We start from the raw sequence: 137,223 nt of genomic DNA, 5'->3' as shown, positions 1-137,223 counted from the left end.
CGTTTATTTCCTGAATGACGTGATGCACATTGAGGCGGCGGTCCTCAGGGGTAACCACGTACCTCTGAGGGTCTACGTGGACAGCTGCGTGGCCACTGCGAACCCAGATCCATACTCACAACCCAGATACAGCCTCATTAACAACCACGGGTGAGAAGCTGTGGATCGTCTGTGGAATATTGTACCTTAAAGTGACACTAAATGCGAACAGTCACTGCCTGTATTTGTTTCAAAGAGTCCGCTAGACATAATAATCAAGACTTACTGTTAGGGTTACAGTTGTGTAACAAATGGTGCATATAATCAGCAGACTTATGCATGTAAAACTCACACCTGTTCTTTTTTTCCAAACATGAGATGTTTAACTGACGCTAAGCTGACGGGATCCAAGTCTTACTTCATGCCGAGGAGCCACGAGGATAAACTCCACTTCCAGCTGAAGGCCTTCAGGTTCCACCAAGATGACAGGAAGACTGTAAGTAGTATAAAGATGTGTTTATGCAGTTTTGAAACTACTGATCACATATCCTGAAGCTACTATAGAGAGGTGCGATTTGCAGCACCTGAGGTGTTAGTTTAACCACTTTACTTTTTTCTTCTTGCCTTCTGTTAGTTTTTATATATAGCAAGCCGACACCTTATATATATGTGTTTTGAAAGTGTTGTTTCAAGGCTACAGTATCCTCAGAAGCTTTGTGTGGAAATGGAGGAAATGAATGCCCTTTGTGGTAACCATTGATAACCATTTTATAGGTTTAGGATCCCTGCCATAAATATGAGCCAGTATCAACTCCAGAAAACCTTTTCTTGTGTGCCTTTTACGTCAGCGTTGGATCGTAACATTACATTAACTTTGATCAGTTTGCCATTTAGAAACCGTTACCTCCCAAATGCAGCAAGCCACTTTGAATCCATAAGAGCCTAAAAACTTTGCTATTGATGTGCTAATGCGAAACGGGCTAACGTTGTTTGTGAAAACACCGGGCTGTGGAGGACAAAGAGTGCCAAAATTAAAAGGTTATAAAGAAATTATTCGTTATGAAATGCGCCACAGTGACATCCCAAGGAATTGGAGGAAAGCTTATATGAATTATGTTTCGTATTTATTTGTATTTGCTTTAATTTTATGAATTTTTAAATCAAATTTTCATTTTATTTTCCCGTCTCTTCCTTTTTGTATCTTTAGAATTTTCCATTTATATTTAAATAATTACAGTTTCATTTTGTTAGACAGGAAATGCAATAGGAAGTAATTATAATTATATTTAATTGTTTTGAAGGTTTATTTCAGAATTCTCGTTCCCTACATTTCTTCCTTCTACATTTCTCATGTGCTTCTGTATACACGGGCTCTTCTGGGGGAACGATGAGGTATTCCCAAGTAATTCTAGAGATATAATCTGTCCAGCAGGTCCTGGGTCTGCCATGGGGCCTGATCCCAGGGTTACAAACTCAAAACGCCTCATCTGGGTAGTTTCCAGATGCCTGAACTTTTTTGAACTAGCTCCTTTTTGATATGGAGAAGTATAAACTCTACCCTAATCTCCTCCTGAATGACAAAACTCAAATGTCTAAAGGAGAGACCTGACCACCTTTTAGAACAAGTTTATTTCTGCAATTTGTATCCATAGTCTCCTTCTTTTGGTTACTACCCAGATCCCGTTATCATAAGTGAAGGTAGGAATGTACAGTGGCTTGCAAAAGTATTCGGCCCCCTTGAACTTTTCCACATTTTGTCACATTACAGCCACAAACATGAATCAATTTTATTGGAATTCCACGTGAAACACCAACACAAAGTGGTGTACAGAAGTGGAACGAAAATCATACATGACTCCAAACATTTTTTACAAATAAATAACTGCAAAGTGGGGTGTGCGTAATTATTCAGCCCCCTGAGTCAATACTTTGTAGAACCACCTTTTGCTGCAGTTACAGCTGCCAGTCTTTTAGGGTCTGTCTCTACCAGCTTTGCACATCTACAGACTGAAATCCTTGCCCATTCTTCTTTGCAAAACAGCTCCAGCTCAGTCAGATTAGATGAACAGCAGTTTTCAGATCTTGCCACAGATCCTCGATTGGATTTAGATCTGGACTTTGACTGGGCCATTCTAACACATGGATATGTTTTGTTTTAAACCGTTCCATTGTTGCCCTGGCTTTATGTTTAGGGTCGTTGTCCTGCTGGAAGGTGAACCTCCACCCCAGTCTCAAGTCTTTTGCAGACTCAAAGAGGTTTTCTTCCAAGATTGATGGAGCCAAATACAGGGCAATCTTCCCATCAACTCTGACCAGCTTCCTGTCCCTGCTGAAGAGAAGCCCCCCCCCAGAGCATGATGCTGGCGCCCCCATATTTGACAGTGGGGATGGTGTGTTTAGAGTGATGTGCAGTGTTAGTTTTCCACACAGAGCGTTTTGCATTTTGAACAAAAAGTTCCATTTTGGTCTCATCTGACCAGAGCACCTTCTTCCACATGTTTGCTGTGTCCCCCACATGGCTTGTGGCAAACTGCAAACAGGACTTCTTATGGTTTTCTGTTAACAATGGCTTTCTTCTTGCCACTCTTCCATACAGACCAACTTTGTGCAGTGCACGACTAATAGTTGTCCTATGGACAGATTCCCCCACCTGAGCTGTAGATCTCTGCAGCTCGTCCAGAGTCACCATGGGCCTCTTGGCTGCATTTCTGATCAGCGCTCTCCTTGTTCGGCCTGTGAGTTTAGGTGGACGGGCTTGTCTTGGTAGGTTTACAGTTGTGCCGTACTCCTTCCATCTCTGAATGATCGCTTGAACAGTGCTCCGTGGGATGTTCAAGGCTTGGGAAATCTTTTTGTAGCCTAAGCCTGCTTTAAATTTCTCAATAACTTTATCCCTGACCTGTCTGGTGTGTTCTTTGGACTTCATGGTGTTGTTGCTCCCAATATTCTCTTAGACAACCTCTGAGGCCGTCACAGAGCAGCTGTATTTGTACTGACATTAGATTACACACAGGTGCACTCTATTTAGTCATTAGCACTCATCAGGCAATGTCTATGTGCAACTGACTGCACTCAGACCAAAGGGGGCTGAATAATTACGCACACTCCACTTTGCAGTTATTTGTAAAAAATGTTTGGAATCATGTATGATTTTCGTTCCACTTCTCACGTGTACACCACTTTGTGTTGGTCTTTCACCTGGAATTCCAATAAAATTGATTCATGTTTGTGGCGGTAATGTGACAAAATGTGGAAAAGTTCAAGGGGGCCGAATACTTTTGCAAGCTACTGTATATTGCCCACGAGTACTGAAGTAAATAAATCGCAAATTGTGTGATAAAGGGGTTTTTGTTTAATTTCTTGGTCCATTTAATGGCATATTTGTTTTGAGTCAAATAGTTTTTTGTTTTTTTTTTTTTTTTAAATTATGGCAGTTTTGGCTCTCCATACCTGTCAGGACTACTGATGCAGTTTGTCATATTTTGCACAGCAATAGCACATCCATTTTGAACACTAATACATTTCCATGTCGTTTAACTTTCTCATAGCTCTACATCACATGTCAGCTGAAAGCAACGCCAGTCTCTGCACCTGTCGACTCGGAGCACAAAGCCTGCTCATTCCTGTCTGAAGCTAAGAGGTCAGTTTACACAAAGATTGCTCTACTGTACAGGTGTTTGCCTTCAGATTCGTTGCCATGGCTCTAATGCTAATGCAAAGCTTTGCTGCGCTTCCTCCTAACAATGCATTTTCGGCTCTGGACAGATGGGTGGCATCAGGTGGAGACAATAAGGTGTGTAGCTGCTGTGAGACCAGCTGCGGCACGCAGAGATGGAAAAGAAGCCTTGCAGCAAATGATGGTACAGTTTGCAGAAGCGACGCTACATGACAACCTGGGACAGGTCCTGAACATGTGATGCCGGCCCAGTGGGGGGGAAATTATGCTATTCTAACCACTTTCATTATGAAAAGCATTTGCATATGCAGAATCTGTTGATTTAATTTTTGCAAACATTATTTTAAAAAGGTGTTTTTTGTTAAGGGGCTGTGACTAGCTGATACGAGGCTGTCTAAAATGCCATAAAAGTAGCAAACATACATCTTTTAGAAGTACTTTTTTTGTATTTAGTTTAAATGCATTCATTTGGAGTATAATGCAATCAGCCACAAACCTACACAAGCAGAGGTTCCACCCGTGTTTAGACGAGCTTGCTTGCACTCATTTGGCACACATGCCATTTATGTGGTGGATTGATTTTGAGTTAATCCCTTTAATTGTCCAACCAATCAGTCGTGTCGGGAATGGTTTACTCAGCTGGCTAAATGCACTAAGAAGATTGTTGTTTCCCTTCCAGCCCATATTGGATTTGCTTATTTTTATGCAGCTCTGCGGTGGGAGGGGACGGCTGCTCTTGGCCCCATCCTGCTGGAGGAGAACGTTCTGGAAGAGGGGTCGACTGAGCCGCTTGAGCTTCCTCCAGAACCAGTTTCTCTGCAGCAGACACAAGAAGTCACTCGAGCTGGTTAGACACCCACAAAACAACTCTAGGGGGTTTTAAAAAAACACTCTCTGACTTGACTTTATTCCCACTCCCTTGAGTTTTCTCTCAACTGCTAATAGAAGTGGTAATATTTGTCTTCTGTGTCCTCATCCTCCCTTTTTCAGCCTTGTTTTCAGCAGTAGCCCTGCTGTGTGGAGTCTGGATGGCGCTTGCTGTGGTGTTAGTTTTCACCAGCACTGTGATTTGCAGCAGACCTCGCAAACCCACTGGATACTCTGTTTGCACCTGATTTAAGAAAATAAAGCATTCATACCCATGCCTCGATCTTTGTTTTCCTCCCTTTGAGTATAGATCAAGGACCAGAGGTCTATTTAACCAAAGTTCATTATGCAATGGATATAAATTCCAAATTCGAACATGGGGGTTATCGAGGTTCTCCACAGCTAAACTTTTTCTGCTTTCACTTCTGCTTGGTGGCATCCACAGTGATGCTTGCATGCTTAGGTACTCTTGGGGTTAAGGGGCTGTGCTGGAGTGGCCAGCCTTGCGAGAAAATGACTTGGCCATAAAATGTACACTGTTAACACAACATGTTTTATATTACTCTATCAATCAGTATCCTTTAATACCAGGCAGGGTCTTACATTGAGCCTGCTTCAAGGTGTGAACACATTACTGTATGTGATTCAGAGTTTTCATATGGCGCAGGGCGGGTGTGGCCACTGCCCGACCTTTATTGTAAATCCAATATGATTTTGAACAAACTAGAATGTAAAAACGCACCAAAGGAAAAGTACTCGAGGTATAAAATGAGCCTGGGTGCAGACTCCTTTTGCTAAATTCATGCATGGATGATTTGGTTGGTTTTTTTTTTTTTTTTTTTTTTTCTCCCCCCCCCCCCTCCAAGCTTGTCCAGCCGCTGCCCTGTTCGCTGGGAGCTAATTTAATACACGCCATTACTACCAAGCTGCCGTGCAATTCACTTGAGCTGCTTGAGATTTTTCCATCTTTGTAATAATCCACATCTAAAACAAAGAGAACTCCGGAGGGGGGAAAAAAATGGTAAAAGTAGCTGCACTGACAACACACTGCGAGGTAAAATAAAAAGTACCATTCCAGGAACAATAGTCATATTTTTAGACTCGGCCCATTTTCATGTTTTTTGTTTTGTGTGTGTGTGTGTGTGTGTGTGTGTGTCCCCTTTAATTCACCCCCCTCCAGCTTTCTGCCAGTGGTGGAGTATTCATGAAATGGGGCTCATCATGAACTGTTGCTCACAAGCCCGGGAAGACGAATAGACATAATTAAAAAGCCCATAAAGGCGAGAGCAGGGGCTTTTATTACAGTAATATGTGAAGGCCTTGGTTTAATGGGGTGTTTGTTCCTATGTGCAGGGCTGACGGCTGTGCTAGTTTACTGCCAGAGCGATGCTGACCGCCCCCACCCTCCCCATCTCCAGCACACCAGAGGCTAATAAAAAGCCATACCTAACGATGCACCAGCAGGACGCATGACAGCGACAAGCATGCACACTCTGAGGCACAGTGATGGACACTAACACACTAGACACGAACCTCTTTCTGCAAAAAGCTAGAGAACAAAGAGGCGAGAACAGGAAACCAGTGGCCACATGTTCCAACAGAATGGCTTACTTTTGCAGTCTGAGGACGCACAATTGGCTTTGCATTCACTGGTAAACATATTTGCCTTTTTCATAATGGAAATAGCAACTAATACTTTTGCCCATTTGGAGGGAATGTGAAAAGTGAGATTGACATTTTCTTAGCAGCTCGCATCCAGAAGACACATTAGCTTTATTTTAATATTCACTCTACTTTTTAGTCTCTGCCAGCGTGAGAGAAAAATACTCTTCTTTAAGTCATAAATGCTGATTGCATTCTGTTGTTTAGTCCATTTAGAGCTAGACTAAACTTAAACCACGGGTGCTGAAATAAGCTAAAACACTTTGTAGAGTTGGGTTTGTCTCTACTTAAAGTCTCAGGTACAGGCATAGATTTTGGATGTATGTGAAATGTAATCTGAGCCTACATATTCACTGTTAAATCTAAACTTTTATTCTTAAATGCGTTCATTTTGGACTTTGATAACAGAATTGTGTTTTTAAAGAATTTCCTTCTGGGCTGAACCACCTCTTTTTCTTTTTTTTTAAAACAACACTGTGTGCTAAAAGTTTTTTTTAGGACTGCAGACACAACAGATTTGCACCTGGAATTTCTATTGAGCCTTACTGGTGTGATACATGTGGAATGTAGCTTGGCCTCAAAAAGCAAGGCATTGCAATCACCAGCCACCTTATTAGTGAGAGAGTGCAAATCAGAATTGCCTTAATTCTTTTGTGGTATAGACTGAGCAAGGTGATGGAAGCATTTTTCAGAGATTTGGGTCACATCAACAAGATTGCATCACACAGCTGCTTAAGATTGGTTGGCTTCATATCGATGATGAGAATCTCCCGTTCCACCACAGCCCAGAGGTTCTCTGTTGGATTGAGATCTGGTGACTGTGGAGGCCAGTTAAGTACAGCCAACTCATGAAACCAATTTGAGATGTGACCTTTGTGACACGGTGTGTTAGTCTGTTGCTATCATTAGATGGGCACTCTGTGGACATAGACATGGTCAGCAACAGTTCTCAGGTAGGCTGTGGTGATTAAATGTATCCCCACACCATTATACCACCAGCAGCCTGATCCATTTATACGAGGCAGGACGGATTCAGAGTGTTTATGCCAAATTCTGTCTCTACCAGAAGCAGAACTCCAGACTCATCAGACCAGGGAATTATTTCTTTCCTCTTTCTTCCCCAATTTGATCTTCAGTTCAAACTTCAGAAGATCGCCTTGACCACGTCTACATACCTAAATGCATTGAGCTGGTGCCGTGTGATTGGCTGATCACATATCAATGGTTAGTTAGTGCCTAACGTGTGTGTGAACGAGTGTGTGCAGCTTCACAGACGCTGGATTGTGATTTTAATGTTATCTTTGTACTATTTTTAGTTGAATCTAAAGTTTAAATAAAGTTAAAGTCAACACACCGCAAAGTAACAGGTGGAGCTGAGCCTCCCGTTCGCAGGTGGCAAATAAAACTGAACCCTAGCTACATCCACGCTTCTAATATAAACTGAAGTCATTTGATGCTTTATTTCATTCTGGTAAATCGGCACATCTACCACGTTTCATTTAGCCGGCATGGGGCTCTTTTCTCCATTACAATCTAAATTCCACATGCGGGCTGAAAAGACAAGTGTGTTTTTTACAAACTCACCCCAAAAAAACAAGCCTGCAGCTTTTGGAGGAGTCAACAGAGTGTAAAACGTGTTAATGTGTTGTTATGGCCACATCAGATCATCATCATCATCATCATACTGAAGATGGTTGCCCACCCACAGATGTCTAACGGTTATAGAGGCATGGACTCAAGTTGACAAGCACAATGGTTGAGAGTCCTGAATCAGCCGTTTTCCCCAACAGGATGTGTGACCCTAAGGGCACAAGTGCACACACACCCACTCACACACACACACACACTCAGAGCACACGGCCTCTTTTACTCTCATGTACACACACATACACGCGGGCCATCAAAAGTAATGGTGTGCGTCCAGTGGCAGGCAGGGAGAGTCCTCTCATGTCTGGGAGCCATAACGATATTATTGCTGTAGATGGAGCGTGCTGGGGAATATTGTTCCACACCATTGGTATGCTGCAGACGTCCTCTCATAGCACACATTGGTGGTGATGACAGAAGTTGGTATTAACACCAGACCTGTTGGTTGATGTTTTTGACAAGAAACCACAGCGTGCTGATTCCTCCTTGAGACAAGAAAACTGCTGTTATTTTCAACAGGAGCTGTGATGGTGTTGTTTTTTTTTCATTTAACAAAGACAGACACAGGGGACCATTATCAAAGAGATTGTGATGTGTTATTACACTCAGCTTTTGAAATTCAAGGCAGACGACTCTATCATTTACTAGATCCTATCTGACCTAAAATATTCGCTCCTTTTTTTGAATGCAGATAAATATCAAAGGCTGTTTAATTTAATCCATGAATACTCATTGTGTTATTATATTCCTCTCATACAGATTGCACCGTTTACAGCCAGCCATGGTGTGGAGAGCGTGCGTGCACGCAAACATGCACGCCACCTCTGTCCAGACCCATGATTAACCCTCTTAATTAAGAGTGAAAAAAACTTCCAAACGAAGGAAATGGATTTAATTAGCCTGATCTTAGCCCGGGAACGTGTGCACACCCTAAGACACACATACACAAGTACCGGCGTGCACACACACAAAACAATTAAGCCTCTTTTATCCAGGCTAATGGCTTCAGTGACTCAGAGCCTTTCTTATTAAGACTATCAATAATATGCTGATTACATGCATCCACCGGACTCCTTTATCGGGGCACAAAGGGACAAGTGTGCGTCTCTGAGGTTTCAGGGGTGTGGCGGTCTGTCTGTGCGACCTTATCTACTGAAATAGACATTTGGATTGTTTGGCTGGAGAAGCAAAAAGAGTTTTCGGTTTGCCGTGCCTTTATTTTCTGCCGTTTATCTTATCAAAGAGGCCACGTGTGTCTTTCACACTGAGGAAATGCCTATGAAGTTAGCTGAGGGCATTATGGAGGCAAGATAATAGACTGAGAAGTGATGGTGGCTGGAGGGGTGTAGATCTGTCTACTTGTCAGACTGCATGCCACCAGCCCCTGCTTCCTTTCAGTCCAATAAGTTCCTGCCTGCCTGTAAACCTGCTGGTCTTTCATTGTCTGTAGTTTGTCCATTTTCTGATTTTATCCAAATCTTGTACACACACACACACACACACATATATATATATATATATGTACGTATAGATAGATAGATAGATATGCCTAACTATTTCCAATACTGTAGCAATTATTTACCATAAACATTTTGATTATATTCTCTCATTGTATGAGTTTATTCACCAAGTTCAACAGTGTTAGCTCCTTTTTAAAGAAAGTTTCACTAACGCTAGCTAACAGAAGTTAGCAAAAGCTAATAGCAACTAACAGAGGCTAATACCAGCTAACAGAGGCTAATTGCAACCAGTGGTGGCAAAAAACATTGACTTGTACTGAACTCACACGGTTTACAGATTCCTCTTGAATAAATAGATGTGGACACCTGGCATATTTCTGAGGCAAACAGCAGAGTAACAGTATACACACACAACAGATGAGCAATGCTAAAGTGGTTTGTCCTTCAGCAGCCACCATAGCTAGGATTATGCACTTTAATTTGGATGGGTAAGAAAACAGAACATGAACCACAGGAACAGCCTGAGTAATATGTCCACTGGTGAAGCTGTGGTTCAAGACGTACTGCAGCAGGACCTCTACTAATCCAAAGGTTGGTGGTTTAATCCCCGGCTACTCCAATCTGCATGCTAGCACTGGGCAGGATACTGAACCCCGAGTATGTGTTTGTGGTTAAAAAGTACTTCTATGAATGGGTGAACGAGGCATATCGAATAAAGTGCTTTGAGCACTCTAGTAGAGTATAAAAGTGCTATATAAGAACCAGCCCATTTACCAATACATTGGAGGCTTATCAGCTGCCAGAATTGTGCTATACAGGGCTGATTTTACATCCCCAGCAGGACATCCTCCTAGAGTGGGTACCTAGCACATTTCTTGTGCCCTTGTTTCTTGTGTCCACATGTGCACACATATCTCATCAAATGTTTGATATATTAGCACAAGTACAGATTAATATTGGGCATCACAGCCTATATTTAAAATTGCAACAAAGCTGCAAGGCTTTTCAGCTCACAGGAAGTAAAACATAAAAAGTTGAAATTTAAAAAACGCCTTTAAATGTACTCTAAGTAACTGGAGCCACTTGTTGCCATTAAAGCGCATAGTTGCTGAGCACTTAGAGGTTTTCATGTTCTTCATGTATAAAATAAATGTTTCTTTGTTACCTCATATGCAAAGGTGTCTGTTTAAGCATGTTTGAGGCAGAGATAATAAAGCAAAATAGACAGACGTCTGTCACACAGGCAGGAAGACAATGGGTCTGTGCTTTGACCTTCAGTCTCTTCCTGTTGTAAGAGACACTGGGGTCTCTCCCAGAGGAGGAAAGAGGGAAGTAGTGGCTTGACCTGCAGTGCCACACCTTTACTCCCCCCCCATAATGTATCCCCAGACATCCCTGATGGAGGCTCTCTGATCTCTTTTTTTCCACTTGATGCTATTGTGAAATTTGTTTTGTCATTCAGGCTCTAAGGGTCCCGTGGGGCCACCTATGGCGCTGGCAGACAGACCTTTACACGGTTCCCAGCCTGGAGTTTCCTACCTCTGACCGTAAACGCTGAGGACATACCAAGATGTCAATTCGAGATACATCTTCAGTATTGCCTAGACGTCTTTGTTAGACTTTACAGCGAGAGAAGATTTGTCCTAAAGAATTGTTTGTGCTCGATGGTGACACTAACTTGAGATCTCACACTTTCAAGCCCTGTTCTTTTTCAGCCTACTGAACTAATTGACGTCAAACTTAACCAGTCCATTCCCTGTGGTTATGATGCTGACACTGTGGACAGAGGAGTCAAATTTGTAGCAGTCTCACATGTCAAGTTCACCATTCAAACAAATGAGGCATAATTCTAGATGCAAATCTGGAAATACGAGTCTGTCTCTATTCACAGCTGTTCACAGCCGTGTAATAACCATTACATTAGCCATTGTCACAAGAAATCAATGACAGATGCATTTAAATCCTTTGCAGTAACTTGTCACTTGGTAAGAGACGATCCTACTAGACATCTAGTCTACGTACAAACGTTTTCATCTGTCCAGATCGGTTCAATTTTTCAAACAGTTTGACCAGAGATATAATGTCTGGGTCTCAACCATGTTTGCTGGGCTGTCACTTAAAACAGCCAAACCTGTAATTACACCTAACTTTACTCACCGGATGCCTAAAAAGTTTTGCAAATGTTTTCATTTCATTCGATTACAAGTCTTTTTTTTTTCTTGCAAAGGCTTTTAGACCTAAGCAGGTAATTTATATAAACACTGACCCACCAATTGCATTTGTCATAAAGGGAGAAAACACCAGAGCGTTCATTATTTGACTAACTTTTGGAGCCAGCCTCAAGTGGCCATTTGAGGAACTGCAGCAACTTCTTAAATGGCTTGATGTTTAGTCCTGGATGTTGTTGTTGGGCCAAATGAATTAAATGAATTACATTTCTCATTGAATTAATTTAGAAAAATTCACATTCAAATTATTCTTGCAAATCCATCCATCCATCATTTTCTGCTTACCCAGTTAAGGAGCCCTTCTCAGCTGTTATAGCACAAGAGGCTGGGTACACCCTGGAAAGGTTACCAGTCTTTTGCAAAGCTTACAAAGAGAGAGAGACGTCAGTCACACTCACATTGATGCCTACAGCCAATTTAGCATCACCAGTTAACCCAACATTGCATGTGTTTGGACTGTGGGAGGAAGCCGGAGTACCGGGAGAGCGCGCAGGCACAGAGAGAACATGAAACCTCCACAGAGATTTGAACCCAGCATCTACCACTGTTAGATTAAAAATAAAGCCCCTTGTTTAGACTTCGCTTGTCTTTCTACATCCTGTGTTTCCCATGATGTTGCCCAATTCGCGATTAGTCTCACAAATAGTATCCTGACCCACAAGTATTACTTAAAGGTTCATTTGGTTGCTTTTAAAATTTTCAGTGAAGTCAAATATCTTGGGGGAACCATGTGAAGTAATGTTCAGAATAAAAATAGGGACAGCCCGTGTCTGCATGCAGTAGTGGAACAAATCTCAGCCAACTGCATATTTTGGGATGTCAGTGTTGAGTAAAGCTCCACATCTGGCCAGCCAATTCAGAACTAAAGATTGCGAAAGAGGGAGCGCAGTGGAAGAATTAATTCACTGAAAACTTTTCTCAGGCTTGCAGTTCTGTGGTTCAAAAGCAGCTCTCCTCTTAACTGTATGTAGATGTGGTGCACGAGCCAAACGCAACATCTCCTAAAACCAAAAGAAAGTATTTCCCGAAGGCCAGCTCTCCCCATGGCTCCGCGTCAGCTGCGCCAACAGAACCGCTCAGAACCTCGCCGGCCCAAAACACTCGCCATGTGAGACAAATAAATCACCGCGCAGGGAAGCATCTGCACCAGGGAAGTTAGCACGGACGTGACTTACAGTTGAACAGATGTCTTTTCTGACTGAAATAACATCAGATCCATTGCACGGTGAACCCAACACCTTCCTTTTAACCACCAGGAGGATAACCACAACAAAGGGCTCCCTTTCCGTTTATTCCCACTTTAGATGTGGTTTTCTTTGGAAGACAATGGATGAAAATATTCTGGCCTTCGCGTTTGATCTGAGCTCCCCCACCCACCCACCCACTCCCCCTGTTCTCATGTTTTTCATGTGCTTAAATGGAAATGTGTTTGATCGCTGCTCTCAGGTGCACGAAACAGGAACAAGTCTCCAGACAAAGGCATAAGAAAATGAAGAAACTCACACCCCTCATTTATGGATTCTAATATACACACATTTGTCCTATAGACCATGACCTTTAATCCTGACTGGCATGCTGAAAGTGGATGAACACACAGCACCCAAACACACACATACGCGCACACACCCTTTATCATTCAAAGTGTGCCAGGGCTATCAACCTGAATAAATAAATCCCCTTCTTATCTCACAACGCAAAACTGGATAAGCGCTCCCACCGGGTCTGGATGGAGGAAGCCGTCAGCACCTCTGTTTTGGTTTTGCCTCATACAGAGGCAGAATCCTGTTTTTCTCTCCGACCCATCCTCCTGGTTTTCATTCCCCGGAGAGTCATTTCCCTCCGTGTGCGTGAGACGTATGTATCCCGCCACACCATCCATACATGATCCCTCTTTCCTGCTTATCTCCTGCACTGGGCCTATATCTTTCAACGGCTGATAAATCGGCAGCACAATTTCCAGGTTGGGAACAAAGAAAACAGGATTTTCCACATTGTCAGCCTTTAAACCTGTTTGTAAGATATATTAGCCATTACTTGCTTCTCCACCACTAGCTTCCTATATCACACCCATGTACAGTTTTTTCCTGTTTTGACACCTGTGGCTGCTGAGGATAGGGGACCACAGATTAATCTGCAGTCCAGACTCAAAAACCTGGTTGATCTATATTGTTTTTTTGTTTTTCATGTTCTTCCAGAGCCTTTAAAATCAACGTTTCATTGCTTACCAAAACTCCGGATGCATCACTTTAAAATAATGCAAAATAAGAAATTCCTACATCTCAGCTTGCCGCTCTTCCGCCCCTATGATTTGTTGTCTACGCAGGCCGAATCCAATTTGTCAAGAATAATCTGTTCTACCTTTAATGATGTGCGCCTCCGTGAAGTCTCTATTCCACACAGCATTTTTTACCCATTCATCAGAACAATAACAAAAAAGGCAGAGGAGCTCAAAAAAAACGGAGCCATCTATCACAGAGCAACATTGCCACCTGCAGCTGAAGCAACCAGCCTGCCTCAACATCAGACATGATCAATCAGACACAGATATTTGATTTTTTTTAAATGTTACTTGCCTAGAGCAGATTTCAAATACATGAATGCCCTGTTAGATGGTCATATTTTAATGCCAGTTCTGCAGTTTTACAGGTCACATAGTGACTCTATCACAGTAATAAATGAACAGAGTAAGACTGTCAGTGCCCCTAGTTGAACATTTTCACTTGCCAGTTACTTTGCTGTTTTCAAAACTGTGCTATTTGTGCTCAAGGATGATCTTCTAAGACCATCCGAATAAATACTTCAATATGTAACATATAGTTAAACCTATTTGCTGCTTTTTCTGTGACATTTATTTTGCTATGCTGCACTCCAGTGGCAGACCAGGGTAGTGGCACATTATGGGATAACCAGTGCTGACATTGTGCATTTTCTTTTTATGGTAGTTTCATTTTAAATCCTTTAAATATTGACATAAATGTGTGTTTATGTTGGCAGTGTTGACAAGGTCAGAACAATTCAGTTATCGAGGCCCTCAGACACCCCGGGAGAAGTGCACTATTTGTGCCGTTTTGTATATAGGCCGGCCTTTGAATGACCAGTTCAGTGGTCAGTTCACAACAACAGCTATATCAAGGCACTTTACTTTGTAAGGTAAAGACCAGACATGAATAAAGCTTTGGCAGAACTAGGCTCAGGGTAGTTGGCACTACTGAACAAAATTACAGCAAATTCAGGCTATTATCCCTAAAAATCTATAATTTGCACAATACAATGTAAGCTGAAGCTGTTCCTTTGGGGGTTTTTTCTCAACAGAATAGTATTCAGCACAGATCGTGTTCAGGGAAAATGACTGGAAGTATTGGGTAGAATAAAAATCAAGCCTTTGGTAGTTGGTGAAACATGTTAGTGAGGGCTGGAAATGTTACATCTGTCAAGTATGTTTGATTTGCCTTTGAAACATCTGAAATATTATAGTGGATCTGGTTGTAGATCTACTATAACACTTTGTAATGCTGAGTATTCACAGCTGAAAAACTCATAAGCATAAGGTTGTCGAGGCAAATATCATTAGATGCGCGTTAACTCAAAAAATGTCAGCAGATCCTGGTTAAATGTTCCTGATTGTTGGCTGCCTGTTTTCCAGCTGATATTTGCACTCATGTAGGACAGAGCCGTGCTGGCTTGGATGTAGTAAGCCAAGGGTCACCCACTGGCTAACTGAACTGAAACATGGTTACAGTTTACAATGAAGATAAATGCAGCTAGGTGTTGTAGCAATATTTAACTAGAATAGATCTTGCCAAAACTCGGTGAATCAACCTCCAGAGCTGAAAATTAAAGCCAGTGCAGAAGTGCCAGAAACTGGCCCTCGTTTTACCCACATCCTGGATCCACCTCCTGCTCCATTTACAGAGATGAACAGCATGGCAGGCTTTTGGACTTTAAGTGCATAGAGTCAATAAATGACTTGCCTCTGCAAAATGTTTTACAGAATCGCGACCTGTGACTTCTGGCTTGTGAATCACGGTCAGGTCAGCATCGATCGTTTCGTGCAGGAGCACGGCTGCTCCATCACACAATGATGGCGCTTCTAAATCCAGAATTCACAAAGTAAACATCATGATGGCTACCTCCATCTTGATATATGACCCACTGGGATAAAGAGCTGCTGGGGGGGAGCAGACTTAAGAAATTACTATTACAGGCTGTCTCAGAGTGATGGTGAAAAACTAGTTCATGCATTTATTACTTCTAGGCTGGACTTTTGTATTTTATTATTATCAGGTTGTTTAAAAAAGCTCCCTGAAAAGCCTTCAGTGCTGGACCACAGAGGAATATTAACATTTAAGGACACATTACTTTGGCAAAGAACAGTCTGAAAGAACCTCTGAGTGTTTTTACTCAGAACTTTGTACTCCAGGTTTAATTACTAGTGAAGTATATATAGACAGAAAGTCACCCAGCAGCTTAAAGGCAGATTTGTGTATCTGGGTCTAACCAGTGTCATTTTTGTTTAGCTTACAGGGTTGTTTATAATCCACATGTTAGGTAAGGGGTGACTGGGGAAAGGTATACCAAAGCAGCTGTTAGTCATGTCATAAGAATGTTGTTGATTATTGGGCTTCTAGTCAGTTGTTGTTTTTGCTATGGCATATGTATGTGATTCTTTATTGCATATGGTGTCCCAATAATAAGCTAATATTTATAATGTAAATATAACCCGCTGTGAGAATGAATAGATATAACACTGTTTGATGGGAGGTTTTTTTAACCAACACTTTTTCAGATCAGAATCAGAATTTTTATTGTCTTTGTGCTTTTAAGAACAACGAAATTGAATAAATATATAAAATAAATATAGTGTATAGTTTATACAAGACAAGAAAAAATGACTCTGTATAAGATTAAACAAGTGAAATGTGGTTATCAGTTGAAAAGATTTTTATTTTATTTATTTATTTATTTATTTTTGGATGGGGACACAGAGGGAAATCATGGCAGGAAGTGTACCTTTCAGTCTAAAAGCACCAGTCCACTCAGTATATTCAATCTGAATGCGCTGGATCTATAAGCCCGTGCATTATAGAACAGCTTTCAATGTTTTTATGCCATCTATGTCCACTAGATGGAGCAATACACCCATTGTTGCGGTTGAAGAATTTCAGTGGTTAACAGCTTTTGTACCACTGATGAAAAATGTTTCAAAATAAACACACATGCTTGAAGAATATAATTAAGTCAGAGCATTTTTAATATCTGTCTACTCATCTATATGAATATTTTATTGTTTTATTAGCAGCAAACCAACTTAACTTTTATTTCCAATTAAATGTCTGCAAATAGCAACAATATTATTATTATTACTAATAAATGCGGAAGACTTTTTAAACATCTCGTTCTCATATAAATCTGTGTTCATAGCTCAGAGGTCAAAGGGGTTGTGTGTGTGTGTGTGTGTGTGTGTGTGTGTGTGTGTGTGTGTGTGTGTGTGGTTGTGTGTGTGTGTGTGTGTGTGCGTGTGAGAGAGAGAGAGACCGAGAGTATATGTTGGCAAGGTATTTAATTGATTTAGCCCTTGGCACAAACGCACTCACACATACACACTTGCTGATCCTCCGCCTACTCCCATCCATAAATACATTTCCACTGCAAATCATACAGCAAATAAATCACCATGGTTACTGTAATATAATAATTGTTGTGTTTGAAGGAGACTTTGACTGATGCTGCTTGTAAGGCCACTTAGAAATCGATAATTACGGTGAAATTTTTGCAATGCTGGATTCATTTAGCGGCAAAGTGGATGTTTGAATGTCTGTTTGATCCACTAAGCAGGATGTGGTGCAGAAAACAGAGTGAGAAGATTAAGGATACATTGTGACCATTGGACAGTGGACATTTCTGTTTGCTCTGTGTCTGTGTATGTGTATCATGACTTTTTAGGACAGACCAGGCCAAAAGCTTGGCTAAAATTTAATATCATATCAGTGAATATTTCTGAATTCTTCAGTTCAGGATCTTATTTGGGTTCAGTGTAAAAATCTTTCCATATCTGGACTAATAGCTGGGTAATTCAAGCCCTCGGGCAGGCTTTAAGGCCCTGAGTTTACCATTAACGTGGTGATTCGTTTGTGGTCATTTAGGTTTTGTGCGCATTACAAAAGCACGATATAAATGTAAATGGTAGGTGGATTAAAGCCACACCAGCATTATGACCATTTAACAGAATCACATATAGAGCAGTGAGATCCTGATTGTCACATCTTTTGTTATATAATTGATAAATCTTACAATGATTTCTGTTTAACTTTTGCCTGTCCAATGTTAAGGACACGAGAAAGGTTAACCTGAACCTGCAGAGCTTTTAAGTTAGTTAGGGACAGCAGAAAGAAGATGACATTCAGAGTGACCCAAGCTGATTTTTCTTTATCTTATATATGACTCATCTGTTTTTGTCCGTGCCATACGGAGCCCTAAATCAGGTTTGTTTGTTTATTCATTCATTCACTTGTAATGCGAGCTCTGCATGAGCAGTCACACTGGACTTTTATGTCACTCAGATGAAGCTCTGTTTCATAGACTTTATCGCTTGTTACAGTAAAAGGACGTGTTGTGGATTTGCATGGCTTTATCTGTGTAACTGTCTGTGTGGGTGGTTTGGGAATTGTGTGTTGGGATGTGGAGCGCCTGATCGAAATGAGGAAAAAGGTAACAGGGAGGGAGAGAGAGGAGAGGAAAAATGAGACAGGGCCCCGGGGAAAAGGAAGGCGAAGGTTATACAGCATATTTAGCCCTTAATTGTCCTTTTATGCCTTCTTTCCTCCACTCTCTTGCCTTAGGCTGCCCACAGGCCTAGAAGACGCTGCAAGTCTTTTGCAGGTCAGGTGCCCTCAGGAGCAAACGCCACCTGTAGAGGTGCTCCTGAGAAATAGTGCTTAAAAATAGGGAGTGAATAAAACAAATGAGAAGAAATAGCAGTAAAAAACAGTCGAAAAGATCTGTGAATTTTATGTGTGGTTTAAATGTGTTACAAACAACATCATCCTTACATTTAACATATCTAGTTTTCCCTTTCTGGAAATGTGGGATTGGATATAGGCCAGAGGTTTTGGTCACAGTATGACAAACACACAAACAAAGCGTAATCAATGCTGTTTCCATCCTGGTAAAGGGTTTTCCTTCAGACTTGATTGATTTAGCGAAAAACAAACAAACTGTTGTCCAGTCTAGTTATCTACATATGTTTTCCCAGTCTTTCTAGTTGGCTTTGCTCAAGCTAACCTTCTTCCTCAGAGACCTCTCACTTATGCTACAGTGGTTGGACATGACAGCACAACCAGCATTGTTGTGACCATGTGCAAAGTGTGGTTGCTTTTGAAATAGCTGTTTACAACATGGGGACCAGGTTCTTGATACATTGAGATGGGAGTTAACAGCATTAAAGTGAAGTCAGTCTGCTAATAGTTTGTGATTAAATGGAGTCGATCTGTTTGTGATTAACACTTTTATATTAATATAAATCAAAATACGTTGATGTGTGTTTCAAATCAGTTGCTACAGTATCTACATGCACATAAATTCCCATTAAAACAGACATTTACAAAAACTAATCCAACCTAAATTTAGTTCTTCCACGACATAGGCACCCAGCAACCCTGCTTTATGCAGGAATATAACCAGAATAAAACCAGCTGGCAACTCAACCGAGTTGAGCTCATCAGTGCAGATTCACATGTTTAAAATTTAACCTGTGTTTGCTAATCTGTGTGAGAGCGATTGCAGTCAGTACAAGTCAAACCAGGATTATTTGAAGACAAGTTGCTTCCCATTGTGCGCGGCAACCTGTACTATTGTCTTATGATCAAAAGTGGTTGGCCAGAGGTTAAGGGTGTTGCCCGCTCAGCCTTTAAGTACCCAGTTGGTTGCTGTAATTACTTGCAATCAGTTGCTGACGGCTAAACAGTTCAATGCAATTTTTTTCTTATGTCAAGGAGGTTGAACTCTAGAGCAGCAGCATCATGAAGCCAAGTGATAGTTGTATGTTGTTTACAGTAAAAATGAAGAACACCCGAACACGCTATAATTCGGAAAATCATAGCGTAATATTTAAACTGATAAAAATTGTAGTGCAAAAATAGAAAATTCCTATTACACAGTCCGAGTGATAGAACCAGCATAAGCCATGTAGGGATATCTACTGTTTGTTACACGATCTTGGAGGTCAGCATTTCTGTGGGAGTGAGGCAATGGAGGTGGCCCTGTAACCTCCTGCAGCAGCTTTGCAGCAGACGCATCAATATTTCACCTTGATGGGTCGCCTTGAGATTATTATTGTCTCTTACACTGAGGGGAACACATATACGCAAACATTTTTTCCTGCTGTCACATCAACCGATCTTGACACAGACACTGGAAGGCGGAATAACAGGTCATCCCCACGCACCCATTCATTTTTCATTCACAAAAATTCCTACATCATTACAGCTTATCAGAGAGCAAAATACTTAATTACTACCTCCACAATTTGCCTTGGTGTTTATGAGTGCTTGCGTAAGGGAGAAACACAGTGTGAACATAATTAGCTGACTTCTGTCTGTGATCTTTAATTTATTCTTAAATACACTGTAAAAAATACTGGGATTTAAGAGAATCTTTTTTTACAGAATTTCCCTGTTATTTTTAAATACATGAAATGTCAATAAATATACAAAACACAGACTGCGAATTAACATTTATAGTGTAAAATAACATTTTAAGAAAACTTTAAACAAGAATAAACATAACATTTAATCTTTTTTTTCATTGATGCAATGAGTGAAAATAAGTACATTTTTTGTACTTTTGTTTGTTAATTGTTAATTAATTGTTTGGGTTTTTTTGTTAATTGTTTTTTTTTAATTATATTATATAAATCTACAAAGTATTGTAATTAAAAACTGCTACAATTACTGCAATTTCACAGACTAATTTTCGAGTAGTTATGTATCTTTTAAATTTATTGACTGAAATTAGAAAAATTACAGAAAAATAATAGTATTCAGAAATATAAGAAGTTGGAACAATAAATGTTAAACACATATGACAGTCGTGGTTAACAATATTATCAATGACATTTTCTGGACCTTTTTTTAAATCTGTTAAAATTTATAGTGCTAAAGCTTTTTTAACAATAAAGATCTACTAAACATGCACGTTACACATAAAACCCCATTACACTGATATAATTAAAAATTAACAGTAAATTGTGGGTTGTAATTATAAACACAACCGTATTTTTACGGGTTTTTTTTACATTTTATGTGAAAAATTAGTTGTTGTTTTTTTCAACAGTGTTTTTCAGAGGAGCCTTAGTCCTTTGGGCTAAGTGACTGCCAGATCAGGATGACAGGGCCAGCTTGGCTGTGATGAAGGGCGGTTAAGCCATTAAGGAGTCTGGGCCTCGCTGGTGGCCTTGTGTGAACCTTGAGCTCATGAATAATATAAATTCCTTTACTGTATTTGGAAGCACTTTGGACTCTAGTGGGGGGAAGCTGATGATACCAGATTGATTTTCGGCTGAGCAATTTCAGGGAATGAGTCAATTCAATTTTAGTGTTGAACAATGGCTCGTAGAAAACAGCCGATTTATTGCAATCACTCCTGATGGTGAACAACAGTCACGGTCTCGTTTTGTTGCCACACTCCACGCACTGCAACCTTGATGAGACAATAGCTGGGTTGTCATGGTAATATGCCATTTCTCCTGACATTTCCAAGATTTTCATCTCTCACAATTACTCTGCCAGTATGTTTTCTTTTCTGAAAGGCCACCCTTCGTTATTGGATTTACTCTCTCGTGAGATGAGATCCTACAACTGTAAAACACCTCAAATATAAGGCAGCTATGGTGGAAAGTTACTGCAAATTGTGATGCTTTTGGGTTCAATAATGATGAAGCCGTTGGATACAACCTTAAATTTCTCCCATTATTCGTGTGATTCTGTGGCTGTGAGGTGTCTCTTTTAAAAATTCGAAAATTCATTCAATGTATTCAAACAGATCACTAATCGTCTGTTTTAAATATGAGCCACTCTTTCAATCAACAGTCCTTTTCACTGCAGATTTGTGACAATAGGAAAGCTCGGGTGTGTTAATGATTGCTGAACTTAATTTAAGACAGGTCTGTGAAAATATGACACTGCTTAGTGGCACACTTAGTGGAACCAAGATATCGGCTGTGCTTTCCCCACTATGCTAAGATAAAATGAATAGCAGAAAAACACCAACAACAATGGTCTGTATATAAAAGATGGAAGTAGCCACCATGACATCCCCCATTTGTTTTTGGACTTTCTGTTTGGAAGCATCAGTTTTAGCATTTAAAGTTTAGGGTTTGTTTTGGTAAGAATGGCGCCTTCTGTGCTACATTAACGCTTCCAAACCCTCTCTGTCTATTTCTTGAGCCACCCTTTATTTCTTTATACTTTACTTCCAAGGAGCCAGGCTTTATCGAGCAACAGTCCTGCAGCATTCTGAATGCTTTCACAGTTTTTCTCCATAAACTGCCTGCATTTTCACTCATCAGCCCAGTCCATTAGTCCTGACCATTTTCATAGTTTTTGTTTTTGTTTTTGTTTTTTTTTGGGGGGGGGGGGTTATACTGCCCTATTCAAACGTAAAAAAGGTACCAACTCAAATGATGAAACAGTGTTGTGTCTGCAGATTGCAGACAGCAAAGAATAGGTTTTAAATTGTATCTTTTGGCCTGTCAGAGGAACACAATTTATCCCATTTCTATAGAATTGATTCTACAAACAATTGCAAAGATAACAGTTTGTCAGGATCAAAAAAGTATTTTTGCACCAACAAGGTGATTCCCAAAGAGCTATCAGTCGAAAACATGTCTGCATGGTGAGCAGTATGTCCTTTAAAAAATCTGAGGAAACTGGACAAGTGGACTAAAAAACTATCACAGTAGTATCCAAAATGTATGTCCTTAATAAATAGGAAAAATGTCAGCAAACCTGACACAGGAGCTGAGAGATGCATCTGGCCCTTTAGTTGATCATCTACTGCTGATCAACTGAAGCCTCATCAGAAATGGTCTCAGTCCAAGGATGCCTGTGAAGAAGACATCCTTAAGGAAGGGAAACAGGAGAAAAAGGTGAGGCATTAAAAATTACACAAGAACTAGATTAAAAAAATGAGTGGAGGAGGCCAGGATGCATAACAGTGAGCGTCTACAGCCATGTGTAAAACTTGGTGCAGTCTCTGTCACGGTTTGGGGCACTGCTAAACCTTGGACTTCCTGTTTGGAAGCATCACTGGAAGCAAATATTGGCTTTCAAGTTCAACAAAACCTCAACAAACAATACATTTGTTAGCTTTCCTCCCTGCTGTTAGTTGTACTGGTTTGATTTCAGCTAGTGTAGCTGAGGATCTTGTCAAAATTCAAGGAATTATGAAATCAGAAAAGTATGGTAAGATCCACCAAGTATTTTGATCCACCATGCAGTCCCCTTGGGAAAGCATCTGGTCAGCAACTGCTTCATTTTTCAGTATGACTATGAGTCCATACGCAGTGCCAATGCAGTAAAAACATACCTGGATAGAAAAACACGCAATCGATGGATTAGCCTCCCCAGAGCCTGGACATCAACATTATTGAAGCAGTGTGGGATCGTCTTGACAGCGAACAGTAGAAAAAGCAGAAACATCCAAAGAAGAGCTTTAAATGTCCTTTAAGAAACCTGGAGAACTATTCCTGACTACTTAATAAAACAATGACAAGAAAGAGTTCAAACTAGGATGAAGAATAAAGGTGGTCATACCAAATATTGACTTTCAAGTTCAACAAAACAAACAATGCATTTGTTAGCTTTCACTGTTTACTGGAAATACATTTCATAATCTGGCGTAAATATCTGGTGCATAATAAACTGATGAGTCAAACATTTCACTTCCTTGTGAATTTCATAAAATCTGATTCATTATGGATTATGCAGCATCTGCTTTTATGCTGAAAGGGATCCTGGAGGAATGGATGAAGCAATATGAACAAACAGCTGCAGCAGATGATTTATGATGATGCATAAGTGGTCATTTCTCAGTGAACAAATGAGCCTGCCTCGAAATGGTTCCCTCTCAGCATTTTGAATAGTCTTGCCTGGTGTGCTGTGCACTACTTTTGGGATCAGGGTTTTTTATTTTGTTGGTGTTGTTTTTTTTTTAATGACGGCGGGACCATCTTCAATCCATCATTACTTAAGCCTCTTTGATCAGTAAAATCCTCGTCACGGCGGGAGTAAAATGCCTAGGTGATCTCTCAACAATCAATCAAATTGACTGCACCTCAGTGGAGAGTGCACGTGGACGCTCACCATGCACGCATACGCACGCGCACGCGCCCTCTCTCCTGAGTATTGTATCCGCTTTAAGCTCTTTCCATTAAACCTGTGCTGCATTAGGCATTTGGGTTAAAAGCTTTCATAATCAGGTGCGTTCTCATTTAAAAAGATCAATACTGTCCTTGACGTGGAGCTTTGCCCACTGCGTGTAGGTGTATGTGTGCCTCAGACTTAAGAGCTTCGGCGGTGATGTGCATGTATTCTCCCCGTATGAGTGTCTGTTTACTGATTTCTGTCTGCGGGTGCAAACTGTTTTCTACAGCGTTCTCTTTATTCTCTGTGTGAGAGAAACTATCAGTGGCGTCCTGTAGATACTGCGGTTGTTTTTCTGCCTGACGCCTCCTCAGTTGATCCCAAGGTCCACTCTACAGACTGCTACTGCAACAAATGTAGAGTCAAAACCCATTAATGAGCCCAGCACACACACACACACACACACACACACACACACACACACACACAGGCATCTGCTTTGGGTCATTTTTGTTTTGTTTTTTATTTTGCTCGCGTGCGTGTGTGTGTATACGTGTATATTTCAAATACATTATGTTCTTGAATGCATACATATAAGCGCATTCATCTCTTTATTTATGACTCATAGGAAAATAATTTATTTTGAATTCTGATGAATCCATGTCTCCGGCGGCAAGGAGCCACCTGTTTCCCGGGCAGATTCTTCTTCTTTTTTATTTTTTTCCCACAAATTATACCCAAAATGCTGTTCACGCTCATACAAGTGTGCAGACTTTAAATGACTCTGTCTTGGATAACGCAGGAGGAGAAAATGACTGAAGCGCATCAGTGCTACGCCTCCATCATTTTCAACCTCCAACTTTATTTCAAACATGTCACATAAAGAAAGCGTCTTGTTAAACTGATATTTTTGAAGCCTGTTCTGTTTTTACTCGTGCGTTTTTATGAGTGCGAGCCCCAATGAGTGTGTTTGAAGAGTGTGGGCGTTCAGGGACTTTTAGAAAAGGATGCCGGCAGCAGGATTTCTTCAATTCTTTTTACAAATGCCTCCTCTGCATTGGGATCGATATGTTAGGTCTTCAGGGGGGTGATGGGGTTGAGCTTGACCTATGTGAGCGGTTTTTCATAATCATTAGATTCTCGCCATTGTGGTGCTGTGATTTGATGTAGTTTAATTTTCTGCTTGTTATAACATGCTACATGAGCATGCAAGATCATGGTGATTATTTTTTTTCTTGATAAAATGCTGACAAGAACAGGAGCAGGGAGGAGAGAAATCTCCTGGTGTTGTTTGAGACCTTTACTGCTGCCCTTCTGAGATCATGTTTTGTAAATATGAAGATGTCAGCAGTGTGATGGGTATTAAATGTCACATGCTGAACTGTGTGACCAATATCTGACACAAGGTAATCCAATCCAAAAGTATGTGCAGTTACCAGTCTGACCCTGGTCAGATTATTATAACAAATATTAACTTGATCCCATAATTATACACACTCAACACTCAACTGTTTGAGTTTCTGACTATTACAGTTGTCATCAAACCACAGCCCACCAACAAAATCTTCATCTAATCACGCTGCTGCCTCCTGACAAACTGTGATGCCTTTATCCAAAGTAGCATTCCACTGAAGCAGGCCTCGGCCCTGACATGGCAGTCTGCGATCTGGCTATGTTCATTGTTCATGTGCTCAATAGGCAGCATATGGCGTGGGCAGCAGTCAGTGGGGCTAAATTTGTGCCTCTCTGCTCATTCCGGGGATATTTGTGACTTGCTCCTTGTTGACTCGTTGCGCTCCTTGCTGACAACGGGTCCCTGTGTGTCACAAAGTGCTAAATCCAGCCAGCTGTATGCAATTACGCTGCAAAATGCGCAGGCTCTGCTGCACATGAAGCAGTGACGATGGGCTGAATTATGATCATTTTAGCAGGATAATTTCTCTCAGCTGATCTGAAACATCAACAACATTAGCCTATAACAAATTCATACACCACCATGCAGCATATATATCTATAATCCAAATATTACTTGAGGAAAGGTTAATGTTTCTGAAATCACTCTTGCACAAATACCCCCTAAAATACGATTAATAAAAATGATATTTACCTGAGAAATGATTGGTTATTGGAGTCAAAAAGTGTTAGAACTTATCTGGATTAACCAGAGCATCTTGAAGGATAAAGTGTAATATGCTTTATCAAATGCCTTCAATGTTTTTATCCTGTCGATTGGAGGCTACTTTGACAGACAGACAGGCACTGGTTCATAAATCAGTGGCCACATTTTTTACCCGAGGGAGATTCACTGTTGTTTCCTAGGTAACAGTCACCCCCACCCCTTCCCTTGCTCACTCTGGATTGTACCATATTTACTGTTAGGGTGAGCGGGCTATCATCTCTATCGAATAGAAGTAGAATTCAATGGTAAAACGGACTACATGTAACATTTCACTCTAACCGAAAAGTGTTTTTCTTTCAGTAGCATCTACAGTGGCTCAAACATTTGATAATAAATACTCTATTAACGTTTACACCATAGTAGTAACCCCCCCTGAGGGAAGCACACTCAACATTTCCTCGAACTGTCAAAATCGCTTGTTGCTTCCTGCCCTAGCCTTAAAAGTAGTTAGCGAGCTAGCGTGTAGCGACTGATAGCTTACTTTCACTGACATCTGTTTTGAAAGCGAAAAAGTTTGCTGCGGAACGCAAATAGAGGCAAGTGTTAGTCGAAGAACGTTTCTGCCGTCCTGTGCCGAACCGTGAGTCCCATATCAACCGAAACAGCGCTCTCGAGAAACCGTTGGTAGCGGCTGAAGTGCAGCTGGATGTGACAGGTTCGTCATCAGGTAAGCATCAGGTAGTTAGCTTAGCAGGTAGTGTTAGCACACCTCGACTCTGATGCTACTTCACACGGTGTGGCGTTATGGTAAATGTAGTGACTTCTTGGAACAGCAGAGGTGGCTAATATTACTCCACCATCATAAAAATAATTCACGGAAGGCTGTTTTGTAGGGCTAGCCGCCAATCTGTGCCCAAATAGCTAATAAAAACAGCTGAAAGCTCGTAAGTAAAATATAATATAATATAACTCAAATCCACAGATGCTGCACCTTCGTGCTCCCTGTGTATCCGAAAAGTGTTCAGTCCAGTGCTTTATGTTGCATTATGAAGTGGGAAATGACCTAACGAAGCCCACTGGGAATAGATTTAATAACAACTCATTTATTATTAATTCTGCAGGTGAGTTTGTTGAGCTGTCATTAACGGTGCGTTTTTTTCAGTATTCAATGAACTTCTGCATTTTGAGATAAATAAAGGAAAAGTAAAGGACTGATGAGGCATGAGTGGAGACAAACTTTTAGCCATTGCAGCTTTTTCAAATTAGAGCCTTTACACATTTAAGGTTAATACCTTCTGATCGGTTATTTACAATTATTAATCCCTGTGAACATGCAAAGCAGCAGCACAGAAGAGCATTGCACCAGTGTCTTTATTTTCATATGGAAACCAGACCTTGGTTTGCCATTTGGATGGAATATGTCGTGGTTATTAAAGCTCAAGTAAGACATGACATTCAACAGCACAGTGTAATTGGTGGAAAATGAGCTTTGTATAATAAGGAATGTAACATTTGCTCAATAATGTTGAAAAGGATAAAACAAATGTTAGATTAGTTTCCAGAAAGTATGAGTTCAGTGAGAATGAAATATACTTGAATGGCTTTGTTGGTGTGTATTTTATTTTTTTCAAAAAGCCCTGGTTGACCCTTGCATCCATTAAGCTCTTCTATATTTTAATGCAGACTCTGCATTTGACAGACTTATCAGAATGGGCTTCAAATGGAAGGAAGCACAACTCTTTCCTGCTTGATATTTGATTACAGCTAATAATAGAAAAGGACAGCTGCCTTTTCATTGATCTGTCTTCACTGCCCTATTTCTGAGCCCTTTTTTTCCCTCTCTCTCTCTCTGTCGCATGTAACTAACAGAAAAAACACAGACAGTGTTCTGTGCTGAGGGAGAGTATTTCAAACACAGTCTTAACCCATCACTGTTTTCATTTTCTGCTATTAGCCATTGTTTCAGATTATTCCCCTATTATATTTGAATATGAAGCTGCTTTGGGCCGCAGAATCCTAAATCTGGTTGTGTGTGAGTGAGCCAAGCTGTTTGGGGTCAAACAGGACAGGGATAATAAGAGGGGAGGGGATACCATGCGGGAAGGAAGTAGCTCGGCTTGTTTGGCTGCCAGGCTTTTGTTTGTTTTCCTGTCGGACAAATCTATTTAGGAGGTAGGCTATCTGAGGTCTGCCAGTGGAAATTAGCAGTGAGCATGGCTTGTTATGCAGTTATTGACAGTTATTCAGTGAGGGTTATTGAGAAGTTGGCTGCAGGCAAATTAGAGATTGATAAGCTTCATTCATCCGTGGAAGTTGCTTTTTGCTTTTTACATTCAATATTCAGGTCATAACTAATGTTCACCGTCTAGGATCATTAAAATGATCGCTTGGTATTGTGTACACGGTAGTAGTGAGACTATTTTCACTGATGGTGTAAGGTGGCACTTTTTCTTTCAACAAAGGATGACATAGCCCCGCCTCCCAGCCCGTGCCTCATGCAGCGGCAGAGCGCTTGTCTGTGTCATTTACCTACAGGTGCCCTGATCCCTAAGATGACGTCAGTGTTCGGCATCATTTGCTGAAGTAGACACTTTTTCATGCCGAATGGGATTAATCACCCCGAGCCTCTATCTTCTCACAACATTTTGACAAATGTTTCGCTTGTGGAGCATCAACTGTCAAAGCCTAATCACACAGCTGATAGGTTTGTTTCTTGTGGAACTGTAAAGCATTTTTATCCTCATTGATGTCAACGAAACACCCAGGCTGCCGCGTCATCCACAACCTTTGTATGTGAGGGAGAGAGAGAGGGAGAGAGAGAGGGAGAGACGGATGGACGGCAAGCGAAAGAGAGAGAGAGACAGACAGTACAGCTGTTCTATTGAATCTGGATCGAAAAGTCATGAAGCTGGATCTCTGACTCATCAGTTCTGTGACGCTCCAGTTTCACGGCTCATATGATGCCAGCCAGCATGTCATCAGCTGGGTGGAAGGGACCTTCCAATACCAGCCGCCGTCATGTTATTTTTCCCCTTTCCCTTTTCTCGAAGCTAATTCTGATGCAATAACAATAACAGAAATGTTCACTACTGTGTAATTTTCCAGTCCAGCGAACTCAGGAATTGGATTGAAATAGAGCTTGAAAGATAGCTTATAGAAATGTAGAAAAACATGCAGGTAGGGATAAAGAGACAAGGTGGGGCGGGGGATAGAATTAGGTGATTAAGAGCAGAGGAGAGAGTTGTCTGACTGTCTGGTTGATGTCGCAAATGAGTTCAGAGGACAGATGCTGATGGGAGGTAGAGGAGAGAGGGGGAGAGGGAAGAAATGTAGTGATCCTGTTACCTGGGGTGATGATGGCGATGGACGTGATATTCAGCATGGATCTGCAGCTACACTTTAATTACATCAAACATGTATATTTATCTATATTCTATTAAATGCAGTTCAGTTAATGATGATTTCATTTTGAATATTATCACCAGAATAGACAAGAAATAAATATTGTGATAGTTGGTTAAGCAGGGTGTGAAATTGGGGAAATACCTTTTCAGATCAGCATTCAGGGGTTGTTATACTGTAAAGCAGTTTTCACCCCATCACTTAGTCTGTGCTCTTCCAATGGAGAGACACAGATTTGCAGTAGCTGCTGTTTCATTGGCTGAACATGGTAAGGGGCAGGTCTTTGCCACAGGCTGGTGGGCAGGAAGGGGCTGGCTTTAGGGGTATTGGAGGGGTTGGCTGGAAGTGTTTCAGCCAGATAGTTGGAGTAGACACTCTTTGCTTCCTGCCTGCCTGCTTGCCCGCCTGCCTGCCTGCCTGCCTCGCTCGCTTGCTCGGCAGCTTGGGAAAGAGAGAGAGAGAGAGAGATACTGATAGAAAAATCCCTGTCTAGGCATGGACCTCCGGCAGAAGCAGTCAAGAGCTCGCGAGGAATGACAGCAGAACACATGGTCATTAACTCCTGTCGCTGAGGCTGAGGGGAGAGCTGCGCTGTAGCTCCGCGTCACAGAAGCACCGGGAGCGTCCTGCGTTTGGGACAGCAGACAGACAGACAGACACAGAGCTACGGGACCCCCGGTGAAAGGAGGTGGGAAAGAGCCGACAGATTGGCTGGCTTTTTTCCTTTTTCTTTTCAGGAGTTTTGCTGCAGTGCGCTGCATACCAGTCTGGGTGGGGAGGGACCAGGGGGAATGTTTTATCTGTGTGAGAGAAAAGAGTGTAATGCTTAAAAACAAGGAAAAGGGAAGAAAATGCAGACAGAGTGGGATAAATGCGTAGGAGCACTGGGAGCTTGCAGCCACGCAGCAACTGTCCTCATTGCAGTTTCCAGCCCCGTTAATGGACTTTCTCTTTTTCAGCTCCTGCGGGAGAGGCATTATCACAGCGGTTGACTTGCCCCTTCCTCAGTACAAATGTCAAGAGCTCCTTTTTTGCCACATGGGCTGTATATTTTTCACTGCCTCGAGAAAAACTTTCCTGTTGTGTGGCATCTGTCCTGTCGCTGTTCACTTTGTGTAAGTTTTTCCTCGTGACTCTTGCGCAAATTTCCCAAGGCAAAGGTTGTTTGTTAAGAGCACGGGCCGGTGTTGTGGACACAAATAGCCGATGGCTCAAATGAGCTGGAAGTTCGCAGTTCTAATAAGGCACAGTTCATAATTAACCTCTGAGTGAGATGGGGCACGGTTGACGTGTCTTCAGCTTACCGCTGTCTGTCTACATTTAGCCTTGCAATAGACGCTCGGCCGGTGGCAGCCAAGCAGTGGACATTACTGCCTGCATGGAAAAGGCTAGAGTGGTGTCATGCGTCTGGCTGTAGATCAAGGGGAAGTGGGTGTTTTCTAAAATGGAACATCAGTCCAGCCCTTCCTGATGAGAAAATAATGGGGTCTTAATCTCAGACATGTCCTTACTGCAAGACTTTGTCAGCTAGAAATCCCCGTTCTCTGACACTAATGTAAATTCTACCTCGAGCTAATATTAAAAGGATTTAGTGCTTGGTAGATTTTACAGACATCCTCTGCATAACAGAGCTTTTTCAACTGATCTGTGATACAAGGGCAAGTTTGCTGAATCATTGAGCTCTTATGTTTTCAAGTGCTCAAGTAAGATTTTAACTTGGCTCCATTTGCAGTAGGTGCACTTTGTGTTGGTTTCACTAAATGGAGTGGGACTGGACGTCCTGTTAATCATCATATTTATCTCAACAGCGGTGTTCATCTCCGGCTGCCAGCTGCACTATAATTAGTTGACTTGCCTGAGTCCTTGTAGCTAACTAGGTAGAGGACAGGTTCACTTCAACATGAAAACAAATCCATTTACTGAGTGCAGGGGTCAAGATCGATCATATCTACTGAAACTTTCTCCTGTCTGTTTTCAATTAAGTGGTTATAAAAACATAGAAAATACATCCAGTCATGAAAGGGATCACGGATAACAAGTGGCCAGTCCCATACCACGAGCAGGGCTATTCAGGTCATTCTGGTTTAGCTAAGGCTATTATGATATGGGACACACCTATGTGCTGACTCTGTGAAATGCTTCTTGTGTTGCCTCCGAACAGTAGCTTAGTCCGGGTATAGCCTCTGCTGAGCCCATCCTTATTGCTAATGGCATTTGATGATATTGAACTGAAGGATCCATAGCTTATGCCAAAGACAATTTCATAAGCATCAGAGCCTCCAGGGTATTAAATACGAATTAGGCTACAAGGTCTAGCCCTGCTCTTGATCCCCACTGGAAGATGCAAAGGAAGATTTTGCAAAAAGGAACGTGATGGTGATGTCATACTTGACGTCTCGGTTTGGTTTTTTAGGAATAGAGAACATTTTGATAAAGCCTTAACTAAAAGCCTCACTCGTTTTCCATTACTCACTGGAAACTGAACATTTTCCTATTTCCCCTCTACAATGAGGCCCTCTCTACACAGCCTTGAAAAACATTGACCACTTGGCCATGCAAATGGCCATACAATTGCAGTTTGCCAGCACAAAATGGTAATAAATGGAAATTCAGCCACTCAGGCTCCCTGCTCATGCGCTCATCTGTCACAGCCATTTGTATTTTGACTTTATTTTGGTAGCAACACCTTGCTGGTGCCATGGAAAACGTTTCCACTAAGCTTATGACCAGTAGGAACCAGGTAGCTTATCATCTCCCCTAAACAAATACATGCGTTTAAAGATAAATTGCCCAGCACAGCCGGTGTGCACAGATACCAGAATAATGGGTTACATACGTGGTAATCAGAGGTCAAGCCCATGACTTTCACTCGAGACACCCCAGTCCCTCTGACTCTCGTTCAATTAACCAGACTGACCAAGATAATGCTTCAGCCAGCTGGCCTTGGTAAGCATCAGTAATCCATAAAGTCTAGTACTGTGGTGCTTTACTTTACATCTCTATCCTGCTTTATCAGGTCACCCTGTCTGACCACTGTTTGTACAGGACAAAGAGGAGACAAAGTCTTCTTTCAACATCGCAAAAAAAAATTACAGAGCAAAAAATTACAGAACAAAAAAATTCCTAACATATACACTAATGTGCATGTGTATGAGTTTATTAGTTTGAGTGTCATTTAAAATGCTGCCTTTCTGAAACAGGACAGTGGACTTTAGCCAGCAAGCATCAGCTATAAAATAATGGCTAATCGATTTCATTACAGTAACATTGAAATAGAATATATTTCTGTGTTGTTGGAGCCACGTATTATACTAGTCCTTCACAGAGAGGCTTCATTTCTGCAGAACAAAAGCCGCGGTGCAATTTTCTGCCCCAGAAAGGCCACAGATCTGCAGAAGCAATGCCTGGTTCAGCCATGAGGATCTGCAGAAAGGCTCATTTCTAATGCAAATTTTACCTTGAAATGGTATTAAAAGGATTTAGTGTTTAGTAGTGATCCTATGCAGAAAAGCAGTAGTCAGAACATGCTGTGTGGCTCTTCCTACCTGCTGACCATCTGCCCTTCCGTCCTTTCATATCATTGGCATTGTCCTCAAAGCGTGACTACTGAGCTCAGTGTAAACTAAGTCATGCTGCATGTTGATGTAATGCATGAGCAAACTAAGGCAGTTTTAAATATGTCAGAGTCACATTGTTAAGGATTGTCAAAGTAGCCTAAATTTACAGTGTGTGCACCGCCTCTGACTTCAGCTACAGTTTTCAATAGTAGTTATTCCAAAGCAATTTATTTCTGCTGTGCTTGAGTTTCTCATGCTCTTAGGATCGGGTGTAATTATATGACACAGATAAGAGGTTCACCCCCCATGATAACAGTTTACTTCCTAGCAGGGGCTTTGGTATGTTTTAGGGATATAAGAGTGTTCTCAGTTGCCACCGCTAAAGAGTGTCTAGCTAGCATTTATGGCTACATCACTTTACGGTTAGATATCCCATCTCTTAAAAGGTTACATTAACGAAGCACATGTAGCGTCTGTTTAAAAATACTACTAGGGCTACTTTATTGATTATTTCCTTTATTAAGTTATATATTATTAATTTTTATGTGTCTACTAAACATTTGGCATATAAATGAATGACTAAACCTCTGTAAGTGCAACTCAGCAATTTGCTGCCATCTTAGCAACCCCTCCAGATAAAAGGGTAGTTATTTTGCTGTTTCTGTCTGGAGCCTGACCAATATAGGATTTTTAAGAGCAATACTAATATTTGGTGATGTTAAAATCCAATCTAAATGGTTTATTTCTTGTGTTTTTTTTTCTTTCAGAAACAAGAAACATAAACTGTTTTTCCCTAACATTTGTTATGTGTAGGTAATTATGTGTGCTGCCATCAGGGATGTAGCAGACTGCCCTCTTGTGGACAAATTATGCAAATCAATAATTTGAAACATGGTTGAAGGGTGTTTCTGCTATCTCTTCTTTACTTTTCAAATTTTCATTTATTGTCCGTTATAAATGCAGATACTGTTATAATACTGTTAAATAGCTGATATCAACAGATATATTCGCCCCACAGACTCTAATCCCCCCCCCCCAAAGGGAGGAAATATGTAATCAGTTCAGTGTCCACAGTGTTCAAGATATCATGTGCTAATTTTGTGTGATGGTATATACCAATAACAGCTTGAGCTGGTTTATTTTAGTTTAAAAATCGGGTCAAGGTCAAGGTCACACTGTTGAGGGGGAGTTCTCTGAGTGCTCTTGTTACGAGCTTAATCTTGATGGAAAACCCGATTAAACTTCTATTTGTAGATGAGCCAAGTACTCTTACCTAAATTTTTACCAATATAGCACGTCGATATATCTCCCACAACATAGTTAAAACTATCGTAAACAGTCTAATCTGTGCATATGTCAATGCAACAACACAATATCTTTTGAGGTTTGGCTGTTCATTGGCTCTTTGGAAGCAGGGTGGAACCTGCATGTCTTTGTTATTACCAAATGCTTCTTAGTCAGGATGTTGAGCATTGTGTCACCATATATTATTAAGATATTTACTTTTTAACTTTTTCTATTCTGTTTTTTGTTTTGTGTTTTTGACAGCAGTAATACTACATAAACATACAGTTCTATACAATATCAGAACAGATTTTCTTTGTTTTTCTTTATGTTCTGTTTTTCCTTCGTTTTAGTCTTATTACCACCCACATAAGTCTCCTTTTGATCTCTAGTCCTCACCATTCGTTTTGAATATCTTTCTTGGCAAACATTGTTTGAATGTTGCCTGTTGAGACACCTCGGAGTGTTCAGATGACCCTGACCAAGCATTATCCACTCTGTCAGGCTGTTTCTTTTCATCCAAACTTTGATTGCTGTAAACCCCTGCTTTAAATAGAAAAATAGAAAATGACTAGTGGTTGTGTTCCCCTACTATTTCAGCACAACTTGCTGCACCTTTCAAAGTAAGTCATTTCTCAGAGAAATGGCACTATCATCCCTTTACACTCTCTGACAAAGTAGGTTAGCTTGATCACACACTTCTTATGGCTCCTAAAAATAAGAAGGGATTAATTGTTAAAGGTCAGATCTGACATGATTCTTACCTGACTGTCTCTTTTGCAGTGATTGGCTCTTTCCCTGGGGTGATGATGTGAAATTAAATCCAACCTTGGAGAGTGAAGCCTGGGCGTCAGTACGATCAGGCGAGGAAGCTTCTGATCTCATTTCACATGATCAGCTCTGAAGTGGGACAATTAGATTAGCTAGACAAAGGTTGGTGGGTAATTTCAAGAGAAGCTTAAAAAAAAAAAATCTGCCCTCCTATATGCCTGAAATAAACAACAAAAAAATCAATTATCTTATAGAAAAATGGGCTTCTCCATTTGGACTTTTAGATGTAATTTTTATTTTGGATGTCAAACTGAAGAATTTAGTAGATTCCAGGAAGAAAGGATAAGTGCGTCTTACTTCAGACCTCTGTCTTGTGGACAAGAGATTAAAATAAATACTGTGCTGAATCTGCCAGTAGCATACACCTGTATGACAGCTGCTTCCCTGTCAGGGACACTTTTTAAGGATTTCTCGTTCAGTAAACCCTGTGAACACGGGTGTACAATTCCCCACAAACCTTCATTAACAAGTGTAGCCTTTCATATGCCACGTGAGATTGGTCAAGATGTTTTCCAGTGGGGTAATCTGTTAACCAGAACTCTATATATTTTTACAGTCCTTCTCTTTCTCCTCCCTCAGTCTGTGTCCTCAGCCCCTTTCCCGCCTGCATTTAGCAGAAAAATATTTCCAGATGTGCCAATGAAAGAGCTCCTTGCGCAGTAGCTCCGTAATGGATTTCATATGCTCAAACTAAAGGTCACTTCCTCATATTGTTGCTCTACCAATTGTCCCTCCTCAGTCCCTAGACAACAGCCAAACACAGGGACCAGCGTCTTTGCAGGATGAGACAGGCAGCACAGACGCACCGACGCACGTCTCCCCCCAATGAATGTAAATTGACAGGCTGCCGTCAATGAGCCAGTACCTAATTTGGATGGTGGGAGACCAGTGAATATTGCCGGACACTGGGCAGCGTCATAATCGTGTCTGGCACTGGCATATGCATCTGTCTCGGTCCCTCTCCGGCTGCTGGACGACTGCCCGGAATAGTGCTGCTCTGCGCGGTTTTCTATTGGCTGAACTCGTCCCTCCGTGCATGGCTCTACAGGGCGGGTTGGACCCCGGGGCTTTTTTCTATCTCTGCTCTGACTCTGCGTTCTTGTCCACTGTCTCATAGCACAGTGGCTTTTGCCATTCCCCACTTTGTATGCAATATGTTGGAAAGCCACTGGGCTTGCAGTCACCCCGTACAAAGGCGGACAGCAGCGACTGTGGGACTTAGACTCAAATGGCTTCTGAATAACCTTTTAACTGCCTTTTTTTCTGGTTTATCAGGCCTGTCCCCTTTGGAGCTAGCACTCCTCTGGGGCAGTACACACACAAATTCAGATTGACACGCATAAAACAAACACCGTTAACGCCTGCTGAAGCCTGTTAGATAAATTGTTTCCCGTCATAATTAGCGAGCCATTTTCTCACTGTGAAAATAGCCTCACTCTGTTTGTCTCTTGTCTCTACTTTTCTCTCTTTCACTTCTCCCTTTTAGATCACTGACAGAAAGTGCCTTGTGAGACAGCATCCCTACTTGAAGATCGCTGAGTGTTTCTGAAGAACTCCAGATTTTTTTTTTTTGCCCTCTGCGATCGTGACGCCACACGGCTCGGCTGTGAGGATCGCTGACCCTTGATTTGTCCTCACCTGTGATCTGCGTGAAGGAAAAGTAAAGAGCTGCTGGAGCTGCTGCATAGCTGGCCAACGTGCCAAAGCTCAGAGAGAGGGTAACAATAAAAAGCCACAAACTTTGTATTATCCTGAACTGTGCCATTGTACCTCAAAATAACCCTGATATCCACCCCTTGCAAAGATATCATCACTCACGCAGAGGACATTTTGGGGACACGGGTACATCGACTAAAGCTTTTCTCTGAGCATGCCCCCTCTGCCTTTCCAGACGTTCGCACCTGAGACTTACTGATTGATAAACAACTAGCTGTTTGACTGAGAAACTCCACAATAGCGCAATAGTGTAGTCCCATGTTCAGGTCACAGAGACTTTGCCAGTCCATTACCTCCACGTTCCGGTCTGCAAGGACAAGCCTGATCCACTGACCTGAAGCAGATCATTTATAGCTACACGTTCTGCTGCTTCTTAGTTCTTTTGTTTTTTGGGGATATTTTTGTTTTTGTTTCTTTTTTTTAACTGGAGTGCTCCTCTTCAGAGGATAACCTCCACATTAAACCTAGTGGCTCTGCTGCAACCCGGCTCTACAGCCAACGCTGTTGACATGGCTCTAAACATTGCCTCCATACGGGACACAAAATGGCTGACCCTGGAAGTGTGCCGGCAGTTTCAACGCGGGACTTGTTCACGCAGCGATGAAGAATGCAAATTTGCCCACCCACCCAAAAGCTGCCAGGTGGAGAATGGGAGAGTGATCGCCTGCTTTGACTCGTTAAAGGTAAGGACTGCAGTTTTCTGTTCATGACGTCTAGAATTTGAGCTGCTTGATTTGTTGTCTCTCAATCCCAGGCATACAGAAGTGATTACTGTTAGTTTATATCTGCCGTGTGATATAAAACACATTTGTGTACTTGGATTACATCTCTGCAGAAGCAGTATAATACCTGACACAAAATGTTACAGCTTTGTGCTCTCAAATGGTCAGCGTGTTGTAGGTTGTGCGCTCAGCGCGTCATGTCATGTCCCCACGCTGTGCTGCTGTTAGCCGACCAGTCTGACCTGTGAAGTGAAAAGGCCACAGAGGTTTTGTCATGTGTGTGCAATTCGTTTTCTTTTTTTTTCATGGGAAGTTCTTCTAATATTACTGTGCCTTGTCCATCATGAGTACTTGTGGGTGAGCATCTGATCGCCTTGAGTCACTCCAGGGCTTCTATTCCTGGATGCATGTCAGCTGTCACATGCAACCAACAAACACCAGTCAGTGCTTGTTTTGTCATATTGGTTCACACAAATCCAAGAAGAGGCATTACATCTTCAAAATGCGGATAATCTGCTTTTGTCAGCCTGAATACTTGGTTTGAATATGTGCGGCATTACATTGTACCACGTTTTGTTCAGGGAAAATCCACTAGAAGCTTCAAAGCCACGTTGAAGTGTTTATCCCTTTAATAAGGCTTGTAGTTTATTTGTTTGCTCCCTCCCCCTTATCAAAAGTTAAATTGTTTTAATTTGTACGTTTGAAACAGATTTTACTGCACAGTTTTATAGTAGTAAAACATCACTTAAATTAGCTCAACACCAGACACTTTAAAGCCAACCCAGTCGTAACAAGGTCGATTAACACATGCCCCCCTCATGCTGCAAATAAGATCCGAGAGCACCCTTATTATTTTCAGGCTGTGCAGGGAAAAAAAGAACTGAAAAACAGATGTGACAATGATAAATAGCCAAAGAAACTAGAGCAGAACACTAGAACTGTAAGGAGTTTGTCTTTGTTTTAGGTATAAACTGTAGCTGCATTTCACATTTAGAACAGCGCAGTGTGTGGTGAGTGCATTTCACATTTTTTAAGGCCCGTGCCAAAAGCGGTTCTACTAGATTGGCACGTTTCTCTGAATGTTAAAAATGTGAAATAATGGTAGAGGACATTTTTGAATCTTGATCGCAACCTTCATGAAACACATTGCAAAATGTGTAAGAAGTCAGTTTCATTCCAAAGTTGCTCATGGTCTTTATTTATTTGACACTGTAAAGAAACAAGCTGCTTTTATGTTGCTACAAGCTCCTTCCTTGGCTAAGTTATTGCCAACAGTCAGCCACTGAGTGACATTCTTTCCCAGCTGCCAGATCTTCTGAGCTCTTATGCCGTGATTGTTTAATGAGCAAACAGCTGACTCTAATCAGAACTGATTTGTTGTTGCACCAAGTAAGGTTAAGCCTGATATGGAATCTCTGCAATCGCTATGATTTCCTTAATAACTCCAAGTTGGCATTCTTGGCTGAAGGGGAACTAAAATGACCTGAGTAGTCAACCTCATACTATGTTTAGTTTAGACTGTGCTCTGTGACATTTTTTTGTGTAAACACTGGCTTTGAGGCAGTCATCTGGCAATTCATTCTTCAGCTGTGGCTTAAGCTGTAGAATAAAAGAAAAGTCTATGTGTACAATGTGCACTCAGGATTTCTGGATATCAAAGCCTCAAGTTATGCTGTAAACCCTGTTCTCAGTTATCATTATTGACATACTTTAAAAATGCCTTTATGTTATCACTTCTGTTATAATCTTGATGGTAGTTTCTACCCAGAACATTTTCAGGTATGGACTACAAGCATCCTCGACTGATTCCCATTTGTTTCCTTAAGGGATTTCTGACCACAGCGACCAGACTTCTTCTTCTTTCTTTCTTTCTTTTTTTTTTGTGGTCTGACCAAAGGCCATCTACAAGTAAGCCTTTTTTTCCTTAACAGCAAAACCTCCTGACAGTTACTGGGACAGTTTCTGAAGCTACCTAAATATATGGGGAGATATCCATTACTTTTACATCAGTAGTGGATGGGTCCTAAGGATTGCATGCATAAAATCACGTAAACAAAAACTTGAAAAGTTTGCTAAATTTGCCCCAGATAAGGTGAAATGTGTTCTTTTTTCTGCATGGTATACTTTATTACGCAAGCACACAACTTCATTGTGGCTTCATTACTGGCTCAGCTCTACCTCATGCCATGCAAATTTGTGTTTTGTATACGTTAGACCAGAAAAAAGATAAGCACGCCTACCTACAGCTTCACAACCATAGACAGGTATAACAAATAGATAAGTCTGCTCCCACACCGTTGATGTTGTTGTATTTGTTGCCAGCTATTACACCATCCTGATCCATATAAGTGCTGGTTTACTGCTTGGGGGGTTTCTTAATTTTTTAAAAAAAATTTAAAATCTAAGGGTCATGACACAGGATAAGAGTTTTTTGCTGGTATCTCTCCCCTACATGGGCTTTTTTCCCTTCCATAAGTGGCTTGCATTATACTGCCGTATTCTAGCAAAACAGTAGCATTTCTTACATTTACCGCCCGGACTTGTCTGGCAGCCTGTTAATCTACGATCTTCTGCTGTCATTGAAGACTGCCTCCTTAACCCAGCTTAACTCCTAATGCAACTAAAAAGCTAAATGTATAGACAAAGACACAAAATTTCACCCCTTCTAACCCTAATTTCCCCATCCAGCCCACTGACAGAAGGAGAATACAGTATTCTCTGTACTTTTTAACTCCAACTCACCCCCACTCTCGCAAAGACTTTCCTCGTGACAAGAGAATGAATGCTTTATTATGCATTAGGAAGTGTGTTTCAGTCCATTGCAGGCTGATTTTCACCCCCATTATGCCCGTATCATCTTCCTGGGTCTTCTCATCCGATAGGGTTATCATGCCAGGGTTGGGTGCTGCCAGGCATGACTTGGCCAACGATCAGAACGGTCTTTCTCATAAACACGTAAATGGTAGTGCTTGAGAAAGGAGCAGAGAAGGAGGTGTAGCACTGCTGCTGCGCTTGTCAAGCAGCAGTAGGCAAACATTCCAAGGAATGGTCGTTGTTTTGAGTTTCTAAAAACACTTCTGTGACCACAGCGGCTCTGCACCATCATAGTTTTATCTTAAACTTGTCAGCTCTCTGCCAAAATAAAAGCATTTGCTTTTTATTTTATTTTGGATGAACACTTATGCCCTAATTTTCTTACTGATATTTTACTTTGGGCTGCACAGCATTTGTTTTTTTAAATCTAATGACTTGGGGCATGGTGATATGTAAATTGCAAGTATCTCTGACTTGTTTTAGTCATTTTTTTTCATAATGCAGCTTCTAAAAGGTGCATTATGAATGCAATTCAATTAAAACATGATGCAGCAGGACTGCTTAAAGAAGGTGGAAAGTTATACCTCGCAGAATTGGCGGACAATTGGGCGTTGTAGTTCTGCTGGATATAAATTGCATTTGAAAGCATAATTCACTTATTGCTGTTGTGTGGGGATCCGTCTTTACCCAAGAGACCCAAAGAACAGCGTGGCTTTTTAGATTTCCAATAATAAGAAACTCCAGCAAGCAGTGAAGCCACCAGATCATGGGTTTTACTGCAATTGCATGTCTACGTTAGAGGGGGACTTTCGTAGTGTGGTCAAACAGTCGCTCGTGCATGTTTCTTTTATCTGAAATATCTGGTTTTGCATTTTCTGTTAGAGAGTTTTGCATGGGTTAAATAATGGTGAGGGATCACTCCTTTCTCGTTTACTTCCTACTTTCTCAATCATAACGCTTGCAGCACCCTCACACGGTGCTGCTCTCAGCATTTCTATGGTGTAATTTCTACGGGATTATTTTTGTCCCCTGCTTTACTCTGTGGGTTTTAGAAACAGCCCTTCTATGCTACATTTATCATCTCTCAAAATAGGAGAAGCTTCTTCATCCCTGTCCAGCTAAAGCTGAACTAACATTTAGTCGGTGTGCATGAGAGGGGTTATAAAGTATCATTCGTTTCAATTGAGACCTGACAGGAATGTTTGGGAGTGGTGACCTCGCAGTGGGAACTTTTCAGATATGTCAACTGTTTTTTCAACCACATATCAGATTTCCAACATGGCTATGGAGCCCATTATAGCCCAGCTCTGCTCCCATAACTGTCCAAATAGTTTTAGTATGTTTGTTCTCTTGCTTTGCGATAGTCACAATTTCGTTGTACATGTAGAATGAGAATAAAAGGCTATTCTATATGTTAGTGGTGTTAACAATCTTGTCTATGTTTTATCTTCTGAATTAGGAAAATGACATTCAAATGGAACAAGTTCAGACAGGTTTGGTGGCTGCTAGACAGAACATGACATTTAAATGTCATATATGAATACAAATTGTTGTATGTCAGCAGCAAATTACCTCCATACAGCTAGCTTATTTTAAACTAAATAAATATGGAGATATAGTTCTATCAGTAAGTCAAAACAAGAACGTTAAGTCTGTGCTGTCATTTGAACCTTGATTTGTCTTAATCTGTTTACATAATTTCTTCCGTTGCAACTTTGACATCATTCGAGCTAAACATGATAGAAAACCGAGAGAGGCAGCTCTGTGTCTCCAGTAGTTTCAGAGATGTGTTGTGGTTGAAGCCATTTCCTTTAAGCTCTTTGATAATTGTTGCACCGTGACCATGGAAACCATCATAGAGTGGTGGTGGTGGTAGAGATGAGTGGAAGAGAGGGCTTGGGTAGTAAATGAATGAGAATACCTACCTTAATGGAGTAAATGCAATCATGCCGGTCATGTGATGATGTCACATTGACTGTGCAACCATTAGACATCAGCCTTTCGTCAGTGGTTAGGTTTGACTATATTTGACATGCCTGGATGGGGTTTTTTTCATTCTAAGTTAAAGCATAAGACACATATGTATAATAATCAGCTATGTTTCCAATGCTGCAGAAAATTAACAGCCATTTTAGAGTTTCACTGGTGCCTTTGCAGACTTTGAAGCCTTTACAAAACAGACTGAATGCCTGACAGCACGGTCTGTTTAGATTTCCTCCCCCACACTTTTTTGCACCAGTAACATTTTACCAGGTGACCACCACGCCTGAATGAGCTTCCGTAGTCTGAGAGTTGGGGCTGGGGGTGGGGGGTAGCCTGCTGCATCTGAGCGCGATCATGTTTCGTCAAGTTGCAGTCGTCAAAAAGAAAGCAGTGAAGCAGGACAAACAATAGGAGCTACTACTTTCAGGTGTGCAGTGTTTTCTCATTTGTATCACAAGCTCGCCACAGTCCCCATGGGGATGAAGCGCCCTGGTTTCCCTCACTTAGTAAGAACACCTTAATCCGGACTGTGCTTTAAAAGAGCATGCTCCACTGTAAGTGTGTTATCGGAGGGCGTGGGACGGCTGAAAATAAAGAAGCGAGGGAACATGGGAAGAAGGGAAGGTGTTCATATTTGAACGGTTAAGAGAATAAAAATACAAGAGTAAAACTGTGAAGGTGGGACTTTAAGGTTGTTTCCTGTCTGTAAACGACAGATCTCACCAGGTAGGGAAGTAGAGCAAAAACTTAAGCCACTTATCAAAAACTCTTATTAGGATTCAAGAGAAGTGTGCCTACTACCTTGATTTAATTTCTTACTCCAGATAAACCTGTCAAGACAGAAAGCAGACATTGAAACATAAACACTAATGCAGCCCAAAGACCTCTTTTTAAGTTTAATGGATCTGTAACTTAACCATAGCTTCCCCCCTCTGAGCTCAGTACATTTGAATTTTTGTGGGAAGCTTCAGTGAACATGAACTTTCTGCCCGTGGCCTCAGTTTGCTTCTCCTCTCTTGTTTTAAAAGATGGGCTCGGCTACATTCCTCAGTGTAATCCTCCCGAACTGGGCCACACCCTGGGTAGAGCAAACATGTGGAGGGGAATGTACGCCGCGCAGCAGGAGTTGGTGTCCCCCCAGGGTCATTCACCCAGACACAATGAGGCACTGACTTGAGCCTAATGTGGGGCTGCAGTGGATGCGGCATGCTTTTGATGAGCCCCTAGGAGACCCCACACTGCTACCGTTCCTTAAACAGGCCTCCTCGTAGGCAGACAAATGCATGCACACACACTGTCTTGCCAGTGCAAACCATGCCAAATTTCATTTGATCCATGTGATTTCACCCCCTCCACAGCCCCAGTCTATCTGAAAACATCTACAAAGGTATAGAGATAAGAGTCAGGGAGAGGGAAGTCTGATCAGATCTCTGTTTCCTACTCAGGTCTAGTAAGTCAGTCTGGTCCCTCTGTGTGCTGGAAATGTTTAAAAGAAGAACCACAAAAACATTTGTTTATGCATGTGAAAGCATATTACCCACCATTAAACCCCAGTGATAGATCACTGTTATAGTGGGATTTGTAAGGAGTCCTTGAGCAGTGTAGAAAATTCTGTTTTACATCTGGTCACATTTATAGGTCATATGTTGATCATTGAGACTGTGTGTTATAATTTGGTTGATAGTTTACATCCTGTAGAAGTTCAAATGTTGTCTTCCGTGTTATATTATTATATTACATGGGGATCCATTGATGTTAAACAGTCAGTATTAGTTGTTATCGGCGTTGTTACCTGATATCGGCATAACAACATGACATGTACTGACATCTCTACTTGTTGTGTTACAAAAGGTTTGTGCTGACTAAGATAGTCTGATCAAGACGCTTTTATAATTAGTATTATGAAGGAGCATGGCATAGCAATAAAAACATCTGGAGCAGCCAAAATGCTTCCATGTCTTTTAAATTTCATGTTATTCTGACATGTTACATGTTTTTTTAGCTGAAATTAAATTTCAGGTTAAAATTTCACACTACTGCTGTTGATCAGCAAAATCAACACATAAGAGTACACACCGATATTTTAACTGGGCCACCGCTTTGACCCACATTTGTGTTGGTCAGTGTGCTTCAACGTTGTTGTTTGTGTGAGTCTGCCATTTGTAGCTGAAAAACTCCACAATATCAGCTCCACATTTCTCGTTTGCTGCTCTGAGAAATCAGAGCTCAATTGCTGGGATACTGTTGGTGCTGTTGGTTCCAAATCTTGTGCTCTAGCAACAGGATTTTTTGGTGAAAATGTTTCCTTTCCATGTGGGCAGCCAACCTAAAAATAAAACAAGGAGCCAAATGAAAATCATCGGACAATATTTCATGCAATTTTGTGTGGAAATTATGGGTTTTCAGACGTCAGACAGATGAGAATAAGCAGTATTTACTTTTGTTAAAGTAAATGTCAGGAAAAACTGTGTCATTTTATCAAAAATACACCAAGGCGGTTCTGCTTTACATCGCTCCAATCAGTGCTATAATGAGGCCTGATAAACATGTCCAGTATTCAGCACTCTCTGCTTCCCATTCTGCTAATGTGCAGCCTTTGTTATATCACCTAATGGGGTTGTAGTTTTGATCTTGAACTCTATTATGTCTTCTCTTTTAAAAAAAGCAAAAAAAGATGTATGGCATTACTGTTGTTTAATGTCAGATTGAATAGTAGGTGTTCTTCATCCAATGAGCTGCCTGCAACATGATGGAACGACTGAGCACTGAAAATCTGCCCATCTGCTGTACCAGTGTCTCACCTGGTCTCAGTCCACCCACTACCTCTGAGTCATCCTCTTTTTCCATCTCTCTCAGCTGCCCACAGTGCTGATAAAGTACTCCATTTTCTGCATTATTTTTTTTTTCTGCCTGTGGAAAAAAAATGGTAACTTAAATCAGTGCTGCAGAGTCAATGCCATCCTCACATTTGATGATTTCAAAGCCAGCTGGACTCAAACTCCCTTACTGCTGCAGTAGTTGTTGCTGTTGTGAGCACCTCTGCAGTAAAGCAGAAGGCAGATCTATGCCAGAGTGAGGCAGGAGGCATGCTGTGCGGTTGACCTTTAGTATCAGCCCCATTAATTATTGATACGTAGTTTCATCATCACTGAGAGACAGACTCAGGTTTTCTAAGGGTAGCACATATTTACCTGCTTTATTCACTGGAACCTAACCTTAGATTAAAAATGCACTGTATATCATGCTTGAAAAAAAAATCATTATCTTCAGCCTTCTGTGTTTTTTTCCTCCCTTTGGAAGGGCAAGCGATGCCTAGTGGTAGCCGCAGTATGATCACTGTATTGCCAGTGTACTGAAGCATATGGCGTTGGCTGTAGCCCATTTTAAACACTGAAATTAATCGTTTCACTGGGAATGTGTTGACTGCTTCCTCGGGGTTCTTTAATTCTCTGGTGATAAGTAAATGGACAAGCTTACAGAGGCACAGAGTTCAAGATGCTTCCACCCAACCACCCTCAGTTTGTAGGCAGACGCACCTTGGGAGCTGCAAACAGTTAGACAGACAGGCCCAGCTGTCTCCTAGGGGCCAGTCTTTATAATGAGACAAAGATCTCCTTAATTGGCTCCATCTAATGAGGCAACATAAAGGCAATCTTTAGGGGACCTCTTCTTTTTTTCTTTTTTTTTTGTTTAAATGACTGTTGGGCTGTGTCAGAGGCAGTTGTAAACCAGTCCTACCATGACATCCCAATCCCTTGTGGAGACTTGTCAGTGCTGCGAACTTCAAAAGCCTACATGTCGGTATGTCACTGTAAAAAAGTCATTTTGCTAATAAAGTAAGCACCAAAAGCTACACTGACAGTGATTGACACTGGGCTTGCATATGAAAAAGAGAAGTGACAATGGAGTGTGCCCTGTGTGAACTCCATTTTAGAAGTGTTCTGACTCATATCCTATTCAGGCTCATTGAGTGGCAGTGACGGACTGCGCAGTAAAAGTGGAATCTGCCATAATTACTTGTCGAAGCCTTCCAATGCGCGCTACTGTGCTGCAGATACTGATGAGCTAAATGGAGACCCCCATTTTGAGAAATGGCACTTAAAAAGTTGGTGCTTTGTACTGGCACACATAATAAAGAGACAGTCACTTGTCTTATTTTGAGTTAGCATATGGACTGAATTAGGCTGATGAGATCATGCGGGGTTGTGCCTTTGTCTGAAATGGCTGATCGCCCAAACCAGTATGCTGTTGCAGTCAGTGGCACAAGGTTGAGCAGACTATTAATTCAAGGCCAGTCTAGTTTTTTTTCTCAAGCATCAAGCTTAATAGGCCAGGCTAAAGCAGCTCTATGATGGAGTAATTTGATAGAGCCTGTCTAGATGAAAGTCTTGGCGTCAGTGTAAATGGCTCCTGTATTAGTGAATGAAAGGCTTAAACTGAGCCTGTTACGCTCCACGTTTTTAATTGCTGGGCTCTACTACAGTAGCTTTGCATGGTTCACGGTTCATAATCATCCTTATGTATCTTTTACCAGCTCCTTAGTTCAGTCACTGTCTAAACAACCTCTCTTTAAGCCAGCTATCTTCTGATTGGCTGCCCCTCACACACAGATCCTGTCTGAAGCCTGAGCTTCACAGGTGTTACCTGTATATATGCAAAGTCATTTTCTGAATCTCCATCATTGTAAAATATGGCAGAATAATAAGAAAAGCACAGTAGGCCCCCTTTATAGCTTTGTAATTAGAAGGAAAGCTAAGAAAACATAGTCATACTCAGCTTATTCAGATCCAGTACTGGTTCTCAAATGATGCTTTGTCGACGCTTCTTTTCTTGGCTTGGCTATGAACTCCCACAGCAACAATAAACTGATGTTTGTTAATAAAGGATGAGCCGTGTTTACTTCCACCTGTGTCCTATTTATGTAGTTTTGGATATCATTCCTAACGGCACTCAAAGCACAAAGTACACACAGAGTGTTAAGTTTGACCTGTGGGAATGGTGCAATATCACTACGCAGAATAGGAATGGCAACTTTTGTGTTTCCTTTGATGCACTAAAACATATTTGGCAGGGTGCATCCTTCTGTTCTATTTAAAACCCAAGCTAGAGGTATTATTTGTATTTGTATCACTCTCTTGCCTCCTTTCCCCTACCACAGAGGGTGGCCATACCATAAAGGTCAACTTTAGGTCATAGCAGCATTTCTGTTCCTGTGGGTGGGTGGTTGTGTGTTTTGGCCAACAAGGAGTTGTGGGGGGAGGCTTGAAAAGTTCATGGACGAAAGTGAGATGGCCAATTTCACACCCAGCAGATGCCTGCTCCAGTGACCCACAGCGACAGGTGGGAGACACTAATTGGCAGAGCGCACCCTCGCAGAGTTGGCTCAACCCACGGTGGGTGAGGGAATGAAGGTGGGGACAGAAGAGGGTGAGAGTGAAAGAGTAGTGGTGACAGTGGTGAGCATAAATTGGCACCGCAAATTGTCAAAACACGCGTGGTAGGAAGAGTGTCAGGTTTAACAGCCGCACGGCTCAGGTGCACACCGCCTGTGATTCATGCCCCGTTTCCATCTTACCAAAAAAAGCACATTTTGCATTTGATAAATAAACTGTTGCCGCTCTCTAATGTGGTCCTGTTTGCATTTCCATAGTGCCACTGAATTCAGTTTGCTTTCACTTCCTTTTGGACCTGTTTTCTCCAAGGGAAGCTTTGACTTCCCTTGGAGAAAACAGGAAAAGGGCAAGGTGATGACATAAGTGAATAACGTGATCAATGTGTTTGCCTCGTTCGGACGATTTTAAGATAAAACACACCCTGCAGCTCAAAGGCTGAGTCACTGTACCCTGGTTTATTGATCTTATTTCTTTGACCAAAGGGCAGCTATTACTTTAACCAGGTATGAGCACTTCTTCTACTCTGTCTTCCTCAGTGTTCTCAAACTTATGAGGACTGTTTGTATCATCTCCATATGGGATTAGAGCCTCCACAGCCCACAGGAGAGAGAAGAGGCCTCAGTGGCCTCATCACCAGGGCCAACAAACAACCAAGTGATGTTGCTCTTATTCACCTTTGGTTGTGTATAGAACAAAAACACAAAAACAACTTGCGTTTGAAGACACTTTCAAACCTTAAATTATCACTACATGTACATCTAGATTCCACAGTAGTAAATATATAAAATCAGACTTTTGGAAAGCGTGACACAGATATCCAAGTTAGTTGCTGATATAGCTACGCACAATTTATTTCAACATGCTTGTGTGGGTACTTCTTTTGCACTGCAACAGAAATAGTGTACAAGATGTCATAGACTGGAAACTTTGCCCAGTGGAGTGGAAAACAATATGCTACTGAGCCATAAAAAAGACTAAAAACAATCATTTAGCTGGTTAAAAATCTTAGACTTTACTACATTAAATGAGTGCTCTAGTGCCCAGGATCTAATTTGGTGTTTTAGCAAGGTACTGTATTAACTGAGGCACTTGCAAACAACTCTACAGCTTTCTGAATTCTGTCTGAAAAACAGAATTGACAAGGAGGTATTTTCATTTAAAACAAAGTCAGTGGTGCGTAGTGAGTACTTTTTGCCTGCGGTGCAGGCGAGACTTCTGGCAATAGATAATGCTTCCAGTACCGCTCTAATATGCGGGCCTTTTTGTTTCGCAGCCACTCCCAAGCTATGTTTTCTGCTGGTATCGCCACCCTTTACCATGTGTTCCTTTCATTAAGAACATCAGTTTTATCATCGACCTAGCCAAAGAAAACTCTGGTTTTACTATTTGCCCTTCTGGTTCTTCTTCCGAAGAATTTTTAAAAAGCAATGGCTTCTACGTGAGCACATACACGCCCAATATACATGAGCAATATTGTGTTGTGTGTTTTTTTACACATATAGATGGATCTAGAAAGTGTATTAAAATGCTTGCATGAACAGATACTGTTTCTATCTAACTCCCTTTTATAATGTCATCTCTTGATTTATCATCGCGCAATGTTTAGGTTAGTCCGAAACACAGAGTGTGGTTTGTCTTGCTTACCATGTATTTATTAAACATAAATAACTTTCCGACATATGGAGAGTTTGATCAAAGATACAAGGTTATACTCAATAACTGAATTATTAGTTTGATTGTAAAATTAATTCTTGAGTAAAAGAAACTGTCTGGTTTCTTTGTAGGTTGAATCATAAACCTGCACTTCGCAACTTTTTTTTGTCAGCAACCAAAGCTTTAATCTCCAAACAGGAGAGTAAGCAGCCATCCAGCGTTTCTGCCCCTATCTGCTGAGTGTGTTAGAAAGAGGCTTTGATGAATAGATCTCCTCTCTCCCCTCCATCTCATTATCCTCCTTTATCTGTTTTATGGATTTACACAACTCCTCAACATGTTCTGACATGCGGTCGATAGTGTCAGCAGAGAAAGAAGATGTAGGCTAGCCTTTTTTTTCATGTTCCCACATTATTTTATTTATTTCATTAGCAGTTGTAGCTGATTTGTGCTATTTTTGCACCACTGTGGAGTAGTTTTGGCTTTGATCGCTAGAAAATGATTGAAATTGTATCTGTCAACAAATGTAAAATTAGGAAATTTAAAAAAGAGCCTACCGGCTTTCTGCTATTTCCTCTTGGGGATGTGGCACAGTTCTTTTCAAACTAGGCCATCAACATCATATAACCTATTTCTATGATGTCTTTCACCGATATGGCTAGTTGAAGTTAGCTGTAGGACTGCCCTCATATCATTGCAGAGCTGACAGGATGAGCATAGGGAAATGACAGCTTGTTGAAAGCAGGTTAATGCCTCCGTCTTCTAGCTGTGACTCACTTATCAACAGACTGAGAGGTGGCAATGTCATAGCTGAGCCTTTCTTTTGGATAGTATATAGTTTTAGACGTGTATGGGAAAGTGAGACAGCTGCTTCACTTCAAACACGCTGTATGATTGTGCCCAAGTGTCTATGTCAGCTTCCTCGCCAATCTCCCTCTATGTGTTGTATTGATACTTGTTTACGTTTTTGTGCGTACAGAGTAAATGAGCTCTGCAGGGTGGGTTTCATGTCTCAGCAGGTCACAGATGATCAGATTAACTGAAGCAAGGCTTCAGCCTCCAGCTGGATTAGCAGCGGGAACCGGGGCTTTGCAGGTGCCTCGCAACGGTGCCACTGCAGCCACACTTTGAACGTTGCCTCCTCAAAAGACGGTTACAATACTCACACTCGTATCCAACATAGTTAGTTATTATAGCCATCAGCTGAATGCTGATAGGCTTCTTTTTTTTTCGCTGCTCCACGACTGCACAAAAACTCCTCGATCCATACCCTAGATGGTTAAACTATAGGTTGTTTTCACAACCTGCAACAAGTATATATATCACAGCTCCTGATAGAAAATTGTTTATACCCTGCAGACTATTTAGGCACAGTAGCGCAGAAAATTAATGAAGACCCTGTGTATTGATTAAGAATATTTTGTTTTTCATTTCTCTCTCATGAAGTCAGGCACATATTGACTACCAAAACATCTTTAGTGTAGCGTTTATTTGTAATTCTAAGTAGGAATTTAGACAAACAACTCCAACATTTTTTTGAACTGCCTGATCTGCGGTGTGAGTCAGACTGTCTATAACCCTTCTTCCATTGATTAGTGAATTTCTTTGAAGGCTGAGCATTTTGGCTGTGTCATCTCATTGTTTGGAAACCAGACGTAATGATCATTGGGACACTGCATACTTGTGTGCTTGCAGCTTGTCAGTCACATGGTAAAGCAAATTCTGCCATATCTTCCTCGTTACCTGCTGGTCATTAGAAATAATGCATTTTAAAGGCACTTTCTTTTTATAGAGTTTTATGGATTTAACTAACTGAAGACTCCCAGTGCATTTCTGTGTCATGAGATCATGGGCATGTGATTTTTAGCTGATGCACAACGTGCTGCAACTGTTCAGAGATGTTACCACACAGACTTATAAGGACACAGTGTGATGAAATTTCGATGTGTTCTTTGTTCTTGTTTTGTCCAAACAAGAAAAATGAACACATCCAGTTGCTGAAGACATTTGATCAGCAAGGACAGGCTTTATTACACTCCTCAGATGGAGGTGGGAGTGTTTAGATTTACGGCCTGTGGGAGAAAGATTCATGATATCCAGGCATCCCAGGACAAACAAGAAAGGAAGAAACAACACACTTTATATCACCTTAATCCCACTCTCCCACTCTCTGTCCTTCCCCTCCCTCTTCTTGGGTAATCTCAAGCGTGTCAGCAACACTACCACTTGTTCATCTGAGGGATTATAGCTCATGAAACAAAGGCACTTAATTACTGCTGAGGCAACACATGTCTTATGTGTGTCTTGGGCGAAGGTGAAGAAAGCAGACGCTTCTAAAATACCAAGTCTCTGTGCTCTACAGTGGTGTTTTCTTTTCTGTATATGTTATGCTAAATAGAGCTGAGCAGAGTACAATCAGGCGTGAAAGGAAGTTTGGAGTTGCCACAGTTTTTAAGTTTAAATGACTAGTTTTCCCCCCGCTTTTCACCATTGATTCCTGTTCTCCATTACCAGGCTAAATGTAAACAAAAAGCCTCTGGCTATCATTTCATAATGGATTTTCAGTGTTTCCTGCTGTCCCGGGGCCTCACCGCTTCAAACAGACCCATTAGCCCAAACAGATCCATTAGAGCCTAAAAACAAAACAAGATCCTTAAGAGGGAGCATTCTGTGGGTTCAAGGATAAAGGGAAGCCCTGTCCATGTGCATCTAGCGCCTCACTACTTTACCGGCTGCTGGGATCACTGGGTCTGCTTTTTTTTCCCAGTCTTCTGAGCACCAGAGTGCCTGTCCTGTTGGTGTCTCATAGCTGGGGGCTTTCACCAAAGTACTTTCCTCTAACTGTTACAGGCTGACCCATAACCAGCTGTTAGGGTCCTTGGAACAAGACACTATTGGAGTAAACTAAGAGAGGAGAGAAAGAAGGACATTATGAACAAGTGCAACTGTTTTTTTTTCATGGATGCCCTAGAAAAAGCAAAATGTGTTGAGTGTTGAGGGTTCAAACTAAGCTAAGCTTTCAGTACTGTAAGTGTTGCAAGCCATGAAATGTTCTCATTTGGATATTTATAGCTACAAGTGCAAATACCTGTAAACCAAACACCCAATGAAAGGAAGACCACAAGTCATTTCTCAACAATGTAAATGGCTTAGCATTAAAAGGCTGGATATAAATGGCACACTGCTGAGACAAGGCACTGAAGGAGAGAGAAAAGGAGGAGATATGTGGGAATGCTGAGAGACAAGAGAGAGCGAGTGCCTTTCCACCCCCTTCTTGCTGGTCAGTTGGGTTACAACAGGTTCTTTGGCTATGCTGTAAAAGGATTACACATATCACAGGCTTCACGTCAGAATAATTTGAATCAGTTTCTCACAGCAGCCCTCCTGCTTTCACGCTGAGAAGGACAATCGGATAAATGTGGGGAAGAAGACATTGTTACAGCTTCTCTGATGGACGTCCTGTCGGAAAAAAGGCAGAAGCTTTTTTTAAAGCAATGTCTGCAGAAGCTGCCTTTGTGAGCATTTTAGTGTCGTTTTTGTGGTTCGCCAAAGTCAGCTAGGTATGTTGGACTTTAAACATTATCAGTTAGAGTCCCATCTCTGTGACTTTTCACTTCTAAAGTCTTCAGCCATCATGTAGCCAGTGCCTGGTTTGTGCTGACCATGCATGTGTTTAAGCTCTTTTCCCCATGATTTTCCTCCCTCATTGTTTCTTCGGGATTGCAGTCTGCCAATATTGCCAATCACACTGTCATTGATCATGTCACTGAGAACTACTCTCACGTCAGAAAGACATCACGAGGGCTTAGATATGTACACAGCTTCTCTGTGCTGCTGGCGAAAACTGGGGGGGATTAATGGAGAAATGCATGCACACTCACATCTCAGGACCCTTAAGATTCAACACTACCTAATTGATCAATATTGTTTTTTTGTTTTTTCTCGCTTTGAGGTGTTGATGTGCGAAAGAAAAGCAATGCTTCATTTCGAGCGTATCAATCTGGGATAAGCACCAGGGCCCTAGTTTACCCATTAAGGCTGATTGGAACCACAGGAGTGTAGCATAAAGGCGGGTTGCCAGACATCTTGGCAGTGGCATTTTCAGCTCTTCTGTCAGCCTATAGGCAGCTCCTCTCTGTCTCCAGCAGTGCTGAGCATAGAGCGCCCATTGAGGGCAAAATGCAAATGTTACAGTGGTGAACGGAGGGGCCCACAAGTGAAGCGCTATTCTGTGGAGGGGGTGGAAGACTGGCCCTCTGTGTCTGTGCCACCCACAGACACACAACAGTCATCACTCTGACCATTCAGCCGGGGCTGATGAAGGAGGCGGGGTGGCGTTGTGGAAGGGGTTTCTGCCACTGATGAAGATGCCAGGGTTATACATGGGCCGTTTGAGCCAGTGTTCCCTGTGAATTTATTTTACACTTCACTAATGTGTGCCACCTCCAGAAGTGGCTGTAGTGTAATTATGGCTTTGTAATTGTAGTAGTAATTATCCTGTGTAAAAAAAAATAGTAAAAAATAGTTTTAATTTACCTTTTGTTCGATTTGTTTTATTGCTTTAAGTGACAATAGTAGCAAATTAATTTAAGTGTGGCTCTGAATCAGGTGCTTAGCAGCCACAGCTGACTCAGAAGATAATTAGACTTTGCTGTGGTGTACCTAAACATTTGTCTTTTCACTGTGGAAGTGCATCCAGACATCCAAAGTTGACCGTGGAAAAAAAAATACAAAAGGACAAAAATCACAACAAAGTAGTTCAGCACTGGCAGTTTAAAATGTGCATCACACGGTCAGAGGATGTTTTCTGTAGGCTTAGCCCTGCCTCTGTGTATCTGTGAGTGTTGCAGTGTGATAGCTCTGTCATGTTTGTGTAGAAGCACTGTTGTACCCTCCTCAGCACTTTGTCACTGTGTAAAAAGGTTTGTGTATGTGTGTGTTTTGTGTTCTCATACCAGCGTGTTTGCTGCAGTAAATGTTTGCCATGTGTTTTTCTCTCCCACTTTGCCTTTTGCTAAAGGTTTGTCAACTGTGTGGCCATGACAGATTGGGAGCGTGATCAGCGGATTGCTGAGAAAAATTAGTTATCCTTCTTTTTCAGTGCCACGAATGACAACAAGACAACAGTTTAGGTCTGCAAATAACACGCTTTTTATTATATATCAGTCTGTAGATATATGTTTAAAGTAAGGCACACATTGTTTAGTCACTCGAGACAAACGGCAGACAATGTCTGAGATCTTCAGACTTATCCTCATTAAGTAAAATGATAATATGGTGAATGTGACATAGTAGCAGTTAATATAATACAAAGAAAAAAAAGCTTTTAACATTGTTGTTTGATTTCCATGAACAACTGAAGGAGCCGCAGTGGGTGAAGTGAGTGTAATCCTAATCTGTTTATGAAATTAGGTCTCTTTATCCCCTTCCCCCTCGGAACAGCCCTAACGTGGAGCCCATTTGTATGGGCAATAATCGTATATGAAAACTTGGCAAACAGTAAGTGCTGTTTTGTTTTGTTGGCAATGGCTGTGGGGATTTGAAGGACATAACTGCGAGTAATATGTTTTATTAGCTCTTGAACTGAGGCTTTATGTCAGGTGAAAGCAACCACTAATTTATCTTTGATCTCGCCTTCATTGTCATTTGTTTCTCACTGCGATGCAAATAATTATCCAATCTGAATCAAAGCAGTTATTAGTGTATCCCAAAGCATGGATCACAGCATTCATCCATACAAGGGCAACCCTGCAGCCTGCAATAAGAAATTGCCATGTGAGCGATCCTCGAGAAAGGTATAATTTTGCAGTGTAGCTATGGCTACACACCAGCGGCCGGCGTACGAATCACAGAGGTGCCGTGGTGCTTTCAAAGATCCTTTTCATAGACAGCTGCTCAGAGGCAATGCCCACGATGAATGGATTTCTGCTCCGCTCTGAGTGGGTGGCTTAGACAGAAGGCATAGTGCACTTGGCCTGTGCGTGTGTGTGCGTGTGTGTCTTTCTGTGTGGGAGTTTGTGTATTTGCATGTGCCTGCCACCCTCTCAAAGGATGAAGGCTTAAAACCAGATGATGGCACAGCACTGTCATCAGCCACAGCTTTTTAGCACCGTCATCGATGCGTTGGTGAACCAGCTCACTGCTTAAACCATAAGCCATAAACACGCTTCGTTTTTATGTGCGATGCAGCGGTGCCTTTCCACAAAGCTTACCTCATCTTATGTGCTTTGAATCATCAAGTGTGGCATTTCAAACTGCAGCCTGGACCCTTCATTCATGACCATCATTATCGCACTCCCAAATTGATATGTGTAGCCATCACTAGATCGTAACTGCAATTTGCCTTGCCGTATTTTATTTAAGCAAGAATTATTATTATCATGTCTGCGATTAAGCATATGTTAGATCTTCATCCCTCTTTGCTGCTGTGTCCAATTACCAAAATTACCACCTGGATGAGTATAATGAATATTCTATGTCTTGGGGTGTACGTTTTTATTAACCTTCTCTTTGCTTTGAACTTTTCAGCATTAACTATTATGTCTCCATGTCTAGATTTAGCCTGTAATAGTCTTAGATTCACTGACCTTAAACATCTAGTCTGAACACAGCTGAAATTCTTTTAAATGACCTCATTTCTTCTTGTGTCTGAAACCTAATGTTTTACAAGCCGTTTTGAGGCTCAGTTAAACGTATTTATAGCCCATTCATATTCCGCTTATGATTATCCAAAGAGAAGGTTAAGCTCTTAAAAGACACTCAATAACAGAAAAACAAACTCTGACACTTTGACACGTTAAAGGTAAGGCTGTGTTCACACCAGCTTTGGTAATCAATCTAAAAGATTGCAGCCTTTCATGCGTACTCATACACAATAATCAAGACAAGTTTCATAGCAATAAAAGCCAATGTGCAGTTGGGATGCATCAATATATTGGCTTCATGTAGGTATCACCCAGTATCGGTCCTGTTGGCTGTCAAATCAGTTTTATTAAAGCTGTGGTAGACAAATTGTGTGCTGTAGAGCTTGAAGACTTTTAAACAGGTCAGTAAATTATTTTAAGATTAATTTATTGCCGTAAAACAAAAAGGTGAATAAATAAGAACAAAAACAAAATTAAAAGACTGTAAAAATATTGTTATCTATATCAGCCAAATTGGTATTTTAGTATCTTGCAGCCTCGAACTTCACAGTCCAAGGATCCTCACTGCACAGTATTATGAGTGCCTGATGTGGTGTCTTGAGACCCCATTACTCAAACTGGTCTTCATGGATCCCATTTCACATTAGCAACCGGGATTTATTAAGTAAACTTTGACTTCTATTAAAGGTAGCTAACTGCCTAGGGGCCTTAGTCCCCAACACACCCTTACCTTACACACTTATGCCGAAACATGTTTTAACATCTGCTAACCTTTGAGTTTTTAACTACTTCAGTCCCACTGATCTACATAAGTTGTATGACTTTTGTGTCACTATAAACTTTTAATGTCTTTTGAGATTTGACACGGTAACTAACAACAAAAAGAAGAAAAAAAAGGTCTGATATGCATAAACTGCAACTCTGGGTCCAGAAAAATATCTGCAGATTAGTTTGTGATATTTTCCTGCGAATATCAGGATGATTTGTTTTAAAAACTGTGGCACCAAATGTCTTTTATCAGTTATTTTTGGTAATAATTCCAAAAATGAATAGATCCAGATCTGGACAAATTATACAAGGTGCTTTTAAGATCTCCACCGCTGGTAAAAACAAATATCATGCAGATCTGTCAATAAATTTTTGAGTAATCCTGCTAACAAACAAAAATTTCTTGCTGGGGAAATTACTGAACATTGATTATTCTGCTTTAAACACCACTGTAAATATAGGCGGAGATCGATATAGCTTACACGAACTGTATCCCGCAATCTCCTGCAAATAATGGATGTTTATATAATAAATTCGAGCACTGAATCCTTTCACTGTGTTTAATAGTACTGGGTCTTCTATTGCCATGGCAGCCCTGAAACTACTTATTTTTATTGCTTCTTCTTCCACCTACAGACTAGATGAAAACTGGGATAAATTAAAACAAATTTATGCAAAGACCAAGCACAATGCTGTGAGAGATCGTGAATAGATCAGTAAGAAAATGCTCTTAAATAAAGTTTGACGAGATAAAAGGAGAAAGTTCTACAATTCCAAGGCCTGCATTTAGTAAGAATCACAAAACAAGGAGCTTCGCCACCATTTACCTCATCGCTTTAAGTGAGGACTAATGACGAGCATTTGCAGAAAGCATATGTCATTCACTGGCTGTAGATGAACCGAATATGGAGCAGAAAGTGAGGTAATGGCTCCAGAGTGCAGTCTGGAGTGAACTGAGCGACATAGTGTGCGGTGAGGGTCTGTGGTGTGTGTGTTTTTTTGCGTGTCTCTTTATTTGTGTCCGTCTGTGTCTGTGATCTCTGCGGGGCGCGATATTGATGCTGCGCTTCCCCGCAGACTCGGTTTGGGATGCTGTCCAGAGCTCAGCTTCAGCACCAGCTCCCTTTCTCACACACACAGAGTTATACCCGCCCACACATTTTCTCCTGCACGCACAGACACACACATGCACAGTTACACCTGCCTACGCATCCTCTCTTGTGGACACAGAGACACAAAACACACATAGAGCACCGACACACACCTTTTGTCACTTTTGACTGTGGTGGCGGTGCATAAGGCTTCAATTAGTTTGGACACCTCTGAGGTTTTTGGTCCAGCACTAACATTATTCCTCTGATCTGGATAGGCCTGAATGGAGCTGAGTAAAACAGTGTGTATATCCATTAGCCTGCATCCCTAAGCCGGTGTGTGTATGTGTGTGTGTGGGTGATGCTTGTTGCGATTGAGAGATTTAGTATGCGTATGTGTGGGCAGGTGTGATTTTGTGCGTGTGAGCCATGAAGGAGGAGGGAGGTAGTGGCTGCAGTGAGCCAGCTCTGACACCAGAGCCGGCTCACTGCAGCTCTGACACCAGGTTTTAGAGGTCAGTCTCTTTTGACTCATAGTTCTGCACCCAGGTCTCTGAAAGTCTTGAACCTGGGATCAACTTTGTTTGTATGTATCTTATTACTCATGTGAAAAAGTGATTGCAAAGGAGCCTATAGTGTTTACAGACTTCATATCCTTTGTGGCTTTGCTCTCTTGCGCTTCCAATCAGTTGTAATTGGAACAACACTAACAGTGTGTTTGGGAGTGCCTTTTAATATCTGCCACGAAGAACTGAATAGCAGGATAGTTATATTGGTTTTTGCTTTGATGAGACTTGAAGAGACTATTTATTTAGCAGCTTTGCATGAATCACAGTTAATAATCATTCATGTATATTTTGCCATGCATATAGGATTTTTAAAACCGATACAGATACATTTGGTGATTTAAACCTCAGATATTCCAACACAAAAAACAGGTCTGAAACAAAGTATTTTAGCTCCTTTCCCCCTCACTTTTCTTCTGACTGGCATCCTCTTGTAAAATTTGAAGCAGCAGGTGGGTGAACCCCTTCGACGCTCACAGTTATAGTCTCCCTGAGATGACCATTATAAAGGTTCTCCACTCAGTTTGATATCAAACAGATCCAAGAGTAGAAAAACTTTATTAAACTTAAGTCTGAAACTGAGTTACTACTTTATATCAATTGCTTGTACATACACAGACATCAACTCTACTACTGTAACAGTATACATAAGACAGATAATAGGCCTCCTAAGTTGCTTAGCAGCGACAATTTGCACATGGGTTTCAGTCACGCATATATAATATATATAGATCATGTACTAATAATCACAACTATCATTAGAATGATAATAATATCAGGAGACTGATATAATATTAATACATTCCCCACTTAACTTGAAGCTGGCTGTTTCCTTTTTTTGTCTGTCATTGGCATTTTCACAATTCACTGCACTACTCAGCTGGAGTCCCCCTACCCTGTCAAATATAATACACATCATTGCACACGCCAGACCGCCACAGTACATGAGACACATCCTGTGTGTAGCTTTGCCTGGTGGCTTGTTGTCATTTTGTCTGTCTGGGTATGGATGTAGTGTTTGAGAGCAGCGCTTGTGTAATTAAACTCAGTCATAACCGATCACTGCGTGGAAGCTAGGCAGACCTGTCATACTTTCATATAGAGGAGTGATGAGTATGATAATGCTAATCAGGCCACTGTGGTGACGCTCATCTGTGTCATGGAGTTAAAGGGGCATTCGGACAAAGCAGCAGAGACGTTTGTGCGAGACTGCGCTAAGCTTAGCTCAGTTACCTTCTTCTCTCGATCACATTCACCAAGACTTGCCGTGTCATGCCAGATGTGTCATCTCTCCTGTTGTCTCCTTGACCTTTGTCCTCTCTGCTAATTCCGAACAGTCTGTTCTGCCCAAATCTTTTCTTCTTCTCTCCTCGCCTTTATGTACCATCTTCCACATAGCTCCAGAGTCCTTTTTCATGCTACCATTCACTTTGTCGCTCCCCCCTGACCTCTCCTCTCCCCTCTCTCTTCCACCCACTCTCGTTGCAGTAAGCACAGCAGCCTGGATCCATATTGGATTATTGTGTTTGCCGTTAGCCTCTGGGTTGACAGTGTAATTGCCTTTATCCACCATGGCCTCTGCAAGCCTACCCCCCCCCCCATCTGCAACGAATACTAGGTAGACAGTGTGTCCATGTTGCAAGCATGACCTTTTAACCTTCCAGTTAAAAACCTAGTAGATCAAATGGTAATCATCTTCCATAGCGTTGTTTCTGCTCAAAAGCACAAACCATCCCCATGAATTTCTGTTTCACACTCTGTATGAATATGTATGCTGCCTTCAAGCACCTGATGTTTTGGAGTCAGTGCCCACGTATCTGCCACATCCTCAGGCAGGCCCACAGCCTAGTCACACTCAGCTTTATCAACAAAAAACTGGCTGCTTTTCTGTTCATGCTGTTGATGAGAGAGTTGAAGTTTTCGGACCATTAACGACTTGTTTTGTCTCCCTCGCCCTCTCGCCTTCCTCTCCCCCATCACATTTGTTTACTTGTGCTCAGGGTCGCTGCACACGAGAGAACTGCAAATACCTCCACCCACCTGCTCACCTGAAGACCCAGCTGGAGATCAACGGGCGAAATAACCTGATCCAGCAGAAGACAGCTGCCGCCATGTTGGCTCAACAAATGCAGTTTATGATCCCCGGCACCACCATGCAACCTGTGGTTAGTGTGAACTCGCTACTGTGGGAATTGATTGTCTCTCTGAGAAAATAGCAGTGAATTCCATTGTCGTGATTAGCATTAAAAAGTTTGGCGTCAAGCAATGCGATTCACTGAGAAAATATGCCTTACAACACACCTTTATCCAGTCTTTGGTAAGGTACTTTATTGTTATCTAAACTCTCAGATTTGACTGTTTTTAGATTACGTCTCAGGCTTGGAAGATCAGAAATTTTTTCTTCGCTTTTGTAATGCCCTTGTGCAACGTACAAAAAGTCCCCAGCTGTCCTCAGGGAGTTGCTCAGCAGCCAGCCCTATACTGTGGTTGCACTGGGTAGCTGCCAGGTGTGACTTTGTTTAACTGCATCAGTTTAGTGCTAGGTGTAACCAAAAAAGAACGTGCATGCTCAGCAAAATCTTCCTGGGATACATAACGGTTAAAAAAAACAAAAAAAACTGAACCTCCTCTTGTTTCTACTCTCACACTCCTCTCTCTCTTTTTTTCTCAAGCTGATCCCTTTCCCACTCTCTCTCTCTCTCTACCTGCCACATTCTCTCCCCAGCTGCACCCTCTGTTCATTTGCCTTTGGTGTCTCTTTCCCCCTTACTTCTCTCTTTCTTTCTCATCTCCATACCCTCTTACTGCCTTTCACCCTCCACTTCCCACTGTCCCTGCCTACATCCATCATATTTCAGTTCAGCATTTTTTTTTTATCTATCCTTACCATTTTAATTAAGGATATGAAAAATAGCTACTGAAAGAGCAGTCATAAACTTGTCGTTTCTCTCCATCTGCAGCAGACGTTTCCAGTCAGCCAGGGGCTGGGGTCCAGCGCAGGTTTAAGCTACACACCCTACCTGACTCCCATGTCCCACAGCATGGGTCTGGTGCCAACAGACATCCTGCCCAGCACTCCGGTTATCGTCCCCGGCAGCCCGCCCGTCTCCGTGACCGCTGGCTCTTCCTCCAACCAGAAACTTCTGCGTACTGACAAGCTGGAGGTGACCCACCCAATCAGAATTCTCCTGCATGGCACTTAATCATAGTGAATGTACTCTTTGAGGCTGTGAAGTGTAATTAGTGTAGCATCTTACTGTGATTATAAATGAGTATCCTTTATAGTTCAGGAGCTTTTACAGAACCCTCTGTGATGCAGTACTTCCAAAAACATGTCTGCTCTCTCCAAAGATTTTCTTTATACTGGTAAAAAATGCAAACTACTTCCTTTAGTTACCACAAGAGTTTGCAGCGATGAAAATACAGCCATATACAAACTCTCCACTTTGAATTAGCTTTTTTAAATGCGGCTACTTGTAGTATAATTTACCTTAGATAATGACCTGAAAGGGTAAGCAAGTTTTTAGCATTCTGTTTTATAAGCAAGTTATAAATGACGTGAATAAATACACTTTGAAGTTGCCTTGGAATGAGTCCAAATAAACAATTCAGGCTCTGAAAAAGTTAAGTGGGAGCAAAACAATTAAATCTCAAATCATGTTTCTTTTATTAAAAAAAAAAAAAAGAGGCTGTGAGATTTGTAACTGCGGTAGCTGTTTTATAACCAGCACGTATCCAGGCTTTGTCTTTCAGGGGGGGATCATTTTTCATGGAAACATCAGTATTAGGCTCCTCTCCTCATAGATCCTTATATCAGCTATGTCCTTGAACACAACTTAAGGGGTATGATTTTGTTATGCCTTGTAGAAGTAATAAATAAGATGGTGTTATTGAAGATTTTGTAATTGGAATTTTTTCAAGATAAACTGCTACTTGCTAGACAGACGCAGTTCGGCTGGGACGCTTTCAGCAACTTCAGCCATCTCCATCTGCCCCCCTGGCAAACGACGCTGAATGAGAATAGCTCTGTGATTGTGAGGCAGTGGAGTTTTTTTTTTTTTGTTTTGTTTTTTTACCCCGCTATATTTATAAAGATAAACAATAATCTCCCTAAGACCTAGAGGTGATGTGTAGGTGTGTGCCTGTATGTGTTTTTCTGCAGAGTGCTATCACTTAGCAACTGAATGAAGCAGCCTCTAATGAAACAGTATCCCTCTGAGACACTTACATACTCCCCCACAAAGCCATCGTGCACACGTGTGTGTGTATATGTCTGTGTGTGCCTGTATATGTGTGTGTGTTTCAGTCCTAGAGTGGAAGTCAAAAGCAGATCCCTCCTGTGATTACGCCCAAGCCTCTGAACAGTTGAACACACACACTTAGGTTTTGTTATGTTTTGTTGAGCCCTTTTCACACTGTGTCCAAAACTAATTAATAGCCTTATTTAAAAAAAACAATAACAAATAACACAAAATTATGTTTTTTCATTTTTCCCTTTTTTAATATTATGTGTATCACATATACGTTTTATTTTGGGGGACGCTGAGAGAAGAGTGTTATTGCAGTTATCTTCTTTTTGGAGAGAAGCGCATCACTATGAATAAATCTATATGGCAAATGTTTATACAGTATCTCACAGTGTGCTTTTAATATTCTCCCATATATGTAATATATTATTTATTAACCCGCTGTGCTGCTTCTCACACTCCTTACACTCACATGAACCACTGCAGCCATAATTCATTATGTGTTGGTAATTGTTATTGTTGTTATCATATAGGCGTTGTGTGAAAAAAAGTCTTTTTGCTCTATTATGGAGTATTAAACTTGGAGGATGATTATGCTTGTAAGCATTATCAGTGAGAGCAATGTAAAAAGAGCAAAAGAGCAATCTCTTATTGAACAGAAATGCATGCATTCTGTTGTTTTTGATCATCTGATCAACAGAAATGTAGGTAATATTTGAGTAAATGATGCCCAGCATTAATGGCTTTGACATCTTTTGGGTGTGTCAGAAGCTTTTCTCGACTGGAAAATCCCTGATGTTTCAGGCTTGTCATAGTTAAAACAGTCAGATGTCAAAATTTCAAATCCTTAAAGATAAATCTAATAATCTTATCAAGATTTTGATGTCTGCTTGAGTCATCTTGCTTTAAGATGACAAGAAATTTAAGGAGCCGCTGCTAGCTAAAGCAATAAGAGCAGCCTTGTTTTGTTTCCTGACATGTACTGAAAGCCAAAGCATTCACTGTTTTGTCTTCTACGTGTGTTTGTTTCCTCTGTGTGCACGTGTCCATGTGTGTCTGTCTGTGTGCGTGTGTGTCCTTGTGTGCGTGTGACTGTCCCGCTTCCAGGTTTGCCGCGAGTTCCAGCGGGGCAACTGCGCTCGCGGCGAGACAGACTGCCGTTTCGCCCACCCGAGCGACAGCCCCATGATCGACACCAGCGACAACACGGTCACCGTGTGCATGGACTACATCAAGAGTCGCTGCTCTCGCGAGAAGTGCAAGTACTTCCACCCCCCCGCCCACCTGCAGGCCAAGATTAAGGCCGCCCAACACCAGGCCAACCAGACAGCTGTGGCTGCGCAAGCTGCTGCCACAGCTGCAGCCATGGTGAGAGTACAGCCCACCTTCTGTGTCTCGTGGCTTCACAGCAGTAGAGCAGGAAAGACACAAACATACTAGTTTCACAAGGTTTCTGCTTGTTTAGTGTTTATAGTGGAAGAGCTTGTAACATTTAGATGGGCTGTTTTATAGCTCTTATATACAGCATACCTTGAACTTTCTAAGAGTTGAGGCTGTGGAAAACTTTTATACTTTTTTCTATTATTTGTGCATCAAATAAATGATGATTGGAAGTTTTATGGATAGACATAAGAAGCACAACATAATATATACAGTATATCACAGTGAAATCTAATTTATTATAGCAGAGGGGAGGTGGTAATAAAACTGCTGTGCCTGGTGCTACCTGCCTTTATACAAATCACATAATGTTTCAGATCAAGAGACCCTTCTGAGTAAAGTTTGTACTAGTTAGACTACATAACACATAGGCCCTCTGAAGGCAAAACATTAATCCAAATCATCTTGACGTACACGAAACCTAAGCACATGTTGCTGACCGTGTCACCTACAGTAACATAAAATGTGGAGCACTGCTTTATTACTGCACAAAACCTACCCACCTCTGCCGGGTTTTTTCTAGTGGACTCCAGTGCACAATTCACCAACAATAGTCATCCCAAAGAGTGGCCTTTGTATAGAATAAAAAGGGTTTAGCGAGACCTAAACAAATCAGTGTAACTCCGCAAGAACAATCTGTTATTATCTCTCTGCAGTCCTCTTTTATTTTCCAATGCCCTTGTTTCGTACAAAGACAATATCCTGGCTCACCCCCTCATCCAACCCCACTGCTCTCAATGATAAGTGCGGTTCTCTGCAGATCAGTACAAATTGAATTTGGGACGGATGAGGATGCAGCATCCTACCTCTGCCTTTATTTTGACCAAATATAAATAAATAAATAAAACTTCCCCAACAATGTGAGGAGCAGACAGAATTCAAGTCAGCCAGAGAGACAGTGAGAAGAGTTTGGCATTATGTCTTGGCTGTGCCCCGCCTTTCCCCGGCCTCTGAGCGGCTTCTTTTGAATGATCCTGTGGCTAACTGCACTCGCACACCTTGCACTGCGCCAGTGTGCTCACTGACTTTTTTTCCTCCATGGCATGGGCATGCTTTGTGCGTCGCACACACCTCTCATTGGCTGGCTCCATTGCTGCTTGCTCTCCTTCTTCTTCTTTCATGACTGATCCACAGCGTGGATGATAAGGCAGGCTAGCGTGTGCACATATTAGCAGCTGCATTCAAGCAACAGCAAATTGAAGCATCCATAAATAAGAAAAAAGGCCTTGAGACCCGAAGGCGCTGTAACCTGATGTTGACCTGACTGCGCTGTTTTCTTAAAGGTACCACGAGTTTATATTGCCGGTGCATCCTCTTCACAATCCTTTGCTCATACTCCTCCCGTCTTCCTCCCCAGTTTATCAACTTTATGACCCAATTCCCAAATTACCTTGTGCAGTCAGATTCTGCACTAGAGGTGAGGAGGGCTAACCTTAGGACAACGAGTTGTTTAGTCAGCACCTTTAATCCAATTTTCTTTTAGTCCTTTTATTGAAGCAGAGACCCATAAAACCTGTTTTGCTGCACTGCTGTGAATAGGTAATACCATTATCCATAATTCACTTTTTAAAATCTAAAGCAAATAGGATAAAGCGCACAGTAGATAAGGTTACACATTAACTGATGCAGTTACAGTAAAAAGGTCCTCTCACTGAGATTATGTTGTTTTACTGTGCCACATTACGTGTTGCTTGCCATGCTGTGATCTTCTTCCTCATTACAAAGGCGAATGCAGTCATCTTTGCTTTTCATGTCACTTTAATAGAGCATCTTTCATTTTAACTAACCGCAATGTTTAACTCTGTGGTGCATCAGCAATGCATTGTTGCTGTTTAATTGGACATACATACATACTATTAAAAAACCCACATACATGAAGCATAGGCTTGTGCATGGACCCTTAAGTGCTGTGTTCATCACACCCGTGTCATCTTTTTTCTTTTTTTTCCCCTCTCAGCAGTGACATCAAATATCAGGATGTTTTTTAAGAAGTTAGCACAAAAACAATTGATATAAAATGACTTATTTTTACTTTGTTAGATTAGAGGAATTTTAATAAACAGAGCTCCACATTATGTTATTAAACTGTAACGTTGCCTCACCTTCCCGAGTTCATTGATCACACCTAACAACGCCACACACCCTCACAACGCAGATTTAGTTTGAGGATGTGTCTGTGGTTGAATTGACGCTACAGAGAAGGATGTGATTGTTAAACTATTTTTGTTAGCCTTTGCTAGTAACTGTACTAATTTGTAGTTTTTTGTTTTGTTTTGTTTTTTTAAATTTGCCTTCACAAAGGTATCCAGTTCTTGCTGCTGGTTGTGAGGGCTGTGTCTTTTTTTACCTCACTCACATCCGAGTCTGCTGTGTACATTTTAACGTTTGTCAGCCTCGAACCACCTCACGTCATCAAATAGGTTAGCTTTCTCCAGGAGCGCCTTAATGGTTGTGTGCGTAGGTCTGTAGTGTCTTACTTTGAACACTGCTGAGAACTTCAGCGCAGATCTCACATCAAGTGTCAGATCAATATTCCTAGTCTGAGCCAGTCGTGTTTAGCGTACTACTTTTCTGTTCTTGCTGTTCAGAAGTAGTTAGTTACTAAATGCTTTCCCGGTAGCTTTGGAGTACATTGTAGAATCTTGCTTATTTTTTTAACCAAAGTTTAATTGTAGATGCTTTTTTTTGGCTTTTGTACTAATTCAAAAAGTAGCAATGTTTCTTTAAAGTAAACGAAACAAAACAAATTTTTGTTTATGTGCATGCCTATTGTTTTGTATGTGGTATACTTGCATTCAGATTATTTTTGTTTTTGTTTTTTTCCTTCTCACCTATCCACAATGCAATGCTGTCCCCCATGACGCACCTCTGCTTGCTGTTACCTGTATGTTAATACGCTTGAATCCCATTGGCCCACTGCCATCATGTGCTCGCTGCCTGCTAATTAAAGACTCAGTCGACTGCCAAAGCAATGAAGCGACCCCTCGAGGCAACTGTAGACCTGGTACTTTGACCTTTCACCTTTTGCTTTGCATGTAGCTTCTTTAATTGTACTGTAGCCACTCACAAAATTTAATTTGGCTCTTTTGTTTTTTGTGAAACCCTGTAAAAGACTTTAATGATATAAATACGTATCATTTATGATCACCAGTGGCAACTCTAGATTGTACTGTACATTTGTTAACTGAACAACTACAATGTAATGTTAAAATAACTCCAGCTATCGCACTTTCTTTAATGTGTTGTTGACGATTGCCCTGCTACGGTGTAGTTTCTCATTGTCCTTGTGATAGTTACAGTAAGTTTCCATTTTTGCCTTCTTGTGCTGTGCATAGACAAATACCAGATTTAGGAAATGTTAGTGTCGACTTGTGTGAGTATACAGTTCAAATCTGCTGTGCTCCTGTTGTGTGTGTGTGTGTGTTGTCGGTGGCTAGGCGTTCCCCCACGGCGTCCTCCAGCCCCTACCAAAGAGACCAGCACTTGAGAAGAGCAACGGAGCGAGCTCCCTGTTCAACCCCAGTGTTTTGCACTACCAGCAGGCGCTGGCCAACGCACAGCTCCAGCAGCCCGCTTTCTTTCCCACAGGTAAGACACACACGCAGCGCGCAGATGCAGATAGAAGCAAAGCACTCATAGGTATGCGGAGCACGCACGCACACACAGACACACAGCTATCCTCCAAACGTGTTGTTGTTTTGGAGCTTCACACGCATAAAAGAGGGGATTCTCAAATGACCGTTTACATCTGTTTAGCCTAATTTTCATCTTTTGGCATGGATTTATTTGAGTGATGCTAATAAAGGCCTTCGCTGTGAGGGTGTGTTTTCAATATTCACTGCGCCATCCCTAAAACTTTGATCTAGTGCCTGCAAATATAAACACATAATTGCTGCCAGGTGGAAGGGCAGTGCGCGCTTTGATCAGAGCAATGAAAGCTATCATATATTACCACCTCAATATGATACACCTGCCAGTCTAATCCCCAAGCATACAAAGGAGCAAAACAAGCCCAACTGTTTCAGCACAAGTGCAATACTAAAATATACAAAATATGGTGATTATTGTTATTTTGGCGATAATTTTATTCCAGTTTTACCAAATTTATTCAGTGTTTTTTACCCGCAAATGAACGCTCTGTCTGCTTCTCGCACAGAAAATAGCAGTACCTGAAGGGCCCTTGAGTCACTTGCTAAATGAGTTAACTGCAGCTAATATGGTAGCCTGTAGCCACACTCATGACTCATGAGGATAAGACTCCTATCCCTCGCTCTTCTCACTACCTGCCTGCTCTTTTTGTTTCCCTTGGTACGGGATTCCTAATGGTGCTTCATCCATCCCTTCCTCTGTGTGTATCTGTGTGTGGGGCGTAGCCTGGCTCACAGTTGCATTTTTTTACTAACCTTTTACATTTCAGATAGGTGGGGTTTCTTCAAAGTTAAGATAAAAAGAAAAGTCTCAGGAGTTGTTTGCCTGTAATATGTATGTGATGGAGGCTTACCTGAGTACAGTAAAAAGCCCACGTATCTCCATCTGATCTGGATAGAAGCCTGTGCACATCATTGTACTGATACTGCATGATGCTGCTGTCTGGCACACCTCTTCAGTTTTATTCTTGCCTCTTTTTTTTTTTACCAAAAAGTGTGATTTCTTTGTCTGTTTATTTTTTGATATGATCATTTAATCATGTGCAGCTATTCAGAAATTCCAAAACAAGAAACATGCAGAACAGCATGTTGTTGTAAAAAGCCTAACATACAATACGAGCAGGCTCAAGTCTTTTTTAAATATTGTGCAGCCTGAAATGACACATTAATACAATATGTGACCAAAAATGAATATCCTCTGACCTCGGGAAAAACTCCCTGAAAAATGGAGAAACTGGACAGACAGACTTACATTAGCGCTGCATTGCACTTTGCTAAACTTGTCCAGATTTGTCCGTACCTAAGTTTGCTTTATGTTAAACTTTGCTGCAGCTGCATATAAACAGTATTCTAACTAATAAATAACTCAACAACTTAATACATCTCTGCTTGCTTTCATAATCAGCCGACATTGCTCCAGTAACAATAGCAACTGAGCTGAGTGAAGTCCTCAAGCCTTTTGGGTTTTTTTTTTCTGTGTGTCTTGTCTAACCTTGTTGTTCTCCTTCCTCTCGATTAACCCATTTATTTCCTCCTCTCTCTCTCCCTCTCTCTCTCTCTCCCTCTCTGTTTCCCCCCTTTCTCTCTTTATCTTTCTCTGCATGAACACAACAGGGTCAGTCTTGTGCATGACTCCCGCTAGCAGTCTTGGTAGGTTCTGACCTTCTATTTGCTCTCTCTCACACACACTGTCTGATTTAGGTGGGAGTTTTGGGGGATGGAGGGGTGGGGGTATGAGTGGGCACTATCTGCAGCCCCCCTTGCAGGTGAGACAAAAGGACATGATTCGAACACTTGTGAGTTATTATCAAGCTGCCCGTTTTGTTTCACCTGGAAGAGATGTGACTTTTCAGCGCTCGTCTCGCCGCTGACTGACTCTTTTGCTAATGTTTAAAGTGTTAGCGTGGACGCCGCAGACTGATCTGTTCTTAAGCTGTAGGATAGTTTTGTCTGTTTGCTGTGCTGTGTTGATCAGGAAATTTAAATCAGTTTCCCAGAGAAATTACACACAAACCGGAGCATTTGTCGCTGCACAACAGGGGATGGGAATTACCAAAAATTCAGCTGATAACATCAGCAGGTCCAACATTAGCAACAAGGTAAACTAATGACTAGAAATAAGCCCTAACAGCCACTTGGGTTTTTAAGATCTCTCATCTCTGCTGTTTGACTCGTCAGCCCACACGAATCCAAAAGTTCCCATCCCCATGCCATCGATTCATCATAATTGGTGTCTTGTGCCCTTTAATTTCTCTGGGAAAAACAGCAAACTGATTTTCCACATAAATTTCCTTACTTGTGATTGTAATCAGCTTCTCTCCTCTTGTTTTTTTTTCTCCCATGCTCTCTTTTCCTTTCTTTCTTTCTTCCTGACCTCCTTTGCTTTGCATTGTGAATGGTTGCATGCCATCTGCCGGTGTAACCCTAACGATGGCTTGCTGGCTCTCTGTAACATCCGCCACCATCAACACCAACAACAAAAAATAAACAACAACCCCGTCAACATGCACGCACGCACCCATGCACGCACCCATGCACGCACCCATGCACGCACCACAACTGTTACCACAACTACCATAATGCTCCACCTACCTGTCCATTGCTACCACCTCCTTCCCTCTTCCCCCCATTCCTCCTCTTCCTCCCCTCTCCCCTTTCCTACCCTCAAAACAAAGTCCCAATGATGTACAGTGCTACGCCTGCTACTGTCTCTGCAGCAACAACTCCTGCCACAAGTGTCCCCTACGCAGCAACAGCACCAGCCAATCAGGTTTGCTCCTTTTAAAGCTTTCTTTCATCAGTCCCCGGAGCTCTGAATAAGTACTGGGCTGCGATAACCTTAACCCACACCTAGCCCATCCCCATCTGTCCATCGGTGCACCTGCACGGAGCACGCTCACACTGGCATGAAAGCCTGTGAGTGGGTGTTTTCTAGACAATTTAAAGCAAAAAGCAGTGTACCTCTTATAAATCACAGCCCCCATTAGGCAAACCCGACAAGCACTTCTTCAGAGCTCCCACATTTGCAAGTAGTAGTTGTGTTGTGTTGCATTACTTCCTGATTTTTGTCTTTTTTTGCATGTTCTGTTTGTTTTTTGTTTGTTTTTTAAAATTAGTTTTATTTTCCACTTTTCTTGTTGTTGTCGTCAAATAAGCCTCTCCATCTGCAGTAGGGGCCTCATCTGTACTGCTTGTGTGCTCTGCAAACACACACGTTCAAGCAAATACACACAGACGATTTCCGCAGCACCTAACAGCCGGTTCGTAACAGCAGCTATGTTGGATCTATTCCTGTTTTCCACTCCTCTCGGCTTCACCTTTTTACCTTTTCCTGGTTGCAGGATAAAAGGGAGAATAAATCATGTGAGGCAACAGTTCTAGGCTACACTTGTCAGGGTGAGAGACGCAGGAAAAAAAAAAAAAGATCACAGAAGCTGTCTAAAAATGGCCCCTGATCGGCGGCTCTCCTGTTGCCACGTGTCAAGCAAGAGCCAGGGAAGCAAGGCCAGGTTTTTGAATGCCAGAGTGACGCATGTGTGCCCCATTTTAAACCTGGAAATTTCAGCACAATGCTGGCACACCGGCCTCATGCAGCTGGCAATCATTTACTGGTAGTTCTGTATCGAGGTACGCTGAGGACACACGGGCGAGCACATGAAAAATATTTCCACCACACGGCATGTGTGTCTTAATTGAATTTAGGAAAACACTCAACATGACAACACGACGAAAGACGCAAATAAATGCGTAAAATTATCTCACTTATTATAATAGCAGTGCCTACTACTATACCAAGGACCAATATAATCCTTCCCCACCTCTTTTTTCAGACTCTGCTCCTCAATATTTTTCTTTTTTTGTACTTTTGCTTACTGTCTCAATGTGAAAAAAACCCTTACATTTCCTTGAAATTAAACATTTTCATGATGCCTATAAAAGTGATATCTAACATCAAGATTAGAGCTCTCACCGTAAGAAATGACTGCTCACATTTCAAATTAAAAAAAGGAACATAAATGCTTTCTCCAAGATCCCCTTTCCATCATTAACCACGGGTCTGGTCCCACCACTTGTGCGCTTTATTGCCCCTCATAGGCCAGCAGCGTGTGCACTTCCTGTGAGTCACCGACTCTTCCTGTAATTGGCATGCAGCAGCAGTAGCAGCAGGAAGCAGAGCTGCTCTTTAAAGATGCATGTGGGACAAGGAGCCGGAGAAACACTGACGTCAGCCTTTGCTCTCTGTCTCCGTCTGTCCCCCCCCCCACTTACACTCCACCCCCTACCCGACTCTTTCTCTCACCTCCTCTCCAGCCCATATAAAGATCCCTCCAGCTAATGCCAGGTATGAGCAGGGCCTCGGACACAGTTAGCCCTTGTAATCACCAGCTGTGCTGCATTCAGTGCAGTCATAAAAATCATATGGCTTTTCCAAATACACACCCAGGCATTTTCTGAGGGTACGGGGCTGCCGACGTCACTCTGTCCTAAACAGTGGTGCATTTGTCCCGATACTAGCGGCCTGCCGTCAGCTTTTTAGCTTTGGTTATTATATTGGTTCTTTAACATAAATCCTGGGCCGAGACAGTTTGAGCCGAACTCGATAATTAATTGGGCGTCGTGTTCAGCCGAGGAAATCTGTGTCTAAAGGGTATTACACACCCCTGTGACGCCAGGATGCTGACACTCGTTAAGACCTCAGGAGTCTGGTCGATTCATGACCTTCTGAACTATTCGTGCGACGCACATCGTTGCATGTCCTTGCACATATTAAGCATGTCCTAATGCTGCCGGGGTCTCCAGTTGTGAAGTGCTACATATTACTGGAGATTGTGAAGTTGCAGCACCCTCTGCTGTCGCTGTGCTGCAGTCGACTCAGACTTGCAGCCTAGAGGGGATCGCTTTGGCTGCTGGACTGATGGGAAGATTATGCTCAAGTAGAATTACACATTGTTATGTCGAGGAGCTCTTCAGCTGGAGCATAAGAGTTGGATGCTTCACCTTGCTGTAGAGGGAACCTGCTTTAATTCTTATCACTTAATTAATATTTCATCTTATGAAATTTGCAAACTAGGTCACTGTGATACCGTGCAGTTCTTATAATTAGCTGATATTAAGGCGTAAAAAAGGAAGTACAGCAGTTTAAATGTCCGCTGTGATTTTGCAGCACGTCATCTTCGTCTGCTGTCTCTCTGACTCGTTCTGGGCTGAAACACGCTGCTGGTATCACTGCACCAAATCAAAGGCAAACAGGACCTGCAAACAGTTCTTGGCATTAGTTTGTAGCGTCCTATCTGTTAAATCCCACCCATCTGGCAGCCCAAATGTTTTCCCCTAATTTGCACACTGCACTGCCTTCTCTCTCGACCTGTGCACATCACACGCTCTCTCCCACTGTGGTGACCTCCTGTGATGTGTGGTGTGACCAGCGGCTTCTGTCCTTTGCTGGCCGTCCATTGTCTATTAACAAGCGTCATGTGGCTTTGTTCTGCGTTGGCTTGCTGCCAGTGGCGCCCACATGATGGCAGCCAGCATCTCTCCTACCTGTCAGCCCCCCCTTATAGACAGTCTCACACTGTCTCGCTTTCTCTTTGTTGTGTGGCGGTTTAGGCTTAATCTCTTAAAGAGAGAATACAAACCGAGGTTACCAGACGAGGGTCAAATGCTATTTGCAAATAGTTAGAAGCTTGGTTCTTATCTGCATGAAACACCAAGCTGGTGATGTTGCCACAGCTCATCAGTAAGACAGATATGTATTATTCACTGGCAAATACTTATCTGTGCTCATCTGACCTTTCTCACACATTGTTGTTGTGGTAAACACCTCCTACCTGTTGCTTTGGTGTCAGTCTGCTTCAGAGCAATGATTATGCACAATATGCCACATGGACTGAATCTAAAAGGAAAAGTTTCATAGTTCGTCACAGCCTCCTCTTGAGCACATATGAGGAGCTGTAAAGCAGCCGTACTAATTTAACGCTAACCAGCTCAACTAATGATTTGAAACAGTGCAAATAACACCCTGAGATAAGTTTGAGTTGTTCCTACTTCAACACCTCCACACCTGGCTATTTTTTAAAATTAAAAAAATATATATTGTTATAGTTATTGCATTATTGTAAAGGAGGCTTTAGAAACTGTCAGACTAACAAGGACTTTGTTTAATCAGACAAAAGGCAGATTTGATCCAGATCTAGATTTATATTTGATCTGACATTAAATTGATCAGAAATGTCACAATATAAAATGCATTTATGGGTAATGGAATCATATTTCTATTAGGTCTGAATTTTGCAGAGATAACAAAGATCCATAATGTTACATCATCCACGTTTATCATATTAAAATACTACTGTGTCATGCAAGCACAGCTGAGACTTTGCAGGTTTTGTCTATAGTCTCAAAATCTCCTTTAAAAAATGAGCTTTTTTTCTGAAGCTCAATAAAGATATGCCAATAACAGCTGAATAATCTGGATGTAGCAGGTACCATTTACCAGTACCATTTAATGAAGATGCCAGTTGAGGACCTTTTCTATCTGTTGTGGTAACAGCAAGGGCCCGCAGGCAGCAGGTGCTGTATGAAATCTTCAGCTCGAACAGCTGTCATTTATTAGAACCAAAATAAAATGATTAGAGATGCACCAATTGCTATTTTTTAATGATTCCAACAACGTCAATGACAACACATTCAAACAAAAATCAACTTCACTTCAATGCAGAATATTATTTTCATAATAAATTAGTTGTTAGACTTTACAATTAAATAGTCTTCTCTGTGTGAAACCAACGAAAATGAAGTGCTTTTCTCCTGGAAGGGAGAAAACGCTGAAAATGAGTTTTACACACATATTTATCTGATGTACGATACTTATACAAAAACAAAAGCAGGTGCAGCAGAATTATCGAAGAAAATAAAGTTCAGGTACTACATTTTTCAGTGTGTTAAAAGCTGCTGAGTAACAGGACGTCGACACTTTTCTGTTTTTCACTCATCTTCATATTTTTCCACTTATCTGCTTTGATCCTTTGCTCATACCGAGGCTGCTGGCTTGTGGCTAGCTCGAAACTCCGAATAGCTTTAGCTTTAACCACTTTTTCTTTGTTAGCTTCTTTAAAATGTTTGACTAGGTGACGGGGATTTAAGTGTCTTATTAGGTTTGTTGTTAGGAATGCTAGAAAGCCACAGAGGGTGACGCTCAGATTTATTGCTTCTTTACATTTTGCATTAGATAGCAACATGCTCCACTTGAATACAGGGTTGCTTGTAGCTGGATATGGGGCTCTGTGTATTTATACAGTAATAGGGAGAAAACCCTAACAATCAAACAACCCCTATAAGCAAACACTTGGCGACAGTGGGAAAGAAAAACTCAATTTTAACAGGAAGAAACCTCGGGCAGAAACAGGCTCAGAGCAGGTCAGCTGTCTGACAGGTTGGGGGTGAGAGGAGGAAGATTGTGTTTTACAATATTTCTGATCAATTTTATGTAATCTTAGAAATAAACAAAGTTGATTTTCTTCCAAAAACATTTCCACATTTTTTTAGCTGTAGTGCTAGTCTTTTGATTTATAAAGAATTTCCAAAACTTTTAAACACAATAGTGTGTGCAGATAAAGTTGTATTTCTGTCTTATAGGTAAACTGAAACGCTCTCTCTCTTTTTTTCTTTGTTGTTGCTTTCTCTGTCTCTGTCTTGCAGATTATCCTGAAGTAAGCGTCAGGAAGGGAACGGAGTGTCAAGAAGCTGCACTAGGAAACCCAAAACATCCCCTCTGTAAATACTACCTAACCTCTCCCATAGAGGTCCAGCAACCTGCATGCTAAGAGTGTAACACTTCAATTTAACCATAAGAACTGCAGTACCGGTGTAACACACACACACACACACACACACAGGAAAAAATAAAAAGATATATACTGTATGTATTGCTAGAAAAAAAAACTATTAACAATAAAACATCAAAAAATATTCTTATGTATAGTACATACATAGCAGACACACTATAGAGGTCATTTTAACAACTGTTCTCTCAGAATACCGTGGATCTCCTCTTCTTGCATATTTATTCTAAAAACCAACCTGCACAATATTCATCCCTTTGGTTAGTCAAGAAAAACACAGATGTTTGATTTGCACTATATGAAAGTATAGTGTTTAATGTTGAAGACAAGGAAGAGTCACAGAGACCCCATGCACAACACACCTACGCACGCGATGCTTTCACGAGGGTTTTTCGTCTTGCGGTCGTTGCTTTTCTCTCTGCAAAGTTGAATGTCCTCAGGGCAGCCAGGCTCATGAGCTCATCGTGTGATTGTCCCTGCGAGGGCTCCTGCGCGACCCTCATCTGCCACCCGATGCTGTTAAGATGCCATGATGAAGCTCCTCCCTCCCTTCCCTCTGCCAACTTTTCATCTCTGGAAACATCTTGCCAAAGTTGAGGCTTGGAAGAGGTCACTTTTTTTTTTCTTTTGCCATTGCCCACACTGCAAATAGGACCCACTCGCCATCTTTTTTAGTTGCGTTGCTGGGTTCAGATCTTTGATAGATTGTGCATGCAGTCGTGACAGGAGAAGTCGGAAGATAGTCGTGGCCATTACCGAAAAAGCCTGAAGGCTGGGGTGTGTGCCAAGGGCTCAGCAAAGCGCGACGGTTTGTTCCAGACATGCCAAGCCTTGTGCGTGTGTGTGCGTGCGTGTGCGTGCGTGTGCATGTGTGCGTGTGTGTTAGAGACTGATGGTCTGCCGGCAGACTGGGACTTAAAGTGGGATCTGGCACATGATGGTGACACCAAGCCTGGTAGGAGAGCTTTTTACCTGGAGGAGGGTGAAGGATTTAAGTGCTAAGACTAAACAATTAAAAAAAAAAAACACACAAAAAAAAAACGGTGCATTCGACGACACTCGTCAAGCAAACAGATGACTTGAACTTCAACTGGAGGGCTATCTGTGACCGTCGGTTGTTCTGTCCAACCCTACTATCACCGATAATCCTGTTCCATTTTAGAAAACTGTAGAAGTGCCTAAAAAAATTACTCATCAACAACACTTGCATCCAGAGTGTATCACTAAAAAGTCACAGACACAACACACTGGGCTGTCGAGAGCTACAAGGACTCTTTGGGGAAAAGACATCACACTTTTTGGCGTCCCTGGAAGGAGATTTCCAGCTAAGCGCTCATTAACATCACAAGTGACTTTACTGAAAAAGAAACGTAAGAAACGACAAATCAAAAATAGCTTTGTAGAATGTTTGGTGACTTTCACAGTGTACCATTGTTTCTTACCATGGTTCTGAATAGTTTACATGAGGAACGTGAGTGAGACAAACATGTATTGTAAACTGTGTAATGTATGTAAAGTGTCTCTTATTTTGAGAGTTTATATTCATGGTTCTAGAAATGTATTCAAAGTTATTTAAGAGTTTGTGTTGTGTCTACTATCAAAGTATGTTTGAACCTCCCCCCCTCTCTAAAAAAAATCCCTCCACCTCCTGGAACAATCATTTGTTTTTGTTTTTTTAGAGCATAAAATGTTCTTTGGTCATTTTACACCAACATTTTTTTCTTTTTCTTTTTTTGTATTTTGACGACTAGCGGTGTGTTTTAACTCATTATACTAAATTTTATTTGACATTCTTCAAAATTCGGATGTAATTTCATGGTGCTTGATTAACATCGACAATCCACAATCATGCTTTTTTTTGAGTTTCATTCACTTTGAATGTCCTCACACACGTTCTGATCTGTGTGTAATATTTGTGGAAGGTGGTTTAAAAAAAAAAAAATTTCTATTTTGTTGTAATTTATCTTATGTTACTCTTGGTCAAAATTTTAGTCAGAAAAAGAAAACACAATGTTGTAAACTATTCTATTTTGAAATGAATGTAATTTATTGAGCTGTGCTACGTTCTGCACGGTTGGTCATTTCAAGGTCTAACCCGTAGGGGGCCGGCGAATGAGAAGTTGCGCACGTCTTGAGTGGGAGGGGTTTAAACGTCGACCCGCCCTCAGCCCTCCCCTCGATGGAAAGCTACTGGACCTTTCTTGCCTTCTCATCCATAGAAACGATCACGGTGTTGCAGTAATGAGCATAGTTATAGAGTTGCTTGTGTTGTTGGGAAAAAAAATGTTTATTGTATAGATGACATTTTACCAAAAAAAGCAAAGAAAATTTCAAAAAAGATGTACTTTTCACTCTAGTATAATAGTATTTCATAACATAACTTGTTGCAGTGGCAACCAGATGTTGCAATTACTAAAGTTGGGTATTTTTGTAAATGACATTGTTAAGTTGGTTTTTGTTTCTGTTTTTTTTTTCTTTGCTAGAACACTGTACAAGGTAGATTGTAAAGAAGATATGAACATTTCTTATTCTTCTCTGAGATTATGACAATGACCTAATATTTTCATTAGTAAGTAACAGCCTCTATAGTGCTGTGACTGTAACACTTAGAGATATAAAATTCATCGATGTTACATAGATTACATATAAATATATATAAAATATATATATATAAATATAAGAACTAAATAATCTATAAATTAATAAGATGTTCAACTTTCCCCCTGACAAAGGACCTCTAGGTTCCACACAGATACATTTTATTCGAGGCTTATGTATCACTAGTCTTTAGGATTGCACTTTCATATTGTTTATTGATCTGTTCTGTTTTTCACTTCCTTCAAGGGTAAATCTGTTCATCAGTAAATGGCAGATATTACCAGTAAATGACTTCAATTCAACACGTTGCATGAGAGAAAACAATCTTTTCTTTTCTTACTAAATTATAACGTACTGAATGTTTCTAGTGAATAAAAAAAAATGTCTGTACACAAAATGTCCTTATTTGGTGCCCCCTGTGTATGGACTTTCTCTTGAAATGTTTTTTTTTTTATTGTGTTGGCAATGATTGACTGATGGTAACAGCACTTTCTGAGCAGTTGGCCGACTGAGCAGACTCAACTTATCCAAACACTTTGCCTTATCTTGAGTCCATCGTACTTAAGGTTTTATGTTTTAAAGAGCTCTTATGAAATTTATTAAACAGACCTAAGTGGGTCTCTCTCTTTCTCTTCTCAAATCCCTTCAGAGTTTCATTTGAACTATGAATCTTTATATCGGAAATCATTTTTTTAAGGTTCTAACGTATGCGTCACAAGGCCAAAAGTGAGAGGAGACTGCAGCAGAGCAAACAGTCACCGATCTTTACTTCCTGTCTCCCAAATCTGTGAGTGAAATCGTTTGGGTCCCATTGCCTTACAATGGAACATGCAATTCACAGCTTTAGCCAGCAGAGGACACTATACCAGAGACTGAAGGTTAAGAAATGTGGCTGCCTGTGTCATCATTGTTGCAGTGTACCTCACCAACAAAGTCAAGACATGAAAACCAATTGACAAGAAGACCCACGTCAGATTTCTAGTTTCAGTGTAAACATTTTTAAATGTTTTTTTTTTTTTTGCATATATTTTGTGCTACTTTATGTTTCTATAGTCAAATGTTTCTTTGGTTCCAGCAAGATAGTGTAAAATCTATTGAAAGAAAGAAATAAAGAAAATTAAAGTAATGATTTTTGCTTTGGATCTCGTTTGTGTCACACTCTCTCTTCAGTAACCCACAGAGATGTTTGCTCTAAGTAGTAACAGTACTGTAGCTGTGTCTACTGCAGTGCCGAACATCCTGCTTTACCCAGAGTTTTTATTAGAGGCCCTCTCGAGGGCCCCTGGTGGTCCCTAAAGCCCACTGCCTTAAAAGCAAATAAACATCAGCTCTCATGAAAAGAGATTATAAAGCTGCGTGCATTAAAACATCTGAGAGTTGCAGCATGAAGTTTTTGCCAGAGTTGATAAAACATAATGAGAGGACCCAAGAGCAGGACAAGTAAGCGCTTTTTCCATTATTTATTTTCTGCCATTTCCCGTTACTGCAGTGGAGTAGTGCTTTTCTGAGGGGGGGAAAGCAGCTATGAGGGGTTATTAGTACCACAATGGTAATGTGTAGTTAACGGCCGTTTGATGACAGCAGTGGACGGGCCTCTCAGCAGCTGCACTTATCATGTGTCACTAATTAGATAATAGCCTTCTTAAATTCATTACGATGAGCTGCAGTCCTCGTTGAACAAATGAGACGAACACAGCCTCCCTTCTCTAGTGCTCTTGATATTTACACTACAACTAGAACAAAGTAATCACAGAGGGTATAGCTAACACAAACTATAATAAATAAAAAACACAGGTTATTGCAGAAACATGGTGACAAAGATTAACTGTAAAGAAAGTAAAAAGAATCATCATAAAAATGCCCCCAAAATTTGTTTGAATTTCAGCCTCTGTCCAGATTATTTGTTCCTGTCTTGCACCACGTCTTTACACAGTTATTACACCCATTGATATCTGATGCTTGGTTGACAGTCCAGCAGCAGGTTGTTTTTTTCTTTTAGCAAATCCAAAACACAAGCTAATATACAGACATGGGCTACTATGGCTCCAGAGACTGGCAGGCCAAAGTGCTTTCCTGCAATACAAGACAAAAAAAGAACCTCCACGCCCTGCACCACTCATATTTCCCTGGGCACACTTAACCATAAGTGGTTAAACCATTAATTCTGAGTGTATTATATCTGATACATGAGTTTTTGAGATTTATTAGTTTTCCAATAAAAACCTAAATTAATAACGATACATTTTAAGCAATAAATGTAAATAAAAAATGCCAGATGTACCAAGTATGAGACAAATTAAAACTTATATAAATGCAAATTAATATTTTTAATTACTTTTTTGTTAAAAGGTTCAGCAGAATCTACATTTCTTTAGAAAATTGATTTTTCTGGCATGGTTCAGAAACCTTTAAAGGATTAAATGTGTAGGAAAATTGTTTAAGTGCTCAATCACAGTGCATTATGCAGAACCTTCACATTTGTGCTTAACACTGTCCCCTTCTGGTTGATCTGGTCTTCTAAGATGCAGTTTAAATGGAAACCCTTTAAAAGACTTACTATGTGTTTATACAGTGGTTCTGCTGGAGGTTTATTCCTATTAAGAGGGAGTTTTTCTTTCCCACTGTTGCCAAGTGTCTGCTGACAGGGGGTCATCTGATTGTTGGGTTTTCTCTCTGTTATTCCCTTTACCTTACGATATAAAGCATCATGAGGCGAATGTTGTTGTGATTTGGTGCCATAGAAATAAAAATAAACTGAAATTGCAGAGTGGAAATTTGACATGTTCACCTTTTTAACAAATTATTTAGTTCACCTGAGGCTTCAGTTAACATCCCTCAGAAGAGCTCAGAGTCAAGCATCATATGTTGACACTGTCTTGAGACATTATGTGCTGCAAACCAAGTTCAAGCCTCTGGCTTTGTCTTGTGCCTCCCATTGGCTGCTGACAGCATTCCTCACAGATTAGCTTATATTTCCGTTTAAAACGAGGTCAAAAACAATTATGTCACAGCAGCCTCTCTTATTTCTTTTCCATCACATCTGTGCTCTGCTCCCTGTTGCCATGTGGCACTAATCTCCCTCCATATCTTCCAGGAAATAGTAGCATCCAGTGGATGAAGCACACCAGAGGCGTGGATTCCCAGCACTGTTGTCTTCTATAAGGCAAAGAGTGCTCTTCGCCTTTAACTCCACTGTACCCCACTGTGCAGGGGAAATGTAGTGTTAGCCTTTTATTTTGTCGGCACATAAAAAGATGCGCCGTCTAGTTGTTTCTAATAATAGCCGATCTTATTTTAACTGCACCGACGCCTTATTGCATTATGGATGCCTCCGGAATGGTGTCCCTTCAAGATAGCGTGGGAATATTTCAGTAGAAGGCAGTGTGGCTGTGCATCTCAGGGCTAAATGCTCCAGCATCATTCGGCCGCCTATAACTGCAAGAGCATCTCGTTTACCGGAGGCTGTGTCATGCCTGTAGCGTGAGTCTGGGCTGCTGTGCACGGGCATGCGTTTCTTTGATCCGCTGCTGATCACTTTATTCTCTGCATGCCGGATTTAACTCCGCGGGAGCGCTATGCGGGAGTATAAGGTGGTGGTGCTCGGCAGCGGCGGGGTGGGGAAGTCCGCGCTGACGGTCCAGTTTGTCACCGGGACATTTATAGAAAAGTACGACCCGACCATTGAAGATTTCTACAGGAAGGAGATCGAGGTGGACTCCTCTCCGTCGGTGCTGGAGATCCTCGACACGGCCGGCACCGAGCAGTTCGCCTCAATGAGAGACCTTTACATCAGAAACGGCCAGGGCTTCATCCTGGTCTACAGCCTGGTCAACCAGCAAAGTTTTCAGGACATCAAACCCATGAGAGATCAGATCATCAGGGTGAAAAGGTGAGAGGCTTTCCAGTTTGCTGTAATTCATTGTAATTCTAAATAAATGCTCTGATGCCACAGACAAAAGGCAAGCAGAAAAACGTCTTAGGGGCCTTAAATAGCCATATTGGGGCAATAAGGACCCCGGAAGTTGTCTGTGTCGGTGAAGGAATGTTAAGGATATGATAATAAATATTTACACCTTGATTCAAATAAATAAAACAGTCACATTTAACAGTAAACATGCTTGGAGTACCCCATGGAGCCCCTCCAGGGCCTCTATAAATGTAATGAACCCCCCACACACACGTACAAATCAGTGTTTTTTTTTGTTTTTTGTTTTCATTTTAAACTGAGGCTGAGAAACATCACAAAACTGCCATCCTCTCCATGTCTTCCCTCCTCTTCCTCTTCCTCTCTCACCCCCACGCTCTCCTCCAGTCCTTCGTGAGAAGCTGCATCCCGCTCATATGTTCTTCATAAGAGCCCAGCTGCGGCTCACCTGTCACACATCAACCCGCTGAACTCTCCCAGGGTTTGATATTCTCTGCGTCTCTCACACATGACTAACTCTGCACGGCTTTGATCAGCTCAGTCCATTACTCAACACATCCCCTGAGCTCATCTCACAGCCTGGGAGTGAGAGAGAGTGGGAGAAAGGCTGTGGTCTATCCTTTTCGGTAGTGACACATTGGAATTTCTTTTTTTTTTTTTGGCTCAGAGTCTTGTGTAAATGTGTGAGCCTGTGACTCCAGGGTGCAACTGGAGTGAAACGTATTTTTCTTTGTTTTATTCCCAACAAAAGCGCATCATTATGACTTCTTCAATAGAAAAACGTTTTATAGCTGTTGTTGTTTTGATGCCAGCAGCTGACAGACGAGCGATTGATGCTACTTTTCATGGATGTTCAGTGAAGATGGGGGAGTGTTAGGTGTGGTTATGTTAGGGCAAAAAAAATCCCCACTAAAAGTGCCCCACTTTAAATCAGCGAAGAAGACATGCAGACGGAAACCAAAGTGAGATAGGAGCTCTGACTCATGCAGTGGTCTTACATGAGCATCATCATTGGGGGGAAGGGGGGGGGGTGTATGCACTTCATTATCATCAGAAAGAGAAAAGAAAAAAATCCTGTCATTACACTTAATATCGCCCCCTTTTCTGCTTGTTGAACATGAGTGTTGTGACTTTTATAATTTCACCAGTAGAGTATTGCTGCGGCGCTTTCCATCTGCCTCCCAGGAGTGAACTCGGTGCTTCTCTTGTGGTGTGGACGTCACAGGCCGAGTGGAAGCTCGAGAGCGTCACAGCTGACGATGCACAGTGATGGCGAATGTGTTGGGGGTGGGGCGGGGGGACTCCTTTATATTAATTTAATAGTAATGATGGATAAAAAAGTGCCCCAGCACCCAAAGCGGCTGCCCACACTGCAGCAGCCATCGCCGTCCTCAAGTGTATACCTATAAATATTTCATGCTTGTATTTCACACTGCTCTGGCTTTGAAGTGGGCCTTGTTACTGTATGTGCAAAGCCGCAGATAAGTAAAACACCCTTAAGTAGACTTGAAAACATAATATTGTTGTTGAGTTTTGTGCAGAGACATTATTACACAAAAATTAAGTGTTTGCATGTTCTCCCTGTGCCTCGCTGTACCTGGCTTCCTCTCACACTCTTAATGACATGCATGATTGTAAATAGCTGCTTAAAATTGGTCTTAGGTGTGAATGCTGTGTGAACTTGAATGGTCAGTGAGGCTAGAAACGGTGGTCAGTCACAGTCTGTGACAAAAGTAGAAGTACTAGCAAGATCTACTCGGTTATTTACTTGATCTCGTTAAGGTGTCCGTCACAATCGGCTCCTGCTCTCCATTAGCTGTCTTTAGAAAAACAGCCTCCCTCCTCCCAAACTTGTTGCTGAGCCAGCAGCAGTAACAACGAGCCTCACACAGAGATATAGTATGTGCCCACTCACCAGAACTTAATGGGATTGTGTTGGGTTGAAAGCCAAGAAGACATCGGGCCTCCATTAGGCAGTCATATAAACCAGAATGCTTATGCAAGGCTTTCCATGTGCCAAGCATGGACAAGAAGTGAGATATGCTGTTTGGTTAAGGAGGCGTGAATCCATAGTCTCATAGTCCACTCGTTGTATGACAGATCAGCTACCCAACCTAAAGAAAACCCGAATGTAATGTCATAGTTAACAGTTTACTAAAATTAATGGACAACACAGGGTAACCATTAAAAAATATCTCACTAAACTAAAAAGTGGCTAATAGCTAAAATTGTGAGCTAATATTATGACCTCTGTTGCAGAATTTCTTGCCAAAATTCTGCTTAAGCAGCTAAAACTGTTAGCCTAATATTCTGAAATAGTTAGCTAAAAGTATAATCAAAAAAACTTATAAATTCTGTTAAGTGAAACGTGATTAGCTAAAAGTGTGGCTAGCTAGAGGTTGAAATACTAACATTTAGAATATAGTACTACGCAAAAGTCTTAAGCCACCCCTCATTTCTCTATATTTTGGTAGAAAATGGGAAATAGGTGCAGCGATTTATTGAAACGTGCTAATATACATGGAAGTATAGTATATTAGGCAAAAACCGAGTCTCTACAGTTCTTCAGGAATAGTTCTCCAGGCTTCTTGAAGGACATTTAAAGCTCTTTCTTTGGAAGTTGGCTGCATTTTGCTCTATTCTTTTCTGTGTTCAGACAATATCTCTAACACCACTGGCTGAGTGCAGAGCAAACCATGACAAAGCCCCCTGTGTTTTACAAATAGCTGTACATGCTCAATTTTGTATCTCTCTCTTGATATTCACTGTATATGGTAAATGGCCTGTATTTATATAGCGCTTTACTAGTCCCTAAGGACCCCAAAGCGCTTTACATATCCAGTCATCCACCCATTCACACACACTGGTGATGGCAAGCTACATTGTAGCCACAGCCACCCTGGGGCGCAATGACAGAGGCGAGGCTGCCGGACACTGGCGCCACCGGGCCCTCTGACCACCACCAGTAGGCAACGGGTGAAGTGTCTTGCCCAAGGACACAACGACCGAGACTGTCCGAGCCGGGGCTCGAACCGGCAACCTTCCGATTACAAGGCGACCACCCAACTCTTGAGCCACGATCGTATATGTTGACACTGATTTGAATGCAAACTTTTCGAGTTTTCAAACTGCCACTGATTTTCATTCCAGTTCTTGTGTAATGTAGATTAGCTTAATTGGTAACTCTAAATTGTCCATAGGTGTGAATGTGAGTGTGAATGGTTGTCTGTCTCTATGTGTTCGCCCTGGGACAGACTGGTGACCCGTCCAGGGTGTACCCTGCCTCTCGCCCCAAGACAGCTGGGATAGGCTCCAGCCCCCCACAACCAAGGATAAGCGGAAAAGGATAAATCAGCATTTTCTCCACGTTTCCCCTCCGTAAGAATGGCTTCTAGACATACATCCTCCCACTGAAACCATTTCTGATCAGGCGTCAGTGGAGATTTTTTTTTAGGCTGCTACTTCTTTTGTTCTCCACTTGTCCAGTTTCCTCACAATTTTTAAGGGCACACTGAACACCATACTGAAATATGCCAACCATTTTCAGTTAATAGCTCTTTGGGAATCACCTTATTGGTATAAAAATGTTATTTTCTGTCTTTCCACCTGTGTTATTTTTAGCATTTTTTGTAGATTCCACTAAAGAAATGAAGAAAAATTATGTGCCTTTTTAATGCATGATTGATTCATAGGTCAATGTGAAGTGGCTTAACAAAAGCAGTCAGGTACACGGATGGACTGAAAACTAGTGAAAAAGCTACCATAGCTCAAAGAAAATATAGAAAGACTGGAGAAATATTGCTTTTAAAATATTATAAGAACGTCTGGCTGCTGGAAACAACCTATGGTAAAATGTCAAAAGTATTCAAATAAGAGGGATGGCTTAACAGTCGAAACTGTTAGCTTAACACATCAAAATAGCTAGCTGAAATCATGAGCTAGAAGCTCAAATTATAGCTTAAAGTGTGGATTACACTTTTAAAGCTTTGCTAAAAGTATACAGTCTAAATAGTTTGTTTGCTAAACACAATGCAGAAAGTGGTCACTAAACATGATGAAAATAAGTGTAAGGTTAGCTAAAAGCGGTGAACAGAAATGCTAATAGTTAGGGGTAAACAGCTAATTTAGTTTTTGAACCACACTATAAATGATAAAATCTGTTTAAATGTGTTCAGATGAGCACATTTGTAGTTGACATGTGGTCACCATCTGACACGACTTTGGCGCCACATATACATCAACATTACAGTGTTGACTTAACCCTCTGATGGTCATAGTCAAAAAAGGGACCCTTTTGGGTCCCTTTTTTGACTATGACCATCAGAGGGTTAAAGAAGAGGTGAAGAGAAGCAGGAAATACATTAAATACAAAGACACTTGATGTATAGCAGCTTTTCTTCACATATGTGAACAATTTTCTGTGTGTATTTAGGTTAACAAACACCACGGCAGATAAGCTTTACCCCCCTGAACGCTCCAGCACGGTCTTAGTCTAACCACATAAACCCCCGTTTAAGTCGCTATCTGTGATAACAACATCTGGGCGTAGCCCTCCTCGCAATCTAATGATCTCCTCGCTTGCATGTTAAGGTTTATAGTTTAATCGGCACAGGAGGAGGAAGCACGTTCAAAGTGTTGGAGCTGCGTTTTCACGCTGCACTGATGCTGTGTCTAATAGCAGGAGGTGAGCAGCACGCACCACTGAGTGGGAATAGGGTGGAGAGACCAAAACTACGTATCCCAGGGGGCACTTTGGTGTAGGTACAAAGCCACTTTTTTTCCTTAGGCTTTTAGCATCGCCCATAAGTGAGGAGAGAAATGTTTAAGTAGCCAGCTCTCTGAGGATAGCCACCAGTAAAGTGCTTGGACTTATAGACTTAACATATTTGCTGCACTATGCTTGCTTAAGTGTTTTCATCATGTGCCACCATTTATCTCATTCAGGGGATCTGAAAACACATGGTTCTACCTTGATCCAGTCCAGTTTAATATGAATTACAATGGTCATTCCCAGCCTTTAAAGTGAAGCCCAGTTTGCCCAGAGGTGAGTGTAGTACAATAAAAAAAAGCAAACATCATCAGGAAAGTCTAAAGTGAACACCATTTGTGCAGCAAATTACAATTCCTTGCTTGTGAATCATCTCGCATTCATTCCGGTTTATCTTTTAATCCCTCGGGGTTACAAAAGATTCTTTGCCTTGATGTGTATCTGGACCTTCCTATATTTAGATGAATATCACTTGAGCCACAGCTATGAACCCGGTAAACAGTGATGTCATTCTACTTCCTAAGGGAATGTTTACAGAGGGAAAAAAACAAAGTCTGCAAAGTATATGCATTTCAGTGTCACTGAAGGAAAACATCATGTGATGACGCGATCTCTTGGGATAGCACCCAGTGATACGGGGCTTCCCGTGGAGCCAGCTGGTATCCAGGCCGAAGCTCCCTGTCGTGTGTGCCAATCTTTGTTCATTAAGCTTGTGATTGGTCAATATTATTCAGGCTGTAAATATAAACCAGAAACCTGCTACCAAAAACTTCTAGTTCCTCACCTACAGCTCCTGCAAGTCTCTGTTTATAGATACTAACTGCAGCATAGTCCAACTTGCATTGGCACTCAACTGGATAATAGAATTGGATGGATGGATGGATTATATCAGTTTGCATTCTTATGTTGCAGTTATTGAAGTGTTTTAAATCATTCTAATGTTGCACATATTGATGCCAGCTTCCCAAGTAGGAAAAACAGTCAGAGCTTTGTAGCATTGATGGGTTTAATGCAGCCATTCAAGATGTATTAAATTGACTTGTACAAATAGCATGAGCACAGCTAATGTTAAAGGCACCCTGTAGTGTTATTAGACCACTAGGAGTGCTATTGAACAGGGCTGTGAATAAGAGGAGGCCTGTTTTGTTTGCTTTTTGTGCCTTTTGTAATACACATATCAGGTGACAGGTCATGCTAACTCCTATAGCGTGCTATAATTGATTCCTTACTATGCAGAGAAAGCTGGGATTACATTCACAATTACAAAAATACATTCAAGCAAGTGCAAGCAAGTTTGTGGAAGGTGCCATGTTGCCCTGTCATGTTAAATGGACATTGCCATTCTGCCTCATATCCTGAACTGAAGTCAGAGCTTTAACACATGAAAACATGCTTAAATATGCTTATTTAATTATTTATATATTGTTGCAATTACTTTAGCCATGCGACAGCTGACCACGAGCTGGCTAAGCAACAGCAGCTGGTTCTAAGCTAACATCATGCCAGGTAATGTTAGGCTCAAGTCTCTTAAAAATCAGACATTCTCTCTGATAAGCATTATAGCCGTACACACCATATACATTGTATGAAAGTTTATTTGTTATTTATTTATTATCCAACAGTGTTCGATCCAATTCAAAGAAGTTTCACTAAGTAGGTAGGTCACAGGTAACAGTGACAAAACAGCCGCTAACAGGGGCTAACAGCAGCTAAAAGAGCTTTACTGCAGCAATAATGCTTACTGGCAGAAAAGTCCCTCAACAACTCAACCTCGATATAGCTGTCATGGGACAGAAGTGAGCTTTACCAATTCATCAACTCCTTTCTGAATAATTGCACAAAGTTTCACAGCCTCCTCTAGAGTAAATAGACACGGACACCCAGCATATTGCTAAGGTAAATAGCATAAAGACAGCCTCAGGTGTGCACTTGGGAGGGGTAAGAAACCAAAACTGAGCTGAAGTCTTAAAACTACCATGACCTGGATGACCGAGAACCTGCAAAGAGTCTTTATTGCATTATATATAAAACTGCCAATTAAATGAACTTCTTACTAATCACAGGTCCACTCAGAAACATTTCAGCCCACTGCTCCATGTTTGTGGAGGAACATCGAGGTCTTTGGGGACTTATTTTTGGATCAGCCTCATGTGACCAGAAGAGGAAGTGCAGATCAGTCTTTTCCAGTTGGCTTCTTTTTAGCTGCTTGACTGAGATACTGCTCTCAGGCTCAACACTCACAATGAAGGAAGAAACTGGAATATTTTAATAATAGGTTTATTAACAGCCTTTCCTGCAGTAGCTTATCTCTCTCTTTGGGAGTCTAGTTGTCATTTAGGTGCCCAGAACAGCAGGTATAATAGCACAAAGCAGCACTGGCCACGTGAACTCACATCCTTTTTTAATGTCTTTCTATCTGAACAGAGAAGAAGATTGTCAGGGGAGCTTTGTTGCACCATTAAAGGTGGAAATGAAGCTTGGGGTTTCATCTTTAAAATAACACCTTCTCCATCTGCTGTGCAGACCCCTCTCTTTGCCTGTGTATCACGGGAATGTTTGCGGTTTTTCCTCCATGATACTGAGGCATTACAGAATCATTAGATACCAAAGCTTTGTTCTCCAGCAGTAACACACCCTTTGGGAGTTCACATAGTGTGGGCACTATAGGCTGTGTGATTTCTCTATCCAGTTCTACATGCAGATACGTGGCTGGCTGTCACACAGCGCTGCTGCTGCTGCTACAACTGGTAATTAACAGCAGATCCAGAGAGCAAAGAGATGGCTGCAGGGTTGGAGGGCTTCGTGTAGGCGATGTCTGACTGTTCTTTTGTAATTTGTATGAGTGTTTTTTGCTGTGGGCCCTGTAAAAAAACAAAACAAACGAAAACAAAAGGTAAGTGAGGTCACTGAAGCTATTTAGCACAGCAGGTAGCCTTAACAAGTCTGTTGTACCCCGAGGCTAAATGGAAAATGTGGAGGCCATCTTTTTTATGTGAGGAATAAACGCTGATTCTCTGTGTGGGTGGGTGGGTGCGTTTTGTGTTTGCCTCTTTGCCAGCAGCTGAAATAACAGCCTGCAGAGGTGAATGGCATTAAGTCGTTTGTGTCTAACTTTTATTTCAGGCTTATACGTGCATCATAGGGATGCTGCAATATTTTAGACATCAATACAGACTTTAAAAAAAATAAATCGGTATAGTTTTTTAAGCTATCTTAAGCCACTTTATATTTCTAGCATTGTTTCTCACGCTCTGTTTATAAATCTAAAATCTGCACATTTATACAACTGTATAGTTCAGCCAACCAATCTCAACACGTTCCAACTGTGCAGATAATCCCCATACTAGGTAGTTTCCAAGTGCTGTAAAAGGAACGAGTCAGAAGCGTTTGTTAGTTTCTCCTGATTTATATTTATACAGCTGGGAAAATAACACTTCAGGAAGAACATAACACTGGTAAACATACCGTTAAGGCTCCAATAGTCATGAGGACATTCTGTATCATGATAACTGGAATAACTGTCACAGATCCATGCATCCGTGTTCTTCTGCTTATCCAATAGAGGGTCGTAGTGGTGGTGGGGGGCTGGACCCTATCAATGCCATCGGGGTACTACCTGGACAGGTCTGTCTCTGGGCTATCACATGGAGGCAGATGACCATTCACACTCACTTTCACACATACAGGCAATTTAGAATCACCAGTTAACCACACTGTGCATGTCTTTGGACTGTTGGAGGAAGCCACAGTACATGGCGAGGACCCTCGCAGAACATGCAGAAAGTCCCGGACTGGATTCAAACACTTCATGCTCCAAGGCAACAGGGCTTAGAGCATGAAGGGTGCCATTCCTCAAAGAGGGTCATAAAAACTGATAGTATGCAGATCATCAGAGATATAGACGGACTTTCACTTTTTAGCTCAAAGTGCTGCTGTGTGTAAACACACGGCATTATACAAAACAGTCCTCACTGATGCTCTCGACATATTAAACCTTAAACTAGTGCAAAGTTATGCATCCAAGTAAACATAATAAGATACATTTCAATTAAAATAACTAAAAATATGTACAGAATAAAAAGATAATAAAAAATTCCTCTTTTGAAAAAAAAAAAAAGAACAGTTGCCTTTAACTGGGAAACTGGTCTTTTATACTTATATGGGGGTTTTGGGTCATTACAGTGAACTGAAAATGGCTAAAGGATGGGTTTTTATAGCTGCTTTCAAAAGATTTCAAAATAAAATTTCAAAATAAAAGCACAAAATATGTATTTTAAAAACAGTATTTAACCTTTTTCCTCCCATAAAAACGACATTTGACTACCTCAGCGGTACCCGTAATGTCGTTTTTTGTCACCTCACTATATATCAGTATATAACCTCAGTAAGCCGATCACTAGGGATGGGTATTGTTTAGGTTTTATCCGATACCGGTGCCAAACCGGTACTTTTGAAACGGTGCCGGTGCTTAAACGGTGCTCAAACTGGTGCTTAAAGAATGGAGAACACAAACTTTGTCCAAAAACCTCTCATGTTCAGCTGTTTTTTTTGTAAAAAGATAACAATGTTAGCCTTTTCTGCAGCTGTGGGGCATATATGGTATCACTCTTGGCTGGAAGCAGTGCTTAAACAATGGAAAAAAACACAAACTTTGTCCAAAAACCTCTCATGTTTAACTGTTTTCCACTTTTTCTTTGGTCATTTTAGCCTTTTTGGCCAGGGTGAAGGGAGTATCTGCCATCAAACAAGAAGACAGCCGCATGTAACTACAACGGTGTTTGCTAGTTCACCTTACATGCATTAATGTAATAACGTGGTTAGCCTACTCAACGTAAATTACACACGAACAACATTAAGCTACTCACGCAGAGAAGAACGGCTGCTGCTGCATCATCATCCTCATCATTTCTGCTACACTGGCAGGGCTAGGGGCCAGGACTCTACTCTTCGGGTTTTTGGGGGATGTTGCTAACTCCGGATCCGATAACAGGCACCACACCCTCAGTAGATGTGCTCGGTGTGAGGTCTCGCAGCAAGCTATCAAATACGGTGCATTTCTCGGCTTTTAAAAAAAACGCTATGCATCGCCAGGTGTTTCATCGGATTCGAGGTGTTACCTCCTTTGACAGTATCACAGTATCAGCTTAAAGCACTTGTTGCAGGCTGCTGAGTTTGCATATTTTGCTGTGAAGTACAGCCAGACTTTTGACCGCGTTGCCTTGGACATTTTTAATCTGTAGCTCTGCTCTAAAAGAACGTACGTACCTGGACCCGCCTACTATCCTCGGAAACGTAAAATGATTGGCTAGAATCTAAAGTGTATCACAGCTCAGGAAAAAAAAGCACCGAAATAAAGCACCGAAATGTGCGCTGTTTATGTTTATGATGGCACCGGACACCGGTACCCATCCCTACCGATCACCCTCACTAACGTCTGACACGCACCCAATCATTTTGTTCTGTAAGCAGCCAGAATGACAAAGTTCAGAAAAGAGAAATTAGGTTTATACCCTAGCAGTCGTCAAAGAGAGTTGTTCTACCTGTTACTAATCCATCCAAATCCTAATCTAAAGGATTTAGTAGAACTTGTAGATTAAATTAAGTCAGGTCTTCCCCAAAGGTAGAAGGACCCATGACCGAGTTACACTGCATCACGTGGAAACAGAGATATTCATTGTTTTATGTCATATCAATCAACTAAAAAAGCAAATGAACACTTCAATAAAGCGAGCACAGTTAGCACATAGCTATAGTGAAGAGTCATGCTTGAGATAAAGACATTAAGCTTCTCACTCCAACACCTCCTGAGATATTAGTCAATAAGGAGTGATAGCGGCCTAGTTGTCCCTGTGGGACAACTTTTCTCCACGGTGCGCTGAGCTGCTCCCCCCTCATCTGATGAGGAGGGGCTTCTAGTTCGATGCTGCAATAAACAGTCGCTGTGCAAACTCCCCGCCCCACCCCGGAGAATCTGGCTCTCCCTGTGTCTTTGTAGATATATATAGAGTTTCTCCTGCAAGGCTGTCAGATTGTGTTTGTCTCCACGGTACTCTCCTTGTTCACACTTCACACCCTTTAGATTCCAGCTTTCCAAACACACGGGCCATGCGAGATGGTTGTCCTGCTGAGGTCAGCTGTTGTTTTGCATGTGTGTGCATGCGTGCGTTTGTGTTGTACAGTGTGGCTGTTGTTAGGGAAAATGTCAGGCTGCAGGGAAGGAAGTCTTCGGCTGTGTGGATTGAGTTTCGTCTGCCTGACAGTTTGAAGTGTCTTCATAGGCAATTAAGACAAAAGAAATGCTCTTTGGAGAAGCTTCTGAGATCCAAAACGAGGTGCAGATACAGGTCGAGCTCAGAACCCTTTGCTGAATGACACTCGAGCAGGTCCTTAAGTGTCCTCCGCCCTGCTGCCTGCATTCATTTCCTGCAGCTCTCTGGCCCCTGTAAGCTCGCTGAAACGTTTGCCAGCTCTTTTCCACGCCTCAGCTCTTCTCCCAGCTGAGCAGCGTGGCAGCGGGCCACCAATTTGTAGATAAGAGCCTATTTCTCAATAGTGCCAGCAGATCAATAAGGCAGGCTGGGAAGGCACTTAGGAATGACTGATGGCCAAGGCTATTAGGTAGTCTATGCTATTACCTGTTGTGAGAATATACACCCACTTTAATTGATATTGTGTAGTTATTTAATCACGGGAAACATGAAGGGCATCTAACTGAAATGCAATATCTTTTGCTTGAATAAAGTGGGGTCCCGCTTCATGTAAGTATAATATAAGTGTCTGTTTGTGAGGTAGCAACTAGTGTGCTAACAGTTTGCCACCTTTGGAAAACTGCGATAAGTCACTGTATATAAAAGATGGTCACATTGACATTGACATCAACTCTAGCAAGCTGCGTCCATACACTGTGGAAAATGGAGTAGAGACATGTTGTGCAATAACGGGGTGATTGCATTCAGAAAAACAGCACAGAGGTCTGGTTCAGTGAAGCGGCAGTGCACCTAGGAATCTTCAAGTGGCCATTTGAGGAACTGCAACCAATAATTATTACAAGCCAATTAGCAAATGCTCTGTAGACCCTGCTATTACTGAGTTGGACTCCCTTTTGCCCAAAGATTCTCTGTGGTTCAGAATAAAGTGTGCCAAGACCACCAGAAGACCACCCAGTGTGGCCTTCTGCTACTGTAACTCACGCTCTTCTGCATAGCTTGGTTGCAGTGACTGGTTATTTGAGTCACTGTTGCTGTCACTGTCCTATCGATTCAAAGCAATCTGGCCATTTTCTTCCGACCTCTGACATCAACAAAACATTTTCGCCCAGAAAACTGCTGATATTTTCTCTTTTTTCAGACCATCCTGTAGGAAAATCCCAGCAGATCAGCAGTTTCTGGAATACTCAGCCCAGATGGTCTGTCACCACCAGTCTCATTTAAATCACCTTTTTTTTGCCATCCTGATGCTCGGGTAGTCTTGACGAAGTCTGCGTGCCTAAATGCGTCAAGTTTCTGCCATGCAATTGTCTGTGTAGACATTTGCATTAAAAAGCAGCTGATAGGTAAAATGGCCAGTGAGTGTAGTTGCTTTTTAGAGATCCAGCAACAGTTACACAGCAAAATGAGCGTTTGTTGGCAGTTCCGCTTCATGCTGATGAATATTAGTCCAGTTCATTCTCCTTTGAGCTCTCCTTCGGCCTCTTCACAGGCCATTTCACAAAATATGAAATATTGATCATAGACCCACTGTCTGTCTGTCCCCACTGAATGAAGGCAGTGCTGTTTTGAAGAAGTGTGTGTGTGTGATTTGAGCAAAGTGCACTTTTAAGGAGTTACTTACCAAATTACAGATGTCAGCCTCTTCTCAAAGCCAGAAGTAATGTACACGGCTCTTTATAAATTCATGCTAAGCCTTGGAGTTTTTACAGCAGTAACAAGCATCAAATATAGCCAAAGATGAATATGAAGTAGAAAATAGTTGTTTCCAGTGCCCCAGTGTTCATGTCTCTCCCATGTGAGAGCAGCACATTAGCTTTATTCAATTATTCAATAACTTATTCCATTACTCTCCCCAGCCTGGTTTCCTCGTATCGATGGCTCAGAGGGGAAGAGGACTGGGCTTGTCAGCCCCACGCGTTGGGGGAGAAAGCTTTTGATCCTTAAGACGTGCTCAGTGCATGATGGAAATGGTGCAAGTACAAAGTGCAGAGCTAACGATTTTTAAACAAGAATTGGAATCCATTAAAATATGCAGCTTGCGCACCATGCAAACACATATGTAATGTATTCAGCAATAAATGGACCATCAGTTGGGTTTTTTCATGATGGCGGTTTTCTGATAGAACCTCCTGTTGGTACCGGATGCCCGCTGAGCAGCAGGAGTCTCCTGGGAAGCTGAAGCTGAGTGTAGCTGGGTTTATTCCTCTCCTCTCGCTCTATTGTGCATTGTTTCAAACCCCTTATTGTTTCAGCATTGAGCAAATACAGTATGTAGGCCAACAATGCACACACACACACTCACACACACAAAAGCAGCCACATTTATGGCTCTTTCCCTCTCTTTCTTCGTCCCTTAGGAATTAAGAAGTTCCTGTAGTCGGTACCAAAAGACACCCAGCGGGGTGGCGAAGGCAGCGCAATTCCACTGATGTCACTTTCTCTCTTAATTTGCAGGTACCAGCAGGTACCGGTGGTTCTGGTGGGCAACAAGGTGGACCTGGAGGATGAGAGGGAGGTGTCCCCCAGCGAGGGCCAGGCGCTGGCTGAGGATTGGGGCTGCCCCTTCATGGAGACGTCGGCCAAGAGCAAGACCATGGTGGATGAGCTTTTCGCGGAGATCGTCAGGCAGATGGACTTCTGCCCTCTGCCGGACCGGAGAGAGGCCTGCTGCCCCGCCTGTAGCATACAGTAGCTGAATGTCGGAGGGGAGGTGGAGCAGGAGTGATTAGTGGATGGATTGGAGAGGAGTAGAAATTAGAGTCCAAATGTATTCATGTTAGACAAACTTGAAGATTGGAGAGGGGGCAGGGTTAAAGGAAGCAAACCCCCACTTTTGGTGTCACTATTCTTAGCTACTTCCTAGAGGATTCTGGGAAATGTAGGAAGTTGCAGAGAAAGCAGGTTAAGGGGAATTCAGTTTTGACATTCACTACTTCTCCAACACAGAGGGGATTTTTTTCCCTCTTAAAATAAAACAAAAAACAAAAACACGACCTTCCTGCTACTATCACGGTTTTTGCTGATTATTCCAGAGTGAATTCCCGGGGTTTTCCCAAAGGCAGCGCGGTGCCAAAAACCATCTTAAAAGCCATCAACAAAGAGGACCACAGTGCTAAATGCTTTTGGGAAAGCAGCCATAGGTCCATGGGAGGACGGCTCGGCGTGCTCAGCAGTTCTATCTGTCCTGTTTTTCTTCTGCTTGTTGTTCTATTTTGCACTTTTTTGTTTTTTTTGCCAGTGCAACGGCCATTCACCGAGTACCCGGAGAGATAAGTTAACACCACTGTGAAGGAGTCGTTACTGGAAGGTGCATTTGGAAGCAGGGCCCACCTTAACAATAAATGAATGACAGGATGAACGAATGTGTTTGAAACAAACAAACAAACAAACAAAAAAGGCCGCACCTTTAGGGGGGGATTCATGTCCCATTCATGTCACAGATAATAACTGTGGATGACGTGTGCACGAAGTTGTACTGTCACACTCTCAAGTGAGTACAATCAATCGCACCCAAAGAGACGGTAATCAATCAGTCAGTCAGTCGATAAAATGTACCAACACTCTGCAGACACCTTACAGATGATACAAATGCCTTGTTACAATGTATGAAGTGAACATCAGTGTCAGTGTGTAGCTCATCTATCTTTAGTCACATCGGATATGTTAGTGGTTCAATGTCAGAAACACTTATTTTCAACAAAATAATAAATCTTTATGCACAACTGTGTCGTGTGTGTTTTTTGTTGGATCGTGTTTTTTTTGTGTGTCATCAAAAAATGCCTTTGTTTTTTTTTTTCCCCCTCCCCAGTCTTTGAAGTTACCGCTCTCCTTTCATGTTAACCTCCAGAGGTCATAAGATTTGCACTCATTGAGAAAACATAGCCGCCTTTCAGCTTTGCTCTTTAGCAGTAATCTGGCACTGCCTTGGCCTGTGTCGAGATGATTTATGATGTTTTGGTCCTGCGTCTGCGTTCCCCTGGCTGGTCGTCCTTGTGCTACTGCCCCTGCCGGTTGCCATTAGTGCCAACGCTTACTGCAGATTCTGGTCCTGAAAAATCCAGCGGGCATTTGTCAAATTTGGAGTGCCATTAGAGTCCATTAAGAGGACGAAACTAAGGGGGCATGTGAGACTCCAGATTCAGGATCATAACTTTGGATTCCCTCCAATCAGAATAAGAGGAAAAGTCTTTCAGCACTTAGAAAGGTATGGAAGCTGAAGTGATGCTGAAATACATCTTAGACACCATATGTTAGGAACAGTGCCTGTAAAAATATCACAGTAAACGATATATTTTCTTGACTGGCTTAATACAAAATTACACTAGCTTCTTTGAAACTACTGCCAGCAGCGACACCTGCTGTCGTAAGCTAAAACCGCGTGTCGTTTTACACGTGGAACTTTAGCTTCCGAAAACATCAGTTCCTCTACGGACCTAAATATGCGCTGCACACGAGTCAGGCATGGCGTCCTTCAACCATAGACGTCTGTAATAGACATTTATCTGTTTGCGGTTAAAAAACAAATTTGCGTGGCTGTAGGAACAGTCGTGAAAATGGCGAGCAGGACCGTGTGTCGAGTTTTCCAGCGACGTGAGTACCAGTTGTTATCCGTGTAGCACTAGCATATGTAGCTGGTCAGGCTTGTGACAGTTAGCTGTAAGCTGCAGTAATGCTCCTTTAAAGCTGGATTTAATTGTCATAGAAATAAGTAATACAATAAAATATGATATACTTTTTACGGTTATATATTGTAAAGAGAAAGTACTGGAAACAGGAGGGTCACCGCAAGAAATGTTAGAGCAGCTTTGGGATGTGTTGGAACAGGAGATTCCCATCATGGACGTGCAGCCGACAAATCTGCAGCGACTGTATGGTGCTGCCATGTCAATGTGGAGCAAAATCTCCGATGAATGTTATCAGCACCTTATTGAATCAATAACAGGAAGGCACAGGTTAAGTACATAGTAGTTTTTCAGGTGAAAGGAGGTCCAGCTCAGTGACAGCAGGTGTACCTAATAAAGCGCCTTGTATGTGCGCGGGTGTATAACGGTACAAACTCATGGCAATTTCTAAAACTCTGTTTTGGAGTCACGGTTGGGTACAGCAGACGAATAATAATGATGATGGAAAAAGTCGACTTCTTAGCTTTTGTTTCCTTAAATAATTGTACAATAAATATTTGTATAAAGGTCTAAAGCAGGAGTCGGCAATCTTCGACATCGAAAGAGCCTCTGAAATAAAATATAAATTACAACATATAGATAACATAGATAATTCACTTCAATTAACCATTAACGGCAGACCTGCTACCTGTACGTCGTGTGTTCAACTTCCTCACATTACAGGATCGTTTACACTCTGGTTTCCTTTAAGTTCTTCTTTCCATCCATCCTGCCCATCCACAGGCTTTGCATCCGCTGTGGCAGCTCAGCGTCCATCTCTGGCTGAGGTACGCAGTCAGCGTAACGCCGTCTTCTCCAGAGAGCAGGCCAGGCAGAGAGCTCTGTACCCCCGCATCGAGAAGATCGAGGTGTCCATGCAGGGCCCCAGGCTGGACGGTGCGCTGCTCGTCATGAACAAAGGAATGTCCACCCCGCTGAGCTGCGCCAGACGTGAGTGAAAAGAACAAACCGATTATAAATTCTCCACCGTAAGCTTCAGTTGCACGTGTTAATAACGTGTTGTTACATGTTTCACTCCAAACAAACGCTCTGTCACTCTCAGATCTGACGGAGCATCATGTGACAAACTCAGCTCTGGCTCTTGTGGACGGAGAACCATGGCCTCTCCACCAGCCCCTCACCCACTCCTGCTCACTCACTCTGCTCACGTTTAAAGACAACGACCCCACACTGGCCAACGAGGTACGTTAACAGACAAACGTTCTCTCATAAATTCAGCTTGCTGCTGAAGGATCACACCTTTGATTTGAGAAAAGAAAATATTGTTGACAACAGAACATCAGAGCTGCAAGTCCAGTAAAGACGTGGAAGCCAGTTTGTAGAATAAGTGAATACTTGAGTGTTAGTCCTGTCCTCTTGTCTTGTGCTCAGGCGTACTGGCGTTCCTGCGCTGCCCTGCTGGGTCAGGTGCTGGAGACCGCCTTCAAGGATGATTATACTGTGGAGCTGCTCAGCACACGGGAAGTGCCAGGTAGAAAACCACTGTTTACCCTGACCCCGAGTATGTGTCTTCAGAAGTTTGACCTCGAGTGTTTTGATGTTTGACCTGGTCTTTGTTGACTGATGTTAAATAATTAAAAAAACAAGGTAGTGTTTAGTTAATGACGTATGTTACAAAATTGATATTTGATATTTAAGCATTTTTTTAAGTGAAAATGTTGCTTTGACATTTCTGCTTCTGCTGTGCTGACTTTGTATTTCCCTGCAGTCCTCTCTGGGGCCTTCTGCTGTGACGTGGTGCTCGACCCCCAGCTCGACTCATGGACTCCCTCTGAGGTGCGTGTATGGTCCAACGCTCTATTACGCCACTGCAGTCGCTGCCGACATCATTTCTGTTTACCTAGATGGTGAATATTCATCTGTTTTACTGCAGTGGCAGCTACTCATGGCCTCTTGAATACAACTCAGGGCTCGCAAAATTTCAAAATCCCCGGCAGGCTCTCTTCAGTTTTTGGTAGCCCAAAATAAATTTAAGTAGCCCGGAAAAAAAAAGAGAACAACTTTCTGACTGATGTTTTGTTTCCTTTACAATATTATAGTTTAATGTATAATATTGTAAAGGAAACAAAACTTCAGATCCTGAATCTCAAATTTCCACTGAAGTCCCGGGTAAGAGGTAAGTGGAACCAAGATCTACAACATTTGCTTTTTGAAGTTTGCAAAGACGGCTAAATTTTGCTAATGGTAGTTCACTCTGTGCAACATAGTTCGCTGTTCTAAACAGCTTTTTCAGGACTTCTTGTTGTGCTTTGTTTATTTTTAGTATGTTTTTGCAATTGGTGTTTGTTCTGGGAAAGATATTGCAGACTGGGCAATAATGCATTTCTTGCATTTCTCATGGGTTCTGATGGGTCTTTCTTAAAATCACTGGTCCCAGTAACAAAGGCGCTTGTCGACGCAGATATCGAGGGAAACTCACGACACACCCGGCAGAACATTATGTTATTTAGCTCGTCATATTCCAACCACAGAAATTCTTTTGTCCCTGAAACCAAAAAAGCTGCGCTTTCTTTTTGCCTCATAGTCTGATTTGTTTTGTGGTAAGCTTTTCTTTGGCTGCCCCTTCTTCACCCTGACCTGTCTTATTTGGCTCTGCAGAACTAAAATACCTGCATAAATCCATCTGTTTTTATACACACACACACACATCACGGTCAGCGATTCTCTGTGCAGTCAGCCTCTATCACATGTTCAAGTTTGCTGCGAGAGATTTCACTTGTCATGTTTGAATAGTGAGCTAATGAGTGATAAGACGATGTCAGAGGAATTGGTGCGCAATTAGTCTGTGACTCACCAATACTGCCGCTCTCTATACGCACAGTGAAAGTGAAAGCAAAAAACAAGCGCAAATTCAAACATGTGACATTGAGACATTGACAGTGGCTCTTCAATGCTAATTACATAATTACCCAGCTACATTTGCGAAAGAATGCAAAAGCATTGACATATATTTTTCCTTTCTATGATAGCCCGACGGGCAGGGAAGAGTTAGATTTTGGTAGCCCGACTGGAAAAAGCCCTGCGACTCTAGAAAAACCTACAACTGTTCAGGCAGGTTGTAGTTTTTACTGTAAGAAGTAGTGACATCCGGCTAATGTTAAGTTTCTCTTTAATGAGATTTTCCATTCAAAAATCAGCTGATGTTTTACTGTCTGTTTCTTTTCAGGAGTCATTACGCTCTTTGACCAGAGGAGCCCAGCAGCTCATCCACCAAGACCTGGCCTGGGAGCCTCTGGAAGTGGCGCCCTCTGTGGCACTGGAGGCTTTCTCACACAGCAGGTAGACTGGCATCTGAGTACTTCCACGTACCTCCTTTCACGACTCATTTAGGTTTAAATGCTTTATTTGTTGTATTTTCTCCTACTCTGACAGGTGTAAGCAGGAAGAAGTGGAACAGAAAGCATCTCAAAATCCCAAAGGCACAGTGATGCTCTACAGGTGACACTGCATTTAAAGTACAAAAAGAGAGACCTGGCCAAGAGAGCAGCACACAACGCAACCAATGCATGCTCAAATAAACGAACAGATACAGCTGACGCACAGTACAAGAAAGAAAACACAAGATCCAGATATCGGCATATCTCCTATGCAGTAACATATCAAGAGCGGGACCACCTTTAAAAGCAGTCACTTAAACTAAGAGAACTATTTGGCACTGAAGTTGGTATTAAACTCGAGACAGGTATCCTAACTTTAGTTAGAGTTTATGAATTTGCGTCTCCTTTGACTTTGCAGGCTGTGCTTCTGCATTTAGCAAATATGTGTAACAGTATTTGGACACTGAGCAAACACCAGTAGACTGAAACTTTCCTTATTGCACTGCATGACGGGCAGAGTAGAATCTTTCATTATTCCTGCACTTACCTGAACTCAACCAACCATGTACCCGTTTTGGTAGATGTGGCGACCATGTACTCCTGAGTGGGGGCCCCCTGGTGGCCAGAACAGGCCTGTGCTCCCAGTATGAGGTGACGGCCCTCCACAGCCTGGGACAGGGATCCTGGGGCCTCCATCGTCGAGCACAGGGCCTCTCCCTGCCTCTGCAGCTTCAGGTGAGAAAGTGTGTTTAGTATAAGCTGTATATATAGGAACCAGTTATCCATTTTTTTAATTGCATAATTTCTTCCAGTATCTTCGCACATACTAAGGACACTGGCAGGTTGAGTGACATATGATTGTAAACTTCATACATGTTTTAGTGCTTTGATTGTTAGGACTGTAAAAGTGATGTAAAGCAGTCCAGCCCACATTAAATAAAGGCTTTATTGTCCATGTTTTTCTGTTTTAATATCCTTAAAAGCGTTGCAGCAGTGGAACAAAAGCTAATCAAATGGCACTTGATTGTCCATCTGTTACAACAGTTTTTCATGCACAATTGCCAAGAATTGTGTGATGTATAAAAAGCACTTTATTGTGTCTACATGTGCCTCCAAGTCACGTTTTCCTCTCTCTGCAGGCTCACCACACAGTCTGGAGGAAGCTGAGGCAACGGGCAGAGAAACTGGTAAGAACAGCAAATGTGCTTCAATCTAATAAAAATATGTTTGAGAAAAGAACAGCAAATGTCTCTGTTTTTTAGCTCTGAAGAACTGAAACCAGCCCAGAGAGAACTCTTAATGTCTGGACGGTGTTGAGTATTTGTCCAGTAGCCAGAGGTTAGGATTTAGCACTCTGCTTTTATTACCGTGCATTATTATGTTGGCAAAAACCGAGACAGGAAGTATCGCGGGCTGTAATCTCAAGGAAAAGGCAGGTCTCATCCTCCTCATGAAGGACAAAGGCTGCTTTCTGAAGTCGACATCAAAAACACAAACGCCGAGTGAAGATCCGAGGGAAAAATATTTTTAAATCTCTGCATGTTCAAGGCTCTACTTCTAGACGCCTGGATTGATGCGAAAGGTGAATCCGCTCCGTCTGCATAGCCGAGCTTGACTCGAGCGCTGAAAGATAGACGCATCAATTCTGCAAATTCAAACTAGGTTATGAGTTAATTTTGGATGGAGCCATCTAGGCGAAATAGATTTCGCTGCAGCCTTTCTGGCATCCTCGGTGCATCACTGATTGCGTAATAATTAAAAAAAAAGATGTACTCATTAATAGACGCACTTAATTTGGCAACTGATGATATACTGTGCTCCATGGCCTACATTTTATACGCAGAGATGGGATACTCGGGGAATTGAAAATGGCACTTTTAAGAACAAAAGTCTGAAGACCTGAGTTGGATTGATATTAAAATTGTGAAATATTTGGATCATATATTTATGGAGTTTTTAAGAGCGCAGGATTAGCATGCTGACCTCCTCCAGGAGAGGCTGCACATCAGTTTTATAGTCTTGGAGGTCACTGTTATATATTATCAGCCAACCTTCTAATGCATGCCGTGTTTGTCGTGCACACGAGGTGTACGAAGGGCAGCCGCCCTGTCCCGTTTGTCCCGTGTTATCAGAACGTCGCTACCGCTAATCAGTGGAAGAGCTATAAAGTGAAAGAGGCCTAGAAGATCTCTGAAGGACAGCTATGTTGCACCATAAGAAAGCATATGCAGGCAGACATGCCAAATGCACCTCTTCTCCTTCTCTTCTGCAGCCTGCAGAGGCAAACAGACGTCATTTTAAGACCACATGAGTGTTTTTCATTCCTTTTAAGCAGCCCGAGGCTGGCTGTTCTTGTCATGCTCAGCTCTTTGAAATAAAGCTGTCTTTCCTTAATGTGGAGGGAAAAACTGCTGAGAAACAACCTTCACTATTAAACAGTTAAACAATGGCTGGATTCACTGCAATGCTTCAAATCCAGGTTCGTGTGTTTTTATTTCAGCCTGTGCCTTTAAGTGTGATTATTAATGATCAATTATTATGAATCTGGTAGGTTAAAGGAATAGATAGCAGTAACTCTGTTAGCATCGTCACCATTCTGGTGCCTGACATCATATTGTGAAGTGTAGATCGGTCTTTACGGTGAAAGTCACCATGTTCGTGACTCGTGTTCACTGTTCAGCTGTTTTAAGTCAAAGCAGCATTTCATCAGATGATGTCAGACTACCAAAACAATTTTCTAAATTACAACATTTACCGTGACGATCGAGCGCAGTTTAAATTGCAGCGTTTGAGGGTTACAGATGTTGTGTTTGCTCAACATGGCATGTATGTCTTTAAAATGACCCGCAGCGTCCTTTGGCTTTAGGTGATTCTTCTGCACCGTTTTGCAAATGATAATGCTGGTATGAAGTGGGGGGCTTGGAATTGCAACAGCTCTCTCTCTCTCTCTCTGATAGATCGACATGCAGCTGGTAAAATAAATATTGAACACGTCACCAATTTTCTAAGTAAATATATTTCTAGGGTGCTGTTGAGATGAAATCCTCACCAGATGTCAGCAACAACCCGCCCAATCCACACATGCAAAGAAATCAAAGATAGATGGTGATGACAGCTTTTGGCCCGTTCTTCCACACAAACAGGCTTACATGGGTTCCTTCTTTAGCTTAAGTTCTTTCTGTAGATCATCAGCTGGATTCGGGTCCCATGATTGGCTTTATTTTCTTTCTCTGAGAGTTTCCTTGGCTGTGTTTGGGAGCATGTTCTCCCTGAAATGTCCACCCTCGTTTCATCTTCGTCATCCTGGTAGATGGAAGCAGATTTTAATTTCTCCGTTCATCCTTGCTCTAATTATATGAAGGAAGTGCCATATGCTGAAAAACAGCCCTGCACCATGATGTCCCCACCTTCAAACTTCACTGTTGGCGTGGTGCTTTTGGGGTGACATGCAGCGCCTTTGGACCTCTATGGTTTGATTTCTTTGTGTGTGTGGATTGGATAAGTTGCTGCCAACAGCCAGTGAGAATTTCATGTTAATAGCAGCTTTAGAAATACATTTACTTAGAAAATAGATGACATGTTCAATACTAAAACCCGCCGTACATCTAGACAACAGAGAGAGAAACTTCAGTTATCTAAATGGACTTGTTAAGGTTCATTCGCTGGGATTACACGAAGGTTTTTCTTTTAAAATGCACACTTTTTGGTTATTTATGTGTTGCATCCCTGCTTCTAGCTCTTTGTCTTCTGCCTCAGAAGGCTCATGAAGCCTCTGAATCTTGCACTGATGTCAAATTGTCTGGCCTTTTTGACAGGCGTAATTTGTTACATCATTAAGTTGAAAGATTAGTGTTATTTGGTTCACCCCCAGTATGTGCCAGCCTACGGACTCTCCAGGAACAGGTTTATAAAAACAGCGAGACGTGGGCGGATGCGTTTTGTGAGCCGGCTGCAGGCAGTAGGGAGGCATGTCCCCCGTCTGCCTCCAGCTGGCCAAAACACCACCGCCCACACTGCAAACAGATTCTTCCAAATTTCCCCCCACGGTGGGCATCATGCCCCCACAACCCACTACCACCACTACGGAAGCTTTCTTTTTAAAAATATATGCAAAAAGATATTTTAGCTTATTTCTGATGAAAGTAGGATGGAGAGGGGATGTAACGGTCTGGGAATGTTAGTTTCTCTTCTCTCTGTTTTCACGTTTTTGTTTTCTACACAGGTGGAGGTGCCGAGTCCTGAAGTAGCAGCTCCACCATCTCCTCCCAACTCACCTCAACTTCCAGCCAGCCACTAACCACCTCTGTAACCTTCCACGTAAACACTTTAACTGATTAGATCATTTGTTCAATAAATGTATAAAAACATGTGAGAAATCTCTTGCATTTGTTTAATTTCTTATTTAATATTGCTGCAAATTGAAACGAACGGCAGTATTGTTGCGCAAAACGCAGTAGCCTTTGTATTCGGCGTGATTAACAGTCGTGATTGTGGGTGGGTGCGTTTGTTCTTGTATCAGCAGTTTTCCTTAAAAACAAAAGCTGTGTGCGTGCATGCGTACATGTGTAAATTGGCCAGAGGTCAGGCAACAGTGCATCTGTTGCGTCTATCACTTGGCAAACAGGTGGCTCTCAATCCTCTGAGTGCATTTGGCATGTGTGAGCAAGCCTGAGGATTTGAGTCATGAGGCAGCATCGTTTCCCTTTTTTTTTTCTCCTTCTTCCTTCTTGATTCCTGGTAAATTGACACATTCGACAACAACACTGAGATTTACACAAGAGCTACATCATCATTTTTTGAGAAGTTGCAATTGTAGCCTGAAATCTACGGTGTTCGATACTTTAAAGTAAAAACATTCCTTTATGCTTTAAAATTAAAAGAATCTGCAATGAAACATTCTGCCCATTAAGTTTGATACACATAGCTGTAAATAAATTATCAATAAAATTGCAAAATAAGGAGGAAAAGAACGGAATAAACAAAATTGACATTTTTCACAGAAAGTTTGGTGTTTATAATGTATAAAACATCTGCAAATATTAGTAAGCTGTCAAAACACAGTTAACAATTATAATTAGTGTAATTTCACAGACTGTATTTTATAATTGTGCTGTTTATTTTCAAATAAACCATAAAACTGACGTTATGGAGAAGGAATAATAAAAAATCTGTAAAGATTTATTCTTAAGGCATGCATAAGTTTAATGAGATTGAACAATAAATGTTATTTGCCTGTGAAATTACAGACTTGGATCGTTCAATGCGAGTTAACTGTCAAATCTGAGGGATGCTTGACGGACTTTACACAGAGGGACACTTACAAGGGGTCAGTGTGGAAAAAGTTCAAACAGCACTGTGGGCGTGGCAACCTTCTAAAATTGTCATCTTACTATATAATAAACCCAAATGGTAACTGTAGCAAGTCTAAGCCTCGTTGAGTTTATTGTAGCAGCATTTTATCATAATATTAGGTATTAGGTTTATCATTTTTACACATGTAAACGCCATTTAAAAAAAAAATAAAATAAATTTTATATATATATATATATATATATATATATATATATATACATACATACACACACACACACACACACACACACACACACACACACACATTAGGGGTGCAACGATACACAAAATTCACGGTTCGGTTCGGTTTGATATTTTGGTGTCACGGTTCAATATTTTTTTATACAAAGAAATGTTCATGCTTTTTTAATTTGTCATTTATTAAAATTATAAATATATATTTTAACTCAAAAGTACAGTTTTTAAATTTAATGTTGCTGAAACAACAGAGTAATAAAAAACTAAATCTATCTGATCGAGAAGTCACTCATCTTTGGAAAAGAGAGTTTATTGCAGAGAAATGGTTCTTTCCAAAATAAAAGCTATACTATACGCTTCTTCTGGGCTATATTCTCAGCAGCATATTAAACATATCAGGTCCCCATAAGGAGAATCATGTGCTAACGGCTGTCTAAATGACTCGGGTAAAGTTTGTAGCATGCGTGCTTGTTGTTTTTGTCTGCTTCCACTTGTCTTTGCACTAGGATGATGTCGGCGTAAATGTGCAGTCATATTCGTTGTGTTCCCACTAGTGCTGTCAGCGTTAATCTGAAATGACCTTAACGCCACAACACGGCAAATCTCCGTTAAGGAGCTACCGCGGATCGCCCCGTGCCTGGGGCTGGATGGCCAACACGTTAACGAGCTAACTGCGCTAACGCACTAGTTCCCACCCATGTAATTGAGCATTGCGTGGCACATCCAACATACTGTTTTACTTTTGTCCATGACGCGCTTACCTTCAGGGTCATACGTCACATGAAGACCAAAATAGTTCCAAAGGCCAGATCTGAATGAGGGTGAGGGAGGTTCAATTTGCCATGTTGCAACCAGCTTAGCTTCTGTCTTGCTAGCTTGTGCTGCGCTTGGTGGATCTGCGCTCGACAGTGCAGCCTAGGCGGAGTAGTCAAACGCAGATCCACTGAGCTCTCAACACAGACAGCATCGTCAGAAGGAAAGTTGATAAAATAAATTAAAAATTTTGTATTGTTCGATACATATGCGTACCGAACCGAAAGCACTGTATCGAACGGTTCAATATCGATACGAGTATTGTTGCACCCCTAATATATATATACTGTGTAAACTTAAAGCTACAGGACTATTTTCCAAAACAAGAAAAAAAAATTCCATGTTTAAATAAAATGTCTTTATCTTTCCGTGATCGTAAAGTTCTGTTATTTCACTGTATTTTTCTGGCACACCACATGCTGCACTATTACTGTATAGGTGGCTGGATGGTGGTAGGGGGGTTGTTTTGGTTTGTATTTTTTGTTTTTTTTTACAGTGTACACTCTTTAAAACACTGGCTACATCTTGTTTAACATCTGTTTATTGATTAGTTCTGGTAAAGTTCCCATATCTGGGATACATAAAGTATGTCTTATGTTTAATGGCTTCCAGTGACTTGGAAAATTGATCCCTTGTTTGGGTGTCTTTAGATCATTTGAGATTAAAAGTGAATGCCAGGAACCATAAAACAGAAAAAAAAACACCCATTTCTGGTCAAATTATTATGTTTGTTTCTCAGTAACATTCAACTTTTCCCAAATTGGATTGGAAACAATGTAAGATTGCGCAAAGTCTCTGGCCAGAAAAGCTGCAAACTATGCAGCTGTTGTCCCATCTCAAGCATCCTGCTGCTACCCCCACCCACCCAAAAACACCCTGACAGTGTGTTAGACACACCCAAACACACATGCCTCAGATTCAGTCCCAGTTGAGATGTTTGACTCGGTGCCCTGATGCCCTGAATTCCCCTCTCCTGCAGCACTTTAGAGGTGTTTAGGAACTGGTGCTGCACAGATGATTAAAATTGAATAACTACAAAAATACTGTGAAATAATGCATCCTGACAAATTAATTTATGTCCTTCTGTTCTCCATTTGTTCAAAAGGTCTGTAATGCAATCTGCGTGCCTCGCTGAATCTCTTGTTGAGTAATTGTTGAGGAATCAATGCTCTGCTGATGAGTAATAACCCGTCTTTCTCTGGATATAATCAGCATTCAGCTTTCTATTGAGGAAAAAAACTATTGTCATGCATTTCAGGTTTAATGAGAATTACTTTGCTTAAATAAGCTTTTGATTGCACCATACTTTAAATGTCAGTGCTTTTTTTTCTCTGTTAAACACTCGTTATTATTTAAATCCATCCTATACAAAATCGTGAGCAAAAGCATAATTGGACAGGATCACTTTCAGAACCACTTACGAGACCTCGTGTGAAATCCAAGTGAAATCATGAGCTCATACTCACAAAACACGGGGAGATTTTCAGAGTTGACGAATGAATAACTTGAAAGAAAATTCTTTGCCCAACAACTCGTTTTCTGTTATGGTGGAAAAGCTGAAATACATTTACTATTTTTGAACCTTGAAGGTGCCCGGCACAGTTTTAATGACGACAACAACAAAAGAACAGACATTGCTGTTCTTTTCTGTCGACATTTTTCTGTTTATCCATGACTTAATTGCTTTGGCGTAGTATGGTGATTATCATTAAGAAAAGCTAGCTGTAAAATCTACCGTTTAAAGTTCAAAATCTACACACAATGTTCATCAGGTGGGCCAAATTGGAGTCTTTGCTGGGCCTATTCTGTGCCCCTGGCCTTAAGTTTGGCACCCCTCCTTTCATAAAAACGCAAACGATTTCAGACCTTTACAATTCTTCTGTTAACTCCTAATCCGTAGTGTTGCATCTCAGTGTGCGTCCTCTGCTCCGACAGATCACCTGTTTCATGCTTACTGAAACCAAAGAGATTTTTGAGCAACCTGGTAACATCAAAACTGTTTAAATACTCCATATTGATTCTGACTGTTTCTAACAAACTTGTCTCCAACATTGAAGGAAGAAACTGTAATATGTGTGTGTTTCTACGTGGAGTGGGCCTCAAAGTTCAGCATAACTCGCGGGTCTCCCTCGGGGTTCGGTATTAAGGCGACCACACCTTTGCTGCCACACCACCGCTATGTGGCCACTTGGCAGTGCAGTGCGCGTCTTGGACACGGCGCTGCGCTCTCGGCGCTCCGCCGCTCTGCTCATCAGAGCTCACTCCGCCCTCCCTCCCTTTCTCCCTCCACCTCAATCTCAACCAGCCGCCCAGCGAGAACAGAGAGCATCCATTCGCGTCTCTCTGACAGTGACAGAGGCTGCTCGCCATTGCTCACCGCACTTTTCAGCCGGGACGTCGATCTCGCTGACTGCTCCGTGCAGAAGTTGCGACTTCACGCTCGTCTGTTTCTCGTGCCAGGAGCTGAGCGCCGGGTCGGTCCGGTTGCTTGACACACACGCACACGCGCGCTCACACACCCTCCCGGGCGATCAGTTTATTCCCTGGATGCCGGATGAATTATCTGGGAGTTGCGAACAAGTGAACAACAAAGCCGAGGCTCGGGATCTGCCTCCTCGCTCCTTCCTGCGAAGACGAGACTCCAGGCAGAGTTGGGGACGATAATGATGGGGACGTCCCTGTATCTTCCTGTTGTGATTTTACTGATGCAATGTAAGTGGAAAATGGAAAGTGTTCATTCGAAGAAGTTGCTCTTGAGTGTTCCCTTTTATTTACTTTTCTAGACGAGGGCGAAACCATTACGAATCATTAAGAATCGATTATTTAAAATGTGCTTGAAAGCCTAGATGTTTATATTGTGGGGAAATTATTCTACGGATTTTCACTGAAGTCATAGTACAGCGTTGGTCTGCTTTCTATAAACATGATTTGGAAGATGAATATATAGAGGAATTTTTCATTTCATGTTTTTTTCTTTTTTGGATTCACGTAATTGTTCATTTGCAACTCCCCCCGCCGCGGTTTAGTTGAACCCCCTCTGAGAGAGTGGGCCGTGGTGACGGTGCAGCCAGGCTGGGTTCCTACAAGCTGGCCCCAAAGTTGTGTTGGCCTGGTGCCACTTAAGGGTGTGGGTGTTATGTTGGTGGCGGGTGGGTACCCATTTTTGGCAGAATAAGCCACAGATCTGCGCGTGAGGTCAGCGCTTGGATTTCTACCAGAAACTTCAAGCTGGTTTTCACCGTGACACGGAGTTTGTTTGTTTTTTCAGGGGCGGTGGGCGGGAAGAAATCAGGAAATTGGAAACACAAAACACAAAAATTTTAAATTTATTTTAAGGCGCAAATAACAAGAAAACATTTAAAGAGGGCTGATCATCCTGCACGGAGACGCAGGAAGGAAGAGTGCTGTTTGGGGCTTGAGCGTGAGATGGATGTGATGAGACAGTGAGAGTGAGTCACGCACATTTTACTCACATTTCGCCACCTGTCAGGACTCCGGGTCAGAGTTCACAGAGCTGTGTGTTTTCAGTCCCGCTGTGATAGAAATCACTCGTCATGTGGCTCAATTGATGGATGTCAGCAGGTGAGAAGAGCACCAATGAGATCCCGCCAGCTCCACTGCTACTTGTACATTACATTGTTTAAAAAGCGGAAAAAAAAGAAGTAGAAGAGGAAATGTTTTGGGTGGGTCTCTGGCAAGTGATCCTGAAGCTTCTATGTCACCTCACTCACTCACACACACACACACACACACACACACACACACACACACACACACACACACACACACACACACACACACACACACACACAAACAAACAGTTTAAGTAATATCCCCAACCTCACCCTCTCGCACACATATATCCACACATCAACTCCCTCATATCAACCTCTCCCTCTCACACACACACTCTCTCATGCTGTGTCTGTCTGAGACAGCTGTTGCTCACAGTCTTACAGTCATACACAGACTGGCTTTGTTCAAATGGAGAACACACACACACATACGCCCGCACAGTCAGTCGTCATCCTGTTTTCCTGAGCACCCCCCCTCCACAGCCTTGAAACGTGTTTGCCCTCCACGTTCATGCTATCTACATCACGCAGGCAGACAGGATATTTCCTATGGGTCCATCTCCCTCCCTCTTTCATTTGTTCTCTGTTAATTTGAATAAGTGCCTTAATTATTACTGCGCCATGCTTTTGACCTCGGCACAGCCCTGGCAACACCCGCCTCAGTCTCTGTAATACTCAGAACGGACCGCGTAATGAGAGTAAAGCTGAGTGCCAAGGAGTGAGCGTGCCATCCTTCTATTTTTTGCTCAGGGAAGAGGGTGGCTGTCCCTCCTGTGAGTTTAAGCAGTAGCACTGTTTGATTGATGTTAATGCCATGCACGACATCCGTGTGTGTCTGTGTGTGTTTTAGTTTTTTTCCTTCCTGTGTTGGTGCTATTGTTAGTCTTTCCCGTGCTTCAGAACCACCACAGGCCCACAGAAGCAGCATTTTAATTACCGCTGTGGCCAAATCCGATGCTATATTGGAGAATCACCAGAGACCTGCTGCTGTGGTACTTATTATAATAATCTTTTTCATCTGGCAAATCTAGTGCAACGCTGTAGCCCCTCATTAGGCTATTTTGCTGTTCACTTGACCAAAGTAGTTGAAGTCCACCTGGATTGGTGGAAAAGTGTAAAACAGAGTTGATTTTCAACCCCTAGTGGTCCATACTTATGTACTGTGTAGTTAGTCTGTAGTTAGGATACTCAGCACTCGGTGCCGGTAATAGTCCTGCTAACTGGAAATTATGTTAACTCAAATCAGTCTGCTCTGTCTGATGATGGTTTTGTACTCATCTATCAGGGCTCCGTGCATTAGCTTCTATGGATGTTCCAGTTTTTGGCCAAGATCCCAGATTCGTCCAGGATTCAGTGTGGTGGTTTACATATTTGCCTATCAAAGTCAATCCTGGAAGGAGATACAAATCTCTTTGGGACTCGGTCAGGAAAGGCGGTGTAAAAATCAGCCAAATGAAAACATGCGGTGCGCTCTGACAACCTCCGGTGACTAACGGAACAATTTGGAGATGTTTTGTATGTCTTATAAGATTACGCTGTCCATTTGGATGCAAATGCCAGTCATTGTTTAAAGCAGTCCTAATTAAGTCCCAGCTCTGCATGGATCACAATTCAAGATGATCTTTATTTAGCCTTGCTGTAGCATAAACAGCAAGGCTGAAAAATTAAGATGACGTCTAGATGAGTAAAAGTCTGTCCCATATATCTATTGTGTATATAACAGACGAATGATTAAAAACTCCCACAAAACATTTAAATTAAAAAATAAAGTGGTAAATAAAACTTAGCAGTACTTACCGTAGAGGCTGATCAGATTAATCAGACGCTTCCTCATCAAAACAACTCTCGGGACGGGTTTTTTTGTGTATTTTGTTTTCTACATCCTACTGGAAGTAGGACAATGATACGTTGACCAACATCCCAAAACAGGCAGCTGTAGCTGACAGGCCAGCTAGACCTCACCTCTGCTTACTAAAGTTCAGTTCTATTCAGTTTTATTCATACAGCACTACTTCAGAAGAATAGTCACCTCATGGGGCTTTATATTTTAAGGAACTGGACCACTCCACCGTGTTGGTGCTGTTGTAATCTTTTAGAATATTTAATTGAATTGTATGATAAATAATATGGTTTTCGTGAAGGTTTGCTAATGTTGGCAGATGACTCCATACACTGCTGCAAACCTGGTCATTTCTAGCTACAAGAAAACCCCCACATAAAACATGTTGGAAGCCAAAATACCTGCTGAGTTTGAGCTTTTCTCAGATTAAAGGTAGAGTGTTAAAAATCTCACCACTAGATGTCACTAGATTGCAGATTGCAGGGTCAATTCTGTTTTCGTACCTTTCCCGACTCATCTGCATAATCCTAGCTTTGGTGGCCACTGCAGGACAAACAACTCTGGCGGCCATTCATCTGTAGTGAGCGTAAACTGTCAGTCCATTGTTTACCTCCAGATGTCCACATCTATTTATTATGACGGAGTCTGCAAAACTTTGAAACAGGTTCAATACGAGTCCGTGAGCCAAGAAAGCTCACTTCTGTCCGATGACAGCGATACCGAGGTGAATTGTTGAGGATATCCTGAACTTTTCTGTCAGTAAACGCTGCTGTTTTTGCCGCTGTTAGCTATTGTTAGCTGCTGTTAGCAAAGCTTTCTTTGAACTGGATCTAACACTGTCTGACTCTGACACTTAGAAAATAAAGTCTCACACATTGTAGCAATGAAATCAAACAGTTTAGCAGGGGGAAAGTGTGAGTTATAGAAACTTGAGCCTAACATTGGCTGGTATAATATTAGCTTAAAGACAGCTGTTGTTGTTGTTTAGCCTGCTCTTGTTGGCGATGTCCATTTTACCCACTGTATTCAAGATGGCGAGGCAAGATGGCTCCTGTGTGTTTGATTAATTGATTAACTTAAAAGTTTATGAGAATGCATCAGTTTGATATTAAATAAATGTAAAAAAAAAATAACTGTACCTTTAAGACGTCGCTACCTTAAGACAGCTTTTTTTCTCCTGATTGTCTAAACAGAATATGTATGTGTATGTATATATATATATATATGTGTGTGTGTGTGTGTGTGTGTGTGTGTATGTATAAGGAAAAAACATAATAGGTCTGCTTTAAATTCACCCACACGAGCAGCAACAGATGACGCAACATCAAAGTGGCATCCAGGGGTCAGTGGGTCAACTTTTGCTTGCTGGCAGTCGTCTGTGAGCTTGAATAACATTTGTTATTTACTCGACTTACACAGCAGACTGCAAAAGCTACACCATGTTAACATTATCCACCATGCAGTTTTGAAATGATCCGAACGGGCCATGTGTTCATTGTCTGCCTCGACGCCTTTGTAGTTAATTGAGGACAGTGGAGCTGACAGCGTTCGTAGCAGCAGAGCACAGAAAAGCATGACAGAGGCAGCGGGACCTCACTTGCAGAGCCTCTCTGCTCATTTCTTTAAGTGTGCGCTTTTATGTGTATGTGTCATGCACACAAAAGCGCACTCAGTGTGGGCACGTTGTCAGCCCTGTTACATTTCTTCTTTCTCAAAGAGACACCCTTCAAGGTGGCGGCAGGCCTGGTCTCACACTATGTGACAAGAGCTTCTTCCTCTCACAGTCCTACTGTCTGAAAGGATCTCCTTCGCCTTCAATCCCACTCTCTCTTTTATTCATGCTTCTGCGGGTCTCTTGTCCCCCCCGCCCTAACCGACCTCCCCCCGGTCGCCTCACTCTCCTCCACTCCATTTGTATTCTATTCTTAGGGCCGCTCATCTCTCCTTGATCGTTCATTCTTGTCCTTTTTTTAATCTCATTGTATCTCCCTCCCTCGTCTTGTTCACCCTCAAGTGAGACAATGGCTCCTCTGAGGGCGTCGCGATACGCGAGCCAAAGCTACGATGATAATCCTGTTACACTGCTGCAAGTCAACGCACAGCAACGTGAAGGCGAGCGAGGAGGAACGTGTGGAGGGAGAGCGTGCACTTTTAATTCACTTAGGTCAAAGTTTGACCAAGTGAAGCTGGTGTAAACTATGCAAACGTCACGGAAAGCTTTAAAACAAAAAGAAAAAACTTCGAGTTTGCTTGATGCTGCATTTGGAAAATGACATTAGGGTGGTGCTTGTGTAAAAAAGTTACTTATAAAAATAGCAGCCATTGTGCAAATTTGTGTGAGAGACCTTTAGAGCGCATAGAGCTGAAGAGTCAGTTTGACTGGCCGTCTCCATGTTGTAGTTCACACTTCCTGTCTTTTGTCTCAGCTTGGCCGGCATGCTTCCACCTCACCCCTCCTGCCACAGGGAAACCTTCTCTTACTCACTGTAATCTGGTGACAATGGGCCCTACACAGGAAAGTGGAGATGTGACAATATGTTTTGTCACACTTATGTTTAAAGTTACAACCATGAGATTTGAGTTGTGCTGTTTCCAGGAACAATGGCAGGAAAGTGTGTGTGTGTGCGTGCTTGCAAGGGCGAGGGAAGTTAATGAGCTTTCAAGAACGTATGAAGAAGAAATCCTCTTTTAGCCAAATTATAAGTTTTTTAGAAGTTTTGAAAGCCATAATGTACCCCAGAGGCCCATTCAACATTTATTCTGTAATTTCCCAGCTGTGCAGCCTTCAGTCTGAAAACCTTTTTCAGGCTGAAGTTAGACTCTCTGTGTGTTTTAGTGCTTTTCCTGTTCCTGCCTTCACGATTTCGACCTGCTTCTCCATCGTACGTCCTTCACCCATCCTTAACCTCTAATTAATCAGGACGACCAGACAGTAATCCTCCCCTTAAACCAATCAGCACACAGGAAACACAGCTGCTTCCTCTTCCTGTGTCAATGAGACACAGATATCAGGGAAACCCAAACATAGGTAGAAGCTAATGCCTACCATACATCAGGTTAATCTGACCCAGCCCCCCCCCTCCCCAATGTAATGACTGGTGACTCTTTCTATCTAAACATACAGCAGGCTGCTCCTTAACCCCGCGGGATTAAATCGACGGAGGGAGTAATCCCGTCCTTAACTCCAGATATCCTGGAGAAAGACGACTGACGTCTTTACCTCAGACAGTGGAGCAAGACACCAGAGACAGCCATTAAGTATTCTCCTCTTGCAGTTAGCGGGCAATGTGGAGCACTTTACCCAATTCACCTTGCCCCCTAATGGATGATGAGTGATATTGCATTCTGAACTGCTCTCACCTCTCGTTTTATCTCCCACTCTCCCTCCCCTCTCCTCCTCTTTCACCAGGTTCCCCCTCTGTTCCTGTCACAGTGACGACCAACAGACATAAAGTGGAGGTAGAGGAGCACAAAGGTGAGGCGGGGGAAAAAAGCAGCCCTCCTGTGGGCCGCTTCCACGTTTTGGTCTTTTTTGGTTTGTTTTTTTCTAACCAAGCTTCTATCTGATTCTCTCTGTCAAAATAAATCATAAGGCTATAAATAGACCAAGCAGTTAAAAATGCCACTGATCCTTTGCTGCTGTGGAATAAATATCTCATTGGTCACACTCCCTCTTTAGATGCAGTGCTGTCCTGCATATTCTATACAGAGAAAGACCAGCAACCACGCATCGAATGGAAGAAGAAGGGGAAAGACGTCTCCTTTGTGTTCTTTGGTGGAAAGTTTCGAGGTGAGAAAGCATCCCGTCGCTCTCCATCCTCTCGGTGAACAAACAGGACATTTGTTGTAATCAGCTTGCAGTACCAGCTGGATAGGGTGTGCCACACAAAACCCCCCCCCACAAAAAACAAAACACTTGGGTACGGGTGAGATATTTCACAGTCTATGTGTCTCTTGTCCTTGATCTCTCATCTTTATGTTTTAGGATTTGAATTTAATGGGCGAAATAAATAATGAATCGCAGCAGCTTTCACCCGGGCCAGTCGTTTTTAAAGGCGGTGCAGTTAGCCTGACAGTTTTCTCAAATATGTCAAGGCTTTGAAATGCCTTTGACCCATCGCTGCCTCTTCATTGGCTGCTTTACGGCTGAAGTTAGTTTTAAAGGTGCTATGAATAGTTACTGTGTTCATAATGTGAGGCTGCTTCTTAGAAATTGCTGCTATATCTTGTGAATTCATGACAAGCCTTGCCATGGAAGTCGTCCTTTCAAGCTGTTATCTCTCTGAGATAACAGCTTTTTGATATGGAGTTATGTAAACTGCACGACTGCGGATTGTAAAATTTATTATTTTAATTTCAGCTGAGATATCATGTTATAGTTTACTGTTTTAAGAAAAATTCCCCAGCCCCTTAGGTAGAGGGGATTCCCCAACCAGGAGTACTTGATGTAACCGGGACATATATGTGGAAATGTCAGTTTAACTGTTACAATTGAACAACCAAGTGGTGGTAAAGTTAACAAATTGTGGGGGGGGGGGGGGGGGACACACCAAAAAGAACCCAGGAAGGAATAAAAAAAAAATATATATATATATATATATAAAAAAACACCCAGCACGCCCCTGCGGGCGGTTTATCCTTCAAGCTCGGGTCCTCTACCAGAGGCCTGGGAGCTTGAGGGTCCTGCGCAGTATCTTAGCTGTTCCCAGGACTGCGCTCTTCTGGACAGAGATCTCCGATGTTGTTCCCGGGATCTGCTGGAGCCACTCGCCTAGCTTGGGAGTCACCGCACCTAGTGCTCCGATTACCACGGGGACCACCGTTACCTTCACCCTCCACATCCTCTCGAGCTCTTCTCTGAGCCCTTGGTATTTCTCCAGCTTCTCGTGTTCCTTCTTCCTGATATTGCTGTCATTTGGAACCGCTACATCGATCACTACGGCCGTCTGCTTCTGTTTGTCTACCACCACTATGTCCGGTTGGTTAGCCACCACCATTTTGTCCGTCTGTATCTGGAAGTCCCACAGGATCTTAGCTCGGTCATTCTCCACCACCCTTGGGGGCATCTCCCATTTTGACCTCGGGACTTCCAGGTTATACTCGGCACAGATGTTCCTGTACACTATGCCGGCCACTTGGTTATGGCGTTCCATGTATGCCTTGCCTGCTAGCATCTTGCACCCTGCTGTTATGTGCTGGATTGTCTCTGGGGCATCTTTACACAGCCTGCACCTGGGGTCTTGCCTGGTGTGATAGACCCCAGCCTCTATGGATCTTGTACTCAGAGCTTGTTCTTGTGCTGCCATGATTAGTGCCTCTGTGCTGTCTTTCAGTCCAGCTTTGTCCAGCCACTGGTAGGATTTCTGGATATCAGCCACCTCCTCTATCTGCCGGTGGTACATACCGTGCAGGGCCCTGTCCTTCCATGATGGTTCCTCGTCTACCTCCTCTTTCTTGGGTTTCTGCTGCCTGAGGTATTCACTGAGCACTCGGTCAGTTGGGGCCATCTTCCCAATGTATTCTTGGATGTTCGTTGTCTCATCCTGGACTGTGGTGCTGACACTCACCAGTCCCCGGCCCCCTTCCTTCCGCTTAGCGTATAGCCTCAGGGTGCTGGACTTGGGGTGAAACCCTCCATGCATGGTAAGGAGCTTTCTTGTCTTTATGTCAGTGGCTTCTATCTCCTCCTTTGGCCAGCCTATTACCCCAGCAGGGTACCTGATCACGGGCAGGGCGTACGTGTTGATGGCCCGGATCTTGTTCTTACCATTCAGCTGACTCCTCAGGACTTGCCTGACCCTCTGCAGGTACTTGGTGGTTGCAGCCTTTCTAGCGGCCTCTTCATGGTTCCCATTCGCCTGCGGGATCCCCAGGTACTTGTAACTGTCCTCTATGTCTGCAATGTTGCCTTCTGGTAGTTCAATCCCCTCAGTTCTGACTACCTTCCCTCTCTTTGTTACCATCCGACTACACTTCTCTAGTCCGAACGACATTCCAATGTCATTGCTGTATAGCCTGGTAGTGTGGATCAGTGAATCGATGTCTCGTTCACTCTTGGCATACAGCTTGATGTCATCCATGTACAGGAGGTGGCTGACAACTGCTCCGTTCCGTAGTCGGTATCCGTAGCCAGTCTTGTTAATGATCTCACTGAGGGGGTTCAGGCCTATGCAGAACAGCAGTGGGGACAGAGCATCTCCTTGGTAGATCCCGCACTTGATGGTGACTTGTGCTATGGGCTTGGAGTTGGCCTCTAGTGTTGTACGCCACATCCCCATTGAGTTCCTGATGAAGGCTCTTAGGGTCCCATTGATCTTGTACAATTCTAGGCATTCCAGTATCCAGCTGTGGGGCATTGAGTCATAGGCCTTCTTGTAATCAATCCAGGCAGCGCACAGGTTGGTCAGTCTGGTCTTGCAGTCTTGGCTGACTGTTCTGTCTACCAGTAGCTGGTGTTTTGCGCCTCTGGTATTCTTGCCAATTCCTTTCTGTGTCCCGCTCATGTATTGACCCATGTGCCTGTTCATCTTAGCCGATATGATGCCTGACAGGAGCTTCCATGTAGTACTGAGGCAGGTTATTGGTCGGTAGTTGGAGGGGACCGGTCCCTTCTTGGGGTCCTTGGGGATCAGGACCGTCCGACCTTCGGTTAGCCATTCCGGGTGTCTCTCGTTAACTAGCAGCTGGTTCATTTGTGCTGCCAGACGCTCGTGGAGTGCAGTCAGCTTCTTTAGCCAGTAGGCGTGAACCATGTCGGGCCCTGGTGCTGTCCAACTCTTCATACTGGAGACCCTTTCTTGGATATCTGCCACTGTGATGGTTACTGGACCCTGTTCAGGGAGGTCGCTGTGGTCTGCCCTCAGATCCACTAGCCACTGAGCATTGCCGTTATGGGTTGCGTCCTTCTCCCATATGCTCTTCCAGTATTGCTCCGTCTCCAGCCTTGGTGGTGCTGTTCTCTTATTGTTCCCTTGCCACTGAGAGTACACCTTTGCTGGTTCTGTGGAGAACAGCTGGTTTATTCTCCTGCCTTCTATCTCTCTGGTGTACCTCCTCAAGCGGCTGGCTAAGGCTGTGAGTCTTTGCTTGGCAGTTTCCAAGGCCTCAGGTATGGACAGCTTGCTGTATTTCTTAGGCACCTTATTTGTCGCACCTTTCTGCAACTCCGTTAGTTGGCTAACCTCCCTCCGTGCTACTTTGATCTTGCCCTCTAGCCTCCTTCTCCATGGAGGGTACTGCCCCTTGTGGCTGTTCAACTTGTAGCCAAGCATCTCACTGATCACTGCTGCCGTATTGTAGATCAGCTTGTTAGTGTCGGTAATTGTGGTTGTAGGTATTGCCCGTAGTGCTGCATTAACATCATCTAGCAGACCTTCTGAGGGTACTTCACGTAATCTTGGTAAGCAGCTACGGGGGATCCAGGTTTCAAGCTTGGCCATGATCCTATTTTTCAGGTCAGTTCCTCTCGCACTCAACGATCCTTCGCCTATCGCACTTGGGGCTATGTACCCAATCTCGGGTGGGGGTGATGATATCTCCCCCCTGACCTGGCGTCCTGACTCCTCCTTGCCGTAGCATTTGTGTTGTACCTCGTCAATCTCTAGCTGTGAGAGCAGTCCCTTCTTTCGAATGTTGGAACACTGAGCTACTAGTTGTTTCGCCGTCATTGTGGATGTTGGGTATCGAAGAATCCATAGGTCCCTCATCCTATTCATGTAGCCCCTTCCGCCGGGGTTACTTGCGTAGTAGCATTCCAACAACGCCCTGTTTTCGTCTGTTGCCCACCGATGCCTTCTTGTTCCAGTAGCCCACTTTTCGTCAGGGTGCCCTGGTTCCTCAACACCTGACGCGGACCTTGTTGATCCGGGCGACGTCCGAGCCGGCATGCCTTCATATTTATCTGTCTCGCTCATGTCTGCGGTAGGCTTGCTTAGCATAGGGGGTCTAGCCTTAGGAGCCTTACTGGATACAGACGCCCCAGGCAGGAATCGAAATTGCGATCCTCTGTTCCAAAGGCGTGTAGTCTAACCACTACGCTATCCATATATATATATATATATAATGGTCCAAAAATCAAGAGGAAGTTCAAATAGATTACTGAAAGTATGGCTACTATATGAAAGTATTATCTAATATTACTAATAAACAAATTAGCTTAACATAATAGATAAACACGTAAAACAGTGGCTAGCTAAAACGTATTCCTAGCTTTTAAAATGTTGGCTAACCGTATTGATTAACTGTTAAGCTAGTAACTTAAAGTATGGATAAACAGTTGAAATGTTTAGCTAACCACTGGTAATGTTTAGGTGTAGTAGCTAAAAGGTATGTATGAATAATATTGAAAGTAAATACTGGATACATTTGAACACCAAAGGTCACAAAAAGGTTGTTGGGAACCAGTTTCTTAGGGAGACAACAAGCTAATATTTGGTCAATATTTGGTATGGCCACCTTTATTCTCCATCACACTCTTTGGCAGCTTTCTTGTCATGTCTTTAAGAAGTCTTCAGGAATTATTCTCCAGGCTTCTTGAAGGACATCCAAAGCTCTTCTTTGGATGTTTCTGCCCTTTGTTCTGTTCTCTGTCAACATGCTTCCACACTGCTTCAGTAATGTTGTGGTCTGAGCTCTAGGGAGGCCAATCCATGACTCATAGTGCTCCATTGTGTGTTTTTCTATCCAGATATGCTTTTACTGCATTGACGTGTGTTTGGGATAACTGTCATGCTGAAAAATGAAGCTGTTGCCAATAAGATGCTTTCCAGATGGTATTGCATCATGAATCAAAAACTGATGGTGCTTTCCTCCATTCATAATTCAATCAATTTTTGCAAGATCCCGAGCACCACTGGCTGACATGCAGCCACAAACCAGATGGCTGTAGACACTGTCGTACCTTTCCCCTGACCTCCTCTGTATATACTGACAATGATTTAAACCAAATATCGAATCAAATAGAATTTTTCATAGATTAAACTAAAGAAATGGGAACAAATGAGGCTGCTAGTAACAAAGCGCCCAAGTTGTTTGTTATGTGTAGACACAACACTGGTTCATCTCTCAAGTTAGGTGCTTTTTTCACTCTTGAATAAGTCGGCATTAAGTGGGTTCACACACACACACACACACACACACACACACACACACACACACACACACACACACACACACACACACACACACATTAATCCTTCTTCTGAGAATGGTCAGGTACAAGCACTGGATTGAAAATGAGTGAAAAAGCAGCCAAATAAAAACTTTGAAAGACCTTCAGAAAGCCTGAAGATGTACTGTTCAAAACAACTTTAAAGGCTTACAAGAAAGTGTGGCTCCATGGAAGGAAATGTAAAGAAATGAAGGGTTATCCAACACTTGCACAGCGCTACATCATTGGAGAAAATGCATAATAGTTTTCTAAATTCTTAAAAGTTGATTTGTGTAAGTTTCAAGAAGGATTTCTTGTCTTGGCTAAAAACCTAACCTGATGAAATCCCTGTAACTAAAGCCATTTATTAGTGCAGTGTGAATACCAAGTAAATATAGGACCAGTGTTACAGATACCAATGCTTGAAAGCAGCTTATGTGGGGAAGAGCAGTGTTTGATCATTTATGAGATGAATCCTCATCAATTTGCAAATTATTTTAATACATTTTAATGTTATTTTTTGCAGTAAATTTAGATAACTACTAAATCATTGTGATTTTTACTTTCCAGCTAATTTCAACTTTTCGTGTATTTTGAAACTTTTTTTTTTTTTTTGGGAGACCGGAAATGTAACCGTGTCTGTCTCTAAAGCACGTTGGGTCCACTTCTGTTGTTTAAATGTGCTACAGGCTATGAATAAAATAGATGTGACAGTCAAACACAAAAAGGTATGAGGTACATTGTCTTTCATTAAAAAAAATATAACATACTGAACCTAGGATAAAAACAAAGCATCAATCTTATCATGCTAGCATGTCTCTAAGACAGGGGTGTTCAACTCCAGGCCTCGAGGGCCGGTGTCCTGCAGGTTTTAGATCTCACCCTGGGTCAACACACCTGAATCAAATGATTAGTTCATTACCAGGCCTGTGGAGAACTTTAAGACATGTTGAGGAGGTCATTTAGCCATTTAAATCAGCTGTGTTGGGTCAAGGACACATCTAAAACCTGCAGGACACCGGCCCTTGAGGCCTGGAGTCAGACACCCCTGCTCTAAGACCATCCAACCAAAATATCGGTAGTATCGGTATCGATATTTAGATCGATCCGCCCACCTTTACCAGTGATACACACCAACTCCTGACGATGAAGTAGAGCGTACAACAGGCTGGACACAGGACAGCCACTCGATAGCTGTACCAGATTATTACCCACACACAAACATGCACTCCGTGGCTGTCTGATCAGACTTGGACATTTGTGTTTTCACATACACCTCCATTGGGTAATGTCTACAAAAGTCCAGGGTTCAGTGCATGTGTGTCACATCCAGTAGCTGCATGACAGTATAGGAAATCCTCAGTGTTGGGTTTACAGCGACTCAAAATGTCTCCAAATTATAGCAGTGGTTAAAAAAAAGAAAACATTTAATAGTAGATTATTTTACTCATGCTGCAATTGTTCAATTGCTACTGGTTATTAAATTTTGGGTGGCAGTATTGCAGACCGTAGATTATAACATGCAGTGGCTGTAGCCCACAGCCATGGAAGACATTTCCACTTCTGACCTTCTATTCTTTCTCTCAGGTCCCTTTGAGGGCCGGGCGACCATTGAAGGAGCGACAGTGACGCTGAAAAAAGTGACCCAGGAGGATGCTGGAGAGTACCGCTGTGAGATCAGTGCTCCTAAAGACTCTGTCAACCTGGGCGAGACCAATGTAACGCTTAAAGTCCTAGGTACCACTGACTGAGATGAGAATCTGCTGTAATAAGAACATTCAGACTATTTTAAAGATGGGAATGTTTTTTTGCTTACATTGGTGTGATTTTTCTGCCCGTTCTTTTAGTGCCGCCTCAAACCCCACTCTGTGAAATCCCCAGCTCAGCAGTGACTGGCTCAGTGGTACAGCTGAGCTGCAGGGACCAGCACAGCATCCCACCTGCCACTTACTCCTGGTACAAGGACAACCAGCCAATGAACCCGCCCCGTCATGCCAACGCAACCTATCTAATCAACTCGCGCACAGGAGTTCTGGTGAGACAAATAAGTGTGTGTGCATGCAGATAAAGAAAACCAGGCAAATGATGCACACTGTAGTATCGTGTAAGCATAAAGATGCTTCTGCTGAGTTGCTCTTCGGTGTGATACAAGGTAGCATTCCTGATTCTTCCTCAAGGACACGTCAGGACAGAAGACACTTCACTTTAAAGCGTGCTCTTTCTAATAATAGAGGTTTGTTGGTTGGTTTTTCTCTTCCACAGGAGTTTAAATCTGTAGCCAAAGAGGACACTGGCCGATACAGTTGCCTGGCATCCAACGGAGTGGGACTACCCAAGATGTGCGAGGCCAAGCATATGACGATAGGTGTGTGTGTGTGCGTTTCCACACTAAATCCCGCCTCATCCCCCACACCTTTCAGCACCAGACAAAATCAAGGATGCAGTGGAGAGGAAAAGCCCACTAAGTTCATTCCACCCTGCTTCTAAAGTCTGGACACATTTATAGCCTAGCCTACAGTTTGAAGAGATCCTGTGGCCAGTGTGGGCCAAATTACAAAATATAAAACGACGCTGTTGATGAAAATAAGTGCTGGGCTTGTTAATAAATCATGTAATGTGCTCTACGTTAATGCACACTACCATTTAAGCACTTTAAGTAGACCTGTTATGCTCATTTTCAGCTCCATATTTTTTATTCTTGGACTGTGCAGAGGCAGCTGTGCTTGATTTTAAAAAGTAGTTTATTTTACACTGAGCCTGGTGCAGTCCATCTGTCTGAAACTAGCTCCTCCCACTTGCTTCCCATTGGCTCATTAATGTTTTAACAGCAGGTGGGTGGAGCTTTTGCAATCACAGATGGCCATATTAGGGGTTGCCGCTCTCAGTGACATCACACAGAGCCACGAGGGGAGAAGCCTGTCTAAAACAGAGCATTTACAGCAGTGTGTGACCTGAGCTTGTGGCTCACAGGCATTACTTGTACATTTGGTTATGTTTTAAGATGAGCGTTCATCATTGTAACTGTATATATATGACAAAAAGAAAAGCATATTAAGTGGACTTTATTAAATTATAGGAACGCTGCAGTACAGCTTCCCACTTTAGGAGATTATTTTGCTTTATTTGCTGCTTCCTGATTTATCTTGTGTCTCGCTGCTTCAATAAATTAGCGAGTAAACAGCTCATAATTCAGTCTTCATTCACACTTCCAGAGGACGTCAACATCACAGCGATAGTGGCAACAGTGTTGGGGGTCTTCCTGGCCGTGCTCATCTGTGGATGCGGCGGTTTCCTGTTACAGAGGAACGGCTTCTTCAGCCGTGAGTTTGTGTGGCTGTCTTGGCAGTCCGATAACCACTCCACAGTGCACCAATTAATATAGAAACTGTTTTCAATTCCCGCCAAAAAAAGAATGACATTGACTCTGTTTTCTCTTCCACGGTCCCGGCTCATTCATCAGCAGGACACAGAGGAAGGTAAGAGCTTTGTGATTAAATTAACATTGATGTGAACAAACACAAGCTAATATCTTACACGCGGAAGTCGAGGGGAGGCGGTGGGGAGGGGTGGATTGTTGTTGCACTTAGCCGGCCTGTCTGCATCTGTGTGCTGAGTCAGGACTGTATGGAGTGACAGCTGTGGCTGTGTGTGAGTGTGTGTTTTCATTTGAGATGCAGCAGTGCCTGCTTTTCAACTCACTGGGTCATTTGATTGGCGGCAACAGATGCAAAACCCTGGGAAAAAGTTTTTTTGCTATTATTTTGATTGATTTTTTTTTTTTTTTTTAGAATTGATTTCCACTTCCAAGCAGATGTACTAATGTTGAATTCATGTCAAAATACAGCCAGACAGATGACCACTCCACCCGCCTCCTCCCTCCTCAAAACAGGGCTGTGGGGGAAACAATCAGTGCTACATAATTATGGAATAATTACAGGCTGTTAATCAGCAAGAAGGAAAATATTGGCAGTAGAAGGAATTATAGGCAATTAAACTGATTGGACGGGTAATTTGAAAAGGATTATTTGGATATTGAAGAATGAGAGTGTGGCATAGCTGAAGGCGCTTACACCCGTCTTACAGACACTGCCCTCCAAACACACCAGAGTGGGTGTAAAGAGGTTCCAGAAGACACAGAGACATAAATGCATGGCCTCGTATCCCAGGTCTGACTCGCCTGACTTTATGTTATTTGATTACTGGCTTGTTACTGCTTGGAGTTTGATGGGGAGTCAGTGTAGAGCTCTCCTTAAAGCTGATGCGAAAGCTCTTTGTCTGGGTTAAAGTCTGATGCTTATCCTGCTGAGCTAACTGGAGTTGTCAGTGTCAACTTCCTATTTATAGAACAGGCTTCTTCACAAAGAATCAAAGACAATGCGACATGATTTCTGATGCACCGATAGTGGGTACAAATTTACTGAGCGGCGATGCAGATCTAGATTGTGGCATCTAAGAGAAAAATGGTCCCTCGGGCACCTGGTTAGATGGATGAATGTTATTTCATGCTGAGGACTGACAGCGGATGTGTTTTCAGTCGTCGTAGATGAATGTTGGTTGAATGAAGCACAGTTCGGACTGTTCTGGCTTTTTTTTTTTTAGGATACTAAAAAGCGTAGCTGCGGTCACATTTAGTTGCTCACTTAAGATCTTGTTGGAAAATATTAGCCAAAGAAGTACGAAACAGTTTACTTCTTTTATTTCAAATGAGGCACTAGTGATTTCACAGTGTATGGTGAATACTTGAAATGATCGGTTGTAGTTAGAGCTGGGCGATAGAACGATAACGATATGTATCGCAATATAACTTTTTCTCGATAAAAAAATTAAACTATTGCGATAGACCTCGCCGCTCTCGTCCTCTTAAAAAGAAAGGAAAAAAAAGAAAAAAAGAGCAGCCAATCCAAATTAAGTAGCGCAGAGCCGAACCAATCACAGCCGCAGCGTCACGTCACGTGACTTGTTACGTACAGCACAAGTGCCAAGCCGCACATGTGTATTTGTTTGGGAAGCAGCCAGCCACCGTACCGCCCGGGTAATGGAGGAAATGAGTGTGCCGACTAGAAAAATCAACCGAGCGTGACCGAAGGTTACCGAAGAGAAAACAGATGATGGTTCCAATGCCGGAGAGATTGTCGAACGGAAGAGCCATAGAAGTTCCGTAGTGTGAAGGTATTTCGGCTATTTCAAGTCTGACAAAAAACAGAGTAGCGCGCACTGTAAATTGTGCCGAAAGCAAGTCTGGAAATACAATAAACTGGTGCATGCGCTACGTCCACACGTACCCGGGTATTTTTGAAAACGCAGATTTTTCTATGCGTTTGCACCTTTCGTCCACACGTAAACGGCGTTTTTGGTCACTGAAAACGAAGATTTTTAAAAACTCCTGCCAGGGTGGATATTTTTGAAAACTCCGTTTTTGCATTTACGTGTGGACTAGAAAAACGGAGAAAACGCAGCGTCAAAGGTGTGCGCATTTTTTGACGTCACACTGTGCGCCACGTTATTGTTTCGGTGAAATGAATTTCTACAATACTGTTACTGTTAATAGTACTCTCTGCAGTGTTTAAATGCTTACATATACACACAGTTACTGTCCCTCCACACATACGACTCGGTTCTGCTTCTATGCCCCAGCTTTGTTTACTTTTTCCCACCGAGGCTTCTAGACTTCTGATTGGCCAACATTTCTACACGGTTAGGAATCTAGCTCCACCTGCTGCTTTGGCATGTTCATAGCAGCGTTTTCCTTCATTTCTGCCTTTATGTGTGGACGGGATTATTTTTTAAAACGAAAACGGAAAATCTCCGTTTTCAAAAATACCCGTGTACGTGTGGACGTAGCCTCAGTCTCTGACCGCTAATTCGTCATTCGGCTTTTGTCAGACTAAAGTAACTGTTAAAACTGTTTGAAAAGCTAAGCTATACAACAAGGACAGATTGAGAATTTCCTTTTAGTTCTCAGTTTATTTGATATTGACAAAAGTTAGTCAATTTTGTCTGTTCTTCTGTAAAACAAACTAAGATTTATTTTTAGAATTAATATTTTGTTTCTAAGTGGAATTGACAATTTAGTAGTCTGTTTCGTTTGTTCTACTTTGAAACTTAAACGCTTTAGCGGCTGCCTTTTGTGTAGTTTGCAATATTTGCCTTTATTTATCTGAAAAAGTCTCATGTTCCTTAAGTACATCTACCCTGTTGAACTTATTATGGGAAATAAATATTTAAATAAAAACAAGCTGCTGATTATTTCACATTTTACTTGTGAGCAACGGCACATTTAAATCTTACAAATATAGTTATTTGGCTTATATCGTGATATATATCGTTATCGCCTGAAATGAAAAAACATATTGTGATATGAAAAAATCTTATATCGCCCAGCTCTAGTTGTAGTAAGGAACTAGATATAGTACAGGTCTTTAAAGGTACAGTCAGCTGTACACATAAATATGCATTCTTTGGTGTTTAGTTTGTGGAGTTAAGGAGGTAAAGCAGGAACTGATTGGAAGGTTGGTGCTTCGATCCTAAATATCCTTGATACTGAACCCCAAGTTGCTCTCAGCTGCAGTCGTCAGTGTTTCAGTGTTTGATAGAAAGCATAGAGCACAGTTTATGGAAGCCACCATGTTCTCCTCCATCCTAATTACAGTGGCTGAAATGGACATTGCCTGACCACGTGTAGTCCACTAATGATGGAGAAGAGAACTCATGGCATTCACATGCCGCAAGCTTTGCTTATGTTTTTGATTCCTTGTGTTTTTAGTTAGTCTACCATTCTAGCAAGACAAGCTTTTTTCTGCATTTAGCAGTAGTTTGTTATTAAATCAGTTCAATCCAAATTTGAACTTGATTTGAATTTTAATTCATGTGTACAACTTCAGACTTAAATATGAATGATCATACCTATGTTTAATCATCTGAGAAGAGGTCTCCCACACCAAAGAAGTGAAAACATGAAGGAAAGAGTTAACGTGACTGGCACTTCATAAACAGGCTTATTTATTCCCGATATTGTCACAATTACTTACTCTCAGCTTATTAGATATTAGCTAATGTTAGGAGGGTAAGAAAACAGAAATCAATTGCCTGTAATCTGCAGTCTACTGACACCTAGTGGTGAGATTTTACACACTGTGCCTTTAAAGGGGCCTAAACTGGAGCCTTGGGTAACTCCAGCTATTAAATGCATTGCTCAAACAAAAGGCAGTCACACAGTTTGAGCTTTTTAATACTGCGGTGTTGGATTGCTGCATGTGATTGGCTGCATGCTTGCTGGTTTATGAAATGTCATTCATAAAGTGTGCTCAAATAAGCTTGAACATCTTGGTTTACTTCTCTATGTAATTTAAAAGTGGGCTTGAACATATTAGTTCTGCCTATTTTGATTCTTACTTTTTCATTTGGGTTTCCAACATCTGTTGGAATTCAGGTCATTGCTCAAATATTAGATGGACTATTAGGACTTCTACTACTAGTAATATTATTCCAAAGATGAGAGTTGGAGGTCTGGCATTGCTAAAAACTACACACAAATGACCATAAAACACTGGTCAGGGTCATTTCTTTGCTTGTTTTGTTGCAGAATGACAGAATCCACTATGATTCAACATGCCTGACTAAACCTAAGCATATGAGTGAATGTCATTGTTGTCCAACCAGCAGTTCCAGAGACATAATTGGTTGGGCGCCTGTGCATGTTAATTGTGGTATCTTTTGGCTTTCTAGGTATAAATCTGAATGCACAATCCTGTTGGGTAAATTTAACAGAGAGCTAAATGCATGGAATAGAAATCAAATGTGGAGGTTGACAGATTTAGGTTACAAATGTTCAAGCTTTCCAAACCAACAGTTAAGCTGCACATCTTTACGGATGACATCACACTAATACTCACACTCCAAAGCATGGTGTGCAGTACGAGTCCACGAGGGCATGCTTCTTGTTAAAGCCCATGCCCTGACCCCCCGCAGGTCATTTTGGATCTCCCAGTGTCATGGTGCAGCCCACATCAGCAGCCAAACCCTGCACAGAGCTGAGGACATGTGAGTGTGGCACATTAGGAAATAAAATAAACAGACGTAACTGCTTCGCAGACAGCGAGACTTTGGAGGAACCGCAGAACCTGACCCACCATTAAAACCATATGTTGTTTTGGCTGTTTGTGTTGGGATTAAACAAACGAGATAATGTGTTAATTACTGAGCTTTAGAGGTGCCGGTAAGAAGATTTCTTTTGCTCACAGAGAGCTGAGCTACTTGTTTCCTGTCTTCATTTAAAGCTGAACATCTTTTTGGCTACAACTTTTAAATTTACTGGCTAATTTATGGGTTATTGATCTTTTTCGCCTAACTTATAGTCGTGCTCAGAATTTTTTTTGAGAAAAGCACATTTGTTTTATTTTGTTTTATTTAAAATAACACTTAGCCCACTGATTATGGGGCACTGTGCTACTAAATGTAATGGAAAATCTTCACTTTAGCTGGACCGGTGCTGCTGCTTAAATGTTTCTAGTTGAGTTTTTGTGGGTTAAAAATGGGCCACATAAGCAGTACAATAGTGTGTACTACTCCCTCCACAGTACTCCAGTGAAACTAGAAAGAGAGGTAGTGCACATTAGTCCATAAGTGACCATTTATCAGTCGCTCACTTGAGAAATGGATCCCTCACAGGACCTCAGCAGACAGCGTCATTAAATGTACCTGTAAGAGCCACAGTGCTGGTTTTTAAAGCGCCAACTACACAGTGTTGTAGGAAAACTTTACTTTTTTCCCCGTGAAATAGTTTTCATTTCTTGGAAGAGGATCACTTCCAGAAGACTTATTTTTGGAGGTGATTTCGAGACTATAATTAAAGCCATAGAGGTTGATGTGCCAGACACTCAGCAAGCCAAATGCATTACACAACAGTTCACAGCTCCGCTAACGCGATCACTTAGACTTTTAACGCCGCGTGCCGCTGCAACACAAGACTGTTGCTGAACAAAAGGACCTTTGCACATCTCTGCAGATGCAAACAGTTCACGATGAATGATTCCAGTGTTCATAAACGGCGTTTTACAGCATCTCTGATCAATTCCACATTATTTACAGTTAAAGAAAATGAATATGTCAAACGTACTTACAAGTCAAAGTTGACTATGTGAACTTTTTTGTTTTGAATGGTGAAAACACACCTACAGTTGGATGTATGCACTAAAAGTTCCCTCATCTGGAAAAACACAGGTTACATTAAGATTCTTCGGCTTTTAGTTTCAGATTGAACACATAATTGTTACATTTAAATCACATTAAACTACATTAAAGTCTTCTCTGATTCAAGATGTTCGCAGATTCTGGTCGAAAACTGATTTTCCTGTGAACAAAAATTTGGTTTTCATTTGCCAGTGAGTTTGTGTAATGAACAATTTAGGGGAGGAAATGAGGTCAAACATCATAAACGGAAGCAAGAAGTAAAAATTTCAACAGTTTTGATGATGTCTCAAATTGGCACCAATTTATCTCCATTCACAACCCAAAGAAATGTAAATATATATATTATTTTTTTAATTTTCAACCTGATTTTTTGAAGCTGCAACTTTCACTGAGCGTTGAACTCGTGGCAGACAAAAGGGCAGCACTCTGACCATCATTCAGCCTTGATTGCTTAATCCTGTAACACCGAGTGTGTCATATTTGATACACGAGTTTTTAAGATCTCTACATCTCCGAGGTGAGGTAAATTGCCCGATAGAATTCTAAGCATTAAATGTCAATGAAGCCAATATAAGTAAAACTCATACATGCAAGTTGTTTATTGTTTTTAATTGTCAGACATTTGGATAATCACTCTGTTAAAGCTCCACAGGATTAATTTTCATACATATATTATATATTTTAACTTTTTTTTAAAAAAAATTGCAACTTTTCAATGTGCAAATCCCTCTTTTGCACTATTTAAAATGACTGTAAATGTGAAAGAAAGAAATTCAGGGAGCTGTTTTTTAACATCGAGCTTGTTATGTTGAAAGGAGATCAATAGCACTCTCATAGCTGTTTATTCAAACAGGAGACGTTAGCTTGGTGTAAAGATCGGAAATGAGAAAAGCATTACCCCGACTCTCTCCGAATCGTATCTGCTTACAGGCACATTTAAAGCTCTGATCATCACCACGGTTTTCATAATCCCGCCCCTGTATACCACAGCAGTCTATAGAAATGGCTGTAACTCCTAAATAATTAACAAATTATTGTTAGAGCAATTAAAGTCTGCACATCTTGATTGATTTAAAAAGGTCTCTCATTCTCCAAATGCACATACACAAGCCCTCCTGCGACAAACTGCAGCACTTTCCTTACACTTTGCTCTCCACTTTGTTCCAGTGCTGCCTAATGACGAGCTCGCTCTGACTGTTCTTCCTACCTGTGTTTGCCACGTGCATTATTAATACAGGCGAGATATAACTCAGGTTAGAGCTGTCAGGTGTTCTTACCATGTTTCTGTCTTCCAGGTCCAATGTCAACTACATCCCTCCACCCCAAGAAGTAAGTGTTTGTTTTCAGGTTTGCTTCTTTCCCTCTCACTTTGCCTAAATGTAGCAGTTCGCACTTACCGGATGTTTGATGTGTGTGTGTGTGCTTTTTAATTTAAATCATCAGTTTATTTAGCAAACATTAATACTTGTTTTGTGTCCCTCTTCTCAGCCCCAGGATTTTAAACACACACAGTCGTTCATGCTCTGAGAAGCTGGTCTTCCTCTCCAAAAGCAAAACAAAAAGAAAAAAAAAGGTGATAAGGTGCCAACACTGGATTCTGATTTTGTTTCAGACTCAGAACGAGCTCTTGATCTTCCAATACGTGCTAATTTCAATCTTTATTCCTCCGCCAATCCTTCCGGATGGTTGATGTCAAGCAAATCTGCAAGGCTTCTTTACTCTCTGGCTTTGCTGTGTATTCGCCTCTTACATTGATGTCTCCTGCTATTATGGGATTAAGTACAGTTTCATGGTACTCTGCTTCCCCCTGGTGGTCAGATGTTGAATTTGCAATTGATCTTTTTTTTTCTCAGTATAAATTTCTAAGGCTAACTGCTTTAATTACTCAATTTTTATTTTTTACCAAAGACTGATGTTTAATTTGATAGATTTCTTGTCTTTAAAAAAATTGAATCATGACAGGGAATTCTCCTTAAAGCCATAAGGGAAGCATCTCAGTTGTTTTCAATAAAACTACAGCTTACCTCAGTCAGTATTTCGTCTTCGACACTGGGACCACTCGTGATCTTAGTAAGAACAAGAAGCCACTTAACAATAACGCTGAGGACAACCCCATTCCATCCTGATGTGCCTGCATGGTCTTTTTTATAAATATACATATATACTATATACCTTGTGCCTTTTTAATTTGTCTGTCTGTCATATTTATCTATGGATCACAGTTCTTTTTTTGTAAAAAGAATTTGCCTTACTTTTTTCTTTATATGTCTTTATATTTCTGTGCCACTGATTATCAAATGGAGTGTCTGTTTTTAGGCTGTGTGAATGACTTCAGAGTTTTATTTGAATAGTGTATCAGTAATAAAGTTTTTTCTACTCAAGCCCATGTTTGTTATTACCCCGTTTCCAATGGTGGAAAGAATGCAACACGAGAAGTAGCTGCCTATACACTAGAGGTGGCATGTTGCGATTTATCGCTCTTCAAAACCACAAATTACGTCAAGTTATCTCACATGTTGGGGGGGTTGGCAACAAAATGAGATTTACAAGCATAACACTGTCACTAAAACCTGCCTGTAAGGCAGTCTGCTATCAGTCTGAGATTGAATGGGGTGAAGTTTGCAATTACATACAATCTGTTTCTGATGGTACAGCAACTTCCTGTGATAAATCACTGGAAATTACACATCTGGTGCCGTCTACAAGGACAGAAATTCACCTTTAACTTTCACATTTGTGCTCAGTACACTTTCCGATCTCCACAATTTGCAATCGCAAGTGGGCATGAGTAAACAACAAAAGCCACTGAGTTTTTCTTCTTTTGTAGATGTAAGGAGGTTGCTGTCCTGGCTTTATTCCTGTGACTGAGCTGCTAGCTAGCTCAGGTAGCTTTGTCGAGCTAAGTGCATCCAGTGTTGGATGGTTTAGCAGTTTGCCCAGCTAATGTTATAACTTTACGGTGGTGCTGATTGACTTGATAAAAGACCAATATTTGGTGTTCCTTTACCGATACGATATCATCAGGCAAAATATTGTGATACTACGCTGTATTGATTTTCTGCGCTGCCTATAAAATCCTGTAAACAACCATTAACTTGCACTTCCACAGCCAGTTACTGATGCAAACCCCATGTTTGTACACTGTAGTAACCAGCTACCTACTAAAGCATCATCTCAAAGTCCTTAAGCATTTGCTGCCACTTTTTATATCCATGTTTGAGCAGAACCAAACGTCACTCGCTTTTTCACCATTTTTACATTAGCTTGTGTTTTTATCATCCCTGCCTGCCTTTACCAGCCGCAACACTCAGGTGTTACATTAATATAGATATGGATGTGTTTGAGGAGTTTTCAGAGTAACAGCACTTCTCCCACCGCTGCAGTCAGCACAAGCATCAACCTGACAAGAGGAATTATTCATGACTTCTACTTAAAGTGACAAGAACATGTAAATCTAATTAAGTGGACTGCAGATTTATCAATGTGGAAAACTGGTAGTTGCATTATTGCTTTATTCGTCAAACTAACTGCATCATCTCTTATAATGCTCACAGTCTCTGCTGTATTCCCATAGATGGCTACAGTGAAGTGCATCGGCCTCGGTCGGCAAGACTTTACATTAATCTTTCAAGTGATAATCTCCCAGCAGACCTGTTCCCTCCCAGACAGGTTAACTAAATATTTCCAGAGTTGCTTTTCTCCCCCTCTAACAGAATAAACAGCAACATTTTTAACCCACAGCCATGACTACATGCACTTCTGTTTCTTTTCAGTGTGTTTAATGAAGTCGTGCACTGCTTGAAATCACAGCGGTAGATGTTGGTACATTTTCTGAGCGCAGCTTTAAAGGCTGGCTGCACAGTCTAAAACATTTAGGCACCAGGTCAGACAGAAACTTGCCCTTTCTGATGCTATTTTGGGGTTTCAAAACATTCATCACGGAAAGGCTTAAATGCATCGCTGACCTTGTCATAACGGGGAACGCTCAAGAACGGTGCAGATTGACAGCCAGTTTGCATCTAGGTCAGCCAACATTTGGCTTGCTGCTTTTTGGATATCTACATATAAATTAAAAAAATTAATTAACTGTGCCTCACCATATGTTCTGGGAGTGTCACTGCAGCTGGATGTCTTTCAGTATTTCTAATCAAACCTCCTTCGAGTTCTGAGCTTGTTTGCATTTGTCCAATCCGACAAACGGTTATTTGAGGGAAACTGCTATTAAACATTTTTCAGCTCCAAAAGAAAAAGTAAATAATGTTGACATCTTTAGTCTTTTAATAGTAGCCCGGGGACAGATTTATAGACATGCAGAAAATGTGCAGGCCTAGTTATACAAGTTCCTAAGCAGCCCTCATTTCCTGGTACAAATTCATGGTTTGAGGGAGAGTGTCTGGAAATTAGTCATTCAGATTTTTAGGTCCAGATTTTACTACACACCCTCAATCACAACATATTTATAGAGTCACAAAGATCTCGTAGTTCAGTCCACTATCTTTTTTATTAAATACAACATATTTTGTGACAGGTAGGAGATACACAACATGCACATCATTCACTTGGCGCCCTCGTCAAACTTCGGCTCTGCAAAAAAAGAGACAAGATGGAAAAAAATGTGAATCATTTCCTCCTGCACTGCAATATTAGTGATTATTCTGACATCTAAAACAAAAATAAAGGTATAGAAATATACAAAAAGTGGCTACTATTAGCTTCATCAAAAACACATTGAAGTTAAAAAATAAAATCTTTCTGACCCAATTTCAAGCAAGTCATCTGGCTGTGTTTGATGACAACATCTACGCTATTTATAGACCCAAGACTCAAATCACAGACTGCCTCCTCTGTAGCAAAGGCATAAATATTTATGAAGGGAACAACTGTGGCATAATAAGCACATGCCATTGTCACTGTAGTCCTGCGCCTTCTCGATAATCAGTAACAAAAGGCACAGTTTTGACCATAAAATAACACGTTTTAGGCATTTGCTTAAATAACACAAAACAAGAACGACCGCATTACGTCAGTAACCCAAAGATTCATTTAAACTGGAAAGAAACAAATCAAAACATTTTTACAGGCTTAGTGCCTCCAGTGCTGTAGTGGTAAGCGAAAGGTCGCTGGTTCAACTCCAGAGACACAAATCCCCTTTGAAATGAAGTGCTGTGGGACCTACCCACTGTGCCGACCCCTTGTGGCAAGGAAACCTTTAGTGATAATTTTTTTTTTACCTAAACTGTAACTACAGTATTAAAGACTATTCAGCAAACTGCACTTGCTGAGCCCATGAGCCCAAACACACCTGTGAATTTGAATTCAGGGAACTTGTTGAGGTCTCCTCCTCCATATAGTCTCTGCAGTTTGATTACTTCTTCACCCAGATTCTTCTGATAAGCTGGACCTGCATCCACAATGCCACCAGCAGTCCTGGGAGAGCAAAGGCATCAAAAAAATGTTCAACATTCTGAGCACGATTGCAGCAAGAGGAGGAGATGTTGTTTGAACAGATGTTAGTGAAGTGCATGCCAGAGCGCACCCAAAGGACATTTCTGTTTGGTAAACTTTATTCAAACTTGTCTGTCAGTGGCTGGAGGTATCACCAACTCACTTGGCCTTGCTGTTGTAGTCACGGATCTTGTCCAGGAACAGTTTCTGGACGGGGTCGAGCTCCTTGGCCCGCTGGAAGAGGACAGCAGAGATGCCGATGTTCCTGCGCAGGGTCAGGCTCACGGCAGAGCGCAGCACGGAGGACAGCTGGAATAACCGGTGCAGAGCCATCTGAAGGAGCCAAAGCGTCGAGTTTGGGTGACATTTAAACTGATTTTGGACGAAATGTGCTGGTACAAAGTACTCTGAGGGCTTGAAATTACACCCCTCAATAAGTGATAAACGCATTTTTTTTCTGCGTGTTTAAGTCTTTAATTCCCCTTTCACATGGACATGTTTGCCATCTTTTACTAATTCCCTATCAATCAGTACCACTAGCTGCCTTTAGCATTAGCTAGTTCACGTC

At 41.9% G+C, this 137,223-nt stretch overlaps 6 protein-coding genes and 1 long non-coding RNA gene across 22 annotated transcripts in view; 5 read left to right on the top strand and 2 right to left on the bottom strand.

Annotated features, from left to right (window-relative positions):
• The window catches only part of LOC120737606 (zona pellucida sperm-binding protein 3-like), a 7,992-nt gene extending 3,189 nt beyond the window's left edge, over positions 1–4,803 (top strand). The window contains exons 6-11 of one of the 2 annotated variants that reach the window (XM_040038409.1): positions 1–150; positions 358–475; positions 3,528–3,619; positions 3,745–3,839; positions 4,335–4,502; positions 4,646–4,803. The exon at positions 1–150 is cut by the window's left edge and continues 28 nt beyond it. In XM_040038409.1, the coding sequence (XP_039894343.1) occupies positions 1–150; positions 358–475; positions 3,528–3,619; positions 3,745–3,839; positions 4,335–4,502; positions 4,646–4,770 (748 nt within the window). In that variant the 3' untranslated portion in view covers positions 4,771–4,803. The remainder of the gene's footprint in view (positions 151–357; positions 476–3,527; positions 3,620–3,744; positions 3,840–4,334; positions 4,503–4,645) is intronic. The other variant, XM_040038410.1, reaches the window with a different exon arrangement.
• Positions 4,804–24,391: 19,588 nt separating this feature from the next.
• On the bottom strand, positions 24,392–26,495 carry LOC120737600. The gene is made up of 2 exons (XR_005696776.1): positions 25,986–26,495; positions 24,392–25,829 (listed from the first exon to the last, which is right to left on the bottom strand). It is a non-coding gene; the product is annotated as an uncharacterized LOC120737600 (long non-coding RNA).
• Positions 26,481–95,408, top strand: LOC120737595 (muscleblind-like protein 2a). 14 transcript variants are annotated; one of them, XM_040038388.1, is made up of 10 exons: positions 26,481–26,724; positions 29,893–30,087; positions 36,558–37,470; positions 60,422–60,586; positions 61,382–61,585; positions 63,776–64,036; positions 67,059–67,112; positions 67,546–67,696; positions 69,370–69,405; positions 75,454–77,523. In XM_040038388.1, the coding sequence occupies exons 3-10, from the start codon at positions 37,297–37,299 to the stop codon at positions 75,576–75,578; spliced, it is 1,170 nt and encodes a 389-aa protein (XP_039894322.1). In that variant the 5' UTR covers positions 26,481–26,724; positions 29,893–30,087; positions 36,558–37,296; the 3' UTR covers positions 75,579–77,523. The 14 variants fall into 14 exon arrangements, 13 of the variants coding, with proteins under 13 accessions (XP_039894322.1, XP_039894323.1, XP_039894324.1 ...); XR_005696773.1 differs by lacking the exon at positions 26,481–26,724 and adding an exon at positions 95,382–95,408 and having other exon boundaries at positions 27,201–30,087; positions 75,454–75,649; XM_040038395.1 differs by lacking the exon at positions 26,481–26,724 and adding an exon at positions 70,473–70,525 and having other exon boundaries at positions 27,201–30,087; positions 75,454–75,513.
• On the top strand, positions 80,595–96,819 carry LOC120737599 (ras-related protein Rap-2a-like). The gene is made up of 2 exons (XM_040038403.1): positions 80,595–82,083; positions 95,551–96,819. The coding sequence occupies exons 1-2, from the start codon at positions 81,770–81,772 to the stop codon at positions 95,786–95,788; spliced, it is 552 nt and encodes a 183-aa protein (XP_039894337.1). The 5' UTR covers positions 80,595–81,769; the 3' UTR covers positions 95,789–96,819.
• Positions 96,820–96,934: 115 nt separating this feature from the next.
• mrpl39 (mitochondrial ribosomal protein L39) lies at positions 96,935–105,464 on the top strand. Its single transcript, XM_040038402.1, has 10 exons — positions 96,935–97,686; positions 98,502–98,708; positions 98,821–98,960; positions 99,150–99,249; positions 99,487–99,554; positions 100,945–101,057; positions 101,151–101,216; positions 101,677–101,830; positions 102,235–102,282; positions 105,318–105,464. Exons 1-10 carry the CDS (start codon positions 97,650–97,652, stop codon positions 105,390–105,392), a joined length of 1,008 nt encoding a protein of 335 aa, XP_039894336.1. The 5' UTR covers positions 96,935–97,649; the 3' UTR covers positions 105,393–105,464.
• A 4,263-nt stretch (positions 105,465–109,727) lies between these two features.
• Positions 109,728–133,591, top strand: jam2a (junctional adhesion molecule 2a). Of its 2 annotated transcripts, none has more exons than XM_040038334.1 (10): positions 109,728–110,170; positions 116,283–116,348; positions 116,553–116,663; positions 123,609–123,758; positions 123,869–124,056; positions 124,284–124,386; positions 125,234–125,341; positions 125,482–125,497; positions 132,506–132,539; positions 132,699–133,591. In XM_040038334.1, exons 1-10 carry the CDS (start codon positions 110,122–110,124, stop codon positions 132,735–132,737), a joined length of 864 nt encoding a protein of 287 aa, XP_039894268.1. In that variant the 5' UTR covers positions 109,728–110,121; the 3' UTR covers positions 132,738–133,591. The 2 variants fall into 2 exon arrangements, with proteins under 2 accessions (XP_039894268.1, XP_039894269.1); XM_040038335.1 differs by having other exon boundaries at positions 109,733–110,170; positions 125,485–125,497.
• Positions 133,592–135,692: 2,101 nt separating this feature from the next.
• atp5pf (ATP synthase peripheral stalk subunit F6) overlaps positions 135,693–137,223 on the bottom strand; it is a 2,029-nt gene continuing 498 nt past the window's right edge. The window contains exons 2-4 of the mRNA XM_040038338.1: positions 136,819–136,988; positions 136,513–136,637; positions 135,693–135,794 (exon numbers count right to left, since the gene is read on the bottom strand). Coding sequence (XP_039894272.1) covers positions 135,766–135,794; positions 136,513–136,637; positions 136,819–136,988 — 324 coding nt within the window. The 3' untranslated portion in view covers positions 135,693–135,765. The remainder of the gene's footprint in view (positions 135,795–136,512; positions 136,638–136,818; positions 136,989–137,223) is intronic.

The sequence above is a fragment of the Simochromis diagramma genome, unplaced genomic scaffold (genome assembly GCF_900408965.1).
Source record: "Simochromis diagramma unplaced genomic scaffold, fSimDia1.1 OVJJ01000413.1, whole genome shotgun sequence".
In the NCBI taxonomy this organism is placed as follows: Eukaryota; Metazoa; Chordata; class Actinopteri; order Cichliformes; family Cichlidae; genus Simochromis; species Simochromis diagramma.
The sequence above is the reverse complement of the archived record's forward strand: the minus strand, read 5'-3'. Positions and strand labels throughout refer to the sequence as shown.

Excerpts from the sequence above, each read along its gene's own strand:
- LOC120737595 (XM_040038389.1), top strand. The coding sequence starts at position 37,297 with ATGGCTCTAAACATTGCCTCCATACGGGACACAAAATGGCTGACCCTG. Across the intron at positions 61,586-63,775 it reads TGCGTACTGACAAGCTGGAG|GTTTGCCGCGAGTTCCAGCG; the intron begins GTGACCCACCCA and ends TCCCGCTTCCAG. Across the intron at positions 69,406-75,453 it reads GACTCCCGCTAGCAGTCTTG|ATTATCCTGAAGTAAGCGTC; the intron begins GTAGGTTCTGAC and ends TCTGTCTTGCAG.
- LOC120737599 (XM_040038403.1), top strand. The coding sequence starts at position 81,770 with ATGCGGGAGTATAAGGTGGTGGTGCTCGGCAGCGGCGGGGTGGGGAAG. Across the intron at positions 82,084-95,550 it reads CAGATCATCAGGGTGAAAAG|GTACCAGCAGGTACCGGTGG; the intron begins GTGAGAGGCTTT and ends CTTAATTTGCAG.
- mrpl39 (XM_040038402.1), top strand. The coding sequence starts at position 97,650 with ATGGCGAGCAGGACCGTGTGTCGAGTTTTCCAGCGAC. Across the intron at positions 99,250-99,486 it reads CAGCACACGGGAAGTGCCAG|TCCTCTCTGGGGCCTTCTGC; the intron begins GTAGAAAACCAC and ends ATTTCCCTGCAG. Across the intron at positions 101,831-102,234 it reads CCCTGCCTCTGCAGCTTCAG|GCTCACCACACAGTCTGGAG; the intron begins GTGAGAAAGTGT and ends CTCTCTCTGCAG.
- jam2a (XM_040038334.1), top strand. The coding sequence starts at position 110,122 with ATGATGGGGACGTCCCTGTATCTTCCTGTTGTGATTTTACTGATGCAA. Across the intron at positions 110,171-116,282 it reads TGTGATTTTACTGATGCAAT|GTTCCCCCTCTGTTCCTGTC; the intron begins GTAAGTGGAAAA and ends CTCTTTCACCAG. Across the intron at positions 132,540-132,698 it reads ACATCCCTCCACCCCAAGAA|CCCCAGGATTTTAAACACAC; the intron begins GTAAGTGTTTGT and ends CCCTCTTCTCAG.